At 42.4% G+C, this 135,201-nt stretch overlaps 2 protein-coding genes and 2 long non-coding RNA genes across 5 annotated transcripts in view; 1 reads left to right on the top strand and 3 right to left on the bottom strand.

The window, feature by feature from the left end:
* The window catches only part of CD40LG (CD40 ligand), a 12,391-nt gene extending 10,372 nt beyond the window's left edge, over positions 1 to 2,019 (bottom strand). The window contains exon 1 of the mRNA XM_014832761.3: positions 1,714 to 2,019. Within this exon, the coding sequence (XP_014688247.1) occupies positions 1,714 to 1,869 (156 nt within the window). The 5' untranslated portion in view covers positions 1,870 to 2,019. The remainder of the gene's footprint in view (positions 1 to 1,713) is intronic.
* A 5,430-nt stretch (positions 2,020 to 7,449) lies between these two features.
* Positions 7,450 to 11,258, bottom strand: LOC123282592 (uncharacterized). Its single transcript, XR_006522746.2, has 4 exons — positions 11,003 to 11,258; positions 8,728 to 8,875; positions 7,951 to 7,991; positions 7,450 to 7,789 (listed from the first exon to the last, which is right to left on the bottom strand). It is a non-coding gene; the product is annotated as an uncharacterized lncRNA (long non-coding RNA).
* Positions 11,259 to 58,407: 47,149 nt separating this feature from the next.
* On the top strand, positions 58,408 to 93,976 carry LOC139042743 (uncharacterized). The gene is made up of 3 exons (XR_011499809.1): positions 58,408 to 58,559; positions 90,226 to 90,292; positions 91,961 to 93,976. It is a non-coding gene; the product is annotated as an uncharacterized lncRNA (long non-coding RNA).
* VGLL1 (vestigial like family member 1) lies at positions 91,695 to 124,411 on the bottom strand. Of its 2 annotated transcripts, none has more exons than XM_070502784.1 (5): positions 124,274 to 124,411; positions 119,422 to 119,640; positions 107,903 to 108,322; positions 106,054 to 106,113; positions 91,695 to 91,921 (listed from the first exon to the last, which is right to left on the bottom strand). In XM_070502784.1, exons 2-5 carry the CDS (start codon positions 119,621 to 119,623, stop codon positions 91,776 to 91,778), a joined length of 828 nt encoding a protein of 275 aa, XP_070358885.1. In that variant the 5' UTR covers positions 119,624 to 119,640; positions 124,274 to 124,411; the 3' UTR covers positions 91,695 to 91,775. The 2 variants fall into 2 exon arrangements, with proteins under 2 accessions (XP_070358885.1, XP_014688249.3); XM_014832763.3 differs by lacking the exon at positions 91,695 to 91,921 and adding an exon at positions 99,276 to 100,552.
* Between the last annotated feature and the right edge of the window lie 10,790 nt (positions 124,412 to 135,201).

The raw sequence follows: 135,201 nt of genomic DNA, 5'->3' as shown, positions 1-135,201 counted from the left end.
AAAAAATCTACAAAGGCCAACAATTAAAATGTCGTATTATCTGAAATTCTAGGTAGAAATCACAGCTACTCTAATAAAATTTCACCACAAAGTGACCCTTCTTTTCAATGTATCATAGTAGCAACATCCCGTAATTGTCATATTTCCCATTGCTCCCCTAATGTCTGGTCAATATAAACACAGTCTATAAAATCGTTTTCTGCTGAGCTAAACTGCCCACTTGATTTTAGTGTTTTTGATGCAGTGCTTTATAAAAAGAAGTTAATTTGCAATGTGTGTCAATTAACTCGAGTTCTAATTACGTCTCTGTCTTTTCAACTTTAGTATTTGTAGAAAACATTTGCATTTTTAAAGAAATCATCTTTCATTTCCAAAGTTGACGAGATGTTTTATTTTCCAATGTCTTAAAATAATTAACTGTATGAAATTCACTTGTATAATCAACTAATTCTGTGCCAGTTTCTTGTTTTAAGATTAAATTTTAGATTCAAAACAAGATCTAGTTAACCGGCGGCTTTGATTGTCATTAAGAGCGCATCTAAATGCTACGGTAAATTTGAGTCGGCCCAGGTCATTATTTCACCTTTAGAGGCTAGGCTTATGTCCAGGCATTTGATTGGCAGAGCCCACCAGGCCAAACGCAAACAAACAACCAGACCCAGAATCCCCCTCTTTTCTCAGCAGTGAAACCTAAAATTTGAGTATCCCAGTGAATTGCCTCAACCATCACTGCCCCACCTCATCCTGATCGAAAACCTCATGGCCTTAATTCTAGGTTGGCATCCCAAGAGAAGACACACAGACATCCCTGAGAAAACACAGTCTCCAGATGCTGTACATCCACGATTCCCACATCCAGACTTTTAGGAACAGCCAGATAATTGATCAAATTTCTCCTTTCATCTATGATCAATACTTTGTCAACATAGCCAGTAATGCCACTCCGTGGGAGTGGATAAACACGTCAAAACAGGGTAAATTCTAATGGCTATTTTTTCCTAAGAATACAGAACAACCTACTAAGTTACTCTACTTTTTTGTTCCTGTAAGTCCAACTGTTCAAGAATGGAAAACATCTCAGAGGGAAACCGAGCAGCTTGCAACTACAATCAGTGTTTGAAGAGCTACACAGAGAATGCCACTTTTACTAAAAGACTACAAATTCTGGGACTTATCCATGTCTATGCTAATCTTAAGGACTATGAAATTTCATATCAAATTGATGCTCTCCTTTTCTAGTTGGAAATTTAGAAGAAAGAATTGTCTCCATCAGAAAAAAATAGTTTACTTTTTAAGCAAAACTTTAGCAAATAACTATAGCTAATGCCTACATAGTGCTTACTTGTGCCAGGCTCTGTTCTAAGCTCATTACAAGGCTAAACTCATTTAATCTATGAGGTGGGTACCATTATTAGCCCCTTTTCTCAGATGTGGAAACTGAGGCATACAAATATAAAATAACTTGCCCAGGATCACAGAGCTAGTAGGGGGCAGAGGCAAGATCTGAACCCAGGCAGTCTGACTGCAGAGCCCAAGCTCTTGACCAGAGACAAGAATAGGAGATCACAGTAGACAACAAACATTATGTCACAGGACCATTTATGTATTTGGATTCCTACCATTGTCCATCATTTGGGTAGAACTAAAACCAACCAAATCACAAATCAACAAGGACCCCACATTTACTTAATAAAGGCTCATGGTTCATCTTACCTTGTCCAATCTTCTGTGAAGATACACAGCAAAAAGTGCTGACACAATCATCTGGGTGATAAGAAAAACAGTAAGCAAATACATAAAAATTTTCATACTGACGGGTGGTCCAGTGGCCACAGATCGAGGAGAAGGTTGGCTGTACGTTTCGATCATGCTGCGTTAGAGTTGAAATGATGTCTTCTACCCGAGAAGGTGGCAGAGGCAGCATGAGAAGACTGTCAAAGTGGCCACCTTACTCAGGATTAGTTAAGAGCGCACAATCGTCGCAGCCCACACTTCCTGGAAAATGTGCTTCGTAGTCTCCTCTCCCAGCAAAAAAGTTACGTAAAGGTTTTTTTTTTTTTTTAAATTATACCCATATCATTCACTTCCAGGCTTTCCCTTTTGTTAGTAAAGAAGAAACAAGCTTCTTCTTCCATACATTCATTCTTGCCTTGAAATGTCATAGACTTCTTAACAGACTATGGCAGTATTTTCCTATTGCTGTCTAACTTTTGGGGTTCACCAGTTTCAAAGAAAGTGACAAATTAATCCACCAGCAACAGACTTATTTCAATTTCAATCTTACTACTATAAAGCGGGAAGTTGGTATATGGGGAAAGAAACACATGTCAACAAAAGTTTGGATTGGTTTTATGAGTGGTGTGCCACTAACTGCTTCTCAAGACTTCTTTAATCTTTAAACCCCACGAAATCCCGGCAGCTTTTCAAGTCAAGTCTATGTGGCACAAAGCAAAAAGGAGTGCTGACAACTACTAAATAAAATTTAGCTGGAAAGATAATTCAAGAAAAATAAATTTCTCAAAGGCCAAGAGGAGTAGGGTCTTGAGGGAAATCAGGCCAAGACTCTGGGATTGAGGTTAAAGTAGGAATACTAGTTTGACTTAGCCAAGTTGCCTGTCTACACTATTCCACTCCATCAGATAATTGCTGAAGCTGATGTAATGGCTCAGAATAGAGAAAATAGGCTGCGATTAAGACACCGGAATTCTAGTTCTTGCCCTACCAATAAATTGCTATGGACATCGGGCAGATCACTTTACTGCTCTAGACCTCAATTTCCTCATATCCAAAGTGGGCAGTTACCTCTGCCTTGCCTATCCTATAGGTTGTTGTGAAGATCAAATAAAGATGTGCACGAAAGATCTTTGAAACATGTTAAACAATAGACAAACAACTCTTATCCTGAATTGTTTGGAATTTGTTTGGCCTAAGATACGAGTTTTCCAAATAATCACCAACTCCTTACATGCTAGTAAAAACCAAAGGAACAATAATGACCTCAAAAACACTCGGAGTTTTGACAACAAATTGAATCATTAAGTGCGTAGGATTATGCGTTTCTGAATGGCTTTTGTGTCGTCTTATCAGATTGCCTTCGACATATAAGCAGCTGTGGAAATCCCTACCCCACATCCCAACCTGGTCTAGAAACCGTGATGAGATAAGATTGCTTTGGTGATTCCTATAAAATTGTTTTGAGAGACAAATAGGAAACGTAAGAAACTGCTCCGATAGGCATGCTATCTGTATAGTTAGCACCTGCTCTCTTCCCCTCCCACGCCCCAGCATCCTGTCCTGGGCCCAGATCTGTGTAGCTTTTCACTACATCTGCCAAGTAGGTGGCTTCAATGCACGTGATAAACTTTGATCAGTCAAGTTAGAGGCTTTGGTTCTTAGACAAGTAACCTTAGTTCCACTGAAGGAAAATTATCACGAGAGCCAAAAGGGGCATAAGGACTTCTCCAAGGCCAGTTTCATACAATTACAGAATGCCAGAGCTGCAAGGACCCTGCGAAGATCAGCTCAGCTGAGCCCCCCAGGGAAAGGACACTTAAGGGACCACAGTGTCAGGATTTGTTTACGCGACCAACTTCAAGAAAGAGTTGTTATCCAATCTTCCTGCCTCCACTTCTGGATCTCCAGCTTCCCGAAGTCTGAATTCTGCCCACAATATTCCCCTGAAACTACTCTCACCATTATTAGCTCAATAGTTTTGGCTGACAGTTTTTTTTGGTGAGGAATATTGGCCCTGAGCTAACATCTATTGCCAATCCTCCTCTTTTTCTTTGAGGAAGTTTGCTGCTGAGCTAACATCCATGCCGATCTTCTTCTATTTTGTATGTGGTATGCCACCACAGCGTGGCTTGGTGAGTATAGGTCCGTGCCTGGGATCTGAACCTGCAAACCTTGGGCTGCCGAAGCGGAACACACAAACTTAACCACTATGCCACTGGGCCAGCCCCAAGCTGACTACTTTCTAGAGTTCATTTTTAGCGACCTTTCTATTATTCTGACCTGTTATTCTGTTATCATGCTTCTGAAACCTCTCCTATCTTACCTCTCAGAATACTTCTTCATGTGATTCCCTTTTCTCTTTGTAACCCTTAAAACTTTGGTATTCGCTGTCCTCATTCTCCTCTCCCCTCCTCTCCTCTGTTCCCCTCTCCACCACTCCCCTCCCCTCTTCTCCTTCTCCGTGGTTTCCTTGGGTGATTCCCATCTGCTTTTATGGTTTTTACTATCACCTTCATTGTGATAAATCCCGACTCTGTGACTGAAGCCCTGAACTTCAGATTTGTAAGGACAGCTACCTCTGAATATCTCCACTTGGATATCCCAAAGCCACCTCACATTTGGCATGCCCCAAATTTAACTCTTCTCCCCACTCCATTTCCAATCCTGACCTGTTCTCCCTATCTCAGTGAATGGCACCCCACCTGTCTAATTCAGAGACCTGAGAGTCATCCATGATTCCTCCTTCTCTCTTGCCCCAGATTTCTCATCAATCCCCACGGCTTCTTCATCCCCAAACCTTCTCAATTGCCACCACTTTTCTCCATCTCCCCTGCCAACATTTTAGCCTAAACCCACATCCTCTCTCTCCTGGATTACTGAATTATACCCTCCTAATTTATCTCCTTGCTTCTCTTCCTGCCTCACCCTATCCATCCTCCATACTACCAGCACTATGTTAATTCTAAATCTTATAACTGACCATATTATCTAATCTGCTTTGAGCCCCCCAAGACTCTGCACCAGATCCAGGCAAGCAGATGGATAGAGTGCCCTGGCATATTCAACATCAATGGGATTAACTCCAGAATAGCCCGCTTGTACTTCAATCCTTGAAGCCTCCACTTTCTTCCATCCTTCTTCTGCCTGGTCCTCTAGCTTGATGCAACAATTGGCTACCTTTCCAGCTTCCAAACTTTAGCTCTACTTTCTGATCTCTGGTTCTGTTATCATATGTCCTTTGTGTCAGGACCTTTCATGCCTGTGTCTCCCCCAACAAGGAGTGGCCTTGCCCTGGTGTTGGGTCCCTTTTAGAAATCTTCAGCAGCCTAATGCATCCAGAACTGATTCTTAAACTTAGTTTCCAAGAAGTCTGTGGATCTATGGAGGACATGAAAGTGCGTGCAGCCAAAGTCAAAGATCGACCATCTTTTTCTTCGTTCACAGAAAGAATTAAGTTAATGGATTGAATTGTTTCATTTTTCAGCTTTTCTTGCACCAGATTTTCTTGAATCCCTGTGGCCCTCTTCTACTATTGCTTGTCTTCTAGCTAGTGATCCATCTGCAGCAAATAACTATCAAGGGAAAAACTCAAAAAACAATGGATTGTACTTCAACAGCTTGTTTTTGGTGTGAGTGTGCTTGTGGTTGTGATTTATATTGATAACCTAGAACACAGTCATAGTTTCTGCTAGGAAAATTATTTCCAGTACCTACGAAAGAGTTAAATATATCAGCATTTTGTTTGTTCTACAAAGGGCCTCACAAGGACTCTTTTCCCTGAACATGTCTGGAAAACCCTAGCCTACAGAACAGTGTCTCGATTCTCAGCACAGCACATGATCTGACCCCTGCCCACCTTTCTGTCTTCATCTCTCACAACTCACGCATGCTCAACCTTGAGCATCAACCGTATCAAGCTGGTTTTATTTCCCTAAATGTGCTATGCTTTTTCAAGCTACCTGTTCTCTGTGCCCATGCTGACTCCCTCCTCTGTTGTCTATTAGTGTTGAAGAGACAGTCCCTCTGTGAAATATCCTCTCCTAGCTGACAAGGTGCCCTTTTCTGTGTTTAATCTATCATAGCATTTGCCACGATACTTCATAATTCACTTGTCTGATTTCCCTACCATTAGCTCCTGGAGGAAAGAGACAATTAAAAAAAATACCTCAGAATCCTTGCTTCTTGACACACTGTAAGGAATTAGTAAATCTTTGTCAAATTACTAAATGTTTTTCAAAGAGGATAGAAAAGGAAGTTGCAAAACATTTTAACCTGGAAGAATAGCACTGGCTAGCCTCCCTGGTGATACAAATTGGAATATATTTGTTTTAAGTTTTCTTCCATTCCTTTAATTCTTTCTCTTTCCTCTGGGGTCAGTTCCATTTGTTTATTTTGGTCCTTCTGTTTCATATTGTTAGTTTTCCTCAAATGTCTGACGACCCTTAGTTATCTGGTCATATTTGTGAGTAAAAAACTATGTGAGCTTTTATGGAGAGATGGCATGGATTTCCTCTGAAATTGCATTGATCTGTTTCCCCCACAAAGCTGTATCTTGAATGGGAGGGCTGACTGTGGGTTCTGTTTAAGTGGGTAGGGCCTGTCAACAGGAAGGCTTCCCTTTAGGTTATGTGGGTGGAGAGGCAGGAAGACCAGGGACCCCCACAACTGATAACGTAGTAAGGAGGGCTTTTCTTTGGGGGTGGAGCCCTTTAGAGGGTTTCACTTTTGACTGATGCTGGTTTTCCTTTTGTTTTCTTTTTTCTATCTGTTGTGGAAGTCCCTGCACCCTCTGTAGAGTCCTCCCCAGGCAACTTTAGCCTGAGGGCAAAGGTCAAATATTGGTGTTGACAAAGAGCCCTGGGGGAAGGGAGAGAGGGAGAAAAAGGTCCACTTTTCCCAGCTGTTGCCGTTGCAGCTCTTTGATGAGTTGCCATAATGAATGCCTCTCAGCCTACCCCTGCTCTTTGCATTTGTCAACTCTGAGATTGGCGTCTCCTTGGAAAAACCCACTCTTACCTCTGAATTCTTGAATTCAGATTTCTCTGTTAGTCCAAATTCATTGACTTTCTTGCTTCCTGGTATCCCTCAAAATTTATTTCAGATTGATGTCACCTTTCCTTGTTTCTCATGGTTGTTGTGGTTTTGTTCTTTTTTACATTTATTTTTGACTAAGTAATACATTCGCGTGGTGAAAAATGTAAGTGATACAAAAGAGTGTACAATGTAGTCTTCCTTTCACCTCTTCCACCCAGTTGTCCATTGTTATCCAGTGTCATCAGTTTCTTATGTATCTTCCAGAGATGCTTTATGTGTATTCAAGCAAATACATAGATATTCTCTTTCACCCTTTTTTACACACAGTAGTATAAAAGACGCTATTCTGCATCTTTGTTTTTTCCTTTAACAATATATCTTGGAGGTTATTCCATGTCAGCAAAGTACTTCTTTATTCTTTTTTTGTTACAAACGCATAGTATTCCATTGTATGAATGAAATACTATAATTTATTTAACTAGTCGCCTATTGATGAACATTTAGGTTGTTTCCAGTCATATGGTATCAAACAATGCTGCAACAAATAACCCTATACTTATTCAATTTTAAAAGTTTCTTTTCAGACATTACCGTGGGATCTGGAAGGCTAAAAATCACATATATTTTTTAACATTGACCAATCACATCACATGTGACCTAAACACATCACACTCAAAGGATGATAATTTAAAAGTTATTGTTTATTTTCCATTAGTCAGATCAATGCATAGTAAATCATTTGTGTCATACACCCTCTTCAAAGCCAGGCATTGCATTTTAGGGCTTCCAATGAAAGGACCTATCTGGCCTTGAGGATTTTGGTTGCACCATGTGGGATTCTCCATGTGGGTCTGCAGCAGAAAGCCAGAGATGATGTCATCTCTGGTGCCTCCATCCAGGATGCTGCACTTGTTGGCTAGATTTGTAAGAAGCAATTTCAGGAGACATTTCTTTCAATCGTGTCTTTTGCTCAAATCAACATTCACTGAGTGCCTATGGTGGGCCAGGGCTGAGCTGGATGCTGGGGATACAAAGATAAAGATGATAGTCCCTACCTTTTCAGGAGCTCCCAGTCTAAAGAAGCCAACCAATAAATGAGCAGACAACTAGAAAACAATGTGAAAAGTGCCACAGTAGAGGTGAACACAAAATTCTGTGGGATCATTAAGGAGAAGTACCTACCCAGCCAGGGGGTGAGATAGAAAGAAGATCAAGGAAGGCTCCTAGAAGAAGAGATACTTGTCATAACTTTGTATCCTGACTTCTGGTGCTTCACTGACAAATCCCAACATTCACTGTCCATCTACTGTCTTTGGCTTTTCTAGTCCAGAATCTTCCACCCTCTTTCATTCTGCCACAGTCTTCTTGTTGGCTATATTTACTCTGACACTCCAAAGGCTTAGGAGGAGTAAGGTAGGAGGGGGTTGGGGATAATTATATCCAGCATAGACGAATGTGGTTGGGGACAGGGGTGTTTGGAGTGTTGGCCTGGTTTCAGGTATTAGTTTTGATAGTGTGATCAGGATCCTTAATCCCTATTTAGCTGCCTACCTTCATCCCAGGTCCCCAAGGTGAATTTTCTCAGCAAAAGCCCATCTTCATTTCTGACTTCTGGGCACCATGACTTCACTCCCCATTTGTGTCAGAAAAAAAAGCTATATTTGTTTATGTGCTTAGACAAGAAACACAGGCAACAGTGGTTACTACCACTGGGAAGTAGAACTGGGGTGTAGCGGGGGGCAAGTTTTACTTTTTGATCTATACAGTCTTTACTCTTTGCATTATTTTTACAGTGAGCATATTTTACTTCTGTAACATTTTATTTTTTGACAAACTTTTTTTTTTAGGAAGATTAGCCCTGAGCTAACTACTGCCAATCCTCCTCTTTTTGCTGAGGAAGACTGGCCCTGAGCTAACATCTATGCCCATCTTCCTCTATTTTATACGTGGGACACCTACCACAGCATGGCATGCCAAGCGGTGCCATGTCCGCACCCAGGATCCAAACTGTCAAACCCTGGGCCGCTGAGAAACGGAACGTGCGCACTTAACCGCTGCACCACTGGGCTGGTCCCTTGATAAACTTTTAATTGAAGTAAACCTTTACCTACAGAAAAGCACACAAATCATAAACTTAATGAATTTTCATAAAGTAAACACATCCATTGTAGTCATCACCCAGATTGTAGAACTTTACTGGTATCTCTGAAACGCCCCCATTATGTCCTTCCAAGCACCTCCACTTCTCACAATGGTAATCACTATTCTGCCTTCTATTACCAAAGATTAGTTTTTACTGAGAGTTCCAGTTGCTCCTTATCCTTGTTAGCACTTGGTATCATCAGTATTATTTATCTTAGCCATTCTAATAGATCTGTAGTACTATCTCATTGTGGTTTTGATTTGCATTTCCCTGATGGCTAATGATGTTGAACATCTTTGCATGTGCTCGTTTGCCATCCATATGTCCTCTTTGGTGCCAACATCTTCCATAAACACAGAACATAATTTTTTTAATTGCTTCAAAATACTAATGCCATTAATCTAAGCAATAACTTTTACGTGTAACAATCCTTCCAAGAGGCAGATTAGGGTGATGGAAATAGCCGGGATTTGGTAGCAGACATTCTGGTCGACTCTACTTGTTGTAGGATCTTAGGCAAATTATTTAACCACTTTGTCCTCGGTTGCTTTGTCTATAAAGCAGGGATAGTAATAGTTCCTGCTCATAGGTTTGTCCTGAGGATTAGATGGGAAAATTATGGAAGGCTCTCTGCTCTGTACTAGACAGGGTAAATGTTCATCAGTGTCTCTCTGCCCTTCTGGCAAAGCCTGCAAAGAGGGCAAGGGAGAGAGGGTTGTCCTTGAGGCAGTCAGTGGTTTAGTATCTGAGGGAGAATGAGTGAGTGATTCCTCTTTCTCTGGCTCTAAGGTAAAAGACTCCAGAGTTGTGTCCTGGAGGCAGGATTCTGTCCTGATTCCGCCACCCCCCCCCCACAACTAAACACAGCAGGAGCAGCCTGCTTTGAAGGAAATTTTAGAAGAAATTTCTAGTCATAACTGGACTCTTGGGTGCTGCTGCAGCCCTCGTGTGATTTTAACACCTACTGCTGTGTGTCTAGCAAAAAGACACAAGCCCCGTGACATCTTTCTGTGTAATTCCCAAAGGTTCTCCCATTGATGTTTCCTAAGGCAGCACTGCATGAGGGCCCTTGTGCCTAACATCAAGTAGTCAATATCTCCTCAGCAAATCTTTGCCCAGCACTTAGCAAGCACTAGGCTCTCTGATAGGTCTGTGGAACCAAAATGAAAAAGAAAGGACTGCTAGTTAAAGAGATAAAAAAAGCAAAGAGTTGACCACAGTGCACTGGAAGGTGCCTGCAAGAGGCAACATCAGAACCTTGAGGGGATTGTTTGCTGGGTGAGGGAAAAACGCATTCCACGTACAGAGAAAAGCATGTGTGAGGACGCAGAGCTGGAGACCAAAGGCTCTTTCTCCTCTTAAGGCTGCATGCTTGGGACCAAAGCCTTGCCCTGCACGGCACCCCAGCTTCTTCCAATGGGCCTTTAAGGTGGAGCACAGAATGGACTCTACGGTATAAAAATCCTCTTTGTTCCATGGTGAAGGGTCTCAGGGGTCAAGTGGTTTACAAGTGGGTACATTTTTGGCTCCCATTTTCCTTCAGAAATCAGCCTGATAAGATTCAACATGTAAGATTTGTCTCTGTGGTTCAAGCCCATTTTTTACCTCCCTTGCTCCAGTATCAACCTGCCTTCTGCATCTCCCCAGAGCTCTAGGACTCTAGTAGGCTGAGCCCTAGCTCCTATGCCCAAATCCCTCCACACAGCCTTTCCCTGGGCCCCTCTAATTTACCCCTACCCTAATCCTTCTTCTGGACTTGTTCAGGGTTCTCTCCTATCTCTCCTCTCTCTCTCTGTGTCTCTCTCCAACTTCCAACTGCTGTTCTCCAAGCTACCCTCTTCAGTTCTGACCCCAGGTTCCAGCAGTCCTCTCTGATCCCTCCCGGGGTCTGCCCCTGACAATCCCTTGAGGCTGTTTCTGAAATGAGCGCTTCTTCTCCTAAATCATCCCCTAGGTATCCTCACAAGAGACTGTCTTCTTAGGGGGGGGGCCTGGCTCAGGAGAACTCTAGTTCTCCCACAATTCTCCTGGGGCCAGCCCCATGGTTTCATAAATGCGGAAACTGAGGCTCAGAGAAAGGGGATGACTTACCAGGGTCATGCAGCAAGTTAGTGGCAGAGCAGAGACTAGCCCAGGCCTCCAGACTTCCAGCCAATGCTCTTTCCCAGGAATCAGACTGCCTCTCACAAGGCTCAGTTCTTCTAGCCGGCATCAGCTCCCACTACTGACTGCACAGTGCACCCATCTCTGTTAGCACTTCCTTCCTGAGCCAGTTCATTAAGACTGAAGCTGGCCCGTCCAGGCTTCTGACTCAGCAGCCTAGCAAAGAACATCCAGCCATGTCTGCATATGATTAAGGAAATGCCAGGGACAGGAAGCATTTTTTTTCTGGCAGGGTAGGGGGTGCAAAAGGAGGTGGAGAGATTCAATTAAATAGTAAGATGTCAGGGACCAAAGTGGGGTGGAGAGTGGAAGAGCTAGGATTACTAGTTAAATACATTTTGGTGCAGACATATTTACTGGCTTAGAAGGACTCCTGTGATACACCGTTAGTGCAAATCACATGGCAAAAATAGAAGGTTCCCATAGTTTCACCTGTGTAAAAATAAGTCCAGAGTGTCCCCAGAGTGTCTCTGAGTGGTAGTTAGAAATTAGCTGTATGTTCCCCTCCATTCTCTGCACCCATGTTAACTTTTGCCCACAGGTTAATAGTTGGAAACAATTACCACAACCTTTGAGAGCTGTTGTGGCGCAGGTGTCCACCTGTGAATGGAGTTGGGAACTTTCCTCTTTCACAATGTCCCATAGTGAGCCGTGCCGTCTTGCTGAGTGTGGACTTAGAACAGCTCCCACTAGAGCACATCTACATGTAATCCAACATCTAACCCAATCAGGCAATCTGACAGCAAGATGTTTTCCGACTGGAAGGAGCAGGAAGCCCTGGTGCCCCCTATTGTTATAGGGTCACTGATGCTTGGAGACCTCTCTCCTGCCATGGGAGAACCAACCACATCTGAAGCTGTTCAAATAAGCAATGGGACTGACACTTGTACTAAGCTGAATAACGTCCTCCCCAAATTCTTGTTCACCTGGAATCTGTGAATGTCTTCTTATTTGGAAAGAGAACCTTTGCAAATGTTAGTTAAATAAAGATGAGGCCATACTGAATTAAGGTGGGTGCGAATCCAATGACTGGTGTCCTTATAAGAAGAGGAAAACATAGACACAGACACACACCGAGGGAAGATGGCAATGTGAAGATGGAGGCAGAGACTAGAGTGATGCTGCCATGAGCCAAGGAACATCAAGGATTGCTGGCAACCACCAGAAGCTCAGAGGCAAGAAAGGATTCTTCCCTAGAGCCTTCGGAGGAGGCATGGCCCTGTGGACACCTTCATCTCACATTTCTGACCTCGAGAAGTGTGAAAGAAGAAATTTCTGTTGGTTTAACTTACCCAGTTTGTGGTACCGTGTTACAGCAACCATTGGAAACTAACACAACACTTCCGTGGAAAAAATTGGCCCCATCTTCTGAAATGCTGCTCCAATCATGACATGAGGAGAAAGATGCTCATCAACAGAGGACATACTCTCAAACACAGGGACTGTGTGGCCCCTCTGATTATGCTCTACACTGGTCCATGTGTGCATGGAGAAATAAGTCTGAAAGGTACCACAAGACTTGTCTCTGGGTGATAACTCTGGGAGACTTTTATCCTTTTGCTTTAACTTGTCTATATTTTTTAAGTTTCCCACAATGAACATGTATTACTTGTATAACAATTATATATTTATATCTGCCTGTCATGTATTTATCCATCTACTTATCTTTCATTACTAACACTCTCATGCACTCACAGAATCCTTCCAAGCGAAATAGTCCCTGGGTACCTTCACTTCTTGTAGGCCCAAGGCTAGGACCTACTCCCTAAAAGCCCTGGAAGGGATGAGGATAGACAATAATAAAACCATATATTTATATGGTATTTAATACTCTTCATAGAGCACACCTCCATATCCATTGATCCATTCAACCTCAAACCCCTCTGATTGATAAGCAATCTGAGGCTCAGAAACTTGTTACAAGGAGCTTGTCCAAGGTCTCATAGCTAATAACTCATGAGGCTGTGACTAGCACTCATAGGCCTGATACCTGGTCCAGTAGAAGTTTCTAGAATGTAAGATCCATAAGGACAGCACTTTTTGTCTGTCTTCTTCTCCAAGCACTTGTATCTCCAGCTCTTAGAATGGTTCCTGGCATAAGAGTAGGTGATCAGTACATTTGAACTGAATGAATGGACAAAAGCAAGCTCCTCCCTAGAAGCATTTTCTGCTACCAGGAACATTTTTGCTTAAACCAAGCCATTGTGCTTTGCAGAAGGCAAAAGAGCTGCTGATGGGGTCCCACTCTCTTCTCAATCTCCGTCCTTCCAGAGATTGCTCCTCGGCGGCACCACACCCCCAGGCAAAGGATAGCTAATTTCTAGGGCTGGCCTCTCACATCACCCACAAAGAGGCACCTATATGGATGGTTCAAGGTGAGAAGGGAAAGAGTTCCTTGTCCAAAAATAGTGCCACCCAGCAAAAAGATCCAAGGTCAAGGGGAGGGCAGGTTCTGCTGATGGGTGGGCTTGTCAAGCACAGAATTATTTATTTGGTTCTGGGACAAGGAACAGGGCACATTAAGAAATACCGACACAGAGAGAAGACAACAGCAAGGTGGATGGAGAAGGGTCTCAGTTCAGGACAAGAGAAATGCAGAAAATGTACAAAAAGTAAGTCAAGAAGGAAGACTTGTTAAAACAAATGGGAAAGAGGAAGTGGGGTGGGGCAGGCAGAAGACACTCTCACCCCTGCCTGTCACCCTAGAACTCCCAGTTCTCACATCCTCTCCTAAAGATATCCCCCATCCCCCACACAGGTGACACCTTCCCGCCAGGCCTTTTGGTCACTGCTCCCAGAGGAAAGGCTTTGTACAGAGGGGAAGGGCTGCCAACCCAGGTCTCCTTTTCAAGTGCAAACTCACAGAAGCTTTAAAGCTGCCCCTTGCCTAGCCTGGAGGGTAGGGATGTGGCCACTCTCAGCGGCCAGAAGGACTGGTTCTTGGGAATCCAGGAAGCCAGCTGAGAAATTGGAGAAGATGAGGGAGGCCAGGGGCCTCTGAGCACTGGGGTCAGGGAGCAGAGCCCTGGGGACCCTGTAGGATTTCACACTTCTTTTCCCCAGCCTTTTCCACACACGCCAGGATGGGGAGGGGAAGCTTAAGGATTATGGGCCAATCAAGTATGGGTAATAAAGTTGCCTTAAAAAGAAAAGCTCACACGACTGTCTTAAGGACCATTCCTAGCTAACTTGCTAAACAAGGAGAGGAGTACAATTTGATAGCAAAAGATTTTGAGGAATCACACATTTCTGTGTTGGGTACAGCCACGTGTATTCTGGGAAAAGAAGTCTTCCGGGCCTTTGAGCTGTATGGGAGGGGAGTTGAGAGAGTGTTTTATTTCTTTTTCAACATTTCATACTTCTGCATTCTAAGGTTCACAGCATTAGTAGCCACCAGGTACAACCCAGGATATCAGTCGTGTAGCTGAACCTAAGAATTAATGCACTTTGTCAGTTACCAATGCTCCTATTTTCATACTTCTTAACAAAGACCTCTCTCAAAATCCACTCCCAACTGGGAGCAAAATGTTCATTTGCAGCTTAGAATACATAAGAATTTTCCATCAGTGGGGTGGGTTTGGGGAGTATCCGTCATAAAGTTGGTGAACAATGAAAATTACTGCATTTTCAGAGTTTGCTCCTCTGAAACCGGAAATGTGAACAGAGCTGACTTAGTGCTAATACTTTCTCTTACTCCTGTAAGAAAGAGGAAAGACTGTGCTCAAGGTAGCAGTGATGTGCGAAAACCACAGTAGAGGTTTTGTGAAGAAGAGCAATTGTGGCTTTTGCACAAGTTATTCCTAAACCGAGCAGGGGGACAGCATATGACACTTTTCAAAGTAGCTTCTGGACTGGTATTTCACTGAAATGAAGAAGATCTTTGAGCAAAGCCGGAAAGCCAAAAATCTATGTTTCATGACCCCTTCAGGAAAGTACTAGTTGCATGTGGAACATTCTAGAACGGCAGGCTCAAACCGTGGCCTGGAACAACTGTAGGCCTTTTTTGGGTGGGAGGGGGGAGGCAGGGAAAATCTAATTCCCAATAAAGGTTTCTGATCGTTTTCCACTCTCTCTCCCCACCCCCTCACCTGGTTCTGTAGCTCTTCTTTAGCCGCCTCCTCTAGCACAGGGGATCTAATTCAATAGCTGGGAAAAAGGAATTAGGGAAAAAGAGGAGAAAAATTAATGTCAAGCTCAGGAAGTCCAGAACATTTTTAACTCAAAAGTTGCCTGCAAATATAATCTGCATCATGTACCTATTGTAGTGGGAGGGCACATAAGTATGTCATACACCTACATATAGCCCTGGAAAAATTCCTCAGAGTAAATATTATTTTTAAACTAATCTATATTTGGATAAGAAGAAAAGAAGAGAGAATGTTTACCAGGTAAACAGAAGGGTATCACTAATAAGGAAGTGAGTAGGAGGAGCAAAGAAATGGCCTGATGGAATAGAACAAATTTCTTCTCTCCCTCATGAGGTTCCTTGGGCTGGTTTAAGCCCCTATAGAATAAACTAGGAATGTTTTAAATAGCTAACTCTTCTAAACAGCATCAGGCCCAGACAGATTCATGAATGAATTCTTTCAAACTTTCAAGGAACAGACAATTTTGATACTTTTTAAAATGTTCTAAACAGTGAAAAATAAGAAAAGGTTTCCAGGGCCGGCCCGGTGGTGCAGCGGTTAAGTGCGCACGTTCCGCTTCTCAGTGGCCTGGGGTTCGCTGGTTTGGATCCTGGGTGCGGACATGGCACCGCTTGGCACGCCATGCTGTGGTAGGTGTCCCACATAAAAAGTAGAGGAAGATGGGTATGGATGTTAGCTCCGGGCCAGTCTTCCTCAGCAAAAAGAGGAGGACTGGCAGTAGCTAGCTCAGGGCTAATCTTCCTCCTCAAAAAAAAAAATAAGAAAAGTTTCCCATTTTTTAACCAAAGCCAGCATAATATTGCTATCAAATTCTGACAAAGAAAGAGCTTAACTTTACGCCTCCGGGAATTAGGAAAAGAACAAACTAAGTTCAAAGTTAGCAGAAGGAAGGAAATAACAAAGATTAGAGTAGAAATAAATGAAATAGGAAATCAATACCAAAAATTAACAAAACTAAGTCGATGTTTTGGAAAGATAAACAAAATAGATGAACTCTTAGCTAGACTAACTAAGAAAGAGAGAAGCGTCAAATAAAATCAGAAATGAAAGAAGGGACATTACAACTGATACCACAGGGGAAAAAAAAGGATCATAAGAGTCTACTATGAAGAATTAAACATCAACAAACTCTATAACTTAGAAGAAATGGATAAATTCCTAGAAATGTATCACCTACTAAGACTGAATCATGAGGAAATAGAAAATCTGAACAGACCAATATGAGTAAGAAGATTGAATCAGTAATCCAAAACCTCCCAACAAAGAAAAGCTCAGAACCAGATGGTTTCACTGGTCAATTCTACCAAACATTTTAGAAGAATTATTACCATTAATTCTCAACTCTTCTATAAAGTTAAAGAGAAGGGAACACTTTCAAACTCATTTTATGAGGCCAGAATAATAATACCTGATACCAAAGCCAGACAAAGACACCACAAGAAAAGAAAACTACAGGCCAATATCCCTAAAGAGATAGACGCAAAAATCCTCAATGAAATACTAGTAAACCGAACCCAACAGCACACTAAAAAGATCAGACACCAGGACCAAGTGAGATTTATCCCTAGGATGGAAGGATGGTTGAACATATGAAAGTCAATCAATGTGATACACCACATTAACAAAATAAAAAATGAAAATCACATGATCATCTCAATGAATGCAGAAAAAGCATTTGACAAATTTCAACACCTTTTCATATTGAAACCCCTCAACAAACTAGGAATAGAAGGAAGATACCTCAACATAATAAAGCCCATATACGACAAGCCCACAGCTAGCATCACACTCATTGGTGGAAAGCTGAAAGCTTTTCCTCTGAGCTCAGGAACAAGGCAAGGATGCCCATTCTTGCCACTCCTATTCAACATAGAACTTGAAGTTCTAGCCAGAGTAATTAGGACAGAAAATAAACAAAGTCAACCAAATTAGAAAAGAAGTAAAATTGCCCCTGGTTGCAGATGACATGGGCTAATATATAGAAAACCCTAAAGATTCCATTAAAAAAAAACTGTTAGAACTAATAAGCAAATTCAGTAAAGTTACAAGACGCAAAATCAACTTACAAAAATTAGTTGCTTTTCTGTACACTAACAACAAACTATCTGAAAAGGCAATTAGAAAAACAACCCCATTTATAATAGCACCAAAAACAATAAAATACTTAGAAATAAATGTAAATAAGGAAGTAAAATTTGTCTACTCAAAACTACAAAACATTGATGAAAAAAATTAAACAAGACAAACAAATGGCAGAACATTGCATGCTCATGGATCGAAAAAGACTTAATAATGTTAAAAAGCTTGTACTACTCAAAGTGTTCTACAGATTCAATGCATCCCTATCATAATCCCAACAGAATTATGTACAAAAAAATTCTAAATATCATACGGAACCACAAAGGACCCTGAATAACCAAAACAATCACAAGAAAGAAGAACAAAGCTGGAGGCCTCATACTTTTTGATTTCAAAATATATTACAAAGATGCAATAATCAAAACAGTATGATACTGGCATAAAGACAAACATATAGACCAATGGAACTGAATAGAGAGCCTAGAAGTAAATCCCCGTGCATACTGTCAACGATCTTTGACAAGGGTGCCAAGAATTCACAGTAGGGAAAGGATAGTCTCTTCAAGAAACGATGTTGGGAAAACTGGGTATCCATAGGCGAATGAATGAAATTGGACCCTTATTTTACACCACACACAAAAATCAACTCAAAGTCGTTTCGAGACTTAAACATAAGACCTGAAACTGTAAAACTCCTAGAAGAACACATAAGAGAGAAGCTTCAAGAGATTGGTCTTGGTAATGATTTCCTGGATAGGACACCAAAAGCGGCAACAAAAACAAAATAGACAAGTGGGACTACATCAAACTAAAAAGCATCTGCACAGCAAAGGAAGCCATCAACAGAAAGAAAAGGCAACCTACATAATAGGAGAAAATATTTGCAAAGCATATATCTGATAAGCGGTTAATATCCAAAATATATAAGGAACTCATGCAGCTCAATAGTAAGAAAACTAACAACTCGGTTTAAAAATGAGCTCAGGACTTGAATAGACATTTCTCCGAAGAAGACGTACAAATGGCCAATAGGTATAAGATAAAATGCTCAGTGTCACTAATCATCAGGGAAATGCAAATCAAAACCACAATGAGACATTGCCTCACACCTGTCGTGATTGCTGTTATCAAAAAAACAAAAGACAGCAAGTGTTGATGAGGATGTGGAGAAATTGGAGCCCTTGCACATGTTGATAGGAATGCAAAATGGTGCAGCCACTATGGAAAACAGTATGGAGGTTCCTCAAAAAATTAAAAATAGAACTACCATGTGATCCAGCTATCCCATTTCTGGGTATTTATCCAAAAGAATTGAAATCAGGATCTTAAAAAGATATTAGCAATATCATTCATTGCAGCAAGAGTGAAGATGTGGAAACAAATGTCCATCAACAGATAATTGGCTAAAGAAAATGTAGTATATACATACAATGGGATACTATTCAGCCTTTAAAAAGAAAGAAATTCTGCAATACGGAACAACGTGGATGAACCTTGAGGAAATTATGCTGAATGAAATAAGTCAGTCACAGGCAGATACTGCATGATTCCGCTTTTATAAGATGTGTAAAATAGTCAAATCAAAGAGTGGAATGGTGTTTGCCAGGGGCTGGGGGAAGGGGAAATGGGGAGTTCCTAATCAACGGGCGTGAAGTTTCAGTTAAGCAAGATGAATAAGCTCTAGAGATCTGCTGTGCAACGTTGCACCTATGCTCACAATAATGTACACTTAAAAACTTGTCAAGAGGGTGACAAATGTTAGGTGTTCTTAAGACAGTAAAATAAAAATTAAAAACCTGACAAAGAGGATGAAAAATTTAACTGCCTGTTAGTCTCATACATAAATATTTATTGAAACTATGGTAAGTAAAATATCAGTAAATGAAATCTGGCAGTATGTTAATGTACTAATATCTTCACCAAAAGGGACCCATTCAAGTAATGCAAGAATGGTTTCATGTCAGAAAATCTATAATCGAATTCACTTTAGGAACAGAACAAAGAAAAAACACTACTGTGATAAATGGTGAAAAAGCAAAAAATTCATCAATTCCTGATAATGCTTTTAGAGGAGGAAGAATAGTGACATTCTTCATTCATAAGATAAATTTGTATTTCAGTCTTACTGTCTCTATATGCTTGGGCATGTCACATACTCTTTGTGCCTCAGTTTGCTAATATTTTAAATAAGGATAATAATATACACTTCTCAGCGTCATGAGGAGTCAATAATATCTACGTAAAGTGCTATCACACGACACCCAATGGCTCCCACCCTCTTACTACCTTATTTTCTCACCTGTGTAGCACTCATTAACAACTGTGGGGAGCGCACTAAGGGAAGCAATATATGTGTTTGTCAGTTTTCCTGTTTTTTCATTGGCACTAGTGGATGTAGAATGTTTTTACTGATGCTCTAGCTTGTGTTTGTTCATACCTGGTCTTGCAAACCAAGTAACACTCTTTCTGACCACCCCTCCAGGCTAACTCCTAGACCCCCGCTAAAGGAAGATTGTCCCGATTGACTTCATTGGTTGCATTAACTCAGTGGTTCCCAGCCCTGGTTGCACATTAGAATTACCTGAGCGGCTTCCCCACGGGATTCTGTTGGGTAGCTAGAATTGCAAACTGGTGCAGTAGTCATTTCACTCCAAGTCACAAATGCTTTTACTACCTGTAGACGAATTGACATATATGTCATTTGATTCTGAAATTAGCTTTGATTCATTACTAAAAATTAACTGAATGACTCCATAATACCCTAAAAGACTATTCAATAGAGTGAAAGCACTTTCAGAAAGAAAGAGAATTTAAAAGAGGGCAGAGAGCGAGTAACAAAATCTTGGTGGAATCTCAAAATTAGGTAAACGAGAAAGGAAAAGCAAGGAGGAGTCAAAAGAATAGAGTCAGAGTGGGGCAGTGTCATAGAAACCAAAGAGGGAAAAAGATGCAAGGAGGATTAATTAAGATCAACCTTCCTGCTTCCCCTCAAGTACCACCCATCTCCCCACACAGGGAAGGATGTTTCTGGGCTAATTGACTTGGCCTGACCCTCAGAACAGAGCCACACTGCCTAGCCTCAAATCCTAACTCCACCATTCTCCGAGCACACGTATTGGACAAGTTACTAAACTCGCTGTGCCTTCAACTCACCACCTGCAAAATGAGGACAACGAGAGTCTCTGCTCCTAGGGCTGTTGTGAGGCCTCAACAGGCCACCAAGAACAGCACCTGGAAAACAGTATGGATTATGTTGAGTGTTAGCTATTGTTATTTCAAATACCCCGATGGTAGTTCCTCATAGCACCATGCAGTCCCCTTCTGGATCATTTGTCCCAGTTGTCTCCTTACAATTTCTTTTGGCGATTGATAAAATCAGGTCCACCAGGATCATCTCCCTTATGAATAACTCAGAGTCAATTGATTTGGGACCTTCATTACATCTGCAAAATCCCTTCACCTTTGCCATATGATGTAACCTCACCATGGCAGTGATATCCTAGCATATTGACAGATCCTGCTTACATGCAAGGAGAGGGCATTATGCAAGGCATGCACACCAGGGCATAGGAATCTCGGAGACCATCTTAAATTCTGCCAACCACAGTGAGTTTTTGATTGATCTCTCTCCCCCTAGATCATAAAGTCCACAACGGCAGGGACCATTTCTGTTTTGTGGAGTGAATGAATAAACAAAAAATGAAAGAGAACGAAGGAAAAAGAGTTGTGGATATACGTGCTTTGTTCACCAAAAGACGTACCACTATGTTCAAGAAGCTGAGCGAGCCCTTACAACTTCACAAAAAGTTGTGGAAAGCTGTAAAGCATATAATTCAGGTGGGCGTCGGGCCTGAACCCCTCTTTGGTATTGTCATGTTACCAGAGGCAATGGGGGAGCTGCCTGGGGCCTCTGCTAGTCCGAGCAGTTCCCAAACCGCAAGTTCTCCACACACCCAGCCAGCTCCTTGCCAGCATCCGGAACCTAACACCTGGCACTCTTAACACAGGGGCACCATCTGATCTCGACTGTTTATGAAGAGATCAAGGGCATCCTGAGTGAAGGAAGGAGGGGCAGAAGTGGCATCTAAGGCCAAACCTAAGAACTTCAGAGAACAAATTCAATACCTCACTTTGAGTGTACCCAGGCTTTGTTGCTTGGCGTGTATGAAATTTTGCAGTTGCTAGATGGTCTGAACTGGACATCACTCTATTGTCCCGCCATTCAGCTGCCCTATTCCTCTCCCAGCAACGGAGCTCCTGTTCGGGGCCAGGACCCAGGAAGGGCCCTGGGGCTTCAGTATTTTTGATAACACCTTTATTGAGATATAATTCCCATACCATATGATTCACCCGTTTAAAGTGTATAGTTTGATGGTTTTTAGTATATTCACAGAGTTGCACAACCATCACCACTATCTAATTCTAGAGCATCCCCTTTAGCAGTCATGCCCCATTTCTCCCCCTAAACCTCCCCCACTCAGTTTTGACTAATGTGGCACCCTACCCCCAAGGTCTCTCCCAGTCTTGTGCCACATCACTGAGCTCTGGTTAGAAGACCAAGGTTCTGGTGCTGGCTGTGCTCCTGACCAGTTCTGTGACTGTGTGGCCTTCCCTTTCTGGGTTTTTTAGATGTAAAATGAGGGGGCTGGAACATGAAATGTTCCCTGAGGGATTTGCTGTTCTTATGCTCTACCCAGACTATTGCTGTAAGAAAGGCATTAACTTAGGCCAGCAGCCCAGCATCCTTATTTCCTCCATTATGCCTCCACTTTCAGGCACCTCACCTGCAATATCTTCTTCTCCTTTCACACCTCCTTCACACCCCTCCCTTCAAGAGCCAACCCCAGCTGGCTGTACCTCCTCTGGGTAGCCCCATAGGGCTCTCTCTTTTATCTAAACTCCTATTGCAGCTGAATCGTCTACCACGTAACTTGGCCCCCTTACACGTAGAAAATCTGTGCTTCTTGTGGATAACTAGGGAATGGTATCAAAGATTTTCGCTGCATCGCACATTGCCATCCTCTTTCTCCACCCAATGTCTTGTACTGCTCCATTTTTGCAATTCTTTCATGTTTGACACCACGTAAGATATCGCAATACTTCAGAACTTGGAGTGAGAGTGGGCAGGAAACAGGATGGCACTAACATGGTTTGGGGACTGTTTATATGGCCAGGCCATGTGAAGGATTTGATACGCTTTATTTCACTGGAGGCTCCCAGCGGCAGCTTGTGAGGTAGATTGGGAACGAGGAAGGGTCAAGTGACCTGGCCAAGCTGGAAAGCAGCACAAAGCAGGTGACAATCCAAGTCTGTGTGGTTCCTGTGTCTGTGCTTCCACGTCTATGCTATGATGGCTCTCACTACAGTAGGAGATGCTGGAGGAGACATGGTCAGATAATATCCAAATTCCTTCTGTAACTAATGGGTGTTGAGCTCACTCACGACAGAGAGCAGAGCCATCACACCCAGTGCAATGCTGGGCACCCAGTAGTCCCTCAGCTCCCGCTTGCTCAGCCCCAGGGCGATGTGTTAAGATACTGAGTTACCAGGGCAGGTCTGTGGGAGGGTGTGGCCACCCCCTGGATCTCGGTGGTAAAAAGTTTATCTCAAAGAGGCTTAATTTCTGTAAAGAATTCATTTTCAATTAGCTGGAGATTTCTTTCAAATTGTTCTTAAACCCATTTTATTCTTTTCACAGAAAGCTCTACATTTTAGATTGCTTCACCCACCATTGCCTGTTGGAGCTCTGGTTTTCTGATGAGAAAAGTGATAAGTGTTCATTGTGGGAAACTTTAAAATGCAGAAAAATATAAAGAAGGAAACAAAAAGCACCCGCAACCCAAAGATAACCACTGATAACATTTTGGAGTATTTCCTTCTAGGCTCGCTGGTTTGCACGCTCTCTCTCGATAAAGAAATAAATAGACATACGTTATGCATCAGTGGATTCATACCGAGTATATAACTTTATACTCGCTTTTCCCCCTGAACATTGTGTGCGGGTGGGCATTTTTCTATTTAAGTTGTTTCCAGATTTGTCCCTATTAGGAGCTGATTTTGTAAATAAGTTGATTGAAGCACTGGCTCTCAGATGCACACTCCATATCTATCAAGCACCAAAAGCTAATAAGCAAATGAAAACTGCTCCAGAGCTCAGAGGGTGGCAGAGGAATTTGGAGGTTGTGGTAGCCTTGGTGCTCTCTTCCATTCATGTGGCTCTTTATGGCGTAGCACCAGGCACTGGCACAGAACTGTTTCTTGTCTCCTCAACAAGCACTAAGTATTAAGCTTCTTTGGTGCTTTGTGCCTTCACTCCTTATATTCCAATAAATAATTGCTGGATTGATTCAAATGTATCTGTGAGATTCTTTTGGTCAATGTAGTCAGCAGTCCCCACAAAAATATTTTGGTGAACCTAGTGATCCACTTGATGATCTGTGGGGACCAGGGAAAGCTCTAAGTGGCAAATCTTAGCCACAAAGGTCATCTTCCTTCCCAGGAAGAGGAGGCACCATCTTGCACCAACATGCTCCATTTCTCTTTTCCCACTTCAGGCCCACCCGCATCAGGCTGAAATCAGGGGCTTCCAGTGGTTCCTTGTACTCCTCCTTGAGGCTTGGCTTTCTGAAACCATGCTGGCAGGCACACATGAGAATGGGTTGCACCATGGCCTCGGTTTAGAGGAGCATACAGGAATGAAGCCAGTGGCTCTGTTCTGGGGTGACTCAGAGTTTCTCTGGGCCTACTCCCTGAGGGCCAAGAGCCCAGCTGAGCCTCTCTCCCAGGCAAGCCTTTTAGGATGAAGAATTGCTCACCGCATTGAGATTCTCAGTTTCTGGAAGATTGGGTTAGGCAAGGGAAAAAAACCAACTCATGCTTTCAGCCTGGGAACTTAACTTTATAAAAATTGGACAGAAACCCCTCTTTTAAAGAAAATTTTGAAGAAATGTTATTTAATGATATTGCAAAAAAAAGAAAAGTGAAATAAAATTACTCATAAACTAACCTTTCTAGCATAACCATTATTATTATATTTCCTTCTAGTCTTTTCTTCATATGAAATTTTTCATGGTTGTGATTATGGAACCTATATAATGTTTGTATCCTGCTTTCTTCACTTAGCTGTTTTTCAGCTTTATTGAGGGATAACTGACAACATTGTAAGCTATTGAAAGTGTGCATCGTGATGGTTTGGTATATGCATACCTTACGAAAGGACTCCTCCATCCAGTTAGTTAACACATCCATTACCTCACAGATGGATCTTCACTTAGCTTTTTCCAATAAGTATTCTTCTATGTTGCTCCACATTTTAATAACCACTGTTTTAAAAGGCAACATAATAGAATGCTTCTTTTTAATAACATCGCATCACTGTGACATTATGATTGTTCTCCAGTTTCTCTGCAATATGTACAGGGTGAAGAGGTTTAAGGCATGGCTACTGATCTCAGAGAGCTTTTATTCTTTCTAGTGGAGACAGCCATTTCTTCAAAAACCCTTAAGTTGGGGGGCTGGCCCCGTGGCCGAGTGGTTAAGTTCGCGCGCTCCGCTGCAGGCGGCCCAGTGTTTCGTCGGTTCGAATCCTGGGCGCGGACATGGCACTGCTCGTCAGACCACGCTGAGGCAGCGTCCCACATGCCACAACTAGAGGAACCCACAACGAAGAATACACAACTATGTACCGGGGGGCTTTGGGGAGAAAAAAGGAAAAAAATAAAATCTTTAAAAAAAAAAAAAACCCTTAAGTTGGATCCCCAAAGCATGAGTAGCATCAAGTTCAGGACTGTCTAAATAGGTACCCCTCCATGAGCAATAGGGTAAGTATGGGTGCAAATGAATGACTCATTTTCGGTGACCCAAGTTTAGCACCCTCAAACTCAGATCCTGTGTTGGCACCTATGTGACCTACTCCTAGCTAAAGAGGTGTTTCAGTGGCCTTGATGTGGGGGTTGTATATGTGGAGGCCTCTACCACACTCTTTTAATTTGGTTGGTTGGTTTGGTAGAAAGTGTGCTCTGATGGATTTACACACTACCTTCATGGTAAACAAGTGAGAAGATTCTAGCATCTTGGAGGGCATCAAATTAAATCTTAAGGTGAAAAGCAGAACCTTTCTCACTCTAAGTGGCACAGCTGATGGAGGTGTCTGTCACCCAGACTCTATAGTCCTGATGAGGTTTACTGCATTTTGTCACATTGCTGAAAACTTTCAACCCTAAGTTTTACTTAAAGACCAGTAAATGTTTAGAAATTTTCTCAATCTATAATTTGTGTTTATTGATTTATACAGACATTATCAATCCAAATCATTTGCATTGTGAGCCTCTTTTATAAGTGTGGAACCTCTTTAGTATCCCAGATTCCATGAAAAATGCATAATCTTGATACAACGAAATCGTCACTGGCTCCCAACGCTCAGGAAATCACAGAGCCACCAGCAGCAACGTATCCTCTGGTCAAAAGAGCCGTTTGAAAGTTTGGTGGCTGTGCCTATTCTGCCTTCTAAACAGGGTACCACTCCTTGAGCCAACATTCAGCTTTGCTAAAAATGACTTTTCTAACTAACTCTACAGTACGTTTTTATATTGAGCCCAATATCACGTGTGTTTGTGAACTTACTATTGACTTTGATCCGTAGCATCCTGGACTGGTTGATATAAGCATCTTTCCTTAAGGTACCAACCCAGGCACTGGAATGTGGGCAGTGCCAGAGCATCTGGAAATCCTGGAAATCAAGATTTAAACTTCGAGTTATAGAAAGATTGTGAGAAATAGATCTTACAGAAGGGCCTGGGAAATCATCCTTCAATGCCATTCCTGGCAGCCCGTGAAACGGAGTCTTGAATACTCGTATTTTCTTCTCCTCTTTAAGAACAAGTTCTGGGTACTTCCTTGCTAAAAGGTGGCCGGTTATACCCCACCACTGCAAAAAGACATTTTCTCATTTGAATTACCTATTTGGCTTCCTCAATAAAATATTTCAGTAGTTTTGTCCACAGCCATTAGTCTTCCTCTAATTGCTCTGACTCAAATAGAGATTGACTTTGTGGTTGGAAATTTTGTGACATTACCAAGAAAGCTCAGTCAGTACCAGGACTCTTCTCAAACTCCTGTTTGCAAACCCAAGGAAAGACCTTTGGCAGGAAAGGCCAAAATACTGATATGCAAAACAGTTATGCGATGTTTGGTAGCACTCAAATGATTAGCGAACGTACCCTTCTCCCCGTTGTTTTTTTGGTCAAAGGAACCAGTTCAAGGAAATTTTTAGTGAGGCTACCTGCTGATTATTTGTGTTCATGAGGGACAAACAAGTTCTGGAAAATTAAAAGCCAGACAATATCAAAAATTTATGTTAAGCTAGCAGTTTCAAAATTATTTCCCACCAAACCTTTATTTTCGCTTTTCTCCTTGCTATGGGCCGTCTTTTGCTGGAAGTAGAAATAAGGCTTTTATAGCTAGAAAGCACCTGAGGACATCACCAGCTGCACTAAGGATCATTCCAGAAGCTAAGAGTAGCAAGGGGCCCAGGCAAGAAAGTGATCCTTTCTAAACAGACGATGGGGATAGGGCAGAGCGGATAATAGGTCATAAACTCATGAGACATTTAGTCGAAAGAGACCTTGGAGCAATGAGGTTTGTTAGAATGCAGATTCTAAGACCCCAACACAGGAGATTCTGATTCAGTGGGTCTGGGTTAGGGCCCAGAATTCTATTGGTAACAAGCATCCTGGGTGATTATGCTGCAGCTGGTTCATGCTGGTCCCACCTTGAGAAAACCTGCCTTGCCAGGAAGCAGGTACAACTCATGCATTTTCCAGATAAGGAAAAAGAGGCCCTCAGAGGTTAAGTAATTGGTTCAAGGTCCTCGAGAACAAGATTAAGAAGCCGGGTTTCTCAGTCCAGGGCCTTTTCTTCTCTGCTATGGTCCTAGAGTGAGTTCTTTTTCCTTCTTCTGGGCTCTCCAACTGAGCCTATGCCAATGGCCAAGATAGTCAGGCCTATTGTTTCAAGTTGGGGCTGGTAACTCTTTTCACTCCAGGCCTCAGACTGAGTGGGCTATACTGGTAAGGGAGGGGCATCCACAAAATGGATCTGGCCCTCTTAACTTCATTGTTCCACATAAATGGAGCGAACTGCAACGCTGACTTTCCTGGGGACCGAGTGCCAGGCTGTTAGGACAGAGTACTGAGCTCTGTAGCCACCATTGGTTAAGCCAGCCAGCTATCTCACATCAGTGCCCTGGGCTCTGGAACACAGCTGCTCTGTTGAGGTCTCACCCCAGGATACCTGTCCCTTTGGCACACACAGGTCATTAAAAACTTGGATATTTGATCATCTTACCTATCCGAAAAGAATAATATTAGTTGACCATATATATATTTAGTGCATTAGTTTGCCAGGACTGCTGTAACAAAGTACCACAAACTAGGTGGTTTAAACTACAGAAATGTATTGTGTAGCACTTCTGGAGACCAGAAGCCCGAAATCAAAGTGTCTTCAGGGTTGGTTTCTTTTGAGGCTTCTCTTCCTGGCTTGCAGATGACCATCTTCTCTCTGTGACTCCGCATAGCCTTCCCTCTGTATGTGTCTGTGCCCTAATCTCCTCTTCTTCCAGTCATGCTAGATTAGGGCCCACCCTAATGACCTCTTTTAACTGAGTTACTTCTTTAAAGACCCTATCTCCAAATATAGTCATACTCAGGTACTGGAGGTTAGGACCTCAACATATAAATTTTGAAGGACACGATTTAACCCATAACATGTTGTCTTTGGTTATTTCTACAGTAAATAGGAATGAACAACTGATAGTGTAGATAGGATGGGTAGGGAGTGGATAAGAGCAGAAGAGTAGAAACAAACCTAAGTATAGAGCTGCCTACTGAAGTAAAGTGTTTGTTAAGCAAGAGAACTCAGATATCATGGAGGGAATTCCATCAATTTGATACTAGAATCATGCACCATATACTTTTATTTGCACAAAATCCAACATTTCATAAGGATAGATGAATGTTTCCTGAAAACTCCCCACGTGCATGAATTCACATTATAGTTTACCGATAAAATGTGCTCTTCTGAATCAAGAAAAAAGACAATCATGTCTTTTTAAAAATCATTTGGAGCTTTCTAATATAAAATTCTCCAAATCTCTTAAGTTTAAGGGAAAAAATAGTAACAGATTACCGCAGAAATTAAAAAAAGATGTGAAGGCATCAAACATTTCACCACTGAGAACATAAATAGAGACGTTATAGACCTCCTATTCAGATGCTCCTAAGATGTGGTTTGCTATGGTTAACTTTGAAAAAATGGAGATAATAACCATCAAGGGTGGCCTGGTGAGAAGAGGGAGGTCATCATGAGGGGGATGGAAGAAAACAACTTGGCGATGACAAAATTGCCTTGGATCAGTCCCGCAGATCACTAACAAAGATTAGGAAGCTATTTCATTGGAGCTTATTTGTTTTGTGAATGAAGGGTTAGGTTACTTGAATCCGGCTAGCCACTGGGGATGTAGGTTTTGCTCAATCAGAATCCTGTTTGGGGAAGGTCTGGAGGCCTAGGCCAATAGCTTCAAGGACGTCACTTTGCAAGGGAGCCCTGCCGAGCCAAGGTCATTATAAGGACACTGAGTGCCTGGTAGAATTGCGGGAGGGAGCTGCTAAAGGAAGAAGTGAGAGGGGCCTCCCAATATACACTGCCAATGTCACCCACTGTTGTGGTTCAGGCTAGCCTCAGGTTTAGAGTACCATGGGGGATTTAGAGAGTGCTGAGTCACCTATGCAGAGTTGCTAGAAGACAGAGGTGGGCATTTCTGAGTTTTGGTGGTCACAGAGTGTGGTTTCCGGTGGGCCACAATCTAACTACTCTTGGGCTCAACAACCAACAGTGGAAAGAGGAAAGGGAAATACTTGGTGCACAGAAATTTTAACTTGCAGGCTTAACCTTCAACTTGCTGCTTCTATTTTGTCTATTTGGTGGCCTATCCACTGGCCACTTTTTCATCACAGGATCATTTCTTACTTAAAGCAGCATAATAACTTATGTAGTGTTTACTATGCGCCAGGTTCTGTTTTAAGTACCTTACAAATAATAACTCATTTAATCAACGCAATAGATGAGAAAACAGAGGCACACACAGATGAAGTAGTGTGCCTAAGATTATAGTGCTAACCAGTGGCGGAACCAGGATTAGAACCGGGCAGTCTGACTTCCGAGCCTATGTTCATCATCACTGCAACTTACTACTGCCTAGTCACTGCGTATGGAGGAGGGACAGTGGACATGAGCAAGCCGAGCTACCCAGGACCAATGGGGAAAGAGTCTTCTAGAGAGGCTCTTCTTCCATATAGCTGAAGCCCCACCCTTTACGTGTGGGAACTTACAAATTATAGCATTGTTGGATAGAAATCTTTCTAAAATGTTGCTTCCCAACAGAAGACTCTGAACATATGGTCACATTTTCTGGAAGATTAAATGGCTTCATGACCAACATTATTCATGCATTCACTCAACATTTATTGAGTGCTTGTGTTGTTGATACAGCCATTGATGCCAATGGTGATTATGTCGGCTCTAGCTGAATGAGCTTTCTGATCTGTGTAGGATGACAGATTCCCAATACTCTACCCAAATGCTGTACCATACTGGTTGACAGGTCTTCAGCTGGAAACAAAGATGCCTTAAGGCCGGCTCCAGAATCAGATAGCCCTAAGTGATTCATGCTCAAGTGGCTCTGCCATTTACCAGCTTTGTGACCTTGGGCAAGTCAATGAGCTTTAGTTTCCTCATCTGTAAAAGGGGGATACAGATACTTCCCACCTCAAGGGTTGTGAGAACCCAATGAGATAATGTAGTGGAGTCACAGCGCCTGGCCTCAGAGTGAGCCTTGTAGTCACAAACCAATCAGAAGGTTCCTTTCATTCTACACAGGAAACCCACCACTCTTAAGCACTGGGTGTCATCTCAGGGGCTGTGGTCTTCCCAGCTCTGTTCACTTGTGGCTGTGTGCTCAAGTACAGCTTCTAGGCTGTCAGAGAAGCCTCTTTCAGTCCTGAGCTAAGTTGAATGGGAACTATCTGAAAGGGAGAAATAACATGGGGTATTGGTTGACATGGCCTGAGAATTATACCTTGTACAAAGCAAGTCACTCAATGAGTGATGACTTAAATGGAGTACACAGTAAGGCAGGTAGTTGATTCACCTCACCCCGCCTTGGCTATGCCTCACTTTCTCCACCTGCACATGGGCCTAATAATACTTGCCACCTACGCACCTTATTGCTGTTGTGAGGGTTATTGTAGGCAAAGGCCATAGAGAGCGGGGGATCATTAGAAGATGTACATCTAACAAAGTGGAAACCTTTGAACTTTCAGAGCTGTGGGGTTGTCGTGTAGAGACCTGTTATCTTCATCTATCAAACTCCTCTTCAGCATTTCAATTACGTTAGAAGTGAAGTGTTCCCTTCCGGCCCCAAGCTGGTGCGTACATATCCAGAAGAGCATTCTGGCCTTTGGCAGCCCATACTCCAGCTTGCCTTTTGCCAAAAATCCCTTGAGTGACAATGGTGACAAAACACCTGGCGCTCCTTATCCCTGCCACAGCTCTATTATATTTAGCATACAGGAAGGACATAAAAAAGTTACAGGGTCTGAATTATCAAAGGCTATGAGGATGTGAACAATTTATTTTCCGGAGAACTTGCTTAAAAATCATTTCAGTTCATTATTCTTTCATTCAACTCACAAATATTTATTGAGCACCTATTAACTGGTCAACACTGTTCTGGGCTCTAAAGGATACAGGAGTGAACAAACCAGACAAAGTCTCTGTCGTCATGTATATTTCATTCTTGAGAGAGTAGACAGACAATAATCAAATAAATAGACAACTTAACAAGACAATTTTAGATAGTAATAGGGTTATGAAGAAAACGGAAAGGGGTAGTTGGTTAGAAAATGGCCAGGGGGGTGAGAAATGTTTTAGTTGGGATAACTGAGAAAGGTTTCATCCAAACTAGCTCATCTCATTCTGGGGCTTGGGGACTCGAGGTCAGAGGACTTGGCTGACCACCTCTAAAGATTTCTTACCCTAGCTGGGATTTCCTTCAAGTTGTAAATACTACCTAAAGGGGTCGCACTCACGATTTTTAACACCTTATTGTAAATTTGGTGTCAGATCCTTTCCTCCCCATCCAGAGGGATGAAGCACATGTGGGCTGAGGCACTGAGCGGGGCATAGGATGAGGTGGGGTAGAGAGGGAGCCCTTTGGAGCCTCTGCATCATCCTTTCCACCTTCACATCAAGGTGCTTTACCTCTCAGGAACAATCTTTAGATGACGAGTGACTAGAAATTGGTTTGAGAGGTTTCCAAAGCCGTAGATATTGTGATCACTGTTGCCATACCTGCATTCTTCCCTTCCTATCAACAAACACTGGAAAAGCTCTGATTCATGGCGTTGGGCTTGCCATGCGGGCTTCTTGTTCTGAGTCAGAGTGGAAGAGCTCAGAGGCCTTCGGTTGGTAGGGCTTAGTAATGAGGAAGGAAACGGTTACTAGGAAATGAAGAGTTGCGTTCATCAAAGTGATCAGTAACCAAAGAATGGTGACTTGGTCCTTTGTTACATGGTGGAATAGAAAAGAGTAGGTGTGTGACAGAACCAGATCCAGATGACCACGCACTACTCAAAGGGGCAATGCCAGCTTCCTATGAAGCTGCCTAGGAAGTAGGTGGGGACGGCCCCAGTCGTATCTCCATATTGTTTATTTTTGCTTTTCCCGAAATAAGCAATTTCAACCTTTAATTTCCATGTGGAAACACTCCCCACTCCTCCCTGCCCCCAAAATGTGGGTGTGCAGAAGAACAAGACTTTGTGGGCGGTAATCAGTGACCTGAATTTGGAAGTTGTACTCACAGCAGCTCTTTTCTCACCTGCCTTTGAATTGCTCTGTACTTAATGGCTGATCACTAAACTGGTATAGCAGCCACAGTCAGTTGAACATTCTAGAAACATTTAGAACACAGCAATAATAATATACAGCACTTAGCATATGCTTAGCTGTGTTTTGGAATAATTTTCTACATAATAACACATTTAATCTTACAATAACTCCATAAGGTAGCTAACGTGTTATTACCCCCATTTTACAGATTAGGAAATTGAGGCCCAAGGAGGTTAATTAACTTGCCCAGCTACGGAATGGCATGGCAGAATCAAAATCTAGGCAGCCTGCTTCCCCTGCCTGTCTCTTAACCATTATGCTATTCCTGCTTCTCCCACTGTCTGTGACAAGTGTTATCCAGCTCTCAGTGTTTCTGGCTGCTCTTGTGTGTTTGCTTAAACTCTGCCTCTGCTGCTCATTTCATGTATTATTTATCTCCTCCATATCTACTTCCAGAAAATATCCAAGGTGGTGACTTAGCTGCTAAGGATTCAACCCACCTAGAACAGTAGTTCACCAAATGTCTACCAGCTGGCTTATAATTATTTATTACCCGCCCACACATTTCCCCCAAGTGTTTTTCATACCTACCTTTCCTCAGACAATCAGGGCTATGAACTTCTGAAGGCCAAATGAGCACTACAGTATTATCTGGAAACTATGAGTTGGGTGGGCACCATGCCCAGAGATGGCCCTGGCAGACAGTCTGCTTTTCAGAGATGACTGATTTCATTTTCAGAAACTCTGAGCCAAGGCAAAATTTTGCTAAATACTAGGATGAAAGCCCAGAGTTTGGTTACTATATATAGCGAGAAATCCTGCCCAGGGCTCTTAGGGAGAACAGTTGTATTGATGACTTGGTTGGCTTAGTGGTGCCTGATTAGCTGTGTATTTATAATTATAGAGTCATGAGTTTGCTGCTGGGATCAAGGCTATGATGGTTGGATATGGTTTGTGTCTTGCCCCTAGGGACACATGCTGAGGGGGAGACTCTGAAATCTTCAAACCAAAGATCCATGCACATTCCCAAAGGAACAGGTCCAAGTGAAAATAAAAACTAGAGAGGCACATCCTAACTGGCACTTGTAGCATAAGGGGATGAAACAGTCTCAGGGAGCTAGGTGCCAATCTTGTGCTTGTTTACCATGATCCACAGGTCAATTTCAAGATGTCTCCTATAAAAGAAAATGCAACAACTGTGCACCGTTGCATTCTATTTCCCTTCCTCCACGGAGATCTCCTACCACTCAGCTCATCTGGCACAGTTTTCTCTCCCTTGGTGATCACATTTTCCTTCTCAAAATCCTTCTTAAAATTCACTGATTCCATGCTAATAACCCATAAAAAAGGTTTTTACCTAGGGAAGCATTAAAAGCTTGCTTTCTTTTCCACAGAAAGAGCAAGAGGAAATAAGCTTACATTTAAGAAAAGGGGATTTGTCTGATTACCATAGGCTTACTCCCAACATCCCCTCCGCTCTTTAATTTGATGTCACTTTTGCACTGAATAGTTAATTTCCAGTTTATTACTTGGCATGTGGCCAACCGTTGCTTCAAGATGGCAGCATCCGTTTTTTGTTTGCTTGAGTGTTTCTTTTTCCTAACAAAGTCCTTTGGGGCTTCTCACAAACCCAAGCCAGCCTTGAGACATGCAAAAAAGTTGGACAACATAAAACAAAAACCTAGAGGAGTTGTTTTTGAGTTTAAGTTAGCAAATGTTACACGTTCTCATCTGGGATGAGGTTGTGCCTGCTTTTGGTAGCACTGGTTCTCTAGGCACACAGCAGCCTTTCAGCGAGCCCTTTACACTGCTGTGTGTTCCAAAGCACTGAGAAGAGTCTAGAAGCCTTGAGCTGACTGAAGGGTGGCACTATCTAAAGATGCTAGTCTTCAACGCTGAAGAACTGCTCCCTTCACTGAACACTGAGGGACAGCCCCCTCATCTGAGGCCGCCAAGAAGTCAAATCAAGGATGAAAACGGTCCCCGTTTATTGAGCATTTGCTGTATTCAAGGAACTTCACAAGGATTATCTCTTTTTATCATCACACCGCTCTGCGAGGTAGAAAATGTTATGATCATCTTCCTTTTGTAGGAAACGGAGACTCAGAGGGATTTAAAAACTCTCCCAAGCTCACCAAGCCTGCAAGTGACATAGCTGGGACTCAAACGCAGGTAGTGAGAGGCCACTGCCTATGCATTTTGCCACTGTGCTCTACCGTCCCTCAGAGGTCCCCAATGCATGAAGGTGCAGCTGGAATTGGACTGTAGGTGCCATTTAACCACTACTTGGATTTCCTAGATTTTAAGATACCATTGGACATCTTAAGAGGCACCATTGGTTTAGAAATAGCTTTGGGGATGGAGCCAGCCCGGTGGTGCAGTAGTTAAGTTCACATGTTCTGCTTTGGTGGGCAGGGGTTCGCCGGTTTGAATCCTGAGTGTGGACCTATGCACTGCTTGTCAAGCCATGTTGTGGCAGATGTCCTACATATAAAGTAGAGGAAGATGGGCATGGATCTTAGCTCAGGGCCAGTCTTCCTCAGCAAAAAGAGGAGGATTGGCAGCAGATGTTTGTGCAGGGCTAAACTTCCTGAAAAAAAAATTGCTTTGGGGAAGAAATATAAATCCTACAATCTTGGTAATCTGTATGAAAGTGTCATGGTTAAGGTCCTGACTCTGTCCACTTCTGCCACCTATTAAGTGTGCTTGGAGAACTTACTTAACCTTTTTGTGCCTCAGTTTCCTCAACTGTCAAAGAGGGGATAATAACTACCTAATTCATAGAGTTATAGACGAATTCATGCAGATTAAACACTTAGACTAGCACCTGACGCACATCGAGTTGTATACAAGTGTTAGGCATTTCTGTTATTATTATCATCACCACCATCATCACAATCATACATTTTGCTTTCAGAAATAATGAAAGGTGTAAATTGTGCTTTTTAAAAGTGGAGAAATAAAGAGATTGATTCAATGACTGATGGTCTGGATTGTGCAGGTTGTCTTATAACTTCATCGTCTATATGACCTAAGCATTAGCAGCTTCTGTCACGTTGGAGGTCATTTTTTCCCTAAAATCCTGGGGAACGAGATTTTGACCCCTCACATTTACCTCTCTGTCAGATGTTCAGTGGGCAGCCCCTTCTATGGGTTTGGATCTCTCCTGGCCCCTCTCAGCGATCCTTCCAAGTAGGCCATTGCTTACTGCCTAGCTTGTCACCTAGCTCGTCAATGGCCCCTCCCACTGTGCTGCAGCTTCTCTGCCTGGGCCTCAGCTCCAAGCTGAATGTGGAGCAAGTCCTCCCCCCTTGTGGTCCTCACAAACTCCATCATGCAGAGCTCTGTAGGAGTATCGGACTTTATCAGAGGGTTAGGGGTAAGGGTAACTAGACAGAAGTACAATGAGGGAGAGAGCATGCAAAACGGTGCACTAAAAAGGGCTTTGCCCTTGAGTTACGCAACAGAAAAGCATGAAACAATTAACCCCTACACGAGGGTCCTTTGTGGACACGTCCTGGTTCCTAGCCTTGCTCTCCCCTATAAAAGGCTGTGGTCTTCCCGTCTAAGTAAGGCCTCCATTTTCTAGATGGGAATTACTGCCGTCCGTTAGGGAGATCCCACCCCACGATAGCAAACTTTGAGCACTTACTATATGCCAGGCACTGCTCTAGGTACCTTATCAGTATTAACTACTGTATTCCACAAATTAGAAAATTTCACATTTCGCATTTTAACATTTCTGAAACCAGGATGTTTCAAAATCAATGATGTATGGAGTTCAAGGGGTAATTTGCTTTTTCTTTTTTAGTGGTGCCTAATGGTCTATCCTACAACTGAGGGTGTCTTAGACTCAATGAGATATGGCAATTTAATCCTCACAACACCTCCATCATGTAGGGACTATTTTTACTAACATTTTATGGATGACCTATTTGGGGCTCAGAGGGGTTACACAGCTGGTCATCTCAAGGTTGCCCAAAGTCATACAGCTAGTAGGTGGTAAATGTGAACCTAGGCAGGCTGACTCAAGAGCCTATCCCCTTAGGAGATGATCTGACCCTCCAGGACCCACATATCACTCATGCGTCCCCATTGATTATCAAGGACAGTCCAGTCTAAGGCAAACTGAGGAAGAGAAACGTTTTCCAAAAGTTCACAAAATCTGCCCAGCTGGCCCTGCCAAGTTATATTGTTACACAAAGCAAGTGCCAGTGTTTTGTTTCTCCTTCTGCTTTCAGACCGTGTCCTGGGTGGGTGGGCGGGGGGTGGTGTGCCAGAGGCATAAAAAGTAAACCTATCACAGAGCCACCTACCCTAAGAGCTGGCAGAAGCTTTGAAATGGAAAGTTTTCTCCTTTATTTTGGAGGCTGGGTCAAATTCCAGAGCAGAGATGCCTCCTCCAATCTCTGGAAAGGGTGAGGCTGGGTGAGGAGTCACTGATTCTTCTGTGCTAACAGCATCTCTGGGGTGGAGAGGTGAGGGAATGGGCAGTGGTTGTCCTTCTGGTTTCATATATTCGTGATATTATTATTTGTTGCGTCTTGTCTATTAAATGTGTATATTTCATCCACTCATTTCCTATGAGCTTCTTACAGAAAGAAGGAAGTTTGACAACAGAAGCAGAGATTTATGTCTTCAAACTGTTTCTGCGTCAAGCAAGCAGGCAAGAAGCCAGAATACTTCAAAGTGAGGATGACCCATCCCAGCCCCATTTCTAAAAATTGGAGGGAAACAGCTATAGAATATCAAATAATTCATGGGTTTTGGAGTGTCTACTCTAAGAGTTTCCCAAGCCTGCCTGATGCGCAGTTTGTGTTCTTCCTTTTGCTACACAGACCTTCGTAAAAGAGGATTTTCATATCACCAGGCAAGAAAAAGCAAGCTAAGGAATAAACTTCATACTAGACCTGCCATGGGGATCATGAAATTTCATTCCTGATATAAAGTGAGCATCGTGGGGAATTTTTTAAAAACAATGTCTCAACAGCCACTCTGAAAAACTATAGGGAGATTTCTCAAAAAATTAAAACTAGAACTACCATTTGATCCAGCTATTCCGCTACTGGGTATTTATCCAAAGAACTTGAAATCAACATTTCAAAGAGATATATGCACCCCAATGTTCATTGCAGCATTGTTCACAATAGCCAAGACGTGGAAGCAACCCAAGTGCCCATCAGCAGATGAATAGATAAAGATGATGTGGTATATATATGCAATTGAATGCTACTCAGCCAGAAAAAAGACAAAATTGTGCCATTTGCAGCAACATGGATGGACCTTGAGGGTATTACGCTAAGTGAAATAAGCCAGAGGGAGAAAGACAAACACCGTATGATTTAACTCATATGTGGAAGATAAACAAACACGTGGATAAAGAGAACAGATCAGTGGTTACCAGAGGGGAGAAGGGTAGGGGGAGGGTGAAAGGGGTGAAAGGGTGGGGGAAGGTGAAAGGGGCATGTATGTATGGTGATGGATAAAAACTAGCCTATTGGAGGTAGACACAATGCAGTCTATACAGAAATATAATAATGTAAACCTGAAATTTATACAATTTTATAAGCCAATATGACCTCAAGAAAATAATTTTTTAAAATAAAAGAAAATATCTGATTTTCACTAACAAAAAAAGAACACCTCACTGTTCTCATTTTTAAATGTTTTGTGATATGTCATATTTTATACAAACATGTAAATATGTATTGCTTTGTCTTGTTAGATGTTGTACTTTTTAGTGTCAAAGTGATGTAATTTCTCCATTTAAAAATTCTGTAATAAAGACTAAATCTGCTGTGAATCACATTTTGGTCATTTTTTTTTAGCACAAACTAATTGTGAAAACCACGTTTTGCTCCCTGCTATTTGCCTGAGCTATCTGTGAACCCGTGTTGGTATGCTAGCAATAGGTTATAATTTTTAAAATATTTAATAGTTAAATACGTTTGAAAACTTCTCACAGAGACGCTGGACTGGTTTAAAGTGAGAGCTGAGGAATATAAAGGAGCCGCTGTGAAGGTCAGACGACGAAATTCACCCTATGGTTGGTTCTTTCCTACATGACACACCGCATCTGCACTGGTTAGCTCCTATATTTCTTTCACGCTATTAGTTTTAGAAACACAGCACTGCTCTGCTTACCTTTTAAAAGACTTTGAGATAATATCCTGAAGTTCTACAAATGCAGCTGTGATATGGAAAAGCACTCCTTGGTCAGTCAAAAAAAGTTGGGCCACTCTCCACTTTTCAAAATAAGCTCTGCCCTCCGGGCCACAGCCCCTCCCACACCCAAATGTAACACCTCTCACAAACAAAGCAATCATTCTGCTAAACTCTAACAACTCCTTGGCGAAGTCAAGCGCCATCATCCACGCATATATCCCCTTATGCTTCCATTCTTAAGACCAGTGTGGGATAATCGTGCCTTCTGGGATGGAATTTCACTACCACGCCTGACTATCTTTTGCTGGGATTTGTGTCTGTGTATTTCATGACTCATCTCATGACGAAGTAAAGTTAATTGGAAGTTAGAGTGTCTAATATTTTTCCTTCACTTGATCAATGTCTCTCTAGTCTGAGAAAAGGTCTTTTTGCATTTCTGCCACTTTGAGTTTTTGAGAAATGCGAATCTAAGTATCTTCACAGATATGCATAACTATCACCACAGTTAATTTTAGAACATTTTCATGACCTTAAAAAGAAAATCTATACCCTTTAGCTATCACTTCCCTATCCCCTCCCCCCACCTCCTACCCCTAACCTTAAGCAACCACTAATCTTTCTGTCTCTATAGATGTCTCTATTCTGGACTTTCAGATGAATGGAGTCACACAGTACATGGCCTTTTGTGTCTGACTTCTTTTCCTTAGCATAATGTTTTCAAGATTCTTCCCTGTTGTAGCATGTATCAGTACATTATTGCTTTGTATGGCTGGATAATATTCCATTGTATGAAGAGACCACATTTTGTTTCAACAAAGGGACTTAAATAGAGGCAGTGGAGACCAGTGAGCAGGGGCTAGGACAGTTATCATTGGCCTGATGGACCTTAGGTCCTGACAACTCTGGGAGTCTCTGAGAATAGACAGGGCACGTGAATATCATGTATGATTTGCAAGTCCTTGTAGGTAGACAGAGCCCTTTGGTCTAAGTTTTCATCAGACCACAGTTTCCAGGCCTGCTGTACTAAAGTTGCTGATAATTTGCCTGGCCATTCACAAGAAATCTGCTCTGCACATTACTTCTGTGACCCTAAATGTCCATGAGACCCCACCCTTTGCAGTCTTGTCTGAATGCAGCAGGATTGGTGGGCATTTGACCCAATGAAGGCCCCTTCTTAGCCAAGTTAATGCCCTAGGTAGGACTCTTGAGGCCTGGCTTAAGAAGATAAGCTTGAGCAATCAAATTACCCTCTTGGGAATGTGGCATTGGGAAGCTGAGAGTCTGAGCCACCATCCAAGATGAGACTGAAAGCTATAAGACAGACTTGGAGCTGGGTCAAAGGTGAGGGACCATGTGTGAGCAAAAGTGAGGAGGAAACTAGTCAACAGAAAGAGGAGAATGGGACAGATATGCAAAGAGGAGCAGAGATACCTAGAGAGATCATGGGCCTCTGGAGGGAGAACCAGAAATTGTAGCTGCCTCACTTCCTGTTCCAGGTCCCACTGTGGTGGCTGTCTTGGGAGTGCTTTGAAATCTTGGGCTCCTTACAGTAACCTCTGCCCCACCCTCTCGCCCCCTCACACACCTAGAACCAACTTGAATAGGTCTCTGCTCCTCGTATCCAAAAGAACTCTGACTGAAATACATGCAAAATGGGTACAGAGTCAGGAGCTGGGAGTGGAGATAGAGGAGTGTTGGAGCAGCAGAAGTTTGGCAGGGTGATGGACATTGGCTAGGCAGCGCTGGGGTGATCTGGCAGTATAGGATGGGCGAAGGAAGAGATGCCTGGTAACAGGGTAAATATAGAGTGGCAGAGGAGTCTCCTGAGCCTCCTGTCCAGAACTATACGTGTGTGTGCACACATTTGTGAGTATACATGTGCGCATGTCTGGGGAGGAGCACACTAACAGCAAAATCTTTTTTTTTTTATTGAGTTAATGATAGGTTACAATCTTGTGAAATTTCAGTTGTACATTAATGTTTGTCAGTCATGTTGTAGGTGCACCACTTCACCCTTTGTGCCCACCCCCCACCCCACCTTTCCCCTGGTATCCACTAAACTGTTCTTGGTCCATAGTTTTAAATTCCTCATATGAGTGGACTCATACACAGATTATCCTTCTCTCGCTGGCTTATTTCACTTAACATAATTCCCTCAAGGTCCATCCATGTTATTGCAAATGGAATGATTTTGTTCTGTTTTACAGCTGGGTAGTATTCCATTGTATATATGTACCACATCTTCTTTATCCATTCGTCTGTTGATGGGCACTTAGGTTGCTTCCGTGTCTCGGCTATTGTAAATAATGCTGCAATGAACATTGGGGTGCATAGGACTTTTGGGATTGCTGACTTCAAGCTCTTTGGGTAAATACCCAGTAGTGGGATGGCTGGATCGTATGGTAGTTCTATTTTTAATTTTTTGAGGAATCTCCATACTGTTTTCCATAGTGGCTGTACCAGTTTGCATTCCCACCAGCAGTGTATGAGGGTTCCTTTTTCTCCACAACCTCTCCAACATTTGTTACTATTAGTTTTAGATATTTTTGCCATTCTAACGGGTGTAAGGTGATATCTTAGTGTAGTTTTGATTTGCATTTCCCTGATGATCAGCTATGATGAGCATCTTTTCATGTGCCTATTGGCCATCAGTATATATTCTTTGGAGAAATGTCTGTTCATGTCTCCAGCCCATTTTTTGATTGGGTTGTTTGATGTTTTGTTGTTGAGTTGCGAGAGTTCTTTATATATTATGGATATTAAGCCTTTGTCAGATATATGACTTACAAATATTTTTTCCCAGTTAGTGAGTTGTTTTTTTGTTTCAATCCTGTTTTCATTTGCCTTGAAGAAGCTCTTTAGTCTGATGAAGTCCCATTTGTTTATTCTTTCTATTGTTTCCCTTCTCTGAGAAGGCATGGTGCCCAAAAAGATCCTTTTAATACTGATGTCAGAGAGTGTACTGCCTACGTTTTCTTCCAGAAGCCTTATGGTTTCAGGTCTCACCTTTAGGTCTTTGATCCATTTTGAGTTTATTTTGGTGAATGGTGAAAAAGAATGGTCAATTTTCATTCTTTTACATGTGGCTTTCCAGTTTTCCCAGCACCATTTGTTGAAAAGACTTTCTTTTCTCCATTGTATGACCTCAGCTCCTTTAACAGCAAAATCTTAACCCAAAGGTGAAATGTGCATGTGGATCCTGGAGGCCAGGTGGCACAAGGGATGATCACACTCAGCTGGCAGCATGAGCACTGCCTGGCCCTTCTGCCTCCTGCCTCAGCCATGTAGAGCTGCACCTTTCATTTAGTCATTGGTTTATGTTGGCGAGGACAAGACCATTCTGCTTAGAAATGCCTCCATTGAGAGCAGCTACTATAAAGCAGAGAAAAGAAGCTTGGCGAGATGGGTAAGGGAAAGGCGTCTGATGAAAATATTTTTCTAGGTTTTCTTCTTTAAATATGTACGTACAGAGATGTCCACAGACTGTAGTTTTGAATCTATTAAAGCTTCAAAACAATAACTCCAAACTCCTCAGCTAATATCTGAGCAATTCTTAGTAAACTGAAGCAGAGGTGATTCCACGACCTACTGACGTGGATAACTTTGAATGCCTGGCTTTTATTGCCCCAGAGTTAGCTGGAGGCATTTCCGTGGGGTTCTCACGGGCAAGGCAATGCATTAGAAACCCTCCAAAACCTGCCTGCTGGTTGCGGAGGCAGGACTTGACGCTTTAAAAAAATTTTCTTTTAAAAGGTGAAATGATTTTCTTTTCCCTATTCCACAAGTACTACATGTTCACCGTGGAGAAAAATTAAAATATACAGGAAAGTACAAAAAAAGGTTTAAAAAAAAATCTATGGTAACTCCACACCCAGATATAGCCACTGGTCACATCAAGTAGTATGTTAATTAGAACTTTTTTTTAATAAAACACACCACTCTTCGTGGCACTCTGCCAGTTCCAGGCCAGTATGCACACTAGCCTGGCAGAGAGAAGCAGAAGTTGAAACAATCCTGCCACCTGCTGCCCGACCCAGTCTCCTAAGCAGATTTTTGGCTCTTTAAAGCTCTTTTTTTTTAGTGCAGGGAAACAGGCAGCAAACAAATTAGCAATGAATGCATAATATGCTAGGAGATGATAGGAAGAAAATAAGACAGGGTAAGAGAGCTGGGGGTTGCCCAGCAGCGTGTAGAGAAGGTTGCTATTTTACACCAAGTGGAGAAGGAAGGACTCTCAGAGAAGGCGACATTTGGGCAGAGCCCTTAAGGAAGAGGGAGTAACTAATGTGGTTATCTGGGGCAAGAGTGAAGGCCTGAGGTGGACAGAGACTTGAGAAACATCAAGGAGGGTTGTTGGCTGGAATAGAGTGACCTGAGGGGTTGGGTGATAGGAAGCAAGGTCACAGAGATCACAGGGATGGGTTGGGGGCAGGTGACCCCTAGGCCTGAAGGGGCAAGGAGAGGAAACAGCATTACAGGAGCCCCATGAGAACTGAAACTATGGAGGGAAGACCCTGTGAAGCAGCCACTGGAGAGTTCTGAAGAGGCAAAAGTGGGGACATGATCTAATTTAAAAGTTTTAACGGATCCCTCTGGCTGCTGTGTTGAGAATAGACACTGTACAGAAGTAGAAGCAGGGAAATGAGTAAAGGTAGAAAGCAGAGGTCTGAGGCCTGGGGCACTCCAATGTTTAAGGGTCAGAAATGTAAGGAGGAACCAGATAAAGAGACTGAGGCATGGCCGATGAAGTAGGAAAAAAAACCAAGGGCTGATGTTGATTTGGAAGCTAAGGAAAGAAAGTGTATCAAGGAGGAGGAGTGACCCACTGTATCAAATGCCTCTGATGGGTCAAGGAAAATAAGGCCTGAAAATTGACCATTGGATTTGGAAGCGTGGAGATCATTGGGGAACATGGAGGACATGGAGGAAGACAATGGTCACAGTGGAACATGGAGGTCATAGGGGAGCATGGAGGCCATTGGGCAACATGGAGTTCATGGGAAAGCATGGAGGTCATTAGAGGAACATGGAGTCATTGGGGAACATGGAAGTCATGAGGGAGCATGGAGGTCATTGGGGGAATGTGAAGGTCATTAGGGGTACATGGAGTCATTGGGGAGCATGGAGGTCATGGGGGATCATGGAGGTCATCAGGGGAATGTGGAGGTCATTAGGAGAACATGGAGATCATTGGTGACCTTGATATGAATACATTGTGGGAGCAAAAGCCTGATTGCAGTGGGTTCAAGAGAGAATGACAGCAGAAATTGGAGACTTATGTTTGTAAATACTAGAAAAAGAGAAAGAGAATAGAACGAGGGAGAAAAAGTGTAACAAGAACTCGAGCCACAGAGCAGTTAGTTCTTCCCAAAATATAGTCCTCAAAGGGTAGGGTGTGAGGTGGGTTGGGGAACTGCTTTATAGGAGACAAAAGAGACACAACAACTAAATGCAATGCATGATTCTTGATTGGATATCAGAGTGAAAAAGCTGGAAAAGGTATTATAAGAAAATTTTGGAAATATTGATTTGGATTGTTTGTTGTTAATATTATTTCATCAACGTTAAATGTCTTGGATATGATGATAGCTTTGTGTTTATGTAGGAGAATGTCCTTGTTCTTAGGAGATACATGCTGAAGTATTTAAGGGTGAAGTGCAGTTAAAATGTCTGCAACTTACTCTCAAGTGTCCCACAATTTATACACACACACACACACATATAGAGAGAGAGAGCAAATGTGTCAAAATGTTAAAAATGTTAAATGAAATGTACGTTAAAAATACATATATGGTTCTTGGAGTACCTGACTCTGAATTACCTGGGATATTTCTCAGAAATACAGATTAATGTCAATCAATGTGACGCACTACATTAACAAAATGAAGAATAAAAATCACATGATCATCTCAATAGATGCAGAGACAGCATTTGACAAGATCCGACATCCACTTGTGATAAAAACTCTCAATAAAATGGGTATAGAAGGAAAGTTCCTCAACATAATAAAGGCCATGTATGATGAGCCCACAGCCAGCATCATACACAATGGGAAAAAACTGAAAGCCATCCCTCTGAGAACAGGAAGAAGACAAGGATGCCCACTCTCACCATTCTTATTCAACACAGTGCTGGAAGTTTTAGCTAGAGCAATTAGGCAAGAAAAAGAAATAAAAGGAATCCAAATTAGAAAGGAAGAAGTAAAACTGTCACTACTTACAGATGACATGATTCTCTATATAGAAAACTCTAAAGAATCCACCAAAAAACCCTTAGAAATAATCAATGAATACAGTAAAGTCAAAGGGTACAAAATCAGCATTCAAAAATCAGCTTCATTTCTATAAAATAACAATGAGTTAGCAGAAAGAGAAATCAAGAATGCAACCCCATTTACAATCACAACAAAAAGAATAAAATACCTTGGAATAAATTTAACCTAGGAGGTGAAAGACCTATACAATGAAAACTATAATACATTATTGAAATAAATTGAAGACATAAAGAAATGGAAAAATAGTCCGTTGCACCCCTATGTTCATCGCAGCATTATTTACAATAGCCAAGACGTGGAACCAGCCTACATGCCCAGAAACTGATGATTGGATAAAGAAGATGTGGTATATATACACAATGGAATACTACTCAGCCATAAAAAAAGACGAAATTGGCCCATTCACAACAATGTGGATGGACCTCGAGGGCATTATGTTAAGCGAAATAAGTCAGTCAGAGAAAGACGAACTCTATAGGACTCCACTCATAGGTGGAAATTAGTATATTGAGAAGGAGATCTGATCGGTGGTTACCAGGGAAAAGGGGGGGTAGGGGGAGGGTACGGAGGGGGAAGTGGTGTACCCACAACATGACTAACAAAAATGTACAACTGAAATCTCACAAGCTTGTAATCCATCATAACATTAATAAAAAAAAAAAAAAAAAGAAATGGAAAAATATTCTATGCTCATGGATTGGAAGAGCAAACATAGTTAACATGTCCATATTGCCTAAAGCAATCTACAGATTCAATGCAATCCCAATCAGAATCCCAATGACGTTCTTCATGGAAATAGAACAAAGAATCTTAAAATTCATATGCGGCAACAAAAGACCCTGAATAGCTAAAGCAATCCTGAGAAAACAGAACAAATTTGGACGTATCACATTCTTTGAATTTAAAATATACTATGAATCTGTAGTAATCAAAGCAGAATGGGACTGGCAGAAAAATAGATACATAGATCAACGGAACAGAATTGAGAGCCCATAAATAAAACCACACATCTATGGACAGCTAATCTTTAACAAAGGAGCCAAGAACATATGATGGAGGAAAGAAAGTCTCTTCAATAAACAGTGTTGGGAAAACTGGACAGCCACATACAAAAGAATGAAAGTAGACCATTATCTTACACCATACACAAAAATTAACTCAAAATGGATTAAAGACTTGAATCTAAGACCTGAAACTATAAAACTCTTGGAAGAAAATATAGGCAGTACACTCTTTGACATTGGTCTTAAAAGTATCATTTTCAATACAATGTCTATACTCAGGCAAGGAAAACAAAAGAAAAAATAAACAAATGGGACTACCTCAGACTAAAAAGCTTCGGCACAACAAAGGAAACTATCAACACAATGAAAAGACAACCCACCAACTGGGAGAAAATATTTGCAAATCATATATCTGACCAGGGGTCCATTTCCAAAATATATAAAGAACTCATACAACTCAACAACAACAGAAATGAACAACCTGATCAAGACCGTTTTTTTGAAGTGGGACCAGCCCAACAGCCTAGTGGTTAAATTTCTGCACACTCCACTTTAGTGCCCGGGTTCGCAGGTTCAGATCCTGGGCACAGACCTACACCACTTGTCCGCCATGCTGTGGCAGTGACCCACATACAAAATAGAGTAAGATTGGCACAGATGTTAGCTCAGGGCAAATCTTCCTCAAGCAAAAAAGAGGAAGATTGGAAGCGGATGTTAACTCAGGGTGAATCTTCCTCCGCAAAAAAAAAAACAAAAGATAGAAAAAGGGCAGAAGATATGAAGAGATATTTTTCCCCAGAAGATATACAGATGGCTAATAGGCACATGAAATGATGTTCAACATCATTAATTACTAGGGAAATGCCAATCAAAACTACAATGAGATATCACCTCACACCCGTCAGAATGGCTATAATTACCAAGACAAGAAATAGCAAGTGTTGCAGAGGATGGGGAGAAAAGGGAACCCTCATACACTGCTGCTAGGAGTGCAAACTGGTGCAGCCACTATGGAAAACAGTATGGAGATTTCTCAAAAAATTAACAATAGAAACACCATATGACCCAGCTATGCCACTACTAGATATTTATCCAAAGGACTTGAAATCAATAATTCAAGAAGATTTATGCTCCCCTATGTTCATCGCAGCATCCTCGACAATAGCCAAGACATGGAAGCAACCCAAGTGCCCATCAACGGATGATTGGATAAAGAAGATGCGGTGTGTATGTATATATATATATATATATATATATATATACATACACACACACACACACACACACACACACAATGGAATACTACTCAGCCATAAAAAAGACAAAATCGCCCCATTTATGATAGCATGGATGGACCTTGAGGATATTATGCTTAGTGAAATAAGTCAGGCAGAGAAAGACAAATACTGCATGATGTCACTCATATGTGGAAGATAAACAAACACACTCAAAGATAAGGAAAACAGATTAGTGGTTACCAGAGAAGGAGGGGAGGGCAAAAGGGGTAAAGGGGCACATATGTATTGTGACAGATAAAAGCTGGACTATTGGTGGTGAAAATGATGCAGTCTGTACAGAAACTGAAATATAGTGATGTACACCTGAAATTACACAATGTTATAAGCCAATATGACCTCAATAAAATAATTTTTAAAAAATACAGATTTCTGGAGGGGGCCTGGTGGTGTAGCAGTTAAGTTCATATGCTATGCTTTGGTAGCCTGAGGTTTGCAGGTTCGGATCCCAGGTGCAGACCTAGCACTGCTTGTCAAGCCACACTGTGGCAGCATCCCACATGTAAAATAGAAGAATATTGGCACAGGTGTCAGCTCAGGGACAATCCTCCTCACATAGCACACAAAAACTATAGGTTTCTGGGCCCCCTTCAACTCATTTTCTCTTTTTTCCTCTTGCATATTATTCCAAATATATACATATATATAATTAACTCTTTAAAATACCTATTAAATTTACAAAAATAACACAGGTCACTGTAAGAAAAAAGATCTCCTCAAACATTGCAGAAGTACAAAATGAGAATTCCTCTGTCCTCTCACCCTCCTCAGAGATCATACTTACTGTCAATGGCTTCTTGTGTTTTCTTACAGACTTTACTTATTCACATATACAAATCTTTGGTTTTCTTTCCCTTTTTTCTTATTATACAAATGGGATTGTAGTATGCATATTTGCTCCGTATCCTTTTTTTCTTCACCTAATATCATATCTCAAATACCTTTCCATGTGGATACACATAGATCTATTTCCTGCTTTTTATCAGCTATCTAAGAATCCATTGAAGAATGCATCAAAATTTATTTATTGAAATGTCTATTGATAAATTAATGAAGAGGATATAGCAATTGTAATTATTTGCGCACCCAACATTGGAGCACCTAAATATATAAGGCAATATTAACAGATCTGAAGGCAGAAATAGATGGCAATACAATAGTAGTAGAGGACTTCAACGTTCCACTTTCAACAACTGGGTAGATCATTCAGACACAAAATCAATAAGGAAGCATTGGACTTAAACTACACGTTAGATCAGTTGGACCTGACACACATACAGCACATTCCATCCAATAGCAGCAGAATACACATTCTTCTCAAGTGCACATGGAACATTCTTCAGGGTAGATCATGTTAGGCCACAAAACAAGTCTTAACAAATTTAAGAAGGTTGAAATCATATCAAGTATTTTTTTACCACAATGGTATGAAGCTAGAGATCAATTACAAGAAGAAAACTGGAAAATTCACAAATATATGGCATTAAACAACATGCTCCTGAACAGCCAATCAGTCAAAGAAGAAATAAAAAGTAAAATTTAAAAAAATCTTGAGACAAATGAAAATGGAAATACAACATAGAAAAACTTATGGGATACAGCAAAAGGAGTTATAAGAGGGAATTTTATAGTGATAAACGCCTACATTAAGGAAAAAAGATCTCAAATAAACAATCTAACTTTACACCTTAAGGAACTAAAAAAGAACAACCTAACTCCAAAATTAGTAGAAAGAAGGAAATACCAAAGATTAGAGCAAAAATAAATGAAATAGAGCCTAGAAAGCCAAAGAAAAAAATGAAGAAAACTAAGAGCTGATTTTTTTGAAAAGGAACAAAATTAACAAACCTCGAGCTAGACTAAGAAAAAAAGAAAGAAGACTCAAATAAAATCAGAAATGAAAGAAGAGACGCTACAACTAATAACACAAAAATACTAAGGATCATAAGAAACTACTATAAACAATTATATGTCATAAATTAGATAACCTAGAAGAAATTGATAAATTCCTAGAAACCTACAACCTACCATGAAGGTTGAATCATGAAGAAATAAAAAATCTGAACAGACTAACTACTAGTAAAACCATGAATCAGTAGTGAAAAAAATCTCCCAACAAAAAAAAGTTCTCCTCATACGCTGTTGGTGGGAATACAAAGTGGTGCAGCCACTATGGAAAACAGTATGGAGATTCCTCAAAAAGTTAAGAATAGAAATACCTTATGACCCAGCCATCCCACTTTGGGTATCTATCCTAAGAACCTGAAATCAGCAATTCCAAAAGTCCCATGCACCCCTATGTTCATCGCAGCATTATTCACAATAGCCAAGTCATGGAACCAACCTAAGGGCCCAGCAACTGATGATTGGATAAAGAAGACATGGTGTATATATACAATGGAATACTACTCAGCCATAAAAAAGGGCAAAGTCCTCCCATGCACAACAACATGGATAAACCTTGAGGGTATTATGTTGAGTGAAATAAGCCAGACAGAGAAAGACAAACTCTGTATGACTCCACTCATAGGTGGTAGTTAACATATGGACAAAGAGAACTGATTGGTGGTTGCCAGGGGAAAGGGGGGTGGGGGGAGGGCACTAGGGGTGAAGTGGTGTACCTACAACATGACTAATAATGATGTACAACTGTAATTTCACAAGGTTGTTAACTATCATAACCTTAATAAAAAAATAGAGATTTAAAAAATAATGTATGCACAGATGAAAAATTCATAAGGTAGTAGAGGATATTGTTTGGTTTAGAGTCCTTAGTTGTGAATAAAGACTAAATTCAAAGAAGTGGGGAAAAAAAAAGTTCAGGAGCCAGCTCTGATGGTCTAGTGGCTAAGGTTTGGCCCTCTCACTGCTTTAGTGGCCCGGGGTTCGTTTCCCCGTCATGGAACTACACCATCTGTGTGTCAGTTGTCATGCTGTGGCAGTGGCTCACGTAGAAGAACTAGAGGGACTTACAACCACACACTGGAACTTTGGGGAGGAAAAAAAGAGGAAGATTGACAACAGATGTTAGCTCAGGGAAAATCTTTCCCTGAAAAAAAACTTCAGGACCAAGATGGCTTCACTGGTGAATTCTATCAAACATTTAAAAAAGAATTAATATCAATCCTTTTCAAAGTCTTCCAAAAAATTGAACGGGAGAGAACACTTCTAAGCTCATTTTACAAGGTCAGCATTACCCTGATACCAAAGCCAGACAAGGACACTACAAGAAAAGAAAACTACAGGCCAACATCCTTGATGAATATAGATGCAAAAATCCTCAACAAAATATTAGCAAACTGAACTTAAGAGTACATTCAAGGATCATGCACCTTAATCAAGTAGGATTTATTCCTGGGATACGAGGATGAATCAACACATGCAAATCAATCAATGTGATATACCACATTAACAAAATGAAGGATAAAAAATCACATGATCATCTCAAAAGATGCATTTGACAAAATTCAACATCCTTTCATGAAAAAAAATTTTCAACAAATTAGGGATAGATGGAATGTACCTCATCATAATAAAGGCCATATACGACAAGCCCACAACTAACATTATACTAAATGTTAAAAAGCTGAAAGCTTTTCCTCTAAGATCAGGAACAAGACAAGAATGCTCTCTCTTATACTTTTATTCAACATAGTACTGGAAGTCCTAGCTGGAGCAATTAGGCAATAAAAAGAAATAAAAGACATCCAAATCAGAAAGAAAGAAGTAAAATTGTCTCTATTTGCAGATGACATGATATTATATATAGAAAACCCTAAAGACTCCATCAAAAAACTGTTAGAACTAATAAAGAAATTCGGTAAAGTTGCAGGACACATAATCAATATACAAAAATCACTTGCGTTTCACTTTCCTGAAAGAAATTGATGATGACATAAAGAGATGGAAAGACATTTCATGTACATGGATTGGAAGAATAAACCTAGCTAAGATGTCCATTCTACCTAAAGCAAGCTACAGATTCAACGCAATCCCAATCAGAATCCCAAGGACATTCTTTACAGATTAGAGCAAAGAATCCTAAAATTCATATGGGGCAAGAAAGACCCCGAACTGCTAAACCAATCGTGAGAAAAAAGAACAAAGCTGGAGGCATCACAATCCCTGACTTCAAAACATACTACAAAGCTACAGTAATCAAAACAGCATGGTACTGGTACAAAAACAGGTGCACAGATTAATGGAACAGAATTGAAAACCCAGAAATAAAACCACACCTTTTTGGACAGCTAATCTTTGACAAAGGAGCTGAGGGCATACAATGGAGAAAAGAAAGTCTCTTCAACAAATGGTGCTGGGAAAACGGGACAGCCACATTTAAAAGAATGAAAATTGACCATTCTTTTTCACCATTCACAAAAATAAACTCAAAATGGATCAAAGACCTAAAGATTAGACCTGGAACCATAAGGCTTCTGGAAGAAAAAATAGGTAGTACACTCTTTGACATCAGGTATCAGAAGGATCTTTTCAGACACCATGTCTTCTCAGACAAGGCAAACAATAGACAGAATAACCAAATTGGACATCATCAGACTAAAGAGCTTCTTCAAGGCAAGGGAAAACAGGATTGAAACAAAAAACCCACTAATTGGGAAAAAATATTTACAAGTTATATATCCGACAAAGGGTTAATCTCCATAATATATAAAGAACTCACACAACTCAACAACAAACAATCAAACAACCTGATCAAAAAATGGGCAGGGGACATGAACAGACATTTCTCCAAAGAAGATATATGGATGGCCAATAGGCACATGAAAAGATGCTCATCATCACTAATCATCAGGGAAATGCAAATCAAAACTATACTAAGGTATCACCTCACACCTGTTAGAATGGCAAAAACAACCAAAACAAAAAGTGAAATGTTGGAGAGGTTGTGGAGAAAAAGGAACCCTCATACACTGTTGGTGGGAATGCAAACTGGTACAGCCACTATGGAAAACAGCATGGAGATTTCTCAAAAAATTAAAAATAGAAATACCTTATGACCCAGCCATCCCACTACTGGGGGATCTATCCTAAGAAGTTGAAATCAGCAATTCCAAAAGTCCCATGCACCCCTATGTTCATCGCAGCATTATTTACAATAGCCAAGACGTGGAAGCAACCTAAGTGCCCATCAACTGATGATTGCATAAAGAAGAGACGGTATATATATACAATGGAATACTACTCAGCCATAAAAAAGGATAAAATTGTCCCATTCACAACAACATGGATGGCCCTTGAGGGGATTATGTTAAGTGAAATAAGACAGATAGAGAAAGACGAACTCTGTATGACTCCACTCATAGGTGGAAGTTAAACATGTAGACAAAGAGAACTGATTGGTGGTTACCAGGGGAAATGGGGGGTGGGGGTGGGCACAAAGGGTGAAGTGGTGCACCTACAACACGACTGACAATAATGTACAACTGAAATTTCACAAGATTGTAAATTATCATAATCTTAATAAAAAGTAAAAAAATAAAAAAATCACTTGCGTTTCAATACACCAACAATGAACTCTCAGAAAGAGAAATTAAGAACACAATCCCATTTCCAAAATCACCAAAAAGAATAAAATACTGAGGAATAAATTTAACTAAGGAAGTAAAAGATCTGTACACTGAAAACTATAAGAGATTGATGAAAAGAAGTTGAAGAGGACACAAATGAATGGAAAGATACTCCATGTTCATGGACTGGAAGAATTAATATTGTTAAAATGCTCATATGGCCCAAAGTGATCTACAGATTCAATATAATCCCTATCAAAATTCCAATGGCATTTTCACAGAAACAGAAGAAACAACCCTAAAATTTGTATGGAATTGCGAAGACTTTGAATAGCCTAAGCAATTTTAAGAACAAAGCTGGAGGCATCGTACTTCTTGATTTCAAACTATATTGCAAAGCTAGAGTAATCAAAACCGTATGGTACTGGCATAAACACAGACACATAGACCGGTGGAACAGAACAGAAAGCCCAGAAATAAACTCATGTATATATGATCAATTAATTTTTGACAAAGGAGCTAAGAATATACAATGGGGAAAAGATAGTTTCTTCAATAAATGGTGCTGGGAAAACTGAATAGCCACATGCAAAAGAATGAAACTCAACCCCTATCTTACACCGTACACAGAGATCAACTAAAACATGGATTAAAGACTTGAACAGAAGACCTGAAACCATAAAGCCCCTATAAGAAAACACAGGGGGATAAGCTCCATGACATTAGTCTCGGCAATAATTTTTTTGGATATGACATCAAACTGAAAAGCTTCTGCACAGCAAAGGAAACCATCAATGAAATGAAAAGGCAACCCATAAAATGGGAGAAAACATTTGCAAACCACGTATCTGATAAGGGGTTAATATCTAAAATATACAAGGAATTCATGCAACTCAATAGCGAAAATAACCCAAATAATCCAATTTAAAAATTGATCCTTTAAATCCAATTTAAAGACATTTTTTTCCAAAAAGTACATACAAATGGCCAAGAAGTACATGAAAAAGTGCTCAACATCACTCATCATCAGCAAAATGCAAATTGAAACCACACTGAGATATCACCTCACACCTGTTAGAATGGCTATTATCAAAAAGAAGAGAGATAACAAATGCTGGTAAGGTTATGGAGAAAAGAGAACCCTTCTACATTGTTGGTGGGATCGTAAACCGGTGCAGCCACTATGGCAAACAGTATGGAAGTTCCTCAAAAAATTTAAAATAGAACTACCATATGATCCAGCAATTTGACTTCTTGGTATATACCCAAAGGAAACAAAACCATTATCTAGAAGAGATATCTGCACTCGCACATTCGTTGCAGCATTATTCACAATAGCCAAGGTGTGGAAACAACTTAAGTGTCCACTGAGGAATGAAAAAAAAGAAAATGTGGTATATATCTACAATAGAATATTATTCAGCCTTAAAAAGGGATGAAATCTTGCCATTTGAAACAACATGGATGAAACTGAAGGGCATTATGCTAAGTGAAATAAGCCACACACAGAAAGACAAATACTGCATGATATCACTCATATGTAGAATCTAAAAAACAAAAGTTGAACTCATAGAAACAGAGAATAGAATGATGGCTGCCACGAGCACGGGAGTGGGAGAAATGGGGAGGGGTTGATAAAAGGGTACAAACTTTCAGTTATAAGATGAATAAGTTCTGAGAATCTAATGTATAACATGGTGACTATAGTTGATAATACTGTATTGTATAATTGAAATTTGCTAAGAGATTAGATCTTAAGTGTTCTCACCAAAAAAGGCAAATACGTGCGGCAACAGATGTGTTAATTAACTTGATTGTGGGACTCCTTTCACAATGTATATGTATACCAAATTGTTGCATTGTACACTTTAAGTATATCACAATTTTATTTGTCAATTATACCTCAATAAAGCTGGAAAAAACTAAGCAAGCAAATATATATACACACACACACAAGATAACACAAATGTCTATTGATAAACATTTGTGATAAACTTATGCTTTGTAAGAAAAAGTGTTTCATGAAGCTACATTGTCCCCATACAGCAAATGACAGGAAAGAGAATTGCCCAAGTTGAGAAAGGTAGTAAAAAAATATGCTTATTTAAAGACCAATGAAAAGGGATGGAATGAGCCACATCCCACCCCTTGACTTTCATCATTATGTTTATTACGTATGCCTGCACTTCAGGAACACTGTAGGTCAATCTGAGTGGGGCTTGGCGCTTATTTTTGAGTTCTACTAGTTGTTTCAGAGGGACAGGCTGGGTAGGGGGTGCAGAGTGAGGAGAGGATATTGAGATTTGTGTCACAGCAAAAAAGCGTCTTCTCATTCAAGGAAATAAACAATTCCAAACCATCAACAATAACAGATCTTCTGAAGGCCTTCTTGTCTCCGGTTTATTTTTGCACAACTCTTAATCCAATAATTTGTCTGGTGATGGGGGATGAAACAGATTTGAAATCTGTCGGTGGAAATCTTTTCCCAGGAGTTAACTAGTAAGCTCTTTCCTTATTTGGTGAAGTGATTTATCTGGTTGGTGTGTTTGGGAAAACAAACTGGACATGCTTAGTTTAAAAAAGAATTACTTGTAAGCAATAGAATTTTGCCTCTACACCAGAACCTGAGCAAACCTAAAGATTTCAACGGTTGCTTTCATGTTGTTCAGAGCTTTCTCCCTGGGATGTGGTGAGAGGCTCTCCTAGTGATGAAGTGAACAAAACAGATATCCTGAACAGAAGGAAGAAAGCTCTCCAGATCATCTAAGGGGCCCAAATCATCATCATGAAAAAATTTTGAATTCTCATTACTCCTACTTTACCTAAGACAAGGGCCTCTCCTTCTCACCAGAAACAGCAATCTTTGTTTTGAGATTTCCATTTCAAAGATAAAATCCATGTAAGGAGGCTTTGCTCCTCTGGTAGCAGAACTGTGCAGTCTTCAACACCGCAGTTGGGGAGATTCACTGTGAGTGAGGCTCTGCAACTTTCCCAACGGGTCCCTTCACCCGACCTTGGGAAATTTCCACATCACAGGTTGGGGGAGCCCTGGAATTTGTAGCCTCTTCAAAGAATCCTACATCAGCTGGTTTCTATGTGCAGGATTCAAAACGGTCCTAACCAATGGCCACGAGAGTAAGAGGCACGGAAACTGCTTGAATTGTGTCAATAATTGGTAAAGAGATCCTTCATGGTATTTGCTCCCGAGTCTTTGCCCAAGTTGATGAGATGAGCTATATTTTCCGTGAAATTACAATGATCACCTGGCTGATGTTGCTGGAAGCTGGTTGGTGTGTTAATATGTGGCTTGGCAGAAAGGCAAGGGAGGGCAACACCAAGACGTCTTGTGAACGGACTAACTGACTCCAGTAAGAATCAGAGGCCAATCATGAAAACAATCTACTAATAGGAAGCATTCAACAAATTCCCCACTTAGGTACTTTCCAGGAAACTGGGAGCTTACAAATAGCAACGAGAAGCATTCTATTCAGATTCTGCTATTGTATACGTTCCCTTCAAAACTGGAATTTTGTTTTTGTTTGTTTTGCTCTAGGAAGAAAAAGTTAAAGGAGAGTCTAGGCATCATATCAAACACCCCACCATAATTCTGCTGGTCCTAATTCTAATAAGAGGTGTACTGGATTAAATAGTATCCCCCCAAATTCATGTCCTCTCAGAGCATGACCTTATTTGGAAATAGAGTCTTTGCAGATATAATTAGTTAAATTAAGATGAAGTCATACTGGATTAGGGTGGCCCTAAATCCAATGCCTGATGTCCTTATAAGAAGGTCAGGTGAAGACACAAACACAGACAGGGAAGATGGCCATGTGACAATGGAGGCAGATGGGGGTGATGTAGATGCAAGCCAAGGAATGCCAATGGTTTCCACAACCACTAGAAGCTAAGAGACACGCATGGACCTAATTCTCCCTCAGCACCTCCCAAACGAACCCACCCTACTGACACCTTGATTTCAGACTTCTGGCCTCTGGGAGTGTAAGGGAATCCATTTCTGTTGTTTCAAGCCACCCATGTCATGGTAATTCATTACAGCAACCCTAGGAAACTAATGCATAAGATGTGACGGTGGAGAGAATACTAACGTCTGATAAGCCACTTCAACATTACTCTGATCCCATTCCTGCGCTCATCTGATGTTTGACCTTTAATGATTCCTCCTCAGATTACCAAGCATTCATTCTCCATTGAGGAGCCTCCCATTTAGGCAAATTTATTTTGGAATTTCTATTGATCCTAGAATTGTTCAGGCTTCCGTGGATTTTCTGCTTTCAAGGCTTCCAAGTGGAGGGCTACACTCCCTTAATGTTCTGATCATCACATGTACCCAGGACAAACAGGCAGAAAAATGTTAAGAAACCCTGCATTCTATTGTAGGGGTATCTGAGTGAACAAAGATGTCTGTGCAACTGGCACTTCAGTATCCTCTTCTGCTCTTACATTCATACTGCTGGGATTAGATTCATCCCTCACGCAATTTACAACATGCTTCCTCCAAAAGTAAAGCAAAACTACAGGCTTCCTGGAGTCCGGGAGGGGCGACTCAATTGCTGTTGTGTTTCTCTTCTACTTTATCCCATTTGTAAAAGGCATCGTGAAGGCTTGCACCCAAGCAAAAAAGTGATGAGGAATAAACTTAAGAAGTAGCAATGGGGGTGTGATATTGGGTTTAAGAGATGAACTTGAGGGGAGCCCTAGCAGGCTTTGTTGATTAATTGGTTAGTGGATATTGTCAACAGATGAAGAGGGAAGAGTTAAAAAAAACGACTTTGAATTTCCTTAGCCAGAGTGCCTGAGAATATACTGATAATATCATCAGGCACAAACCACACAAGAGGAAGATCAAGTTGTTGGGAAGGACCAGGGATGCGATTAGAATATCCTGCTTTTAGATTAAGCACATATTTTAAAATAGTTTTAATAGCTGCCATCATTTTATTTCAAACATTAACTGACACTATTTTCAAAATAACTTGTTAAATCTGTGAGGAATCTCACAGGAATTATTTTGACACTTCAGATCCAGGTTTTATATAATGAGTGTCTATATAATTGATTTCATCAGAACTACCGAATCTGTGAAGTCCAGATTTCTGCTTTTAAGTGAATATATCACCAACTGACTGTATGACCTCTGGAGTGAGAAACAGTACGATAGAAAGTAACAGCCACTAACACAGGAGGCAGCATAGCATAGAGACTGAAAGCTCTGGCTCCTGTTTCAAACAGATCCAAGTTCAAAGCCAAGCTGTGCTGTGTGGGTACATTATTAACTTCTCTCACCTCATTTCCCCACATGTCAGTTGGAGATGATGTATTACTGACCTTATAGAATTGTTGTGAGAAGTTAATGTGATAACAATAGGTTGAACCTCCTGAAATTCTCATTTCTGTAGGTCAAAAAATCAAATATCAGCATTTTTTTATGCTTCAACCTATACACATAATGCACAGTGCACTTAATAAACATTAGCAATGATTATTCAAGAGATATGGTTCCAATTCCAGCTCCTTGGACAGTTGTGTGACTTTAGATAAATTATGTCCCTCCTCTGGGTCCAACATTTCATCAGTCCATTGAGGAGGCTGAACTGCCGTGGAGGCTCTTTAAAGTTCTTTCATGCTTTCACATTCCATGTTTTCACTGGACGGCGTTAATTTTCCCCATCCCAGGGTGTGTATAAACTTTTTAAATGCAGAGATGTTTGTCTGTCTTGTTTGCTACTATTTTGTCGGTGCTTAGAACCGTCAGTGCCTGGCGCATTGGAGGGGCACAATTAGTCATTGTGAATGAATGAATAAATGAAGTCATAGTCAAGGCCGGATAGGGCACGCATAATAGTCCTGATAATTCGGGTACCTTTTTGCCTTTCCTCCTTCCAAGGCTGTGGAGACCAAGATGACGTGAAGTGTGCTAGACTGACTACCAACAGTGAGGGCTACTTGGATTCACAAGACAATGACGCCCTCCTCCACTTCATTTTGCTTGAGGAGAGAGCTGGAGTTGCTTCTTGCACTGAAGAGTCAGGTACTCAGTATTTTTCTGGCTCAGTAAGTATTTAAAAGGAGAAGAGGGAAGGTTGAAGCGATGATTGGATCACCACGTTGAAGAGGTAAAGATGGTGTGCCGTAAGTCTTCCGGAAAAATCGGTGGGAAAAAAAGAGAACATTTCCTATAAAGATAAGAAAATAAATCTTCTACATATGGGAAAAAAGATAGTTATTAAGAATCTGAGTTACAGTTTAAATACAGTTTTCATAGCACTGCAATTTTAGAAAGGTTATGAGATGTTTTAATAAGCATTCAGTTTCTACACTTCCCTGGGGTAAGAGGCTGATGGTAAAATATTGAATGGAAAACAATAAATGAGAATTCTTGCCATGGCACAGATCCCTAAACTATTTTTGGGGGGTGTTTTAAGTTATTAAACTGTTACAAGATTAAATCTGACAGCTGCTTTTAAGGAAAATATGGCAACTGTTGGGTTTTTTAGAATAATACAAAATGTAGTAGAAAATTGTCCAATTGGAATGGACTTGAGGTCAAATATAATTCACTTAGAAATCTAACAGAAAACAAATCTGTTCTGGATCTATTATGCCACGGCAGTGGATTATTTCTACTGTATCTTATTTCTGTCTATGAGCAGCACGGCGCAGGACAACTTCCTAAACCCACATTGATTGAGATCAGATGTTAGGATGGTGGGGTAGGAGGGAGGCCAGGGAAGGACAAGGCCCTATCTATCCCCTCCCACCCCTAGGACCACCATCTGTAAAAGTTAGTTTAAAAGGAAAGTCAAGGTCAGCTTTGATGGGGGAAAAACCTTACAAAAGACCAGTGTAATTTGAGGGATGGGGAAGGACCTTGAACTGACAGTGCGTGAGTTGATTAAGTGTATTTATACGTCTCAGGTTTTTGTTTCGTTTTGTTTTTTCTTTCAACTGCAGCTAGCGCCTTCTCCTCCATCTCACTGAGAGGTGGCCCAGAGCAGCTCACTCATCTGTTGATAAGGAAATGAAGATCTAAGTCAGACACTGTTGGGTGCCTGCTCACTGGCTTTTCCACCTCCATGTCTTCCTTCATAGCAGAAACCTGAATGTGTCAGGCCTTCAAGCCAAGAGCCCTTGATCTCAGGGAAGCTGTCCCCAGCCACTGTCACTATTAGTCCCAGCCAAGCATGATAACCTCATTTCTCTTGCCACATTTATGGGTGGCCACGTAGCCTAGTTTGGGTCAACGAGACAAAGGGCAAGTCTACTGGGGGGCTTCTGGGAGAGGTTTTCCTCTCCGATCAAAGAGAGAGGCGAATAAAGAGAAAGTCTCTTCTCTACACCCACTTCCTGCTTTTGGAAGTTGTCAGGTGATTGTGTGATGCTTGGAGCTGCTAAGTACGCGCTGAGAGGGAGACACTGCTCACCCACCGAAGGTGGCAGAGTGGAAAGACAGAGAGAACTGAGGGTTTGAGCTGTGGTCCCTTCTCTGAAACTACCTATTTCCAGACTTTTTATTGTGTGAGCAAATTAAGTGTATCTATTCTTTAAATTGGCGTTGGTTACTCTTCTACTTGAAGCCAAAAGCAACCTGATGGAAGACACAAGTAAACTAAATGACATGTCCAAGAGCACTCAGTCACTGGTGTCAGTGCAAGAGCTAAATCTGCAATGAATACAAACTTTGAGATTCGATAGATCCGTGTTTGAATCACTATTTCACTGGGAACTCTTGGACAAGTTGCCTCACTCTCTGGGCCTGTTTTCTCCTCTTTGAAATGGGGATAAAATGCAAATCCAACTCACGGGGCTGTCTTGAGGATTACATGAGATCATGTCATGTGTCATGCCAACAGTCAATGAATGTTACCATTCTTCTGCTCCCTCCCTGGCACTGTGTCCAGTGCGATCTTTTTTTTTTTTATTTCAAAAGTGTGTTTATTTTAAGAATTTTAACACACTAAATTTTTTTTTGAGGAGGAAGATTAGCCCTGAGCTAACACCTGCTGCCAATCCTCCTCTTTTTGCTGAGGAAGATTGGCCCTGAGCTAACAACCGTGCCCATCTTCCTCCACTTTATATGTGGGATGCTGCCAATGCATGGCTTGAAAAGTGGTGTGTAGGTCCACACCTAGGATCCAAATTGGCAAACCTCAGGCCGCTCAAGTGGAACACATGAACTTAACTGCAACACCACAGGCCAGCCCCTAAAAATTTTAAAATTGATCTTACTTTTTCTTTTACAAAATGCATTAGAAACGGTGCAATCTCTTGTCCTTGTCTTCTCTTTCCTTTAGAACTATATAGAGTACCTAGAGGATTCATCTTATTTCATTGTAAACAGTTCTATATATTTACAACGTGCCTCTTCTCTGAAAGTCCCCCAAACAGTACAGTACTTAGTACGTTAGTATCCAGATGAGTTACTGAAGAAGATCTATCTCTTGCTCTGAAAAATAATAAGGGGACTTCTTGAAATTTGATACATCATCTTGAAAATCTTTGAGTGCTTTTTTTTTTTTTTTAAAAGTAACAGGTGTTTTAATATGTTTAGAGTTGCTTTACTTATTGGGTTACATAGGTTTTTTTTTTTTTTATTAATGTTATGATAGATTACAACCTTTTGAGATTTCAGTTGTACATTTTTGTTAGTCATATTGTGGGTACACCACTTCCCCCTCCGTACCCTCCCCCCACCCCCCCTTTTCCCTGGTAACCACCGATCAGATCTCCTTCTCAATATACTAATTTCCACCTATGAGTGGAGTCATATAGAGTTCGTCTTTCTCTGACTGACTTATTTCGCTTAACATAATGCCCTCGAGGTCCATCCACGTTGTTGTGAATGGGCCAATTTCGTCTTTTTTTATGGCTGAGTAGTATTCCATTGTGTATATATACCACATCTTCTTTATCCAATCATCAGTTTCTGGGCATGTAGGCTGGTTCCACGTCTTGGCTATTGTAAATAATGCTGCGATGAACATAGGGGTGCAACGGACTCTTGAGATATCTGATATCAGGTTCTTAGGATAGATACCCAGTAATGGGATGGCTGGGTCATAGGGTATTTCTATTTTTAACTTTTTGAGAAATCTCCATACTGTTTTCCATAGTGGCTGTACCAGTTTGCATTCCCACCAACAGTGTATGAGGGTTCCTTTTTCTCCACAACCTCTCCAACATTTGTCGTTCTTGGTTTTGGATGTTTTTGCCAATCTAACGGGGGTAAGGTGATATCTTAGTGTAGTTTTGATTTGCATTTCCCTGATGATTAGCGATGATGAACATCTTTTCATGTGTCTATTGGCCATATTCATATCTTCTTTTGAGAAATGTCTGTTCATGTCCTCTGCCCATTTTTTGATCGGGTTGTTTGTTTTTTTGTTGTTAAGCAGTGTGAGTTCTTTGTATATTATGGAGATTAACCCTTTGTCGGATAAGTGGCTTGTAAATATTTTTTCCCAATTAGTGAGCTGTTTTTTTGTTTCAATTCTGTTTTCCCTTGCCTTGAAGAAGCTCTTTAGTCTGATGAAGTCCCATTTGTTTATTCTTTCTATTGTTTCCCTCAACTGAGGAGTTACAGTGTCCGAAAAGATTCTTTTGAAAATAATAAGGGGACTTCTTGAAATTTGATACATCATCTTGAAAATCTTTGAGTGCTTTTTAAAAGTGCTCTTTAAATCTGTTTCTTGATAGTATTTTCAGACACCTATGACATAAGCAGATGAAAATAGTGGTTCAGTTGTCCCTACCTGTGAATATTGAAAAGAAAAATGTCTAAATATCAGTAATTTATAAAGTGGCCACAGTCTTTCTACAGCTCAGATGCGAACAAAGTCACACGTGAGCAGATACACTGTGCTAAATTCTTTCCAGGCACCCTTTCACCGCATAGCTAGTTAAAGTGGTACGGCTGGGATTGAACGGAAATTCTGTTAGACTCAAGAGCCCATGCTCTTGATTCCTACACTGTACTGCTGCCTAAAATGCCTGCTAAACTTTCCTGAGTTACCACACTTTCGCGAACAACTGGACCCAAACATATATCAGGGGTTCATCATAATACTAGTTAGCATTTATCGAGCGCCTACTATATACTGGGTAAATGATATCATTTCATTATCAGAGCAACCTTGAAGGGTAGCTATTATTGCTAGAATAAGAAAAATAACTATTATAATAAATATTAATGTCAATAATAATATTAATTGCTATTAATGGTAATATTCATAATTATTAATATAAATTTTCAACAATATTTATTAACAATATTAACATTAATTAATACTTTCATTGATTACTAATTGATAATGTGAAATATTAATTATTAATTCATAATACTGACATTGTTTATTGATTAATAGTATTATTAATAAATATATTGTTTACTACAATAACTTTACAGATGAGGAGAGTGAGGGGTAGTGGTGGGCTGAACCTCTGCAGGCTTACACAATTAGTCATGGGCATTCCATTCCTCCACAGCCTGATTCCAGAGCCCGTGCTCTTTTTGCTCTACCACCTAGCTTCGTATTGTAACAAGAGTACATCGCCATGGGAAACTTGCTGTATATTTCAAATGGAAAACATATCTATAGTAATATATATATATGTATATATATGTTTGTGTGTGTGCGTGTGTGTGAGGAGGATTGGCCGTAGGCTAACGTCTGTTGCCAATCTTCCTCTGTTTTTTCTTGAGGAAGATTGTCGCTGAGCTAACATCTGTGCCAATCTGCCTCTATTTTGTGTGGAATGCCTCCACAGCATAGCTTGACAAGCTATGCTAGGTCCACACCCGGGATCTGAACTTACAAACCCCGGGCCGCCAAAGCAGAGCACATGAACCTAACCACTACACCACCAGGCAGGCCCTAACAGTAATATACTTTAACTGTCTCAGGGGCCTTATATTTCTTTTGTTTCCCAAACAACTAGAACAGTGCTGGGTACCTACTAGGCACTCAATGATTGACTGATTGATCAACTGACTGATTAATAACTAGCAAAAATATCTTACCTGCAGACATTTCCTTCTGAAGAAATATTTAAAGGTCTGACAATGATGTGAATCGCAGGATGATTTCCAAAATACGTATCATATTTTCACAATGGCTGAAGGATAATTTCACATCAATGACAATTTCATCATCAGTTTGTGAAAGTCTTGAGGATACAGTTGTCAAAATGAAAACTGGTCACATCATTTTTTTAACAGCCAAATATAGCAGTTTTGCAAGGGGAAAACCAAAAGGACTAGAGACCTGATTCTTCACGAGACTTCGATGTCAGAGTTAAGAATTGGATACAAATCAAAATAGTTTGTAGAACTAAAATTTTAAGTGTCGTGGCCATAACTCTCCAGCAGATATATAACTTGAAATTCTTGACATTTTACATATTCATGAACTTGAAAGGATAAAATGAATGAGGGTAGGGGTTAATGTGTATTTCATGAAGAAAATCAAGTTTGGTGCTTTAAAAAAATGCATTGCAATTTTATTTATATTGTTTTAGATTGGGGACCTGTGGAAAACTAGGGAGTTAGAAGAATCAGGACAACTGGGGTCTAGTTCTGACTACGTAGCTGACTCACGGTGTGACCTTGGGAGCGTTGTTCCTTTCCCCTCTGAAGCTCCATTGCCCCAGCTGTACCGTGAAGGTTTGACCACGTGATCTGTAAAGCCCCTTTCATGTCCAAGTCGAGTCTCTTTCCTTCTAGTCCCCAGGTCATTGCCATAACAGGAAGAGTGGACTTTCTTGACAAAAGTCCCTTTGATAGAAAACACCCTGTCTCATGAACCTGGAGGACAGTAAGCTAAACGAAATAAGCCAGATAGAAAGACACATACCACGTGATACTATTTATATGAGGAATCTGAAACAGTCAAACTTACAGAAGCAGGGAGTAGAATGGTTGTTGCCAGGGTCTGGGGGGACAGGAAAATGAGGAGATATTAGTGAAATGGTGCCAAGTTTCAGTTATAAGATGAGTAAGTCCTAGAGAGCTATTGTATGGCATAGTTAACAATACCCTGTTGCATACTGAAAATTTTGCTAAGAGGGTAGATCTTATGTTTATGTTCTTATCAAAATAATAATAATAATAAAGAAGGTAGGAGAAAACTTTGGAGGTGATAGATATGTTTATGGCAAAGATTGTGATGATAGTTTCACAGGTGTGTATTTATCTCCAAACTCATCAAGTTGTATATGTTGCTATTTAACGTACAGCTTTTTGTATGTCGATCAGACCTCAAAAAAGTGGTTTGAACAAGAAAAAAGCAAACACCCTGTCTTGAGCTGAAAGTGCTTGGAGACTATAAGGCTCTTCATTAATTTCTGGAGCTAGTAGCATGCTCCACGTGTATATTAGTCAGGATTCCTGTGGTTGCCAGTGACTTAAGCCCAGCTGGAATTTCGCTTACGCCAAAAAGAAAGACTTATTGGTCCATGTAACCAAGCCAAGGGAAGGGTAGGGACAACCGGAACAAAAGACTCAAATAACTGACAGGATTCTTTCTCTCTCCCTTCCTCCTTCCCTTGCTTTTTCTGACTCCCATCTCTGCTTCTCTGAGTGTCAGCTTCATCTCTCAGACTAATTTCTTCCACACAGCTGGATGCATGGCAGCCGGCCAGTTCTGTACTCATGTCTCCCAGAGTTGCTGCCAGACAGGAATTTCTACTTCCTATTTCTGATGCCAAGTATTAAAAGTCCCGGGAGGGGTTTTGATTGGCCTAGCTTAGATCAGGTGCCGGCGTCTATACCAATCACTGTGTCCAGTCGGTAGAGTTTTCTGAAAGCATAGCAGTCATCCTTCAAACGCCAGGTTGGAGTGGAGAAAGAGCATTTCCCAGAAGCGGAGTGCTGCTCTGGGTGGACAAAACACCAGACAGCCACTGCAGTGAGGCTTCACGGTAATGACGGAAGACTGCTGAGCACGACCCACAGTAACACCAAAAGATTCTACGGCATTTTTGAAATCAGGAGGTGCTGTAGACTGAATGTGTCTCCCTGAAAATTCGTATGTTAAAATCCAAACCCCCAGCGTGATGGTATTAAGATGTGGGAACTTTGGAAGGTGACTAGGTCAAGAGAGTGGAGCCCTCATGAACAGCATTAGTGCCCTTACAAAAGAGGCCATAGAGAGCTCCTTTGCCCCTTCAGCCATGTGAGGGCACAGCCAGAAGATGCCATCTATGAACGAGGAAGTGGGTTCTCACCAGACACCGAGTTTGCCGGTGCCTTGATCTTGGACTTCCCAGCCTGTAGAATCATGAGAAATAAATTTCTGTTGTTTATAAGCCACCCATTCTATGGTGATTTGTTATAGCAGCCCGAATAAACAAAGACGGGAGAGTCTTGGGAAAGCAAATGCATTGCTCTGTTGAATCCAAAGGACTAAGGGGTTGAATGTGTTTTATCAGTCTCTTTTCTGCAACGCAGATATGACCTGTGATTTGGCAAGAGACATTCATTTTCTATAATATCACTCAAGGAGTAAGCAACAGAAACTTCGTCCATTTTTATTATTCATAACAATACTTGATACTTACATACTATGGCATTTTCATCAAAGGATCTCAGAACATACAATTAGCAAGTATTAGTCAGTTTTCAGATGGGAAGTCAGAGGTGCTGAGAAGGCAAAGCCAGGCATCACGAGTCTGCCTGGGATGGTAAACTTCTGGAAAGTACCTTTTCTAACCCTGGCCTAGTCAGCCAGTTCAAAGGTGACATGCCCTCCCGTCTAGAAGCCCCTTTCCAGTCAGAAGTAAAGAAAAGAGGAAGGCCATGCTTTCATGGAATCAGAAACTCGCAGATTTGGAAGAGGACTTGGGGGATAGATGCAGGCCAACCTCCCACCCATGCATATCCTCTTTCTAGATTATCATCCATCACGTGTGGTCATGCCATGTCTAGAGGGTGAACACTATCTAGCTCACTAAGCAACACATTTTAGTTTGGAATAAGTAGCTTATTTTTTATGTTGGGGTTCATCTTCCCCAGGGCAGGCATTCATTCTTTTTTATTCATCTTGAGGGCCTGTTCTGTGACTGACACCCATCTAGTGTAGAAATTCAGAGTTGAATTAGAATAGGTCCCTGTCCTCCAGGATCTCAGTGTCTGGTGGAGGAAACAGACATACCTGCGATGGTAGGTGCTTTAGCAAAGGTGTGAACATGAGAGCCCGGAGTGGAAATGCTTATCCCTCTCTAGAGAGGTCAGGGAAGTTTTCCTGGAGGAGCTAACCCCATAGCTGATTTTTTGAAAAGATGTGTAGGAATCTGTCAGGTGACCAAGGATGGATCCTGGATGAGGCAGAGGTGATACCGGCATATGCAAAGGCTCTCTGGTGAACAAGAGAATAACCTATGAAGGGAACCACAAGTAGTTCAGTGTGACTGGAGACAGGGTGTTTGAGTTTTAACAGGTCAGGCTGCAGAACAAGGTGGAGCCATGTGATGAAGGGCCCCTATATCATAGCAAAGGTGCAGTGCTTATCCTATAATTTAGTGGGTCTTAGCACTTGTAGGGTCGCAGACTACTGAGAATCTGATAGAAGACTAGGGGCCCACATCCCAGAGAAATGCATGGATACACATGCTAATGTGCATGCATGCACACATACACACGTATCACAATATTTCTTACCATTTCACAGATGCTGTAAAGCTCATCCATGGATTCATTCACTAGTTCATTCAGTATTCATTGAGCGAATTAGAGGCCAGGAACCAAGCACAGTGTTAGGTGCTGGAGATAGAGCAGTGTTATATGTTGAATTGTGTTCCCCCCAAAAAAGATACATTGAATTTCTAACCCCGCTACCTCAGAATGTGACCTTATTTGGAATTAGGGTCTTTAAAGAGGTAATAGTTACAATGAAGTCATTGGGGTTGGTCCTAATCCAACATGACAGATGTCCTTATGAAAAGGGGAAATTTGTGCACGGGAACACGCACAACAGGGAGAACACCATGTGAAGATGGAGGCAGAGATCAAGGTGATCCATCTACAAGCCAAGAAACACAAAAGATCACCAGCAAACCATCAGAAGCTGGGGAGAGGCCTGGAGCAGATTCTCCCTCACAGCCCTCAGAAGGAACCAACCCTGCCTACACCTTGATCTTGGACTTTTAGTCTCCAGAACTGTGAGAGAATAAATTCCTGTTGTTTGAGCCACTCAGTCAATGGTACATTGTAACAGTAGCTCTAGCAAACTTAAGACAAACAGTGAACAAAGAAAACCTAGATTCTGTCCTCATGGAATTTATATTTTAGTGAGGAAGAGAGAGAATTGAACAGATACAAAAATGTATGCTGCGTGTTGTGAGAGCAAGAGCTCAGGGGTTTATGAGAATACACAGAGGCGGTCATAATCTAATATTGGTGGTCAAAGAAGACCACCTGGAAGAAATGTGCTAAAGGATGAGCAGAAGTAAGGCACGCCACAAGGATGATAAGGTGGATAGTGGATTGCGAGAGGAGAGAATATCCATGTGCAAAAGTTCAGAAGTAAGAAAAGCATGATGATGAATTCCAGGAACAGAAGGAAGGTCACTATGTGTAGAGGGGAGAAAGGGGAGGTTGGAGACTTAGGGTCAGATATTGCAGGGCCTCGTAGGCCAACTTAAGGAGCTCAGACTATATTGTAAGAGCAATGGGGAGTTGCTGAAGAGTTTTAAGCAGGGGAATCAAGATCAGATTAATATTTTGAAAGATCACTCTGGCTGCAGGGTAGAGAATGGATTTGAGAGCACCAAGAGCGGCAGCAAAGAGACCAAGTTGGGAAGGTTATTAAAATAGTTCAGTGTGAGAAGATGGTGGCTTGGACCAAGGTAGTAGTGGTGGTGGAGGTGAAGAAAACTAGATAGATTTGGGATATAATTTTGAGTTAGAGCCAATAGGACCTCCAGGTGGAGCTATCCTGCAAGTAGTTGGAAATATGTATGGGGATCCCCTCTCTCTCCTGCATCACCAAATTTCTCCCTTCCTATTGCATCAAGGCCGTCAACATACAAACACACTCTAATAATTCCTATATTAAAATAAATTCTCTTTTGAACCTATATGCCCCTCCAGCTGTTTCCTTTCAAAGCAAATTTTTTTTTGTCTTTTATTGAGGAAGATTAGCCCTGAGCCAACATCCAGGCCAATCTTCCTCCACCTTTTCTTTTATATGTCAGTTGCTGCCACAGCATGGCTGACAAGTGGTATAGGTCCACGCCCCGGGGGATCTGAACCTGCAAACCTGGGCCAGTGAAGCGGAGCATGCCAAACGTAACCACCATGCCACAGGACCAGCTCTCTAAAGCAAAATTCTTCCAAAAAAATTTTGCACAGAATTGTCCATACTCTCTCCACTTTCTCAGTTCCCATTCGCTCTTTTTTCAAAAAAAAAAAAAACAGCTTTATTAAAGATAGAATTTACATATCATACAATTCATCTATTTTAAGTGTACGAGTCAAAGGTTTTTCATCCTCAAAAAGAAACTCTGTACACTTTTACTATCATCTCCCATACTCCTCATCCTACCAAGCCCTAAGCAACCACTAATCTACTTTCTGTCTCCATAGAATTGCCTATTCTAGACATTATATATAAATGAAATTATATAATATGTGGTCTCTTGTGACTGGATTTTTCACTTAGCATAGTGTTTCAAGGTTCATCCATGTTGTAGCATGTATCAGTACTTCATTCCTTTTAAGGGCTGAATAATATTCCATTGTACTGATATGCAACATTTTGTTTATCCATTCAGCAGTTGACCCATTCGCTCTTAAACTATTTCCAATTGGGTTTTCACCCCCACCACTCCACTGAAAATACATTTGTCAGGGGCTGGCCCAGTGGCTGAGTGGTTAAGTTCGCGCGCACCACTGCAGGCAGCCTAGTGTTTTGTGGGTTCAAATCCTGGGCATGGACATGGCACCACTCATCGAGCCATGCTCAGGTGGCATCCCACATGCCACAACTAGAAGAACCCACAACTAAGAATATACAACTATGTACCAGGGGGCTTTGGGGAGAAAAAGGAATAAAAAGTCAAATCTTTAAAATAAAATAAATAAATACATTTTTCAAACTTACTAATCTCCTCTACATTGCTTAATTCAATAGTCACTTCACTATTCTCACATTTTTCAGCACCTTAAGCATTCAACATGATTGAACCCATCTTCTTTCTTGAAATAATTTCTTCCTCTGATTTCAGTGATACCATATTTTTCTACTCAACTGGTTGCTTTTTTCAGTTTTGTTGCTAGTTTCCCCCTTTTATCCCACCTCTAAATATTGAAGTGTTCTAGAGTTTGACTTTGATCTCTCTCATATGCCTCCACTCTCTAAATGATTTCATCCAGTCCCATGGCTTTATATATTATCTGTGTGTACTGATGACTCCAAAGTCTTTTATCTTCAGTCCAGACCTCTTCTCTGGGCTCCATATTCATATAGCCTACCTTCTGCTTAACCACTTCCTTTAGATGTCTAATAGACATCTCAAATTTAACATGGCCAAAGCAGAACACTTGATTCCCTGTCTTCTACCCCATCCTCACAAACCCGATCATCTTACAGTCTTTCCCATCTCAGTAAATGGCACCACAGTTCAACAGTTGCTTAAGCAAATCCTAAGAATCATTCTTGAGTCTTCACTTATTCTTCATCTGTTACATCCAAACCCTCAAAAGTTCCACTGAGCTATATCAAAAAGTATACCAAAATTTCACCACTTCTCATCACCTTCACCATTGCCCACTCCCATGGTTTAAGCATGGTTCAGAGAAACTAGTCATTCTTCCTTAGACCATTGTAATAGCATCCTCATTGCTCCCCCTGATTCTACTCTTGACCCCATCCCAATTCATTTTCTACATCACAGCCAGAGCAATCATTCTAAAATGTAAGTCAGATCATGTCTTTCAAAATCCTTTTAAACTTCTCCAATGCCTTGCTACCTAGCTCAGTGGAATCCCTTAGAAGAAAATCTAAAGTCCTGATTATGGCTGATAGGGCCCTATAGGACTGATTCCTGTCATTCTCTCTGATCTCATCTCCTATTACTTGCCTCCTCGCTCATGCTGCTGGAGCCATACTGATTTCCTTGTTGTTCCTCAAACACAGTTAGCAAGTTCCTATCTCAGAGCCTTTCCACTTCTGTTTCCTTTGCCCAGATGTTTGTTTAGCTAGATTCTCATTGTATCATCTCAGTTCAAACGTTAGCTTCTTTTGAGATGGAACTCCTTGAATACCTTATCTAAAATTGCACCCATCATTTTGTTTACAAGGAGAGCAAAGCAGTTTTTTTAAATGAGAATGGTATGGAAAAATTATATATTATTACTCTTCTTAGTCCACCAAAAAGATATTCTCTAAAATTCTTTTATTTATTTATTTATTTTTTATTTTTTTGAGGAAGATTAGCCCTGAGCTAACATCTGCTGCCAATCCTCCTCTTTTTGCTGAGGAAGCCTGGTCCTGAGCTAACATCCGTGCCCATCTTCCTCCACTTTATATGTGGGATGCCTGCCACAGCATGGCTTGCCAAGCAGTGCCATGTCGACACCCAGGATCCGAACCAGTGAACCCCAGGCCGCCGAAGCGGAGGGTGCGAACTTAACCACTGCACACCGGGCTAGCCCCTATTCTCTAAAATTCTTGGTTGAAGGTAAAATGTATTCGTTTATAATAAATATTCCAGATGAACTAGCATCATTTCATGAAGTTGATAGAGATAAAACTGTTTCAGAACAAACTGTGTAAGAAAATCTGTTAGTAAGGAAAGATACGTGCATGCTGTTTCAGAAGGTGTAATTTGCAGCATAGACCAATTTTAAGTAGAAAGGATAAAAATGTCACCATCAATCATTGTGAGAACATCCTCTTTGTCCAACATAATTTACCAAAATACTGGTGCTATAGTAGCAAAACAGTGGGTTTTGAGCTATATCTCTATGGTCTTAGAAATTTCTAGTTGAATACAAACCCTTGGGGCTTCATAGAGGCTTAGAACACTGCAATTGGCTTCCTTTAGGGGTTTCTAAAATCTTGATAGATGGCCTAAACTCAGAGCAGACACCCACAGGATAATGACTTCCAAGGGTTCAGAAAACTACCTTTTCATTGCAACTAAAGCCTACATACGTAGGCCAGAACCTGCACACTCAACTAAGCAGGGCAATACCTGCTAAAATAGAAGATTTAAATAAAAGCAAGTGTCTCCTGACATAATAATCAAAATATACAGGGTTCAATAAAAAAAATTACCTGTCATACCAAAACCCAGAATAACTGCAATCTGAATGAGAAAAAACAATCAACTGACACCAATGTTGAGGTGAATCACATGTTGGAATTATCTGACAAAGATTTTAAACCAGATGTCACAAAAATGCTTCAACAATCTATTACAAATTCTCTTCAAACAAAAGCATTCATATTATAAGAGTCCTTAAAAGGGCCGGCCCAATGGTGCAGCGGTTAAGTTCGCACATTACGCTTCGGTGGCCCAGGGTTCTCCTGTTCAGATTCCAGGTGTGGACCTACGCACTACTTGTCAAGCCATGCAGTGGCATGCATCCCACATAGAAAGTAGAAGAAGATGAGCACAGATGTTAGGTCAGATCTAGTCTTCCTCAGCAAAAAAGAGGAGGATTGGCAGCGGATGTTAGCTCAGGGCTAATCTTCCTAAAAAAAAAAGAAAAGAAAAAAAGAGCCCCTAAAAGAGAGGAGGGAGAAGAGGGAGAAAGTGGGCTGAAAAAATATCCAAAGTAATAATGGATGAAAACTCCCCCAAATTAACAAAAGATGTAAACTTACAGATTCAATAAGTTCAGCATATCTCAGTTAGGATAACCGCCCCCTGCCCAAATCCACACCAATACACAGCATCGTGACACTTTGAAAACGAAAGATAAAGAAAAAGTCTTGAAAGCAGGCAGAGAGAATCACAGGCTTATAGGTAATCTTACAAGGGGCCACCAATCTGAATCACAGTGGGTTCTCATATGACATCATGGAGGCCAAAAGTAAATGACACAAGATTTTCCAAGTGCTGAGAAAGGAGACCTGTCAACCACGAATTCTGTATCCAGTGTAACTATCCTTCAGGAATGAAGGAGAGATCAAGCCATTCTCAGATTAAGGATAACTAAGAGAATTTGCCACTAGCAAACCTACCCTGAAAGAATAGCTAAAAGAAGTTTCTCTAAAGTGAAAGGAAATAACAGAAGACAGAAACCTTCAGAAAGGAAAGAAGAACATGGTATAAGTAAAATAGAAGTAAACATTATAGACTATCCTTCACCTCAAGAGTTTTTCTTTTATTTTAAAGATTGACACCAGAGCTAACAACTGTTGCCAATCTTCTTTTTTTCGATTCTTCTCCCCAAAGTCCCCCAGTACATAGTTATATATTCTAGTTGTGAGTGCCTCTGGTTGTGCTATGTGGGACACGACCTCAGCATGGCCTGACAAGCGGTGCCATATCCGCACCCAGGATCCAAACTGGTGAAACCTGGGCTGCCAAAGCGGAGTGCATGAACTTAACCACTTGGCCACGGGGCTGGCATCTCATGAGTTTCTTTAGTCATATTTTATAGCTGAAGGAAATGATATAACACTACTTGTTGTGAAGCTCAATACATGTAGAGAAAATATTTAAGACAACTATATTTGAAAATTGGGGAGGGTAAAGGGGCCTAAATGGAATTAAAGTTTCTATACTTCACTCCAAGAAGTAAAATGTCAACATTAGTAGGCTGTGATGATTTATGGATGTGTGTGGTAATACCTAGAGCAACCACTAAGAAAACTATACAAAGCAGCATACTCAAAAGCATAATAAATAAATCAAATGGAATTATAAAAATTGTTCAAGTAACCCACAGGAGGGAAAGAAAAAGAGGAACAAGAAACAGGGAACAAACATAAAACAAATATTAAAAAGACAAATATAAGCCCTAACAACTCAATAATTACTTTAAATGTAAATGGTCTAAATTCACCAAATAAAAGAGATTGGTAGAATAGATTAAAAATATATATAACTTAACTATATGTTGTCTATAAGCAATGAGCTTAAAATATAACAATACAGTCAGTTTGCAAGTAGAAGGATGGAAAAAGATATAACATGCAAACATTAATTAAAAGAAAGAAGGAGTGGTGATATTAATATCAGATAAAATAAACTTCAGAGCAAAGAAAATTACCAGAGACAAAGAGGGTTATTATATAATGATAAAAAGATCAATCCACTGAGAAGACCACCAAACAACAGAGCTGCAAAATATGTAAGCAAAGTCTACGGATATGAAGGGGAAATAGACAAAGCCATAATAATAGTTGGAGACTTCAATACTCCACTCTTAGCAGTCGATACAACTGCTAGACAGATAGTCTGCAAGGATATAGAAGATCTTAACACAATTAACCAACAGAATCTAATCAATATACGTAGAATATTACACCAAACCACAGCATAATATATGTTATTTTTTAAAGACTGGCACCTGAGCTAACATCTATTGCCAATCTTTTTTCTTTTTTCTTCTTCTTCTCCCCAAAGCTCCCCCCAGTACATAGTTGTATGTTCTAGTTGTAGCTCCTTCTGACTGTGCTATGTGGGACGCTGCCTCAGCATGGCCTGATGAGCGGTGTCATGTCTGCACCCAGGATCCAAACCAGTGAAACCCCAGGCCACCAAAGTGGAGCGTGTGAACTTAATCACTCGACCGTGGGATGGCCCCCAGAATACACATTTGTTTTTCAAGCACTCATGAAACATTCACCAAGATAACTATATCCTAGGTCGTAAAAAAAGGCCTTAACAAATTTAAAAGAATTGAAATCATACAGAGTATATTCTTTGACCAAAATCAAACTAGAAATAAATAACAGAAAGATAAAAGGGAAATCTCTAAACATTTGGAAATGAGCAACATGCTAATCCATGGGTCAAAAAGGCAGTGTCAAAGGAAATTTAAAAATACATAGAACTGGGGGCTGGCCCAGTGGTGCAGTGGTTAAGTGAGCACGTTCCACTTCAGTGGCCTGGGATCTGCCAGTTTGGTTGCCAGGTGTGGACATGGAGCTGCTTGACAAGCCATGCTGTGGTAGGCGTCCTACATATAAAGTAGAGGAAGATGGGCACGGATGTTAGCTCAGGGCCAGCCTTCCTCAGCAAAAAGAGGAGGATTGGCAGCAGATGTTAGCTCAGGGCTAATCTTCCTCAAAAAAAAAAAATAGAACTGAATGAAAATGAAAATACAACATATCAGCATATCAACATATATGGGACGCATCTAAAGCAGTGCTAAGAGGGAAATTTATAGCACTAAATGCTTACATTAGAAAAGGAGTGGCTGGCCCCGTGGCTGAGTGATTAGGTTTGTGTGCTCTGCTTTGGTGGCCAATCTGGAAAGAATACTGTGTAAGTCCGTTTATGTAACATTCTCAGAATGACAAAACTATAATGATGGAGAACAGACTTGTGGTTGCCAGGGATGGGGGGAAGGGATGGGTGTAGCTGTAAAGGGGTAACACGAGAGAGTTTTGTGGTGATAGTACAGTTGGGTGTCTTGATCGTGGGAGTGGTGATACAAATCTTCACATGTGATAAAATTCCACAGATCTACACACACACACACACTCACACACACATGAGTGCATGTATATAACTGGTAGAGTTTGAATACGTCCTGTGGATTTTACCAATATCATTTTCTTGTCTTTGATATTGTACTATAGTTGTAAGATGTCAACATTTAGGGAAGCTAAGGGAAGGCTGCTCAGGACTTCTGTGTATTTCTTTGCAATCTCCTGTGAATTTGTAATTATTTCAACACAAAACATTACAAAAAACAATTGGACAGCAAGTGAGAGACTCCATATGTGAAGTCCTTCATCAACTGAGAAGGGCCATATACATGCCCATTGTTAGTGCCATTGTTACTCACCTACCTTCCTGATCCAAACTTTTCATCGTGTGTAGTAACAGCCCCAAACAGTATTGCCAAAGGGAGCAGCTTTGCCCATTGTGGTTACTCCGAAGAAAACCAAGATCCTTTTTCAACCTTGCTAAAGCATGCAGTCCTCCATCAGGCTGCCTCCTCCTAGTCCTTCTTCCGTGCTTCAAGACAGCAACACTTCTGCCCAGGCAATAAAATACAACTTTATTACCACAGTAAGAAGCATTTATGTAGGGGTGAGCTTCACATCTAGTCAGAACGGAAGTTAGCAGGAGCACCAGCACTCTGAACTTGAGACACGATGTATGTATACAATTATACATATAATGGGTGTGACGTTGTCGTTAATTGACAGGAATCCAGGCATAATAAGGTCACTCTGCTCCTTAGTTTTGGAAATCAGCTTATTATTAGTTCAAATATTTCCCATCCTACCTGGCCTGGGCTAAGAACACGGGCACTAACATAAGGCAAATATGTGTCCAGGCACTTAGAGGCTGTGAGAATGTGGGTCATTTGTGTGAGTTCTCTAAGCTTCATTTCCTCGTCTGTGAGGTGGGGTCATAATCACAACTACGCTAGAGGGTTGCTGGCATGAGCCAATGAGATTTAAAAAATGCTTAGCATGACACCTCCTGGTATGTAGTAAAAGCTTAATGCACAGTGGTACTAGCAGCAATAGAAATAGTGATTATTATTATTATTATTTCACCACCCACCTCTAGTGGTAGCCAAGGCCTAGAACCCATAGATTTAGATTTCACCCCTTATTGTAAATGAGTGAGCCTAGTCTTTGTCTATCTGTACCTTCTCAAAAACTTTTGAGAAAATCTTCAAATTTCAAGTAAACCTTTTCTTCTTTGGGGTCTACACTGTGGTTTTGACTGAGTTTCACTCTGATATTTGGGTTTAGCCAAAGGTAGAGTTCAAAGTGAAATTTAAAGGGGAAGGGTTCTTTTATGCAACTATAACTGAAAAAAGTTTCTGCGAAATGGAAAATGCTGAGTTTTGCACAAATCTCAGGTCAGTTTGCTTCCTTAGGCCAAACAGTTCTGTCTACACTGGTGGAGCAAAAAGCCTAGAAGAGAGAAATGGACACGGGAAGAGAAGAGGTCCCTTCCTCTACCTAGTAGTTATCCTGGGTGTGACAGAGAGATGGGTGTAAGAAAGGTAAAAATGGGATCCTATCCATCAGCTCCATGTCTGCTGGGTTATATCAAATCACCTTTAGGTGGCTGCTCTTGATCAGAGGCAAGTTTGATGAGATTGCAGTGGGCGGAGGTCAATGTAAATAACTCCTCTCCAACTTACGTGGAAAGTAACTGCGGAAATATGATACAAGTGGCGAAAGCCCGTGATATCTGCTGTGTAAAGTGTGCAACACAAGTCAACAGTGTTATCAGTTCTCCAGCACTATGAAAGTGAGCAGTCGCTGCCATAGCCCGAATGTTTGTGGCTCCTCCTCCCTCAGATTCATATGTTGAAATCTGCCCCTCAATGTGATGATATTTGGAGGTGGGGCCTTTGGGAAGTGATTAGGTCATGAGGGTGGAGCCCTCAGGAATGGGATTAGTGCCCTTAGAAAAGAGACCCCAGAGAGCTCTCTCCCACTTCAGCCATGTGAGGACACAGCAACAGAAATGCCTTCTATGAACCAGGAAATGAGCTCTTACCAGACGCCGAATCTGCTGGCACCTTGATCTTAGACTTCTCAGCCTCCAGGACTCCAAGAAACAAATTTCTGTTGCTTAAGCCACCCTGTCTGTGGTATTAGACTATTCTGTCTTTTCTGTTATAGCGGAATACCATAGGTATTCTGAACGGGCAAAGACAGTTGTTTGTGAAGACAGAGAATTAAAACTTTAAAATTAAGTAATGTCGTGTTTAAATGCAAGCACTCCCACAACCTTTTAGTCATATCATTCCCGTGACTGAGGCCCTGCATGTACCACTGAAAATTCCTTTCTGGGGCGCCTCCTGGGTGTAGTGCTATGGAAGCACACACTTTAAAGGCCATACTAGCGGCCGGCCTGGTGGTGTAGCTGTTAAGTGAGCACATTCCGCTTCTCGGCAGCCTGGGGTTCGCAGGTTCAGATCCCGGGTGCGGACATGGCACTGTTTGGCAAAAGCCATGCTGTGGTAGGTGTCCCACGTATAAAGTAGAGGAAGATGGGCACGGATGTTAGCTCAGGGCCAGTCTTCCTCAGCAAAAAGGGGAGGATTGGCAGCAGTTAGCTCAGGGCTAATCTTCCTCAAAATAAATAAATAAATAAATAAAATAAAGGTCATACTAAACTGCGTTTTGTCAGGAGTAGCCAAGAAATAAACCCCTAGGTGAATGGAATATTCAGGAACGTAACTGACCAGTCTGGCTGAAGGGTCCTGCAAGTATAAAATACATTTGGGGGAGTCTTTGTCGACTTTATTACTGAGTTTTAATTTTTCAATTTTCATGCAGACTTTGTAATGCATCACCTGATAAGGGAATCAGGAAGAAAAACAAAGGTATCAGATATGCGTCCCGCATCCCAACTAAAGGCATATTCCGGAGAGTTTTCAAATATCACCTCTTCAGGGAAGCCTTCTCTGGCCTTTCCTGCAGCCACACTAGGTTGGGGTCCTATGGGATCTCACAGTCTCTGATTCCTTTCCCTCACAGGGCACGTCACACTTATCATTAGATAACAAATTGTGTATGTAATTATGAGTTTAGGGCTTGTTTTGTTCTGCTAGACGGTACACTCTCTGAAGACAGGGACTGTGTCCATCTGAGTCATTGCTTATCAGGGCCTCCTAGCTCAGAACCTGACAGATGCTCAGTAAATATTTCTGAGTTAATTCAATTTTCCCACCCATCCTTTATCTGAACTAGCTTGATGGATTTCTGTTCCTTGCAAAGAAGAAATTTGAGTAGAATGCAAAGGAATAAATAAAAACTCAAAGTCTCCGAGAAAGCTTAGCCCCGGTTTCTTTCCAAGAGTTTATTTGTAAGTGGATGAATTCTGCTTGTAACATTTCCCACCCGGGTGCCTGGATCACTAGATCTGCTTCCTCTTCTCAGCTGGGGAGGAAAATGTTGCCCTACTCCTTCTTTCCTCACCTCCATTCTAGTTTCATTTTTAGGTTGCTAATCTGACCTTTAGTTGTTTTTTTTTAAAGGCACCAAATGCAAAGAGAGAGTGGGGATTTTCCCCAGGTGTTATTACCAAAGTGAGACAACATCATCTCTTAGATTCTCTGTAGTTAGGGATCCGTTCACAGCTCAAGGGCCCTGTTCCTCACACTTATGCCGGAGTGTAATCCATCTTTATCCCATGGCCAATTTTCCTTGGAAAAGTTAGGCTGTGATATTTATAAGAATGCATATTATTGAGAAGAGAATGGTGTGGTTTATGCTCTGTCCATGAAACCCGAGGGCCTAGCAGACACCAGCCTTTTGAACATAGGATTTAGTCATTACTCCTTCAAATGAGGGATTTGGTGCCATTTAGTTCAGAATTTAACAAATGCACACATTTTCCTTCTCCCCCGACTCCTACGGTATTCAGGCAAAACTTGGAAGCCCTGGGTCAGGGCTGTTATAAAGCAAAGCCCTATACCCGGTGGGAGGCTGTCCTAGAAACTAAGCCCCCACACACCCACAAGGCAGCATATCAAGGATTACATAAGCTCAAAAAAGAGTAAGGCACTTCTTGAGAATTTCTTTTAAAAGCAGTTATTACTCTTACTCTTATGCAGAATATGTTGGTAGCATATTTTAATATACAAGAAGACATTATTTTTCTACCTTAGTTTCTAAGAGAAATGGCCACCCTAATTATCTTTTGATCTCAGCCTAAGATGCCACATCACCTCCTCCAGGAAGCCTTCATTTACCTCCACTAATAGGATGCCCTCCTCTGTGCTTCTAAAGCAGCCCTAGCAGGCCCCAGGAGGGCACTTGACCCTGTGGCTCCTTCAGCCTGTTTCTTCATTTGTCTCTCCCACCGGACTGACAGCCCCTGAAGGCAAGGAACACATGTCTTTTTTAAAAAATTATTTTACTGAGGTCATAATGGTTTATAACATTGTGTAATTTCAGGTATACATTATTATTTATCAGTTTCTGTATAGACTGCATCGTGCTCACCACCAATAGTCAACTTTTTATCCGTCACCATATATATGTGCCCCTTTACCACTTTCACCCTCCCCCTGCCCCCTTCCCCTCTGGCAAGACTAATCTGTTCTCCTTTTCTATGTGCCTATTTATCTTCCGCATATGAGTGAAATCATGTGGTGTTTGTCTTTCTCTGTCTGGGTTATTTCACTTAACATAATGCCCTCAAGCTCCATCCATGTTGTTGAAAATAGGATGAGTTTGTCTTTTTCATGGCTGAGTAGTATTCCATTGCATATACATACCACATCTTCTCTATCCATTCATCCGTTGGTGGGCACTTGGGTTGCTTCCATGTCTTGGCTATTGGGAACACATTTTTGCCATTCAGTCAATTCTGCCCTTTCTTGCTGCTAGGCCTTCACTCCTAATTATCCTTCAGGGCTTTGCTTAAGCACTGCCTCCTGTGTGAAGCCTTCCTCAATACTTCCCCACACTCCCCCACCCTAGGCTAAAATCCTATAGCCATATGGCCCATTGGATTTACTGTAATCACCTACTTGCTAGTCTGTCTCCAGTGGTGTACTGGTAAGTGTTTAATAACTGGTTTTCCAAAAAAAAAAATTCCTAGTTTATAGTGATTGCTGATTTCCCTAATTTGGGAATTTCCTAAATACTCCTACCATGGCCAATTTCAAACTACCAATGTGAGGTCACTCAACATCGAGTTGGGAGGAAATGCCCAGCAGCACAGCGTTATACAGTAGTTCCACCTCTATATGTAAATGGTGGATGTAGATCACCTCGAGAGCAAGAGACTAGGGGGCCGGCCCAATGGCCGAGTGGTTAAGTTCACACCCTCCACTTCAGTGGCCCAGGATTTTGCTGGTTCGGATGCTGGGGGTGGACATGGCACTGCTCATCAGGCCATGCTGAGGCAGCGTCCCACACAGAACAACCAGAGGCACTCACAACTACGTACTGGGGGGCTTTTGGGAGAAGGAGAAGGAAAAAAAAAGAAGATTGGCAGCAGTTGTTAGCTCAGGTGCCAATCAAAAAAAAATAGCAAGAGAATAATAAAAAGTAGAAAAACGTTACAAAATGATAAACTTTGAGCATTTATTACCTTTGTTTTCTCTTTTTTTACTGAGGAAGATTCACCTTGAGCTAACATCTGCTGCCAATCTTCTTCTTTTTGTATGTGAGTCACCACCATAGCATGGCCACTGACAGACGCATGTAAAAGTCCACACCTGAGAACCAAACCTGGGCTGCCGAAGCGGAGCATGCCGAACTTAACCACTAGGCCCTATTACTTTGGTTTTAACTATCTTTTATTTAATTGTAAGATTATATAATTTAATTTTTAATAGTGGTATGTTTAACGATCAGTTTGCAAAATTTCTGAACATTTATCAACTCTCCTGAGCCAGTAGGAGTTGGCTCCAGCACATTGCTGTCTGTCTCCCTCACTAGACTGTGAGCTCCTTGGGGCCTGAGGCTGGGACTGTCCTGTTCCTCACTGCACCTTCAGCACCCAGCACAGAGGAGACATCCGCTAATGTTCACTGGAGGCAGCTGGGCGAATCCATCCTGTCCTCCCAATAAAAGAGGTTAAGAGAGAGCTCAGTGTGCTGTTGAACCACAAAGGCCACTTAGCAAATGCTCTAGAGGAAGCCATACCGACCTCAGCTAAGAACAAGGTCAGCTATCTGTTATATATAGCACCTCATGACTGACTTCCTACACACTGAGCTAATGTGCCTGTTAGCTGTTGAGACACTGAACGAGGCTCTGCCAAATGTTTGAGCCTTTCCGTGAGGGGTCAGCACCAGCTTTCCTCTTAAGGAAGCAAGCAAAGGGTGCAGGTCTGACCTTAATGCTAAATTCACACCAAATCCCATACAGCAAAAAAGAATCGTTGCCTTTCTAAGCCTCACACACTGATCCAGTTATTTCAAGACTCGTTAGAATTCATTGAATTCCAATCCAATAGGAGAATTTAGACATTTCCCTGAGGTTTCTTGTAATGGTTTTGACTACCCCGGAGCACCAGGCCAGCCACCAGCAGGCTAGAACTGCAGGAGTAGTCACAGTGTGTTTGAGGCTAAATTACAATCATAGTAAGCCTTCTTTTAGCTACTGGTGGAACCCTCTGGAAATCAAATTTTAACAATCATAGTAATAGCTACCATACAATGAGTTCTTCCTACCTCTGTGCCAAGCACCTTGTGAGGCCATCCTCACAGACTAATTAATGAGGCCTCACATAAAGTCCTCTACCAGTGGTATCCTCATTAAAATTGTCAGTATGCTGGGGCTGTTGCCAATCCAACAATATCATTCTGTGGTTGGAATCAAAAGGTTCTGCTTCATTAAGTGTCAGAATAATGCTGTGGCTCTCTAAGAAATCACAGTTGGGGGAAAAAATCTCTCAGTGACTATATTCCTTTTTGCCAAGATAGTGCCATTCAAACTGGCAGGAGATGTGGCTTTGTCAATAAGTGTGCACAAGTCACCTTGAATCACTCCATTGAGAAGCATGGCTGGAAGAGATCCCACGGGCTCAGCTTTGCCCCTCTCTGACATCCGTTCAGAGAGTTGAAATCATTGGCTTTTCAGGGCAGTGGGTGACACTACCCACGGTCCCCTACAGATCTTCAATAGGTTGACATTTCACATCATTTGCATAAATCAAAGTGACAGAGGTGCATTAAGTTGCTGAGTTGGGGAGATGATCACAGAGAAGTGAAAAAGACATTTTCATTTTCTTGCTGATGAGCAAAATAAGTAAATTTTGAAAAGGAAGTGGGATGCTTCGTGGGAGGAAACTTCTCAGGGAGAGAGCTGCAGAGCTCCCTCTGTCTTGGCCAGTAATAAACGGGTGGGGAAATGTTGCAAAGCCATCCATCACGTGCACCCTAAAAACCCAATATGTAGAGTCCACACTCTCCCCGAAAACGAGAGCCCTAATTTGCTAAGTCCTCACCTTGAAATACAAATTCTCAATGTCATGTGGAAAACTGAATCCAGTTTCCTTTAAGTGAAACCTGAGCCTTGGTCCCCCATGGCTGGGGATCTTTATCTTTTCCTGCAGAAGGAAAAAGTAGCTTTTCTACCATTGGTGGAAACACAAACTTAGATAGGTGCTCTTCCATTCGTGTGCAGAAACAGCCTAACTCTGCGTTTAAGCTGCTTTGAGCAAAATGTGTTTCAAGGGTTTGGTGAGTGAAAAAAAAGAAGCAAGCAAACAAACAAAAAAACCCACTAATAGTCCTGCAATTTGGGTCAGAAGTTGAAAAACACAATTGTGAGGCCTCATTGAGGAAAGAAGATCTTTGTCATGTTAATCAACTACTAATTATAAAATAGGTGAGAGCAGGTACTGTGAGGAACTCAAGAGCAGAGGGTGGAGGTGGTGCTGCTTCATAATTAGTCAGCCTGGACTGGAAAGTGGGCGTTGTAAGATTTGGCACCAAACCCCAGCGAGTCACTCTATATAGTGTGAGTTTCTCTCACTTTTGGCTTTCAGTTTGGACGCAAAAACAACAAGCCAAAAATTAAAGCCAGAAGGGATGATTTGAAAAGGTTACCCTGCAGAGAAGAGTGTGTTTCGGGTTCCTTTGCAAATAGAGGTGGAATAATGGGAATAAATTCTCAAAGGCCTAAGGGGAAGGAAACTCGTGGAGGTGGTCGGCTGTTTTGCCCAAATAATGCCCTTGGAGTAGCTTCCAAGATCCTCTGCATAAGAGGAAGTCCTGGGTGGGGGCACTAAAGCCATTCTAAGATCAAGTCATAACATTGCAAATGTCAACTACCTAGAACCAAGTCAGCGGAAGCGTGTTTTGGGCCTGGGAAGCAGACCTAAGGCATTCGCTCTCAATGTTGCCTGCATATTAGAATCACTTGGAGAGCTTCAAAAAATCTTGATGTCCAGGCTGCACTCCAAATGAATTAAATCAAAACTCTGGGGGTGAGACACAGGAATCGGCATTTTTATTTATTTTTAATCAAGTAACTCTTGTTGATTGGTTGATTGATTTACTTACTCATAAGTATCAGTATTTTAAAAAAATTCCTTAGGTGATTTCAATGTGCAGCCAAGGTTGAGAACCATGAATTAAACAGCAATAAACCGTAGCTAAAATAATAAAGGATTCTGGTGTGTGTATAGTCTTGTGTTTCTTCAAATGGTTCTTTCCCTTGTAGCTGTCATGCAATATGAACAGTTAGTGTTAGTGTTGGTATCTCATTTTAGTATTGAAATACATGTAAAGCAAATACCGAATCAAGGGGCCAAGTCTGGGGCCTGTCATTGAGTAGAGAGTAGGCTGGCAAGGCTGATGCCCCACTCCTCAGAGAGATGGGCTTGTGAGAGCTCATGGGCTTGGCCAGTTAGTTGCTACCGGGTAATCATGGTGGATCTGAGGTATGAGAGCCAGGCTGGCAGGTAGAGGCTGGTTAGAGCAGGCAGGTGTATCTGGGATTTAAGGTGGAGACAGGGTGGAGAAGCACAAAACATGGAAGCCCCAGAGATGGATGGAGCACTGCAATGGGTTCAGGGAGGGATGGCGCTTCAGTGTGCCCCACAGTAGAGTCCTTTACTTGCATGCAGGCAGTGGCTGCCCCCGTCTTTGGCAGGAGTTTTGGAGTTTTAGGGGAAGGATCTGCTAAGGGATCTGCCTTATGGTAGGTCCTAGTTTATTTCACTTTCAGTGTTTTTTGGTCAAGCGCCACCTGTCTGACTCAGCACAAAATCGCGAGATGCCTAAGATTCTCTGGCTAGGCTAGGAGCTGTGTGCTGGTGTGGTAGGGCTGGGTACACCGGGCCATTCCTCCACGGTTGAAGGCCTCGTCTACTCTGGCCCAGTTGCTTTCAGGATCTGATTGTTAGGATGGCACAAAATAAATACTGTATTGCAACTTCTTTGAGGACATTCATTCATTCACCCAACAACTCTTCATAGAGTGCATGATAAATTTCAGGTGCTGGTGAGAGATGACGGAATCAGCTAAGCTGGGGTGGGGGCGGGAGGAATCCCAATATTCTGGGGAAGAGAATTCTAATAGGGCTCAAGGACCACACGGGACAAGAGGGACATGATATTGGAAGAGTTCCTAGAGATGCTGAATTCTAAAGAACAAGTAGGGGCGCCCTAGGCAAAGAGAGCTCAGAAGGACATGTCAGGCAGAGGAGACAGGGATAGAAAAACATGTTTCTGTTGGAGACCATGTGCAGATCAACATGGCTGGGTTTTAAGTGTGAGGTAGGGAGGGGTAAGAGACGTGGATGAAGAGGTATGCAGGGGTCAAATTAGGAAGGACTTTTGGGCCATGTTAAGGAGCTTGAACTTTATCTTATGGGCAATAGGGAGTCACTAGAGCACTAAGTGCTTCTCCTGTTTGGCTACATGTTGGAATCACCTGGGAAGCATTAACAGTCTTGGTGCCTGGATCCCACCCCGAGAGATTCTGACTTAATAGGCCTCGGGTGCAACATGGACATCAGGAGATTTGAATTCTGTCCAGGTGATTCTACTAAGCAGCCAGGGTTGAGAGCCACCGCATTAAAGGGTTTCAAGCAGGGCAATGATGTTGTCACATGCCTGTTTTAGAAAACTCATTCTGACAGCAAGTGGAGGAACAGACGCAAGAGGCAGTTTGGAGGCTATTGCGATAGTCCAGAGGAAAGATGATGTCAGACTGACCAATGCAGTAGTAGGAGGACTGGAGAGCAAGGGACAGTTTTGAGAAATGTTTAGGAAGTTAAATTGGCGAGGCTTGGGTGATTGATTAGCTGTGTGAACTAAGGGAGAGGGAGGAATCAAAAATGATTTCCAAAGAAATTTGACCATCATTCACTACTCTTGGGGTTGTGAAATAGCATATTCACTTTGGAAAACAGTTTGGCTGTTCCTCAAAAGCTTAAACATAGATTACCATATGACCCAGAAATTCCACTTCTTGGTATACACCCAAGAGAACTGAAAATATATGTATACACAAAAACTTGTATGTGAATTTTTTTAGCAGCATTGTTATTAATAGCCAAAAATTGGAAACAACCCAAATGTCCATCAACTGATGCATGGATAAATAAAATGTGATCTATCTATACAATGGAATATTGTTCAGCCATATAATGGCATGAAATTCTGATACATGCTACAACATGGATGAACCTGGCAAGCATCATGCTAGATGAAACAAGCTGGTTACAAAAGATCACATATTGTATGATCCCATTTATATGAAATATCCAGAATGGGCAAAATCCATAGACAGAGTAGGTTAGTTTCTAGGGGTGGGAGGAGGAGGGAATGAGGAGTGACTGCTAATGGATAAGGGGGATCTCTGGGGTTGATGAAATGTTCTGAAACGATTGTGGGGCTGGCTGCACAACTGTGACTTTACTAAAAAGTGCTGAATTGTACACTTTAAAATGGTGGATATGCGAATTATATCTCAATTTTCAAAAAAGGATGACTTCCAAGTTCGTACCTTGGCTGGCTAGGTTAATCATGGTGTTATTAAATGATGCAGAGAAAACAAGTGGTGGAACACATTTGGGAGGGACTGGTACCTTTGGGACCTCTGGGTGCCAATGTCCAGTAGTCAGGTGGATGATGATGAGTCTGGAGCTGCTGGGAGAAGTCTTGGCAAGAGACAGAGATTTCGAAGTAATCGACTTGGTCATCAACGGTCATTGATGTTATGAGAAAGGATGCAATCACTTAGGAAGAGAGTATAGCGTGAGAGGGCTGTAGGCCAAGGATAAATCCCTGGGGAACGCCAACATTTAGGGGATAATAGAGAAAGAAGAGGCTTGGGGAGATTTGAGGAAAGGAGCAAAGTGGGAGAGGAATTGTCATGATATCCCAGAGCATTGAGATAGAAAGAAGGTCTAATTTAAATACTATTATATAATTAAATCTTCGCCCACATTCCCAGTACCAGCCCATATTGAACTTGTTTTGCAGCTCTGGATAAGATGAATTTTGTCCAATGATAAATTCTGTACAATTTTTCAAGATTCTCTTTAACAAGAGAATTTTTTCAACAAGCATATTTTTAAATTCTTTTTCCCCCTTTTGCTTCAAAATGAATTTATTTCCAGCCAGATAAAATTTTCCAACTGCATATACGGGTATGTATTATAAGGTCCTTCTTTGATAAATGTCTTGTTAACAAGAGCCATTTCTAATTATTAAAACACGTACCAAACAAACCTCTTTGCCTCTTAAAATATAACTTAATTAAACCGCTAATGTATAAGCCATAAGTCTGGTCATTGACATGAGTGGCGCGTGAGTCTTCACTGATGGATCCAGAGCGGTACCAACACATCGACGCGTCACCCCAGATTGCGACTGTTTTTAACCAGAACATTTTTAAATTCTCTTTTACAAGTCCTGGTCCCTCTAACAATTTTCCCCCTGCCCGTCCCCTAGAAAGGCGGAAGTCACCTCTCCAGGGCAGAATTAGCTCCTCCACCCGCTGTAACTCTGTTACTTCTGCAGGTACTCTTGGAGACAAGAGGAGGCGGTATTGTCCCCCAGAAGACTGACAAATGAGCTGTCATGGTGAACTCTTCACCGGTGCCCAAAGTTTTCTGCCTCATGTATTGACTGTAATATTAAGAACTGATGTTTATTAAGTGTTTACTACGTGACTGGCATAAGCATTTACTCATTTAGTCCTCAAAATAACCTTATAAGTTAAGTACTATTCTTCTTCCCATTCAAAAGATAGGAGAAACGAGGTAAAGAGAAGTAATTTGCCTGCTGCTATACAAGTCATGCACTGCATAACGACGTTTCGGACAATGATGGACCACATATACAACGGTGGCCCCATAAGATGAGTACCACACAGCCTAGGTGTGTAGTAGGCTATACCATCTAGGTTTGTGTAAGTACTCTCCAAGACATTCGCACAATGATGAAATTGCCTAATGACACATTTCTCAGAACATATCCCCGTTGTTAAGCAACACATGACTGTATGACTAGAGAGTGGTAGGACTCTAGGAGCACTCAGCCTTGACCATTACTCTACTGTCCTCTCAGTGAGCAGCACAAAGCAGGCTGGTGCAGGAGTAAAGGGAGGGGATTTGAAGTCAGACAGTCAAGTCCAAGCTCTATGACCTCACAGCTATCTGTGTTCCATTTGGCAATTCATGCAACCTATCTGAGCCTCAGTTTCCTAATCTATCTCATGGAGATATTAATATTTGCTCTGCATACCTCACCAGTTTGTCATGATGATCAAATGAGACGTGGACTAAGCGGATGGCTAAAACAATAAAGCTCTGTGCAAATGGGACTAGGTGGCATTATTGTTTGCCCGGAACCTCACTTGGCAGTTGACACACAGCAGGAGCTCAGGACTGCTGATTGGGGGATCACAGGAATCCTGTTCCATGCTCTCTTGCAACACTAACAGCACTTTATTGCCATTCTCGTTTGGGGAATCTGTCTTCCCCACTAGACTCAGTTTTCCGAGAACAAGGATCAGAACTTGTCATCTCTGTCTCCACAGCACCTTGCTGAGTACCTGGCATTGAGAGGGCACTCGATAAATGGCACTAGTTGGTGGGAGAAATAGGGGTGCTGGCAACAGTAGGAGAAGCCCCAGCCGCAGCACTGGTTGAATGAGTCACTTTCTTGGCAACTACAGCACCAGCGTGTGGCCAGCAGAGAGCAGCAGAGACCCCCCCCCAAGCACAGACCTGTCTTCATGCAAGCCCCGGTGTGGGGCCAGATCTCCTTTCATCTCTAAACTTGCACAGCATTTGGCCTCTCTCCAAAGGGGTGGAAATCAAGCTCGGTTTGACTAAAATGTTTCCCCAAACCTAAGCAATTTGCAAATTTTGGCCTGAAACTAGGGCAACAGGAGCAGTTTTAGTCACCAAGGTCATTCCCAATGTTAAATAAGTCACAGCATCCATGAGGTCTGAAACTCTCCAGGGATGGCGTGTGGTGCTTACCGCTTCCTTCACACGGAGCTCAGTGCCTTTGACGCAAAGGCTGGAGTCTGGAAAGAATTCCTGGCTTTAGAAGATTAAGAACTGGGGACTTCTTTTTTTTTTTTTTTTAAATAGTGCTTGCAAAGGTCTGTTGGAGAGAGCTGGCTATCTACATATTATTTTGGTGTTCTACAGTTAAGTAGAGAGCCGAATGAAAGCCCCACAAGTCCGAGCTGGGAGTCATTAAAGCGGTTGAATGGATGGCAATTATTTTTGCTAGCAATGGAAAGAGAGGCTGGCCTACTGGTAAAGTGGCCTGCCTGCTTTTACAAACTGATGGGCCAACCTTATTATGTTTTCCATTTGACACCAAAAAGCTGCTGGAACTAATGGCCTTTCAAGAGAAGGTGAAAGCTTTCTATTTATTTACTTTATTCTCTGGCTTTTACAGGGTTCCATTTTAATACCCCTTAATTACTCTACAGCAGCGGAGTGCAGGGGTTAAGAGTATGGGTTTTGGAGTCAGACAAAACCAGGCCTGAATCCCGGCTCTATGAGCTACCAGCTGCACGGGCTGGGCTACTTACTCCACCACTTCAAGCGTTAATTTCCTCATCTGTGAAAAATAGCCACCCTAATTCTTGCCTCCAAGGGTTATTGTGAAGACTCAATGAGATGATGCGTCTAAAGCACTTTGCCCACAGCCTGGTGCACAATGAGCGCTCAATAAATTGTAGTCCTTGTTACTCAAATATTGTAAGAATTCTAAACACACGAATTCACCTTGAGGATAGTCAACGGCAGGGATAAGATGCTCAAAACAAACCCCGATAAAGAAATTAAGCTCAGAGGGATGAGGTAATCGCTCAAAGTTGGTCAGAAAGTGCTAGAGATGGACCTTAAGCCCTATCAGTCTGAAGCCAAAGGTCTTACTCCTAATCACTAGGACTAAGGCTTCCCTGTCAACTTGGTTCTGGAAGGGCAGTCTACTCTTCACTCCAGCCTTAGATCGCTCAGGGCCCTCGTGTAAGGGAATGCTCTGCACCCCCTTGAAGGTCGGTCCCTGAGCCCACTACTCTGGCCTGAGGCTGGCTTGCAGGAAGCCAAGTTATTTGCCTAAGGTCACACAGTTGGTGGAGCAAGGAGACCTGGAGAAACAGTGGCAAATCCAGTGTTCCTTAGCCTTGACCTTGTACTTCTGGAGCATAGAGTGTGATTAATATTCCATGCGTTCAGTCATTCATAAATATGGCACTGGGAGTGCAGTGATGATGAGGGCAGACCCAGCTCACAGTCTAGTGGGGAAGACAGCCAAGGAAAGAGTCAACTGGAGTAAACATGTTGTGACCAGTGCTGCCATAGGGGAAGCCCAGAGAGCCATGAGAGCTCAGAAGAAGGCAGCTAGCCCAGCCTTGGCTTGGGGAGAGGCTGGGGTTCCAGGAAGGATCGGTACAGTTCATCTGTTCTCCTTGTGGGCCAAGTGTAATATCAATTGGTCAGTGGCACAATGCCATTTTCATTCATTTATTTATTGAACAAAAATTTACTGAATGAGTAAATTTGTGCCAGGCATTGTGGTAGGCACGAGAAAATACAGAGACGGCTCAGACATGGGTATTGCCCTTCTGAAAGCTGGCTCTTTCCTTTAGGAGGTGAGTGGCAATGATGCTTTCCAGTTTATTCAGAATTATCGACTCCATCAACTTCCAGTAACAGGTAACAATAACTAATTTTGAAGAATTCATCTGTTGGATTTCTGCCTGGTTCAAGCATCCATTGATTATTTGTTTCTTTTGCACCACAAAATGTGTTGGTTCATGAACAGGAAAGTGCGCCTGAATTTCTGGAACCTCCTGGCATGGTTCTATGTTATGGCATTAGCTAACAGAGTCTTGAAGACTGACCCTCAGCTTTCGAGGATGAAATCAAACTTAATGTCAGTGATATGAGCAGCCATGTTGACACTGAGGTTTGTCTTTTTGTTTTTTGGTTTCGTTTTTAAATTCTAATTTTATTCAATTCAGGACCTTGACATTTTACACCATACATGCGTTCTGCCTATTTTTTTTTTGAACTGTATATAAATGGAATCCTACTACTTTCTCTTTTGGAACTCCAAAGCATTTCTCTTTTCAGTAAAAAAGACAATATACTCTCCAGGTACCAAGTTCTTCTGACTTAGTATTGGAAATGCTTCTACTATAATTTCAATAATTCTAGAAGTTAGTGAGGTTAAGCCAGTTAGAGTGGACATGTCACCATTGCAATTAGATTTGGGAACACAAAATCCCAGCCAAAGAGTTGGGAAACTTTGCAAATATATCCCAATTTTCTTCCTAAAAGTACCTTTTCTGTCATTAGCAAGCTAGAGGCCAACTAAAAGAAAATGGGAAGGTAAGGCTATTTTTTCCAAACGTTATTTCAATGTACTTCACTTTCCAGCTTCACAAAGAATATATTCAGAGTATTTCAAATTAAATACTCTGCCGTTGCCATCACAACACGAGCAGAAAACTAGGTTTTTGTACCATCTAGTGGTGCGTCCAAATATAGCTGACACGTACATGTTTTTTAAGTTTGAAGTTGAGAGAATCTCTGAGGGCTCAGGTCACTGTGGGTTGTTTCACGCATAGATTATAGGCGCAAGGAAGGGTCAGCTCCCTCACTCTGCTGTTATTATGAGCTCTGTGCCTCGATTCCTCACCTTGTCATCATCACCATAGATTCAGGTCTGCAGTCTGAAGTTTCTAGGTCTGCACTGACTACAATTGTAAGGGCAAGCACCAAACTTACACTGTTAGAGCAAAGAACATAACACGGTCACCATTTCTCTCTCTTTTTTCTTCTTGGACATTATTTAAAAGTCCCCAGAACTCTCTAAGAGGTTTTTTATTAAACAAAAAACAACTTTCAAATGTGGTGAAAAGTACGTAACATAAAGTTCACTATCTTAACCATTTCTAATGTAGAGTTCAATAATGTTAGGTATACATGCACTGTTGTGCAACAGAGCTCCAGAACTTTTCATCTTGCAAAACTGAAACTCTGTCCTCATCGAACAACATCTCCTTTTCTCCCTCTTCCTGCTGTAACAGGTTTTATCAAGGGATCACTCGCAGACATTCCTATATGGGTCAGTGTTTTTACCAAAAGCAGTAATTATCACAAACACAAACTGTAGTTTGCCCTGCCCACTACTTCAGGAACAAAAGAATGATTCTGAAGTAATGATGCTTTTATCTGTTGTTGACCAAATCTCGGAGCCAAGTTCGTGCTTGCCACCATCCTTGCTCACAAGGGCTGGGAGCAGAGGGTTTGAGACCTTTAAATGCAGGATTCTGTACTCTGTAAAAATAAAAAATGACAATGATTTTTTAATTGCAGGAGAATTCAAGGCTCACGAGGGAAAAAGCTGCAGAGAGATCCCAGTGGGCTAATGGAGAGAACCCTTCCCTTAGAAAGCGGAGAACTGGTTTGGAATTCTGGCTCTGCCAAGTTTCAAGCTGTGCGACTGCTATAGACTGTTTTTATCCCCTCAAATCTCTGTTTTAACCTAGCCCCTAATGTGACGATATTTGGAGGTAGGGCCTGTGGGAGGTGATTCATGAGGGTGGAGCCCTCAGGAATGAGATCAGTGCCCTTATAAAAGAGACCCCAGGGAGCTCTCGCCCCTTCCCTCACATGAGGACACAGCGAGAAGGCGGCCATCTATGAACCAGGAAGTGGGCTCTCACCAGACACCCGAATCTACTAGTGCCCTGATCCTGGACTTCCCAGCCTTCAGAACTGTGAGAAATAAATGTCTGTCGTTTAAGCCCCCCCAGTCTATGGGATTCTGTAATAGCAACCTGAATGGACTAAGACAGTGGCCTCGGGGGAAATTATTGAAACTCTCACAGCCTCAGTGTCCTCATCTTCAAGATGGGAATAACAACACCTATATGTTGTGAAAAGAAAATGCAGTCAGTTAATACTGTAACTAGCATATGGTAGGCTCTCATTAAGCATTTGTTCCCTCCCCTCTCCCCATTTTGGCAATATGTATACATCTCCCTGAGCCTCAGTTTCCTCATCTGTCTACTGCACAGCGTTACTGTGAGGTTCAACGTGACAACGCATGTGAAAGTAACTTCATAACAGACCATAAATGTTTTCAAAAATTCATTTTTATTTCTGCAGAGTGAGAACTAATCGAGAAAGAAAATAATCACTAAATACACCTAATTAGTATTTCCCAAAGAAGGTTATTAATGTTCTCCTGATAAGTAATGATTTGTCCTGGATTACTTAAATAATTTAACCATCTGAAGGCAGGGGCCTGGCCTAGGTCATCTCTTGAGGCTGTGTCTGCCCCCAGGAGTGTATGATTCTCTTCCAGTGTTACAAAAGAAGCAGGTCTCAGAAAGACTAGGCCTGGGTTATCAGGGAAGCTTTGAAAGAACAGAACATATTTCGCTGCTTCACAATTACCATACCACGCAGAGATAACTGTTGTTCATTTTTCTAAAAGTTTTCTGCATAAGATATGTATTAACATTATTTTCTCATGAAAGCAACACGTGCTTATGAAAAGTTCAAACAGCACAGCAGGGTATAATATGAAAAGTAAAATTTCCCTGATCAACACCGCCACACACACTCACACAATCTCCCCGCTCCCCAATCCCAGTCCCCAAAGGAAATCACTGTTAACAGCTTGTCCGAGATTCTCCCAGTCATTATCTGGGCTTTTCTTATGCGTGTACGACTACACATATACTGTCTGTATACACACACACACACACAAACATACATGCACGCCCTGTGTTTCAGAGAGAGCTTTAGTCACGTGGACTATCACGTGATAGAATGCGAATGGTGCCCCCTGGAACTGTGCAAAGCAATAACCCTACACACACACACACAAAACATCTTTCTCAAAAAACACAAAGAGGATAATACTAAACTGGTTATTTTGTGACTTGTCTTTCTCAGTTAACTATATATCTTAGACGTCTTTCCATGTCAGTGCGTATAAATCTATGTGATTCTTTGTACCTGCTCCAAGTGTTCGATTGTATAGGTGTATTATAATTTAGCCAATTTGCTTTTGACAGAAATTGGGGCTGCTCCTAGTTTTTTTTGCTACTACTAATAACACTGTAATAAGTAATTACTCTTATTTGAAATATGTCTATTTTACAAGGAGCTTAAAATACATGTGTGTGTGCAGTGTGTGTGTATAGCTCTTTGTACTTAATAATATGCATTTTCATGAATGTAGATCTATAGCATCATTTTTAATGACTGTATACTATATTATATTGGAAGGATGGAGCATAATTTGTTTAGCGAATGCCCTGCTGTTGGAGACACATGCTTTTCCTGATTTTTCACTATTATAAACAAGGCAATGTCAACTATCTATGTATTTAAATCTTTGTGCATTTGTCAAATTATTTCTTATTTATTTACTTTTTGCGAGGAAGATTGGCCCTGAGTTAACATCTGTGTCAATCTTCTTCTACTTTGTATGTGGGACACTGCCACAGCATGGCTGATGAGTGGAGTAGGTCCACACCTGAGATCAAACCTGCAAATCCCGGGCTGGTGAAGCAGAGCACGCAGTACTTTACTCAGCCACAGGGCTGGCCCCCAAATTATTTTCTTTAATACATTCCTAGAGGTGAAGTTGCCAGGTCAAAGGGTATGTGTATTTTTAAGAGTAACCACTTCATTTAAAAGAAAAACTGCCCATTCTGTCATGCAGATTTGCTAAACGGAGTTCCTCAGATATGATAGCCTAAGGGAGAAACATTTGTATGGCAAAGGGGAACTAAGGGTGCAAATGGAACGAAGGCTGCTCATTAGCTGAACTAAAAACAGGGGCAATATCTTGATCATCTGGGGCCCGATGTAATCACAAGGATCCTTAAAAATGGAAGAAGAAGGCAAAAGAAGAATCAGCGGGAGATGTGACTGGAAGAATGAGCAAAGAGATGCAACGTTGCTGGCTTTGAAGATGAGGCAGGAGACCAAGAGGTGAGGACTGCAGGAAGCCTCTAGAAGCTGGGCAGGGTAAGGAAACGGATTCTCTCCTAGAGCCTCGGGAAGAAACGCAGGCTCGTGGACGCCTTCATTTTAGCCCAGGGAGACCCATGTAGGAGGACTTCTATCATCACAACTGTCAGAGGATAAATTTGTGTTGTCTTAAGCCATGAAATTTGCAGTAATTTGTTAAAGCAGCAATAGGAAGCTGATACACCTGCTTACCCAGGGGACTAATGGCAGGGGATGGGGTAGTGGGATGAGAGGTTGTGTTTCTTATCCCCAGAGCCCCTGATTCAGAGTCTAGGGCAGAAGTGAGGAGTATGTATTTATTGTCACCAAGCTCCTCAGGTGATAATGATGCATCCAGTGGGGCTTTTGGGAATCACTGCTATAGACCACATAGGTCTGAAGAAGTAACCGTCTGCTGTTACGTAGACAGTCATTTACTGGCCTGGAGGATGGTCCGGATAGCTGACTGAAGATGTGGCTGGGACTGACCTGGGGCAGCAGTCTGGCACCACCCTTAACTCTACCTCCCCTATGACAACATCAATCAACGTCACTAATCTGACCCCAATCTACCTTCCCAGCTTGATTTTCAACTGCTTATCAACCCAAGTGCTCCACTCCAGCCAAACTAGTCTAGTAATTATCTATTCAACAAGTCTTGAGATTTCTCTCTGTCTTTGCTCTTAAAGTATTGCTATATGTTTGACAGTTGGGTCCTCCAGGAAGCAGGCGCTGAGAGAAGGTTAGGTGGGAGAGGTTTATGCTGGCTTGGTGGGTAACATCTGTGAAAGATAAAAGGAGGAGGAAGCAGAACTGATCAGGGAGAGACTCAGACGATGACGCAGGTCTGACAAAGTCTCAGCCAACTCAACAGGAGCTCTGGAACAGATATTGCCCCTTAGAGGAATCGCACCACCTTGGGCAGAAATGACCAGGCCCTAGTACTCCTATAATGCTCAGTCATTGGCTGAGGGCTGCCCACAAAAACCATGGCTGAAGCAGATCCTAAGATGCCAATAAGTGGAGGCACTAGGCTAACTGCACTCCTGGCATCTGAATGGCCACCACTGTTCTTCCTTCTGTTTCTCAGTTGTCCAGACCTTGTCCTCTTCTTTGAGACCCAGTATGGCAACTGTTGATAGGTCTTGTCATAACTACTACATTTATTTCAAAATATATAGGCTGTCAGAGCTGGAAATGACCTTAGAGACCATCCCATTTTACACATAGAGAAATTGAGACCCGGTTGGGGGGAAGGAATGACTCATTCAAAATGACACAGCTAGCTAGTGGCAGAGCCAGGACTGGAACCCAGGTCTTCTCTCAGTCCAGGTTTGCAGTAGCATTAAGAAAAGGCTGCTCATGGGGCCTGGCTGGTGGTGCAGCGCTTGAGTGTGCACATTCCGCTTTGGGGGCCCGAGGTTTGCTGGTTCAGATCCCAGGTGCGGACATGGCACCGCTTGTCAAGCCATGCTGTGGTAGGTGTTCCACATATAAAGTAGAGGAAGATGAGCATGGATGTTAGCTCAGGGCCAATCTTCCTCAGCAAAAAGAAGAGGATTGGTAACTGTTAGCTCAAGGCTAATCTTCCTCAAAATAAAATAAAATAAAATAAAAGCCACTCTCAAATTAAGATTAAAAAAGAAGAAGAAGAAAAGGCTGCTCAATTCCAAAAGTCCCATGCACCCCTATGTTCATTGCAGCATTATTTACAATAGCCAAGATGTGGAAGCAACCTAAGCGCCCATCAACTGATGATTGGATAAAGAAGATATGGTGTATATATATACAACGGAATACTACTCAGCCATAAAAAAGAATAAAATCATCCCATTCACAACAATATGGATGGACCTTGAGGGCATTATGTTAAGTGAAATAAGCCAGACAGAGAAGGACAATCTCTGTATGACTCCACTCATATGAGGAATTTAAAAATGCAGACAAAGAGAACAGATTAGTGGCCACCAGAGGAAAGGTGGGGTGGGGGTGGGCACAAAGGGTGAAGGGGTGCACCTACAACACGACTGACAGATAATAGTGTACAACTGAAATTTCACAAGGTTGTAAACTATCATAAACTCAGTAAAAATTAACTTTAAAAAAAAAGAAAAGACTACTCAGCATAAAAAAAAGATGAAATCATGCCATTTGCGACAGTACAGATGGACCTTGAGGGCATTATGCTTAGCTAAATAAGTCAGATGGAGAAAGACAATTACCGTATGACTTCACTCGTATGTGGAAGATAAACAAATACATAGATTCAGAGAACAGATTGGTGGTTACCACAGGGAAGGAGGTGGGGGGAGGGTGAAAGAGGTAAAGGGGCACATGTGTACGGTGACGGATGGAAACTAGACTTTTGGTGGTGAACATGACGCGGTCTACACAGAAGTCAAAATGTAATGTACACCTGAAAAAAAAAGGCTGCTCATTTTGAAAGATTAGTGGTGGTTCAGTTTTTACCGAAGAAAATAACTGTAAGGGCTGTAAAATAAATAGACTCATTAGCTTGCTTCTAAGCGTGCAGAACCATTAAAACGAAGAAAAAAATAACCAAACTTCTCTTTGAGAAGATCTCTGAGGCTTAATTTAATCTTAATTAAATTTATAAAGAAATAGTGATAAAACTATAATCCTTATGAAAATACTGTAGCTCAGTTCATTCTTATAATCACCACTAATCTATAAAAATTCATAGTGATGTGCTATTTTAAAATCTTACACATTAGGGGCCGGCCCAGTGGCGCAGCCGTTAGGTTCGCACATTCCACTTCTCGGTGGCCCGGGGTCCACCAGTTCGGATCCCGGGTGCGGACATGGCACCGCTTGGCAAAAGCCATGCTGTGGTAGGCGCCCCACGTATAAAGTAGAGGAAGATGGGCATGGATGTTAGCCCAGGGCCAGTCTTCCTTAGCAAAAAGAGGAGGATTGGCAGTAGTTAGGTCAGGGCTAATCTTCCTAAAAAATAAAAGTAAAAAATAAAATCTTACACATTGAAGGAATTGAAATGGACATTGCATTATTACTTCACATTTTGAAAATACAAATGGCTTACAAACTTACTTTCAATTAATTATGTCAAGCTAGGGAAACAATTATGAAAAGAGCCAAGCTTCTTGTTTATATGGGAGAAAGGTAACTGTTATAGTCTAGTTAGCATTCATTGGTGGAGGGGTGACTTTATTTTCAGTGTTACACCGGAGAGTGACGTTTAGAATGGAAAAGTGCTTAAACACAAGTCTCAGTTGGATTGGCAAATAACGCTGTTATCTGGAATTCTTAAAAGTCTTTGCTACCAGAAACGGAATTGTTGCCTTTTTTTTTTTTTTTTTTTTTTTTTGCTTTTTCAGGACAGGCATCATTCAAGTATGTGAGTTTCCAGCCCGTTTGAAGCAACTCCCATTCTTCCCATTTGTAAAGTTCAGGAATGGGTGTGTGTTGGGGTGGAGGGGGGGGGGGCAGCGGCTAGTGAGTCCGGATCACTTGTCAATTTCTCAAAGCTGGAGAGAAAGATGTCAATGAGGTTTATGGGCTCTAGCCCTCTTGGGCCTTGCCTTTCCAGTTTCAGATCTTGATGGACCTGCTAATTCCACACACCCCCAACTAACATCTCACAAGATTATCAACTAGAAGTGTAGATGAAGCCACACAGCCAACACAAGGGGGCCGGCTACCCCACCTTTGTGTGTGAAGGGTGGCACACATCTTGTATTTTTAGTTGCAGGAGTCAAATGCCAAACTGAGTCAAAGAAATGCTTTTCAAGTTAGGCTTTTGGAAGTAAGGTGGGAAAGCTAAAAAAGGAGGAATGTAGAAAGCCAGAAATCTGTCTGGGATTAAGTAGGAGTTGATCTGGGCAGGGATTTACGTGTCCATGTCAGAGAAGCAGGGGTCTCTCAGAGGCAGGAGGCCTTTTCTTCTCTCTTTATTAAAGTGGGAAAATTACTCTCTTCAGCTTTGAGAGCTTCCAGGCTGAGGGATTTGCAGGGAAATGTCAGATTACCCAGTCTACATGAGATGCCAGCCCTCTTCCAATCATTTCTTCTTTTCCCTAAATAGCATATTAAGAGTTCAATTCTGGATGGTACATGTTATCTGCCAACACAGATGAATCTTTCTAGAGTGAGCAAGATAAACACACACTTGTATAATTCTGCATCATAAGTGCTAGCATCAGCCTTCACCCTGAATTTCCCCAACAGGCACCTAAGAAAGAACATGGCTTTTGAAGGTAAATAACTTCAAGAGAAAATATACCAGCTGAGATTTTTTTTCTCCTCTTAATCTAGGAAACATATGTAACACACTGGAAAAACGTGTTCTTGAGACGGGAGAATTACTATATTACTGCCAAGGTCACTAATTCATTCATGCAAGAGCTGTGGTCTTTATTTACACAAATGAAGGGAGGAAAAAGTATCTAAGAGCCATCCTGAAATTAACACTTGATAAGTATTATGGTGGAAAGAAGAGCCCTGAGGTCAGAGACCTGGGCTTCGGTGCTGGCTCTGTTACTGGCTGCGTGATCTTGGGCAGGTCATTTACCAACTCTAAGCCTCACTATCCACTGTATTACATGAACATAATAATGCCAATCCCAGGGTTGCTGGAAAGTTTGCATGAGATCATGGATGTGAAAGAATTAAGAAAAGCATAATCCAAAAAAGTAGAGTTTTATTATTCATCCTCTGAGCTGTAACACAGGAGCAAGTGGGGAACAATGACAGCAGGGGCTTCTGGGGTTGTCAAGGGGTATGTACTGAGCTCACGCTGGACACAAGTCTGTCTACTAGATTGGAGAGATGAATGAGTTTGGAGAAGCTTGTCGTTTTATCTGGAATAATCTGCAGGGAGTCCTGCTGCTGTATCTTGAACCAAGCTTTGCCTTTCACCTCCAATTTATCTAAAATGCTGTGGGTATCCACATGGGTGGCCCCAACTTTGTGCTAAAAAGAAAGTTAATATTTCCCAGATGTCGCTAAAAGTGAAACAACTAAAGAAAAAGTTATGCTCTGTTTGGAAGCCAGGTGGGCCCTGTGGAAGGCTGTAAGGGCCAGAGGAATACCTGTGGGGTATCAGATTCCAGAGTCCTCACCCTCAGAGGGAGGGCAGACGGGAACTCAAGGAATCGCATGTAAGAATTGCTCTGGAGACAGAACTTACTCTAGGCCCAACTTGGGATGGGGCAGTTTGCAAACTAACTAACTTCCAATAAGTTAGTTCTCAGATTTCTCAGCGATTCCATTTGGAATCACTTCTTTAGAATTGAGGAATCAAATGTTCCAGGTGAAAGTATTTCATTTAGCAGGGCCAGCCTGAGACGTTTTTAGCTTCCTTCCAGACTTTGAGGCTCCAGGGAACGCCCGGCCTCAACCCATTCTCAAAGGGTCTTGTCTACTCCACTTTTATTTTCCTTTGGTAGAGGCAGGAGTGAAGTTAGCCACGGTCTGGTTAAGGTTAGAAAGCTTCAGGCTGTTCCAAGTATCTCTATTCAGTAGGAAAAGTCAGACAACCCCATAGAATGCCACGCGGTCAGTCGTGGTGTGAAAGACCCTGCTGCTGGAGGGTGAGGGGGCTATGATTTCTAAGTAGGAGGGCAGTGGGTGCAGGGGGTGGTGGCAGGAGCAAGCAGGTGGATCTCTATGCTCCTCATTCCTAAACAGCAATTTTAACGATTTTGTATGCTGAGGATTCACTTGAAAGCCCCTGCCAAAGGACATAGGTGCCAAGGAAGAGAAGGTGCCAAGGAAGTGTACAGAAACTTGCTCCTGACTCAGTGTTCTTTAGTGGCAGGGAGAAAAAAGGACGGTAATGTCTCCAGACCCTCTGGATTCACAGTAGAAAAATCATGAGGTTTGGAAAAAGGAATTCTCTTCTTCAAACCGATGTTCAATAAAAGAACAGATCTTTTCTTCTCTCTGGAGACTGGCTTTCTGAAAAATAGGATAAGCATAATGAGGGAGAAGCTGGCTCTGGGGTCAAATGAGCCAGGTTTGAATCCTGACCTCACCACTGCCTAGCTGTGTGACCTTGGGCAAGTCACTTAGCCCATCTGAGCCCCACTTTCCTCATCTGTTAAATGGGCATACTAATGACACCAACCTTTTTAAGATTCTGGTAAGGATTAAGCGACTTAAAATGCTGTAAAGGCCTTAGAACAGTGCTTGGAACAGACATGCTTAATAAATGTTAGCTATTATTTTCTCAAAGAGGCAGCGTCTTCACACGTAATAGAGTAGAATTATTGTGAACTCACACTGCAGCTCAGCTTAGTGGGTAAGACCAAGGACTTTGAAGTCAGAGAAAACTGACTCTGGCACTTACCTTGACTTTGGGAAAATGACTCAACCTCCCTAAACATCGATTTCCCATGTGTGAAGGAGGATGAAAACAGCGCCTGCATGGCCGGCAGCTACGGGTTATCATTCGGCCTTGTTCCGTGATTCTTATCATTCTCCTCATCTCTAATGACCTTTTACTTCACTCTACCTCGGCCAACCATTGCCATGGTCACATGCTAGACTTTGTCATCACCTACACAGGTGGCCCTCTTGCCATCTCAATTTCAAACATCCACTCTCCAACTACCACTTCCCATGCCATTGGCTTAAGTAGTCTTATTACTGCATTTTTACATGACTTAATCCTCCAATCCATCAACCTCCACTACCTGTCACCCTCCATCCGCCTCCATTTGCTTCTTTGTGCAGCTTAGATACCATGGTCCCTGTTATAATCACTCACTTGCAAATACCCTCCACTTCTTTTCCTCTTTCTCCATCCATCATGCTCCCTTGCCAAAACCTCAGCTCTGGAGGAGCCTCACCATTTGCCTTCTCTGTGCATTACACTAACCTAATAGCACAGGTGGAAATCACACGTCGCAGCTGCTGTTTCCATTTGAAATTCATGATCTCAGACTTCAGATCAGCACTCAGAAATCCTGCTTAGGTTTGCCTATGAGCAGGCTTGCTTTCCCAATGCCCGAGAAGAGTTTTTCAAACTCTCCCACTTTCTTCAACATCCCACATTCTCACTCCCAGCTAATGATCTTGCCCCGTAGTTGACTGAGAAAATAGAAATCATTTGATTAGTACTCTTTAGAGCCCCCCCCACAAAAAAGCCTGCAAATCTATTTGCATCTGTGTCCTTATTCTCCTTTTGTATACTTTCAATGGTAGAATGTCCCCTCCTAGTAAATGTCAGTGCTTCCACATGTCCCTTCTGTCTTCTCCATGACTTCGCTCATGAAGTTATCCTCATCTTCCTATATCATCGATCTCTTCATCTTTGTTGGATCATTCCAATTACCATACAAATAGGCTCCAATATTGGCCTTTTTTTTTTTAAAAAAAGATCCAGTCAACCCCAGCAGTCTCTTTAGCTACTATCTCATTTCTATTCACCCCCTCAATGCTAAACTTCTCTAAGGAGCTGCTGGTACTCACTGTCTCCACTTTCTCATCTCCCATTCACTCTTCGAGCCAGTCCAATCTAGCTTCTGTCCACATCGGACATAACGAAAACTGCTCTTAACAGGGTTATCAAATGCCCTGATGCCACATTCAATAGAAAGTTCTCTGTCCTCTTATTTGATCTCTTGGAAGCCTTTGACATAGCTGATCACTCCCTCTCTGTTTTGAAACACTCTCCTTTTAGTTTCTGTGACACCATATTCTCCTGGGTCTCCTCCCACCACTCAAACTGCACCTTCTCAGTATCTTCTGCCGGTTCCTCATGTCCCCAAACCTCTAAATGTTGGCACACTCCAGGACTCTGTCCTCTGCCCTTCTTTCTTCTCTTATCTACACGCTCTGCCTAGGCGATCATTCAATGGCTTTAAATGTCATTTTCATACTGATCAATCTCAAAAGTTTACCCAGACTTCCCTTCTGACCTCCATACTCACATATACAACCGTGTAAGAGCTGTATCCACTTGGACGTCATACAAGCACCTCAGACTTCACATGGCCAAAACAGAGCTGTGTTCTATAGTCTTCCTCATTTTGATACACGTACCACTATCCACCCAGTTGCTCAAGCAGAAAACCTAAGAGCTAACCTGGATTCTTCCCTTTTTCTCACCACTCCCATCCAAACCATTAGCAAATCCTAAGAGCCAAACCTCCCAAACAGATCTCAAATACATCCACTTCTGTCTCCACTGTTGCCACCTACTCCAGGCTATTATCTTCTCATGCTTCTGGCCTCCTAAGTCGTCTCTTTGTCTTCGTTCTTGCCTTTCTCCAATCTATCCTCTCCATAAGAGCTTGTGTGACTTTATTAAATGCAAATTGGATCACACTTAAAATCCTTCCATGGCTCACCAAGTCACGTAGAATATAAAATCCAAACTCCCAACATGACTCATGAGACCCTGTGTCACTTGGCCCCTGCTTACCTCTCCAGCCCAGTCATGCGCCACACTCTCCCGTTCTCACTATGTTCTGGCCACCCTGATCTTTTTTCTATTCCTCACACACTTCTGGGCCTTTGCAGGGGCAGATTCCTCTACCTCCCTGCACCTCCACCCCAGCTCTTCCTAAAGCTGGCTCCTCCACTTCATTTGGGTCCCTGCTCACACATCACTTCCTCAGAGAAGCCTCCTTTGACCACCTTATCCAAAGTTGGCCCCCATCTTTCCCTATTTCAACACTTTGTATGTTTCCTTCGTAGCACTTATTATAACTTACAAATGTTTTGTGTTTTCCCCTTTTTGGGGGGAGTGGTCCGCCTTCCCCACTAGACTATTAACTCTATGAGTGCAGGGACCAATACAGTTTTGTTCACTATTATAATGTATAGCAATCTTGCCAGTTGTTAATTTTCACTGTTTGTACACTTGATACGTTTTAATTACTATTATTATATATGTAATATTATATATCTATGTATGTATTATAGCACCGTGTCTGGTAAATAGCAGTATCAATGTTATTATCTGTAGACATTGACGCAAAGCACAACCAATGTCTATTTCTAAGACCAAAAAAAAAAAAATCAAATTCACTAGAAATTTTGGCACCAAAGTTTTTGGGGCTCTCAAGAACGGTCTCTCTGACCCCTTCTGACTGATGTTCTTCTGCTCCAGTGGTGTCTGGCTCATGAGTGCATGACAGCCCACATGAGGGGACTAGGCCAGGCAGGAGGCTCCGCCTTCTTCCTTTGACAAGTATTCATCTGGGGCCTCACATAAGAAATCTTTCAGGACTACCGAAATTCCTACTGAAAATTTCATCCAGTTCACTTTGAAATCAGCTTAATATCAAATTTATAAAGGATCAAACATATAAATAGGCGACTGTGTCCCATGCCGAATCTACCGAACCAGGAGATGAGGGTGTAGATTCTGTGCATTTCACAAGTTCCCCCTGTGGTTCTCCCCATCAGGCAAGACTGGGAGACTGGCAGCGTGCTTAAGAGCATGGGGGCTTTGCTGGGTCTCCTGGTCCTTTTATTCGGAGCCCTAAGAAGTTACCCCTTTCCCAGTCCCCACGCCCTGCTGCCTCCCTCTGCCTGGAGCCACAGTGGCAAGATAGCCAACTTGGGACTGTTGGCGTAGCCAGCTACCCATTACCCACCTCCCTCAACTACCTTCTGCATTGGAAAGCTCATGTCCTTGCCCTTTCCCAAGGTAATAGTGCTCCTTTGCATGCTTTCCAAGCCTTCCTCACCCCCCACCCCTTATTCTAGAATAGTGTCCTGGCCGCAGATAGACTGTTGAACCCATATACAGTGGAACAATCTTACCAACTGCTAATTTTCACTATTGTACTCTTGATTTAAGTTCGCATTGTTTTTGATGATTTATGTTTATTGTTATTCCTGATTTTGACGATTTTATGACACTGTGAGAGCAAAGAGCTAACACCTCTGACACTTGCTGCTGTGTGATCTTAAGTCAAGTCCTTTCACCTGTTTGAGACTCAGTCTCCTCATCTATAAAATGGGGACATGTATTCATTCATTCACTCCCTATTTACTGAATACCTATTGTGTAAGGCCCCTAGGATAGATACACTCATACGCGTACATGAGGTCACTGTGGGGACTGAGCAGGATGGTGTGTGTGATGTCTGGCCCATAGTTGCCACCCATACATGTTGTGGCTGTTATTTTTGCTGTATGGACAATTTAAAGCACCAAGTTTTCAGTAAGTCTAAGGCTTACAATTAAAAATTGTACAAACTATTAACCTAGGAGACTTTATAATCTTGACTTTCATTAATTAGAAGGCCAGCCGAGCTCATTCCCTTGGGCAGAGATTTATGTGGAGGCTGACCCAGCCATGGTAAGGCTCTTGGACCAGCCCTAAATTTATCTCCTCGCTTTGGCGTGGCCAACTAATCACTGAGCATGGTTCGTGGTTTGTTTGTCTTACATGAGGGCTTCCAACAAAATAATTTGCACTATATTGGCAGTTGTATTTTTATTATTTCCCTTTTCAATATTCTTTTACTTTTTCCAGCATTCACTCACTCATTCTTTCAACAAGTATGTGTTGACCTCTGTGCCAGGCCCTCTTGCAGGCACTGGGGATGGCGTGGTACGCCTCTCAAAGTCTCGGCCCTCAAGGAGCTGACATACTAGCAAGGTCTATATATGGCCCTCACCCCACTGAACGCCGGACTGTAAAGTGCCGAGACTGGGGGCTGTGGTGGCAGCTCTTCCTTTTGCTCCTCTCAGAGACACAGCACAGAGCAGTGTGTGGCATACAGGATGCCCTCCAAAACGGCGCTTGCTGACAGCTTACTGTGTGCCACGTTTACTGTGGCTAATTTCCATGAGAATAAATTCTACGCGTTTACGTACACGATTTCATTTAATCCTCACAGAAACTCTATTAGGTGGGCGCTACTTTAACCCTCACTTTACAAATGAGGCAACTGAGGGTATGGAGAGTTTAAGAAATGTGACTAAGTGCCTGAAGCTAGTAAGTAATGAGGCTGGGTTTGATCCCAGGCCATGAACATCCTGTCTTTCCACTCAGATTGTCCTCATTTGGAAGTTCCTACTGATACCACTTTCAAACTGAGTGTGGAGCTCAGAGCCCTGGGCTTTGGCCTCAGGTGGCATTTTCCCTGACTGCAGAGTCCTGGGGTGGCCCTATGTTCTAGGCTGAAAACTGAACACCTGGGACACAGCAAGCTAATCCTCATGAATTTGTTCATTTTTCTCGGTCACGCTGGTTACATCCAGCTCAGATAATGAACTCAATTGTGTTGCTTCTATAGCAAAATAAGAAAATGGTCAAGACATTTTACAAGATACCAAGTGCGTGGGCTCTTTGAGACTAAGACTATTCTAGCTATGAAAATACTAAATAATAGAAATGAAGGTCTTTTCAGTTGCTGGAGATCCTAACAAGCTTCTCCTCAGATTTGTCCTCAGGGTACAGAGGCGCGCTATCAAAGGCAGAACTAGATACTTACTCTCATATGCAAGGCTGGTACTGGTAGATCCACAATCTGAGGGCAAATACATTTTCTTACCTAGAAAAGAAGAAAACATGGTTGGAAATGCAATCTCTGGGACTGGGTTCGAAAGTGCCCAGTAGTAGCCCCCGGCCTCAAATCACCTCCCCCTCAGTGTATGGACACCTGGCATATTTTCTCTTATCAGATGCTATAAAAACAGAGAAGCTTCTGCTTTGAAGGACCCTTGGGCCTTGCTCCCATCTTATGGGCAGTGTTCCTGATTAGGGGTCACTGACTTCCTCAACAGATCCTGGCCCATCAGTCACCAATTAATACAACTGATGTCAACATTAGTTGGAGTGTGAAGTTTGCAGCAGTCGAGACTTTAGTGATCAACAATTGAGAATGTGTCTAGAGGTTTCGGGAATGGGATAATGCCTGTATTATAGTTTTGCCATGACATGCTTGGCATATAGTAGACGCTTGCTAAATCTTTGCTGAATTGGATTTGAATTATATAGGGTTGTTATGTTTGGGAGGTGATGATTTGAGCCATCTGTGTTCTAACCAACTGTTGAGACAGGGCTCTGCTATGTGTATGCACAGGCATATACACAAACACAGTTGGCCTAATTTTCCCTCTGAATCAAGTAGGAGCAGATTTTTGCAAAAGAGTACAGGGTGGGAATTTTCATAGGTTTCCCAAATATGACATTTTTATGATTTACTCTTTTTAAGTACATTACTAATCAAGCTCTGGAAATGACGGAGTCGTATTTTAATGGGAAATTTGTTTTCAACATGAGATGGAACACAGGGCCTGACTTAGGTTGACTATGCTGAACAGGCCCTTTGTGTATTATATACTTAGTTCAGAGTAAAGGCAGCTTCTAGTAATTTCTTTCAGGCATGGAACACTAGAACCACAGATATGTATGGACTAGGGAGCTGTAAAAGAAGATTCATCCAGAGTACAGAATGCCAGAGGATGCAGACTTGGCCACGTGAATCTATAAAATATACATATTATTACCAATATTTCATATGAAAGGCAAATCTTGTAGTAGCAGAGTGGGTTGCTCTTTTGGTGAAGGTATACTTTAGGCCAATTCTTCCCCATCCTTTTAGAAAGAAGGGAGTCATTTTTTGATGGGTATACTTCATCTAGTAGGCACTAATTAAATATTTGTTGAGGGAGCAAGTGAATGAAGAAATGAATGAGCCTTAAGGGTGTTTTAGTTCAGGAGGAGGGGTGGTGGTCAGGGAGCAGGAACCCAAGGGAAACTGAGCAGGAGGAGCTCAGTGCGCAGGCGCTAGCCATAGACAGCCAGGCACCATGATGGTCTCCAGGCAGTAACAGGAGCTGCATCTACAATTGCTTTGAATTTTAATGTGTGGAGCAGATGGTTGGTATAGATTGTCCTTGTTTTTGCCCAGGAGCCTAGCAGGCATCATTGCAAGTTGCCAACCTGTTTGGAGGATGGAGTTTGAGCCTGTAGGTATGTCAGAGTTCTGTTATACAAATGGATTATTTGATGACTCACACTGAGATGAATGCAGGACCCTACGATTTTAGGCAGTAGCCCATCATTCTTCTAGGAAAGTCCAAGTCAACAGACTGAGATGAATTTTATAGGCCAAGTCCAACTGACTGGCTATCTATGTAACCTCTTAGTCACTGAACTGTGAATGTCAATGAAGCCTAGTGAAGATATATGGAACATTTAAGCAGAACATTCCATCCCTCAAAATCCCCATGTCTGGAGTGACAGCAACTGGTCTTGTTATCCCATCTCAGGCCAACTCACTCTCAACCACAACCAATCAGAGGCAATCCTCCAAGTATCTGGAGGCACTTCCTTACAGTGGGCTGAGGTGGAAGGCAGGTTGAAGAGCAAGCTCGTGCTTCCGGCTATCTGGGCAGAGTTGCAATCCTCCCACATGGCAGATTCTTGAGGATGCGGGAAGTATCTGTCTTGCTGGAGGAGACTTAGGAGGGGCTCATATTTCGCCTCAGGCTGGGGCTCTGGAACCAGCTGCCCCGTGGAGAAGGCATGAGAGTAGTCAGGCTCTGGGGAGCTGGGGCTGGCCAGGGAGGAGAACTGCCACAGCTCGCTAGGCTGAAAGGAGGAGCCCGCAGTCAGGGACAGTGGGTACTGATCCATAGCCACGGGACCAGGCTCATTCAGGCTGCAGCTGGCGGCACCATTTGCAAAAGATACTTCTGGCTCTGGCTTTGTCCACTGAGGAGAGAAACGCCACTGATTTGGAGGCATGTCACTATCTGGGAAGGAAAGATTTAGAGGACATGTTAGGAGTTTATTGTTTTCAAAATGGAAGTAGCTTATTTCTTTCTGGTTAATACATACTATATATACATTTACTTAAATATTTTTATATATATACATCTATAAGAAATACACATATGTATGTATTTTTTTGGGGGGGTGAGGAAGATTGGCCCTGAGCTAACATCTGTGCCAATCTTCCTCTATTTTGTATGTGGGATGCCACCACAGCATGGCTTGATGAGTGGTGTGTAGGTCTGTGTGGCAAACCCTGGGCTGCCGAAGCAGAGTGCACAAACTTAACCGCTATGCCACCAGGCAGGCCCCAGTTCATACTATATTTTTTAATGTGAAGAAAAGGTAAAAAATTAAAGTTACTCTAATCATAATATCTGGAGATCACCATAGTCCACCTTTAGGTGTACTTCTTTCTAGGATTTGTTTCTATTCATGTATGCATTGTTTTCACATCACAAATTCTTTTCAAGGCTGTTTTTGCATCATTAAAATATCATGAACATCCTCATAGCAATGAATAGAGCCAATATCAGCTTTTTAAATGGTTCCACGGTATTCCATCACAAGGCAGTAACATAACTAACAAACATGGTATTTGTGGGCAGCTCAGTTATTTCCATTCTTTTCAATTATATTAACAACCTTGCAATGAGCATCTTTGTATAGTATACATCTTTGCACCCTTGTCCAATTAGCCCCTCAAAGAAACTTCTAGAAGTAGAATTGCTTGATAAGGGTGATTTGTGTTTGGCTGTTGCTGTTGTTCGGCTTTATTTTATAGCTGGTGTTTTGAATACACTGAATAGGAGGGCTCCACAGAACTTTATAAAGGGTTTAACGCTTGCCTGTGTCCATCACTCACACAAGTCTAGAGGTTGAAACTCTATTTTCAAGAGGGATCGGGGGCATAGGGATGATAAGAGACTGGACCAAGTTAGCAAAGCAGATTAGCCAAACAGAGATCTGAGCTGGAGTGATCAGTGATGGGTAGGGAAGTGGTTGCTTGGACCTCTTCCTGCAAAAGCAAAACGCTCAAGGTCAAGCGGTGACTCAGTTTCTTCTTGCAAAGTTCTTGTAGACTGGCTAATGGGGATGGAGTCTCCTTTGGTCTCATAGACACTATGCTATCTGTGCCTATAATAGCGGCTAAATCTGAGTTCCTGAAAGTCTAGGACAACTCATGACATGGATGGATATTTTCCCCATTCTCCACACCCACTCAGGCAAGAAGGGAGGAGGGTGGGAGCTCTGGCAGATGGTGCTTAAAGCCTGGAGCCTCTGGTCTACCCAAGAGAATGAAGGGGGTGTGGGAGTGGAGACAAAGGAAGACTGGAGGGCTGGAGAGGCTGTCTGGTCCCCTTCCCCTCTATCCGCGCCTCTCCCAGCTCTCCTGAATGTTTAATTTGCCTGGACTTTGTACAAGAGAAAAACGTCTGAGAGGTCTGCACAGTGATACTGGAGTGCCCCCACCCACCACCACAGCCTTTTACGTAATACAGACGATAAGAGCAAAATAAGCCCTAACCTACGTAACACAGACATTCTGCCCCACACTTCACGTCATTCCCAGTAAGCGGCGGGCAATGGTTGGCCTCTTTTGATGAAACCAAGGGCAAAGAAACCTGTATTAAGATTCATTCCTGGGGATGAATGCTACTTTCGAAAACTGATATCCGCAAGCCAGTAGCAATTCAGAGCACCGTGTAGCACAAACAAAGTGATTAAGCTGACTTAGTATAATCACTGTCCATGCTTCATATTGAATGAGGGTACTGCATGTCCTAAGCACATTTAGAAACAATGCGCAGCCTCTGACAACTGGGCAGTTTCCATCTGAACTGACCTTACAGATCTCATACATATGGCCTAGGCGCTGAATGCTTGAAATGTGGAAAACAAGGCCCCAGAGTGTTTTGAATGTTTCTTTTAACTGCTCCCCTTCCAGAGTTCTCTGACTCTGACTCTGAAATGTTAAGGGGAGTCGGTGGTGTGCTACAGTCCAAGGTCCCATTTGGTCACTGAGTGCACCAGAGTAGTTTGGATGGGAGCATGTGGGGGGGCACAGAGTGTCCCAATCCAGAATTCACAACAACTCAATAATGGGCTCCGGGTGGCCTGGGGAAAGCCACCTTTCCAGAGCAGGCTTGGGTGTTGGTGTCCCGTGGAGTGGAGACCCTGAATTTTGGTGGGCTTCCAGGGCCAAGTGCTCCAGCAACCGTGCCCACCTACCCTGTGAACCAGGGAAGATATCCCCAATCACAGCCTGGACTGGCTCAAGGCTGCTGCTGCTACTGCTAGAAGTGGCCCTGAAGACACCTTCTCACCCAAGTTCCCCCTCTTAGTTACCTCTGGAGATGAAAGTGCGAGCCTGAGGGAAGATTCAGCTGCCTTCTCAATCTCCTAACGACATTAATGAATGGACAGCACGCAAAGAACGCTTTGATTCTGGGACCCTTGGGGCAGGCTGGATTTTTCTTTCAGTAGCAATACAACAGGCTTCCATCCCATATACTCCAACTCTGAGCATCTGGACCCTGCCTGTTAGTCCCATCCGTGCCTCTAGAATTCCTGAAGACCCTGGTCCTAAGACCACGTCCTGTTCAGAGTGCTAGTCCCCATTTCCCACTCTGCCCTTTTAGGGTGAAACTGGCAGGCCATTCCCCTGCCTCCTAAGCATAGGCAGAGACACAACCCACGCCCACCCATTAACACTTCTGAGAGCCCCAGAATCCTCTCGAAAGCATCTCCAGGCACTGAAGAGTTTGCTTCCACCCCAGAGGACCTTCTCTCCACTCTATCCTTGCATGGTGGCCCTGCCTCCCTATTCCAGACTGGTTTCTGGACACACAAACTTAAATGTCATGCCCTCAGAAAGGCTCTCCCTGAACCTCCATCTAAAGTTTGTCATCCTGCTGCTTTCTGTGACTATACCCAGTTTATTTCCTCCATACCAGTACCCCTAAGCTGTAATTTCTTCATTCATTCAGTCAGTCACTCACTATCATTTGTCTTCCCCACTAGCCAGTGAGCTGTGAGAGGACTGAGATCATGTCTTCTGCTCACCATCATACCCTCAGGAACTTGCACAATGCCTGGAACATAGTAGGCCCTGACCAAATATTATTCTAATGAATGCACACACACATGCATGCGTGCCCATGTGCACACACATGCTTGTACACAAACACACGTACACGCATGTACACTCACAAACGTACACACTCAAACGTGCACAAACACACACCCTCCCCACTAAATCTATTTTGAGGAGAGCAGCATGCAAAGCAGCTGAGAGCACAGACTTTGAAGTCACACAGGCTTGGAGCCCAATCCCAGGTCTGCCACTTCCCAGCTGTGGGACACTGAGCACATCCACTCTCACCTCGGAGCCTCTCGGGACTGTTGTGAGACTGGATGGGACAATCTATGTAAAAGGGCTTAGCACAGTGCCTGGTATATAAAAGGCAGTCAATAAGGGACAGCTATTGCTGATCATTATTTTGGTTTATAAACCCAGTTTGGGCTGACATTCACACAGAAAAAAATGACATTCACATTTTTTTCCTGATTTGCAACCCTCCAGGTAGTCAACCTAGGAAAAAGCACAGTGGTCAAGTATGAGGCCTGAGGATCCTCCCTGCCCTCATCACCTCGCGCCAGAGGGTGGGGAGGGGAGGAAAGGACTGAGCCAAGGCCCGCAGTAGCAGCAGCACTTCAGGGCAGCTGTGGAGGATGGAGTAGATATTTCAGGAGCTTATGCTCAGTGTATGTCCCTTCCCAGGGGTAATACATCAGAGGTGGGCAGGAACAACTGTAAAGCTAGAACATCTTTGGTTTATTGAGCACTTACTATGGGCCAGGCACTTTGCTTAGCGCTGTGCATGCATGATCTCATGTGATCCTCACAGCAACCCAGATGAGAAAATAGACTCAGAGTGGTTAAAGTAACTTGCCTAAGGCCACACAGTTAGCAAGCGGTAGAGCTGTTCGATTCTGATTCCAAACCTCAAGCTCTTACCGGCTGTGCCTCCCCAATATTGCAAAGGCTGCGGTGAGCTGGGCACTTTCACACACTTCTGGGGTTGGAGAGGTGGCAGATGGGTGTGATATTTCTGGGGGGCAATTTGTCAGTATATATCAAAACCCTAAAATTTGTGCATACCCTTTGATCCAATCATTCCACTTATAGCAATTTATTTTAAGGATATGATCAATGATGCATGCAAAAATTTAGCTACAAGGATACTCAAAGTGATATTTATAATATGCTGAAAGATTGGCAACAACCTAAATGTCCAAGAATTTTAATTGATTTGGTACATCTATAAAAAGGATACTTGAGCCATTAAAATGATATTGTAGTAGAACATGTAATGGCCTAGAGAGATGTATATGACTTATTGTCGATTAAAAAAACAAGTTATAACTCATTCCGTGCAAAACGATGTTATGTTGTAAAACTTAGTATGTGTGCACAGATGCACAAGCGGGTTTGTGTTCTGAACGCTTAAGTGTGTCTTCTAAATTTTCAAAAATTAACACATTATTTTTGTGATTAGAAATAGTTTTAAAGTAAAAACTGAAGAAACCACTTGACTTGGTGAATCTGAGTCAGTTGTGAAAGACCGGTCCATAATCGCCCGATTTCCTTCCATCCATCCGTTCTTCTTTCCTTCTCTCTCCCATCTGTCTCTGCCTTTGATACAAATCCTGCTTTACCACGAGGCTCAAACTGAGAACCCTCTGAACATACAGTCCCATCTTATACCGTGAAAGTCCAAACTTTGGCCTGCCCAATCTACACACGTTGACTCTCCTCTCTCTGCCTTCTTGGCTGGTGGCACTTGTCTTTCATTCATTGACCGCAGAAACAAAGAGGATATTCTTTGTATTAGCTGAGGTCGATATAACACCAGAGACAGAGGGACAGCTTGCAGGAGACAGTCCTATTCCAGGGCACCGGGGTGGCCTGCTCAGTCCCACCTCCTCCTTCACAGCCACCTCCCTGGGGCACCTAGTCTTTTACTGACTATCCAGGTTCCTTTTCCCAACTGAAAATGGAGATGAAATACAGAACATGTGCTAGTATTTTGAAAGTGGCTAAGAGCTCAGTATCTGGAATCAAACGGATCTGGTTGTGAATAGCTGCCCTTTACTAGCTGTGAGATCTTGGATAAGTCACTTGACTCTCTGAGCCTCAGTTTCCCTACCAGGAAACTGGGAATGGTGAGAGTTAATGCATAGGTTGGCGTGAGGCCTCAATGAGATAATCCATGTGACAGCCCCTAGCAAAGGGCCTGGCAAACAGGAAGTGCTCAGTAAATGTTAGCCATTATAAACATTATTAGTGATGGTCCTTACGGGCATTAACCCTCTTGCTGGGGTGTTGTCAGGGTCCACAAAGGCAGGACAATGGGATAGTCAAGACACTGACTCTGGAGTCTGACTGACCTGGGTCTCAATCTCTGTCGCTCACTGGCTGTGTGACCTGTCTCCTCCTTTGCCCTCCCTGCTGTGTCAAGTGAGGGTATTAATATCCATTGTAAAGTGCTTCTGTGGAGCACAGCACGCATGCAGGAAACTGCCCGAGTCTAAGTGTGCAGCTGGGGGACTTTTCACAACCTGGGTAATGCGCACCCAAAGAAGAGAACACGACTGCCACCCTAGAAGCCCCCCTCATGCCCCCTTCCAGCCACTAGCACCCTCAAAGGTAACCACTCTCCTGTCTTCTAACACCGTAACCAGAGTTTGCCCATCTTGGGCCTTTGTAAATCACAGTGGATCTTGAAGACTGAAGTGAATGCAGTAATTGTAGCATGGTGTCTGGCGTTCTGTGGGAGCTCACTGCATGTTGGTGCAGATTCCTCCTCCTTACCGGAAAGGAAGACACGAAGTTGTCAGTGTTCACAAGGGCCATAAACAACCAGCATGACTATATCTCATATAGATATTCACACTAAGTAAGAAACTGAGGGGCCAGCCTGGTGGCATAGCGGTTAATCTCATGTGTTCTGCTTCGGCAGCCTGGGGTTCACCAGTTCGGATCCCGGGTGTGGACCTACACCACTTATCAAGCCATGCTTTGGCAGGCATCCCACACATAAATTGGAGCAAGATGGGCATGGATGTTAGCTCAGGGCTAATCTTCCCCAGCAAAAAAGAAAAGGAAAAGAAACTGAGCATTTCTTCCCCTCCGTGGGGGATTGTGGCAGAAGGGAGAGAGAAGGAGATGGACCTGGCTGTGAAAGGCCTCTGGGTGCTCAGGTATACGCCCTCTCACCTTCTCTCAGCGGCCAGGCCTGGGGCTGGGCTCAGGGCTGGGGCAGGAAGAACATGGAGCGGGCTGTGCACCAGGACTGTGCCCCGCCCCCAGAAATGGTAACTGCTGAAGCTTCCAGTTACCCGCTCTGAAATCCCCAGTGTCCTTTTAAAAGGGAGATAATTCAAAGATACTTTCAGCTTATGTTTTCTTTTCTGAAGTACAGCCAGAATAAATTCTATGTAAGTAAATAAAAAAACAACTTTGATTTGGGAGAAGCAGCCAGGAAATTCGATGGCATTTCCTAGCCACATGGGTCTCTGTGTTTGCGCTTTGCATATTTGGCTTGACAGAGCGCCCTTAGAATGTGGGCAAGTCGGAGATGGGAGCCTGTGAATGGGAGCCTGTTCTCCTGGGCAGGCCTCAGCTGGGGCTGGGCGGCCTGGGGCTGGCCCGCAGGGGCTGAGAGGATGCTAACGGGCAGTAATCAAAGGCCACTTTATGGGCTTGCCATCATCATTTTTGAAGCTACATGTATCTCATAGCACCTCCAGTGAGAGCTGCTTGGGGACTGGTCTCCTTTCCTGGGGCCCTTCCCTGCGGCAGGAGAACTGATGAGAAACTTGACTCCTAACCATGATAAGAGGGGCCTTGAGGAAGACAGGCTTTCTCCTCCATTTGCTCAATCAGCCAGACAAACGTTTGCCTGTGAGGGAGATAACATCTTCACAGCCAAGGGATCTGTGAGACTCTCACAGGGAAAATGGAACAACCAAGAAGGTAGGTGGAGAAGAAAGCCGCCTCTCTGTTTGGCTTAGGAAGGCTGACTTGAGCAAGAAACAAGGCCATGTCGAAGTTCCCTTAGTGGGCAGGGGCTTTACAGAATACAGAGTGAAGTGAGCAAGCATAGGAAACAGCACAGCTGCCACACAGCAGAAGCCCCTGGAAAACCTAAAGTCTTACAGGAGGGTGCCACTGCTCTGTGATCCTAATGTTTTGAATGCAGGCCTTCCTGTCCACTCTAGCTATTCAAAAACCCATGTTGAGGGGGCCGACCCCGTGGCCCAGTGGTTAAGATCGTGTGCTCCACTTCGGTGGCCCAGGGTTTTGCCAGTTCGGATCCTGGGTGCAGACATCACACCACTCATCAGGCCACGCAGAGGCGGTGTCCCACATGCCACAACTAGAAGGACCCACAACTAAAATATACAACTATGTACTGGGGGGATTTGGGGAGAAAAAGCAATTTAAAAAAAAAGAAGAGTGACAACAGTTGTTAGCTCAGGTGCCAATCTTTAAAACAAAACAAAACAAAACACATGTTGAGCTTTCACACCACCACCATAAAAATAACCAACACCTACATGGCACTTGCTATGTGCCACTCAACAAGCATCATCTCATTGACTCCTCCTGTAGTTAAATGATACTCAGGTTTAGAGATGAGGAAACTGAGGCACAGAGCAATGAAGTGATGTGCCCTGAGATTGCACTGTTAATAAATGGTGGAGCTGGCCTGGCCTCAGCCTACCTGGTTCTAAAGCCACGCACCACACGTATTCCCTTTCTACGTGCCTCCATCTGTGGCAGGCATCAATACCCCGTGATCCAAATCACAAGTGCATTCATTCAAGCAATATTTACTGAGCGCCTTCCATGTGTCAGGCGTTGGGCTAGATACTTGGAAAGCAACAGTTAACAGACTGAGTCCCTGCTGCCATGGAATTCAGAGTCTGGAGGGTAGGAGGAAACAGGAAAGAAACTTGTAAATATATAATATGCCCAGTGGTGACAAATGCTAAGAAGAAAATAAAATGAAGTAAGAAGACAGAGGGTGACAGGGTAGGGGCTACTATTTTTTAAAATAGATCATTCAGAGAAAGCCTGGCTAGAGAGGTAACATTCGGAGGGAGATGTGAATGAAGAAAGGGGAAGTCGTGCAGTTATCTGGGGAAAGAGCATTTCAGGGAGATGGAAGAGGAGGTGCCAAGGGCCTGAGGCAGGATTGTATGTGGCATGTTCTACAAATAACAAGGAGGCTAGACTGGATTGAGTAAAGCGGGAAGTAGTAGGATATGAGATCAGAAGGATAACAGGGTCCCAGATGAGGGGGTCCCCATTAAAGACTTTGAATTTGATTCCAGGTGAGATGAGAAGCTATTGGAGGGTGTTGAACGGAAGAGTGATATTATATGACTTTCATTTTAATGGTATCATTCTACCTGCTATCTTGAGAATAGCCTGAAAGGGAGCAAGGGTGGAAGCAAGCAGACCCATTAGGAGGCTACTGCAAAAATCCAGGAGGAGATGATGGCTTCTCAGACCAAGGTGATGGCAGCAGAGGTGGGGAGAAGTGGTCAGATCTTGGATATATTTTGAAGGTAGAACTTACAGAATTTCCCAAAGGATTGGATGTGGGGTACGAGAGAAAAAGAAGAGTTAAATCTGACTCCAAGTAATTGGAAGGATGCAGCTGCCATTTATTGAGATGGAGGAGACTGTGGCCAGAGCAGGGTGACGGGGAGATTAAGAGCTCTGCTTGGGACCTGTTTTGATTGAGATTCCTGTTAGATTTGTGAAGTGAAGGTATCAAGTAGACAGCTGGATAGACAGGTCTGAAATCCAGTCTAGGCTGAAGATATACATTTGGAATTGATCATCATATAGATGGCATTTAAGACCAAGAGACTGGAAGAGATCCCCTAGGGAGAGTGTGTAGAGAGATCCAGACCTGAGTCCTGGGGCCCTCAAATGTTTAGAAGTTGGAGAGAGGAGGACATCCAGCAAAGGAGACCGCGAAGGAGCAGTAACCAGGGATGGAGGAGGAAAACCAAGAGAGTGCGATGCTCTGGAGTCCAAGGAAAGGAGGTATTTCCGAGAGGAGGGAGCAATCAGCTGCAGCAAATGTTACTGATGGGTCAACTAAGACGAGGACAGAGAGAAGGAGCACTGGACTTGGAAAGCAGAGGTCACTGGCTGACCTTGGCCAGAGTGGTTTCAGGGAGTGATGGGGATGAAAGCCTGACTGGAGTGGATTCTAGAGAGCAGGAGAGGAGAGGAAGAGGACAGAGCACGCATGGACACCACTTTTGAGTCTTGCTGCAAAATGAAGCAGAGAAACGGGGCAATATGCTGAGAGTTGGTTTTGCCAGGCAAGCGGATAGAGGAAGTGAGGGACTATGGACTGATGGTACTTACAAGGGAGTGAGCGTAATGAAGCCAAGCCAATGAAGGCAGAACTAAATCAAAGAGTCAAACAGCCAAAGTCGGCAGATTTGTCCGTGCACAAAGAGACTGGAGTTTTGACCCTTCTGGGGACCCAGTTAGATCCTCTGAACCCCTCTAACACATTTATCAGCTCTTACCACATGTAAATTCCCCGAATGACTCAAAATCACAGTCATTCCTGCTCCTGCTCTGAAATACTCAGCACAGCCTTGGACACCACCTCCCCACTCTCCACTCAGCTCCTTGTGCCCATTTTAACAACCAGTTCTACACCATTTTCTTTAGTATCTGCTGCTACCACACCCTCTTTCACATGTTTACTTAACCCACAAGAGTCTCTGAGAAAAGTCACATCTCCTGACCAGAAAAGTAACTTCTAGGAGAGAAGTAAACTCTGCAAAGGTAAGTGCATCAGACATACACCAACCCCCTTCTAGACCCAAAAGGCAAAGACGGAGCGATGGTGTCTGAAAACAGGTAAGCTCTTTCCCCACCTGGCAGAGGCCCCACTTGGCTGTTTTGCACAGGCATACGCATCCTCCGATGAGAGCAAGACTTTCAATGTGTGTGCCTGGCAACAATAAGGAACTCTAAAATCCACCAGACTCTGGTCTGTTTGCACATTTCAAAAACGCGATGAGGAGCCCTATCAATGCACGTCCAGCTGGCAGGGTGACGTCTCCATGAGGCACAGCAGGCACCAGGGCCTGATGAATATTTTTCTAGGGCCCATGAATACTTTCAGGATCCCAGGAAAATGTTTGAACTTCTTTGAAAATCAAGAAGAAAACAATGAATAATGATAATGAATACATAAAAATGAATCCAGCCTGGATTAGATTTGTTTTTATACCAATGCAGTCACAAAATGTCCTTTTTCATAAGGCACATATGGAGGAAGGTGCCTTTGAGGGCAAAGCTGTCTAGGGTCCACGAAAGTCATCCTGCCGTCCCTGCCAGCTTAATTTTTACGGCTTTCTCCAAACCTGGATATTTTGATGAGCACATTTTGACATAGCTCTCTTGAAATAACTGTTTTGAGCTGAAAGAATGCTTATTTTAACAAAATTACCAAATAGTGTGTGCAATAGACAGCCGTGATGCTGTTAAGGATGGAGAGAGGGATGTGGCGAGACCTCCACCTCCCTCCCTCTGACCCTAGCCCGCTCACCAGACCATCCACGATTAGTTGAAAGGAGGCTGGGTGTACCTACATGGGACATGCTTTCTCTTATCATGAATCCTGCCCTGTCAGGCCAATAGTTGTAGTAACAGTAGTAATAATAACAATTAATAACAAGACTGATAATAGTGATAATAGCAAACAGTTGTGTTATTCTCATTGTGTACTGAGCAATGAACCCAGCCTTTAACACAATTGAGGAAATAATGAAATAGGTAAACTAATTTGATTAAACAGTGTCCATTTTCACATTCAACTTCTAAGAAAGGGGTGCGGCTTCCCACCAGACAGTGTGACTTCCCTTCAGCAAATATACACGTCTAAGTGCATCAAGGGCATCAGAGAACTGGTCTTTCAGTGATAGACTTGATAGAGAATTCCAGCCCCGTCCCTCCCAGCATGCTCACCATTCCTCAGGATCACATCTTCACTCTGGCTCGGGAGGCTCGGTCCCTGGGGGTTCCTGACGTTGCTCAGAGCTCTGGAGAAGTGTTCATCCACGACGCTGCTGATGTCTCCTTGGAAATAGGTGAAAAGGACACACCGGGAGTTCCACTCAGTCTTTACAGGCCTCTGCGTCTGGACAGCAGTCTTCCCCGTTTCCTCCATGGTGACACAGGTGGCAGCTGCGGATCAAACACAAAATGTTACTGGCATTATTTTTTCCCAGTGGCTTGGCTATAGGTTGGATAGCGGCATCCTTGGGGGCAAGCAGTTTACTCCTATCGAATACAGGTTCTCCCTGGGGCCCCAGGAAGCCACTGAGCTCCTGAGCAGTTGTAAGAAGCTCAACAACCACGCTGTGCTGGCCTCAGGACCAGCGGAGGAGCCTTGTCTGATGAGTGTTCAGGAAACGGGACAGAGCTCTAGGAAGCGCTGAAGGGACCCTCTCTTACAAACGAGAATTCTTCTAGAAACAAGACTAGGAGAGCATCACGAAATGAGAAAATTAAAAAAAGGACATTGAGCCCAAATAGCGGAGTAACCTACCTTCTTAGGGAAGTGCCTTCCTCCTCCCATTACTGCGTATAGAATCCCCTGGACAAAGGCATGGGCCCCCTGGGGAGCCTGAGTAAAGCAATGCAGCGGGTCTTGACAATTTTGGTTTTCATAATAAGCATTGCTTTCCATCTTGACCACTTCCATGCAAGAGAATAAAACACAACAAATTCTCCCACTCCTCCTGATGCTGTAATCTACGTGTGATGGTGTCCTGCATCCACCCCCACCCCATCTTACAGACTAACAATTACAAACGACACAAGTAAGTCCTAAGGCCTCCAGACAGATTCTGAACCAAATGCATATCTGAGAAACAAAACATTTTTTACATCAATATATTGTGGCACGTGGATGAAAAGCACCTGAAAGATTTAGATCGTCAGCTCTGGTCACCACCATCACCTCCGCACTGAGAACAGTGCCTGCAATAGAGTAGATGTTCAATAGCTGTTGGCTGAATTGCCTTAAACTTGGCCCCCATCGTTGCAGCCTACCTGTGAGCTCCTCGAGGGCACAGCCTGTCCTTCTGCACCCAGGCCAGGACCTGGCATACACTGGGCACTCAAGAGATGCTATGGCCTTTCATTACTAGAGAAGTAGCCTGTTTGGATGCTTCTTTACCTTTGGCTACCCAATCTGACCAGCTATGCACTGTCTAAAGAATATCTTTAATCTACTTATCCTTGTGAATATAGTAAGAAAGATTCGAGTTTAATAGCTTGTCTCCCTCTCTAGTCTATGGGATTCTTGAGGATGGGAGCCATTTCTCATTCATTTCTTTATCCCCAGCACCTAGCACAATGTAGGTATTCAGTAAACAATGGCTGAATAATTGAATGCCATTTCACGCAGAGAAAGTACAATGCATGGAAATCACACCAATTAGGAGTCAGAGGGCCTGGGGTTTTCTCAGCTGTGACTTTGGGGAAACCACAAAGCCTCTCTGGGCTTCAGATTCCTCTTGGGTGAAATGAGGAGATTTAAGTATATGACTTCTGCAGCCTGTTCTTTCACGGTTCTGCTAGAAGTGTCAACAGATTATGATGGGGACATTAGGGAAGGAATCTGGCAGCGAGCAGGGGACCCTTTCTAAAAGTTCTCCTTTCAGAATCATTCTAGCCCCATTCACAACTGGATTAGGCTGTCTACAGACGCCTTCAATAGACCACATTAATCTGCTTCTCCTGGGTGAGAGCCATGCTAAGCATAACCAGGCGCTACCCGAAAAATGAGTCGATTGTATCTTTATCTCGAAAAACATGTGAACAACCACTTGGACAAACCATTTGGCAGTTTCTTATAAAGTTAAACATACATTTACCATATGACCTAGCAATCCCACTGCTAGGGACATATAGCCAAGAGAAACGTAAACATATATCCGCACAAAAATGAATATTCCTAGAGGCTTTATTCATAGTAGCCAAAAAGTGGAGACGACCCAAATGTTTATCACCAGGAGAATAAATAAACTAGCTGCAACACTTTCATACAATGGAATCATATTAAGCAATAAAAGGGAGCAAACTACCAATCCACGCAACGGCACGGCTGAACCACAACAACATTATGTTGAGTGAAAAAAGCCAGACACAAAAGCCCACATGTTGTATGGTTCCGCTTACACGGAACAGGCACAAATAGTCTATGGCGACAGAAGTCAGAACAGTGGTTGCTGTGGCGTGGAAACTGGGAAGCAGCATGAGGGAGCTCTCAGAGGTGCTGGAAGCGTCCTACATCTTGACGAAGGTGAAGGATATTTGCGGATGGATACCTTTGTCAAAACTCATCAAATTGTACACTTAAGATCTGTGCGTTTCACTGCAGGTAAATTATTCCTCAGTGAAAAAGCACATGATATATTTAGATACTCGGAGTCCTAGAAATCAAAGGTGTTATCCTTGAGCACATTATGAATAAGTCAGATAGAGAAAGACAAGCACTGTATGATATCACTTATATGTGGAACCTAAAAAAGCCAAACTTGTAAAAACAGAGAGTAAAATGAGGGTTGCCAAAGGACGAGGGTAGGGGGACAGGTCAGATGTGTAAGGGTACAAACTCGCAACGAGTAGTAAATAAGCCCTAGAGATCTAATGCACAATACTGTGACTATAAACAAAAATACTGTATTATAGTCACCAAACTTGCTAAGAGACTAGAACTTATCTGACTACTAAAAAGAAGTGATAATTATGTAACGTGATAGAGGGGCTAATTATTGCTACAGGGCAATCATATTACAATATGTAAATTTATCAAATTAACATCTTGTACACCTTAAATTTACGCAACATTATACGTCAAATATATTTCAAAAAAAGCGAAAAAAAAATAAAGCCAAGGTGGTATGAATTATAAAGTAATGGTAAACTTGGGAACGGGAACAGGGGCCGGCCCGGTGGTGCAGCGGTTAAGGGCACACATTCCGCTTCTGCGGCCCAGGGTTCGCTGGTTCAGATCCCGGGTGCGGACACGGCACCGCTTGGCAAGCCATGCTGTGATAGGCGTCCCACATATAAAGTAGAGGAAGATGGGCACGATGTTAGCTCAGGGCCAGTCTTCCTCGGGAAAAAGAGGAGGACTGGCGGCAGATGTTAGCTCAGGGCTAATCTTCCTCAAAAAAAAAAAAAAAACCAAAAGATGGAAACAGCACTTTTTCTAAAGCTATAGTTTATGGAATACCTCCTCAGTGCCAGAAACTGTATATATACTTTCTCCAACATTTACAGCCCTCAAAGTAGGTTTTATCCCCACTTGATAGATGAGCAAATTGGGACTTAGAGAAGGTGAAATAAACTGCCCACGCCACACTGCTAAGTGGTGGCAGAACTGGGATTTGAACCCAGGTTTCTCTGGCTTCAATATCTGTCCTTTTCCCACGGTCCCCTACTGTCTACCTGGGAGGACTAAGAGTCCCTTCCCTCCTATGGGTTTCAGTCTCCCCTTCTATCAAATGCGAGGTCTTGGCCCCTAATCTCTAGGGGACCTCAAGCCAGGACCCTAAGCCAGCCACCTGGTTTCCTTCAGGGAACGCAGGTACAACAGCCGCGCACTCCCTTGGGGCTTCTCCTTGAGGCCTCTGCCTGCAAGGGCCGCGTAGCACCTTTGTAGGACTCGCCCTTTTACTCTCGGAATTGCCGGTAGCCACTGCTCTAGGCTCAGGTTTGGCACAGCTTGCAGTCTGTCTTTGCTAAATCTCTCTGAAGCCACGAGCGAAGCAGCTGGCGGGACCCTGGACACCAGCGCCGGGAAGCACACTCCTACTCTCCTTGGGTAGAGACCATATAAACCACAGGCCAGCGGGCCACAGCCAGGGAAGGATAGAAATAGAGAAAGTCAGAGCAACGTCTCAGTCCCACCACCTCGGAAGGCTCAGAAATAGGCAACCGGGGATTGCGAAGAAACCACAAGCACTACCTCTGCCCCTCTCCTCCACCCTAAACACCCGGACACGCATTCAAAAGGAAAACCATGGGTTCCTTCTCTGGATCCAGCTCACAAGCAACTCTCTGGGCTGCGCTCAGACCTCAATGGAGAGGATCGGTGTTTGAGAGATATTACAATTCTGAGAACTGTTATTTGGCTCAATCCTTTGCAGAACTGCATCTCACTGAACCTCTGGAGAAACTTGAGCAGTTGCGTCGTCAAACGAGCCCTCCGTGAAGGGTCTCCTTATTCGTGTGTGAATTGGTGGCATGGGTCTGGCTTAGGAGAAGGGGATGCTGCAAAGCTGGAAGTAAGGCGGAAAAAAGGGTGGGACTTCCCCGGAAAAGATGTTTCTGTATCAGCGCCTGGCTTGTAGTAAAAGCCTCTTGCAGACAAAACCCCAAGGCCAAGCTTTGCCAGCTGTGCAGTTAGAAGAGCATAATTACAAAAGTACACAGTAGCTTGCAATTTCCGCAATGCACAAAATATAAAGACAGCAACTGCTCCAGGCAGACCTTGAAATATTGCCCAATCTTCTGCACAAATATTTTAACACTGAATCTAATACCAGCAGTTTGGGCTCAACTCTACCACAGTCTGCCTGCACGGACACGCTTACCACCCTTCCGCAAAATGGTACCCAGCACTCCGGGGTTGGAGTGGGGAGTCAGAGAGGTTGTTAGAATGATCACTTGGAAGAAAGCCCCCAAAGGGACCAGATTGTATCTCACTGTGCAAAGCATGCGATGCTCACCCACCTCCGCCCTGATTCCTTCCCAGTTGAATTTCCATCCCTGCTCCCCTCCAAAAGTCCCCAGCTTTGCCTACCTTAATTCCTGACTATCGGCTGAGGCGGAGCAAGATGCTGTGGCTGAGCAAAGATGCGTCTTGACGCCCACAGCTGCCTGGCCCGCTTTAAAGCCGCTCAGTGCTTGCGGAAGCAGGGGCTGGGGATTTTGTACCCTCCCCTCACTACTTTCTACCCCTCTAGCTGGGGCTATACAAGGCATTTCCTGCTAGCTATCTATTAAGAATGCAGAAAATGCACTCCAACAAGTCAATCGGGTTGGGCACCTGCAGGAATGAGGAAAATAGGTAGCTCTTTTTTATTTCTTTCTTTTTGCATTAAAAAAAAGCACTTAGCAATATTGTCTCTTAAAGTAGGCTGCCAATTGTTTGCCCGGAAACCACACGCAGAGTCAATAAGGTCTAAACCATCAGCTGTGGGGCTCGGATCAAGCCGATGTAACTTTCAGCCCCAGGAACTGAAAGAGCCAGCTTGGCTCATCACTACTTTCTCCCTCTGCCCGCGTGGGAAGAGAAGAGGAGCCCAGACCCCTAGGATTGTGGACTTGTCACGGGCTTCCGTGGGCCCCAGAGGGAGTGAGGACTTCTCTGAATCTGCAATAGACAAATCAGTTTAGGGACTCCAGCTGGAGGTTTGGAGCAGGGAAGTCCCAATCCTCGTTTTGAAAAATCTTGAATATCACCTTAGGAAGTGGCGCGATCATTTGGGCCCCAAGCTCTGGAGCCACTCTTCACTCCTCTCATCCTCTATTTCAACAATATTAATTTAACAAATATTTATTAAACATCTACTACGTGCTAGGTGCTATTCTGGGAGTTCTGTTCTATAGCAAAGAAAACAGACCAAATCTCTGCCTTCACGGAACAAATACACACACACGTTATGTGTTCGTGGGTACATGTACATATGGACGTTACATGTATAATGTCAGATGGCGATGAGTACTACAAAGAGAAATTAATCGGGAAAATTAAGCAGGGAAGGGGAATAGGGAGTGCAGGGGTGAGGTGCAAATTTATATAGGGTGGCCAAGAAAGGATTTTCTGATAAGGTGACATATGAGCAGAACCCTGAGGGAAAAAGCCATGTTGATACCTGCTTTCCTGATATCTCAGGGAATATCAAATGCAAAAGGTGGGATCAGGCTTGATCTGTTCACAGAAGGGCGAGGAGGCCAGTGTGGCTGGAGAGGAGGGAGTGAGAGGAGACAGGGGCCAGATCACAAAGGGAGCGTTGGTCACGCTAAGGCTTTTGACTTTTTGTCTAAGTGAGAAGGAAACCCACTGGAGGGTCTGGAAGAACACGTCAACAAAACCTGAAGGCTCTCCCTTCAAAACCCATTTCAATCTGTCCTTTCTTACCACCTCTCCCAGGCTCCCATCATTTCTCCCTGGGACCACCCGCCACAACCTCCTAACTGGACTCCTTACTTCCACCCTTATCCTTTTCTAATCCATTCACCCCAAGATAGCCACAGGGGTCATTTTACAACATGCATAGAATCCAGTCACTCCTTGTTTAAAGCTTCTACTGGAGTCTCTTCCAGCCTCATGGCTGCAAGGCCCTACATCGCCTAGCTGCTCCCTTGTTCTCTGTTTTGATCTCTTAGCACTCCCCACTTCGCTTCTATCCGCTCTGGCCCCACTGACTTCCTGGCTGTTCCTTGAATAGGTTAAACACCCTCTAGTCTACCCTTGCTGTTTCCTCTCCCAGGATGCTCATCCCTCAGACATCCTCCTGACTTGCTCTCTCTCTCTTCGTTCAAATCTCTCCTCAGTCACTTCCTTTAAGAAGCCTTCTCTAACTATCCTGTCCAAAGTAGCAGCCTCTCAAAGTCTCTGTCCTATTACCACACTTCCTATTTTTTCTTAGCGCTTTTCACCTCTTGACACCATATTGCAAATTTATTTGTTTACAGTTTGTCATCCCATCTAAAATAATGCGTGGTATACAGTAGGAACTCAAATATAGTAAATATTTGTTGCATGAACAAATGAATGAGCAGTGGGGGAGAGAGAAATTATTCAAGTATTCACACAAATGAACGTACAACCGCAATGGTAATCAGTCAATATCTGGTAGTAGGAGAGCCTCTGATGAGGAGCCCTGACCTATCAGAGAAGACAGGGTAGTCTTCCTTGTGCAAGTAACGCTTGAGCTGAGATCTAAGAGGCTGAGAAGGAGTCCATCACGCAAAGAGGGGAGGGATGAGTGTTGCAAGCAGAGGATGTGTGCGCAAAAGCCCATGTGGTAGGAGGGGCCCGGCAAATATGAGTGACAGGAAAAAAGAAAGCAGTGTGTTTGGAATGGAGACAGTGGGAGGGAGCACAGTGCAAATGAGCTGAAAAGGTGAGCAGGGGCCAGAGCAAGCAAGGCTTTGCAGGCCACATTGAGGAATTTTGTCTTTTTCCTAAGAGTAGTAAGCTATTAAAGGGTTTACAAAGATATATGTTGAGGAGTGTGGGAAAGGGGAGGGGGAGGGAAGTGACATACTCACATGTGCATTTTGAAAACATCAGTCTGGGGGCAGTGTAGAGAAAGGATTGAGAGAGTAAGGGGACATGAATAGGCCAGTAGGAAGGCTGTATGCCTCGTCTAGGGGAGGGACGAGGGCAGCTCTGTCTGGAAGTTGGAGGCCAGAGGTGGGAGTAGAGAGAAGTGGATGGATTCAAGATGTACTGAACTGGATGTAGGCAATGAGGAATATCAGGGGTAACTCCTAGGTGTAGGGGTTGCTTGATTGACGAGTGTGCTTTTCACTGAGCTATGAAACATTGCAAGAGTGTCGTCTTTAGGAGAGAAAATAAAGATTTCTGTTTGAACATGTGGATTTTGAGGAGACTTTGAGCCATCTAAGAAGAGATGACAGTAGTTGGTTAGTAGGGAGAGATCTGAGTTGGAGATATAAATTTGGGGGCTGATGATATATAGATGGCCATTGAAGCCCTGGGTTCTAAGTCACCCAGGGAGAGGAGAGAGTGAGACATAAAGAAGAACTAAGCTACTTTTAAAAATAAGGAAAAAAAGAACTAAGACAAAGCCTTGTGTAAGCGCAACATTTACTGGCCAGGTGGAAGTGATGAGCCAGCAAACATTACTGAGAAGGGAAGGGCAAGGAGGTAGAATAAAAACCAGGAGAGTGTTAGTATCCTACAGCCCATAGAGGAATGTGTTTCAAGATGGTGGAACTGACCCCTTGGGTCAAATGCTGTTGAGAAGTGGGAGAATCTGATGCCTGAAAATTTTCTGTTGGATTTGGTAGCACGGAGGTCAGAAGTGACCTTAGTGAGAGTTATTTCCTGGAGTGATGAGGCCAGAGGCAGATTCAAGTGGGATTGGAGAAGAGAAAGTGCTGACAATGTGGAGATTACTTTGGAGGAGTTTGGAAGTGAAAGAGTGGAAAGATAGAGCCGCCTCTGGGAGGGGAAGCATGAGGGGGTCAAATGAGTTCATTGTTCCTTTTTGTTAAAGGGATAGCTTCTAATAGGCCAGCTATTGAACTAAACAATTTACATGTATTAAGCCATTTAAATAATTCTAAGAAGTAGGGACTATTGTTATGCAATTTTAAAAATGAATAAACAGAGCCACAAAGAAGTTAAGTAGCTTGTCCGAGCCAGGTAGTCTGATTAAAGCCCAGTAGAAAAGACCCAGTTAACAACAAGAGCTTGAATACGCTACAAAAAGAAGGTATTAATAATACAAAATTCTGGAGAAAGCAGGATGAGAGGATGGGATCAAAGTCCAGGTGGAAGGATTGGTTTTAAACAGAAAGGATGGACTGTTCCGTTGTAAGAGGAGGAGAGAGGCATAGGATGGGCACAGACATATGAAGTTTATAACCTTGGCCCCCATGGTAGATATTTCTTGACTCATTTTTAGTGGTAGGGGAATTGCACTTGAGGCAAGCCATCTTGACTCTTGTATAGGATCTTCCCCGAAATAGATTTGAAATCTTGGGAAAGTTATTCCTCATTTCTTTGCCCATTTTTAAAATGAGAGTGCTCTATTAGACGATCTCTAAGGTTTCTTATACAGAATGTCAAATTCAAAATGGTAGAAAATTGACAACCTAGAATGTTCATTTTTATTGTTTTCAAATGCAAATGCTCACTTCCAGTTCAAGGTGATGGACTGAGCCAATATATTTAATCTCATCTTCCTTCCAAAATCCTACTAAAATGCCAGAAGCAACACAAAAAGAAGAAGAAAAAGCCAGAGCAGTGCTAGAGAGCAGGAAATGGTATCACCAGCAGACCAGAGGAATAGCATGGCTGATAGGCATTCGAGTGCTTTCAGCGGGCCAGCTATTGAACGCAACAATTCACATGCATTAAGCCATTTAAATAATTCTACAAAGTAGGTACTATTATTACCCAGTTTTAAAAATGAGTAAACAGAGCCACAGAGAGGTTAAGTAGCTTGTCCAAGCCAGGCAGTCTGACTCTAGAGTTTGACGCTAAACCACCGTTACGTGAACTTTCAGAAACAATAAGAAATTTCTTCAAATTCTAATGTGGAAGCCACACCCTGCTAACACAGACTAAGAGAAGGCTATTGGAGGAATGATTACAAATCTTCCAGATAGAATCCCAGAAAAGCTCAGAATTAGCAGGGGCTAGGAGCTAGAGTGAGTCATGGAGCAGAAAGCAAGAGAAGTTAGTTAAAGGTCTGCCAAAGCGGCTGGGCCATCCTCCAACTCTGTGCACAGTGTCTTGCTGTAGTGTTCACCCCTGACTATAGCCGGTGAGAACAGCTTTCTAAATAAATCACTTCTTGTGCACAGAGAGGGAGCCCAGCATGGACTTTGTGGTTGGAGAGAGAAATGAGGAGTGCCCAGGTAATTTGGGGACTACTATTAGGATATGGAGATAAAAGGCACCTTGGCACAGCTGTTACGTCCTCTAAAGCACTATACCTCCAATAAGACACTTTCCCAGCCTCTGAACTCTAGCTACTCAGACTGCAACCTAGTCCCTAGCCATGCTTCAGAAACAGGAATCCTCCTATTGGCACACCCTAACCATTGACCCGCACAGCTCTGTCACATTCAGAGGGGAAGCCTGACACGTGAATAGCGACCTTCACAACGGCTGAGGACCCCAAACCAGTTACCAAAATTTAGCCATCTAGTCCTTTATATGAACGTGCAATCACCAGACAGTTAAGGAAAACCTATAGCATGATAGAGAAATACTAAGATGAACAAGCGAAACAACTGACCTCTGAGGGAAAAGTTAACGTGGAAAACATTCAAAAATTCTAATTAGAGTCTTGAGAGATGTGCCAGAGAATGTCACATCCGTAGAACAAAATAAGTTTGCTATAAAAAAAGAAGTAATCAGAGAATAAGACAGAGCTTTGACAAATTGAAAACCTAATTGCTGAAATGAAACAGGTAAATAGTAATGGACGTAGCTTGAAAACTGTCTTAGTAACTTAGAAACCCAAGTCATGGAAGATCAGCGGGATAGGCTATAAAGTACAAAGAAGAATTTCGTATTTTTAAAGATTTCAAATCAGTAGGTAGGGAACAGATGGGTTAATCAATTGATGGTGTTGAGACAATTGGCTATTCATTTGGAAACATGATTAAAGGCCCATCTTAAAGCTCAGTTACCCCTTTTCTCTCCTGCTTCAATTTCTCCTTCTCTACTGGATCATTTCCATCATGGATCAAATACGCCCACGTATCTCCCATTTTTAACAACCAACCCACCTCCATTGCCATTCCTCTGCTCCCCTTCCAGCAACGCCACTTGCACTTGCTGCCCGTGGTTGGTCACTAGCTCTACTTCTCACCTTTCTTTTCACTTCTAACCCCACTCCAGTGGGGCTTCCATTTTTACCGCTCCAATGTATTTGCTCTTGGCAAAGTCACCAATCACCTCAGTGTTACTAAGTCCAATGACATCTCTCTGTCCCCATCCTACTCAACCTCTTAGAGGCATTTAGCAGGCTTGATCACTCCCTTTTATTCTTCAAACATTCCCCTCTTGGCATCCCTGGCACCACTCTCTCCTGTTTTTCTCTGACTTCACTGGTCCTTTCTTCCCAATCTCCTTTGCTCAGCCTCTAAATTTTGGATTGCCTCAGGGATTGATTAGTTCCGACCTCTCTCCTCTGATTCTATAATCTCTCCTTTGATGATCCCAGTCTCAGAGTTTTAAACATCTTCTATGTAACCACGACTCACAAATTTCCATCTCCAGGCCAGACCTCTCCTCTAATAGGCATCTCAAATTCAGTATGTCTAAAACTGAGCTCTTAATTCCCCTACCCCAATTTATCTCTCATGTTTTATGCAAAAGTCAATATTGTAAGGGTCAAAGATATGAACATAAAAATTAAACTATTAAATTATGAAAAGAATGTATAGAATCGTATATATGGAAAAATATTACAATAAGTATAATATTGAGGTGGGGAAGGTCTTTCTAAGCATGACACAAAGCTCAGGAGTCATAAAGAGAAAGATTTACCAATTGACATACAGGAAACTTCTGTGTGCCCAAAAGCAACGTAAAGTTACAAGGCAGAAGGAGAGAAACTTCTTGCAGTACGCATAACAAATAGTTACTCTCTATAATGCAAAAAGAACTCTACAAATCATTAAGAAAAGACAAAGAAGCCAATAGAAAACTTGACAAAGGATACGAACAACTAAATCCCAGAGGAAGAAATGCAAAGAGCCAACAAACATTTGAACTGATGCTCAAGTCACTAGTTATTAGGGAAATACAAGTTAAAATGAGATACCATTTTCAACTATCGGATTGGCAAAAATTCAAAAGATCAGTAACACTTAGTATTAACAAAAATATGGAGAAACTGAACACTTCCACACACTGCCGTTGTGAGTGGTGGTGTGAATTCAACATTTGTGGAGGGCAATTTGGCAGAATTAATCAAAATTTAAAATATATGTAATTTATGATGCAGCAAACCTACTTTATGAACTCTAGTTTAAAGAAATACTAAAAGATATTTAAAAATATATTTGCACTTAACAAAGACAAATTTCTGATTCATAACAAGATAGCTACAAGTCAACTGTGAAGTTGCAACAGGAACACCATTTATCTGTGCAAACCTCCAGAGAGATTGATAACACTGTTGGCCTTTGCTTAATCTAAAAATAGAACAAAACTAAACCAAACTAAAGAATGTCAGTGTATAGAGAGGTACAGAAAAATTCTCTCTTCATCAGATGGGTAGAGTGGGTGACTATTAAATAAGCAAAGGTTTCTTGGGGAGGAAAAACAGTGGGTATTGAAAATATTTATTAAAAATTTATTATATTTTATGGTAGAAAATGAAACACACTTGTGTCCCTCCTCCCTTCCTTCTTTATAAATAAATTAAGATTCCCATAATCTAAATTCACAGTACAGAAAGAGCCAAGTGTTGTTCAAATCTTTTCTTTTTCCCCTAAGGAAGATTTGCCCTCAGCTAATATCTGTTGCCAATCTTCCTCTTTTTGCTTGAGGAAGATTTGCCCTGAGTTAACATCTGTGCCAATCTTCCTCTGTTTTGTATGTGAGCTGCCACAGCATGGCCACAGACAAGTGGTGTAAGTCTGCGCCCAGGAATCCAATCCGGGCCGCCAAAGCGGAGCAAGCTGAACTTAAACACCAGGCCACGGGGCCGGCCCCTCAAATCTTTTCCCATCAAAATTATTTGGTAAAACTAACACATCTATTAAGACTGCATTACCTAAAATCAGTATTTCCTTGGAATAGTCGGCAGCACGGCACATGTGTTCATTACACATCTTTACAGTTGTGTTAATGATCAGTGTTGATCATCACAGGATCAATTTAGTTTCAGCTGCTACAACCGTGAAAAATAAGTGCCTTTCTGTTTGTAACAGAAATATTGGTAAATATGTAAATGAAATATAGTCTTCTTGCCAACTGGCCTGCATCCCTACTCTCCTGCAGTGATGCCGGCATCTGCATTTGAATGTGGCTCTCATTTCTTCATTTTCATCACATATGGAGCTATTTCTAACGGTTAGTGAGAATGTGTGTAGTCAGACTGGAAGGGGCACAAAATCTTGGTAAAATTTCCATTTGTCTGCAGAGCAGATAGAAAGAATAAAATGACAGGGACGAAGAGTGTGGGGAAGTCGGAGAATCGAACCATTTTAGAAATCAAATCAAGGGGTTTCCAAAGGAAATTCTACATAGTTCATTTAAGAAAGATATTTTGTGTCTAGTAAGATTCCCAGAAATGAGGATTCCATAAGCTCCCCACTGAGAGGTCCTAATGATTAACTGTCAGAAAGCTGAACATATCTTACCAGGGCTTTTTGCTATAATTCAAATCCAGTTCCCCAAGAAGACGAAGAACAAGAATATAATAAAATTGCAATAATGTGATTTTGTATGTCCCCAAATAGAGATTAACTCTGCCCGTGAGCCTTGTGTTCTCAAAATCTTATCTCATTGGTTTTGTATTACAGATAACTGTAATATACTCTCTTTCCCTTGCCCTACTTGAAGTTCTGCACATTCCTCTAAGAATGTGGGGCTCCTCACAGAATGCAACACATTCACGATGATTATTCCCAATCCTGAAAAAATACGTGGTTATCTATTATGTGCCAGTCACTGTTGTAGGCACCGGAGAGAGAGCAGAGACCAGGAGAAGGCCCTGGCTATTTTGGAGCTTGCATGCTGCCAGGGTGGTGGTGGGGGGGGGGGTGGCAAGTAAACAAACAAGATAATCTATTGCTGTGAAGAGAGTTCAACAGTAGTAGCATCAAGGGGGAGAGAAGGGGAAGGTTACTGATGGTCAGGATTTCTAAGCAGGTGATGTGTGAGCAGTCTGACGGTTGAGAGAGATCCAGTTTTGCGGGGGAAAGAGCATCCCAGGCTGAGGCATGTGCAAAGGTCCTGACATAGGAATGAGAAACGGAGAGAATGCCAGTGTGACTGAAGAGTGATGCACTAGGGAGAATTCTCAATGAGTCTGGAGAGGCAAACAGGGCAAGATCATTCAGAGCTTTGTGGGAAGGCCACAGGCAGGAGTTTGGATTTTATTCTAAGTGCTACTGGAGCATTTTAATAGAAGGCCATCAGGGCATTTTAGGCAGTGACTATTTTAATCGCCCTGGCTGTTATGTAAGAAATTACTTGGGAGGGGAAGTTACACAAAAGTGCAAGTGAGGAGTCCAGCTGGGAAGCTGAGAGCTGATGGGGTTTTTTGTTTTTTAACTTTTTATTGAGTTAATGATAGTTTACAATCTTGTGAAATTTCGGTTGTACATTATTGTTTCTCAGTCGTGTTGTAGGTGTGATGGGAGTTTGTGCTTCAGTAGTGGGAGTGGACATGGGAAGTATTTAGATTCGGGGTATATTTGGAGTTAGAGTCAACAGGGCTTGGATGTGGGGGGTGAAAGAGAGAAAGAAATCAAAGACGATTCAGAAATTTTTGGTTTGGACAGGTGGGCTGCTGAGGTGGGAAGAATTGGAGCAAAAAGGGAGCATTTAGGGGGCCGGCCCCGTGGCCGAGTGGTTAAGTTCGCGCGCTCCACTTCAGCGGCCCAGGGTTTCGCCAGTTCAGATCCTGGCCGTGGACATGGCACCACTCATCAAGCCATGCTGAGGTGGCATCCCACATGCCACAACTAGAAGGACCCACAACTAAAATATACAACTATGTACTGGGGATCTTTGGGGAGGAAAAGGAAAAATAAAATCTTTTTTTTTAAAGGGATCATTTACTTTGATATTGAAATCACCAAGAATGATAAGGTAGCGGTGAAGCCACTGATCTTTTTCAAATGAATGAATGGGAGTGTGCAAGTGTATCCATAGCATACATTCATTCATTCAGCAAATATTTATTGAGGCCCTGTTATGTGCCAGGTACTGTGCTTGTCTCTAGAAATGGTATCGCTGGATCAATGCCACATTTCTTTTTGGCTGCCCTGTCTTGACATAGATTACAGCTGCCATTTGAGGGGTCCGTGCCTAATGCTACCTTTATCCTCTCTGCCCTCTCTCATCTGGTATATTATTGGTATAGCCCGATCTATACTTGCTAATTGACTGAACCAAATCATATGAAATAGACGCTACAGTGAGTGTAAATACACTAAATCAATAGTCTAACACCACTAGTATCTCATATGGTAATCAGCATATTCCTAGTAAAAGGTGATATGAAAAGCATTGAAGTGATATACAAACTTTTATTTCCCTAATCTACAATTTCTTAAGAATCACCTAAAAACAAAAGTTTATATTGTTTATTTAAAAGATAGTACAAAAATACTTTAAGAAAAAGAGGTCAAGATACCACATTTTCAAACTTTAAAGTTAGAAATAGTTGAGTCTAGCAATTTTTATGTTAAGATGTTGCAGGTTTATCATCATTATGATTTAAGTCTAATTTCTATGAAAAAACTGGAACTGGCAAATCAAAACATGCTTTATTCTTAGAGCTTTACTTTTCTAATATTATCTTTGTCATTTGAGCAGAAACATTAAGAGGGGGTGCAAAAGTAGAATACTGGCAGCAGAAAGGCCACCTTTGTGCCACTGCTGCTGTCCTAGCTTTCTTTATCCGGTCTGAGACTACCGGTGCATCTTAATATCACGGCCTGTGCTTTCTCCAGAAAGCTGAGCTATAAACACAAGCCAACCCGCTCATGCTTTCTATTTGAGTGTAATACTGCACCTGACATACCATCACATCAGAGTCCTCTTGGGTCCAAATGAAAAGTAAAACAAATCTGCAGGACTCTGAATACCTAGAAACAAACTTTAAACTATGAAATATTTTTCTCAAGTAATTGATCCCTGTGAAATTGGTGTCCAAGAATTTAGGCTGTTTGCAATATCAATTTGTGATTTCCGAAGGGAATAATTTTACCATTTTTTCTTACATCAGGTTAGCGTTTTACTTACAGAGCAATGAACAAAGCCAGTCATGGAAA

Source organism: Equus asinus, chromosome X (genome assembly GCF_041296235.1).
Source record: "Equus asinus isolate D_3611 breed Donkey chromosome X, EquAss-T2T_v2, whole genome shotgun sequence".
NCBI classification, from domain to species: Eukaryota; Metazoa; Chordata; class Mammalia; order Perissodactyla; family Equidae; genus Equus; species Equus asinus.
This window is presented reverse-complemented; position numbering and strand designations above follow the sequence as displayed.

Bases quoted from the DNA above. Each gene is read 5' to 3' on its own strand.
- VGLL1 (XM_070502784.1), bottom strand. From the start codon at position 119,623: ATGGAGGAAACGGGGAAGACTGCTGTCCAGACGCAGAGGCCTGTAAAG. The intron at 108,323-119,421 runs GTGAGCATGCTG...TTTCCTTCCCAG, and splicing joins AGATGTGATCCTGAGGAATG to ATAGTGACATGCCTCCAAAT. The intron at 91,922-106,053 runs GTAAGTATCTAG...TTATTTTTACAG, and splicing joins TACCAGCCTTGCATATGAGA to AGTACAGAATCCTGCATTTA.